Consider the following 139,808-nt stretch of genomic DNA (forward strand, 5'->3'; position numbering starts at 1 on the left):
AATAAAATGGGATTTTCAGAACTGTTTAAAAATAAATCAAAATACTATATAAAATAGAAAGGGATTTAAGAATTGTTTAAAAATAAACCAAAATACATTAAATGGAGTGGGAATTTAAGAATTGTTTAAAAATAAATCAAAATATATAAAATAGAATGGGATTTCAAGGATTGTTTAAAAATAAATCAAAATATATAGAATAGAATGGGATTTAATAATTGTTTAAAAATAAATCAAAATACATTAAATAGAATGGGAATTTAAGAATTGTTTAAAAATAAATCAAATTATATTAAATAGAATGGGATTTTCAGAATTGTTTAAAAATAAATCAAAATATATAAAATTGAAAGGGATTTTTAGAATTGTTTAAAAATAAATCAAAATATATAAAATAGAATGGGAATTTACTAATTGTTTAAAAATAAATCAAAAAAATATAATGAAAATTGCTTGGAAATGGATTTAAAAATTCTTTAAAAATAAATAAAAAAGAATGGGAATTTAAGAATTGTTTAAGAATAATTCAAACTATATAGAATAGAATGGGATTTAATAAAATTGTTTAAAAATAAATCAAAATACATTAAATAGAATGGGAATTTAAGAATTGTTTAAAAATAAATCAAATTATATTAAATAGAATGGGATTTTCAGATTTGTTTAAAAATAAATCAAAATATATGAAATAGAATGGGAATTTAATAATTGTTTAAAAATAAATCAAAAAATATAATGAAAATTGCTTGTTAAAAGTATAAATATAGAAACGCAGTGGGTGAAAATTTCATTTTTAACTCTTGCTCAGTCTCTCTCATAGTTTTTCTTGAAAGATCATAAAATTCCTAAAATAAGGCGCTAACTATGCTCCTACGGTAAACATTAGCCGGTTTAAAGTGCGTTAAACATAAGACACGTTCTTCGGGAAAGCTTTAGTTGACAAGGAGGGAAGATCTAACAAGTCATTAAGTTAAAGTATCGTGTCTGGACTCTTACACGGTCTCGGCCAATCAATCACTCCCCTTAACGACTGACTTCTCTATCTCTTCTTTTATCCCTTAATTCTTGGTTTAAAATATTATTTACCGAAATAAGTTTGATTAAGATATGCTGTGGATTAATGAATAAAATTGTGTTTCCGTAAATAAATATATGATTAGATATAAGTAAACCTTTGATGCTTAAAAGAAACATTATAAGAGATATTCTTGTTTTATTAATTAAGACGAAAGTAAAGTGTTATGTGGTAAAACAGCTTTTCTTAATAACTTGGATGTAAAAATTAATTACACCGACCATATATATATATATATATATATATATATATATATATATATATATATATATATATATATATATATATATATATATATATATATATATATATATATATATATATATATATGACGTTCGGTGGCTGAGCAGTAGCACTATCGTGCCACAGGTCCCTGGTTCGATCCTCGGGCCGGGTAAGGTTGACTCAGCCTTTCATCCCTTCAGTGGGTCGATAAATGAGTACCAAGCATGCTTGGGAACTAAACACTGGGGGTTCCGCGTTCGGCGGACCACCTGACCGGAACCTGCACCCCAGAGCCTAAAGTTAAGAAAACTGAGATGAGCACAGTAGGCCTTGACCCTCTACGGGCTGTATATATATATATATATATATATATATATATATATATATATATATATATATATATATATATATATATATATATATATATATATATACACTTTGTTCGAATTATGTCGGTTGAACCTTTCAATAAGTCAATTTAATTATTTAATCAAATTTTAGGTTTTAATGCTCTAAATCTTTTAATGTGGCATAGAAGGCTTGACCAAAACAAGAATCTAAGGAAAAATAAAGTTTCTGAAAATATACGTTTTTTTGTCAGATTTCGAGACCATCATAGTTTGCACAAATCATCAGAATATTTCAGGTATACTCTTAGATGCATTGAAATAGCATCCTGCTTTGTTAAAGTAGAAAGTTTGTTAAACACTAGTACAAATTTTTTTTTTAAGAAAGTGGTAAGTGTTTCTTTCACAGTAATTGTAGTACCACTAGTTTACACAAAAATATAATAATAAAAATGAATATTTAATTCTGAAGTTTTCTTTTATGATCTTAACGTTATTCATTATGAATATTTGTTAATTCTTCCCATTTTTTGTAAATATTTTTCCTTCTTGTAGTTTTTGTTTCCCTACTTGTAAATATGTCTTGTATTTTTCTATACCTTCAACTATTTGTTACTTACTACCATGGCAAAGTGCCATTTTTTTATCTCTATCCTAACATGTGCCATTATTTGTTGCATTTTATGTAATCTGTCTATTGTTTTTGCTTATGCTCTCATTACAGGATGAATGGGAAAAGGGCCATTATTGGCCTAAGAGCCCCAGCTAGACAAAACAGACCAATTATAAACGCTACGATTCTATTTTTGTATCAAATGAATCTTGTGGAAGGTTTCGCTTTTGTTTTCGTCCGTATAACAATTTGATATAAGTATGGTAATTAACCTAATCTAAATTTTTGTAATGATTTTTAATATTATTTAATTAAAATCGTATTTTTAGATTAAAATTAGTTTCATTTTGGTTTTTTTAAGTTACAATAAATTAAGACGTATCTTCTAGTCCCATGACTTGGGGTCAGTGTGAACAAAAATAACTTATCTTTCTTTCAAAATGAAGATAATCATTCAAATTAAAGAATACAAAATACGTCCAAAGTAATGATTAGTAAGCGTTTTTGGAAAATATATAAAAACTGTCCACTCAAGCTCCCCTATTTTTGTCATTGATTGCATTTAATTTTATTAAAAAAATGTATGTACTTCAATGATTGGGTACACAAGAAATTAAATGTTCAATTAATAAATGTTTATGGCCAGTCATCCAGATTAAAAAAATTAATTGTAAACATAAACAATTAAATGACATTACAACCTAATTATATTTTATACCAAAATACATGATTATTATAAAATTTAAACTTTAAGTATTGAAATATCGACCCTACAAATGTCTAAAGAATAACCATCTAATAAGGAAACCCGGAAGTGATATTCAAGTTGACGTTCAACCCTCAAATCAGTTACGCAACTAACATCCTTTCAGGTAAAGGTCAAGATATTTCTGTACATATCTCGAATAACTAATTAAACTCAAGTATACCACTCTTGAGGATACTTGGATAAAACTGATCGAGCTTAAATTTAAGTTCAATATATTCTTCACAATTCAGAAATATATGAATAGACCGTTATCTTCAGTTAGACAATTCTGATATTTATAAACAAGTTTATGCAGTTCGAACGAAATCATTAAAATCGTTGCTCTTAAAATCTCCAAAGCATTGAAATTGGAACTGTTTGCAATGTTTATATTTTGTTTTTAAATAAGTTATACTGAATATTTTTAAAGAGATATTTCATCTTTAAATGTGTGTTTTAAGTCATAATTTTGTTCCTATATCATCATAAGCATTTTTTTAAATTTCGGAAGGAAGTTGAAAATAACAGCTGAAGCAGAATCATAAAAAAAGACCTAAAGACTTTACTTGATTAAAAAATCCATTTGCGTAAAAAATATACGAAATGGAAATAGCAGTTTGCAAATTTCAACGGCTCAAAAATTAGCTTCCATTTTTAAGACTTGCCAGATGTGAATGAGAGGAAATAAAACGTAACGAAAAATAAAAAAAAAGATGAGAAAACAACCACAGCAAAGAGAAAGAAAAAGAGGAAAAACGGAGCAAGAAAAACATCAGTGGCTGAGAGGGGCAAATCAGGGTAAAATGCATTTCCACGTGCTATGGAGAGATGGTTAGGAACTAATGCCGTAAGCAAGGCAATCAGCGTTCATATAAATAAAACAAGAGTCCAGGGCATCCAGATGAGCTGGCGTGACTGGGGTTTAAATAATTTTGGTCTCGTCGGGTATTGTTTGGGGGTGGGGGGTGAAGTAACCACAACAGATTGACCATAGCCTAGAAAATTTTAATTTCACGTCAAATATATGAACTCAGTTCGTCAAGTATGGCACAAATATTTTATTTTCAAATAATTTTAGTTAACAGTGATTAGTCAAAACATACTGTTGCCTCAATCTTTTTATACCAGTCTTTTAAATTTTCTGGACTGTGGCTAAAATTCCTTATAATGGAATACTTGTTTGTGCTATTATTATTATTTTTTGAAAATAATTAAACATAATTTTAATAGTTAGTTTAATTTTGGTTAAGCGTTGGTAAAATGAAAAAGAAAATAGTATTTCTGCCTGAAATTTTAATTCAATTATCAGCACGCTACCACTAACTTTTGAAAGAGTAAAATTTAGTGGGTATTAAATACAAGGATGCCGCGCGTGATAAAAAATGCAATAAGTGGTAGAAACCCAATTTATCTTTATTTATTTTACTATTCAATTGTAACTAATACCATGAATTATATGGCAAATTATTCTTATTTTCTATAAAAAATTTCTTAATGTTGTATTTGATTAGTAAACTGAAAAAAAAAATGCTATAAAAAGTTGCTAATTTTAATCTCATTTGAAAGATTTTTTGCGTTAATGAGTCACCACTTTTTACATTTTTAGCGCCTGTTGTATTCCTGCAATTAGTCATATCACTTCCTCCTTTTTGAGTTTCAGTATAAACGGGCGCAACATGGAAAAAAAACATAACTTTCTTCACATCATCAGCAAGTAAAAATGAAAATCGTTTAACAACTCTATTCATCATCGCATCCAAGTCATTTTAACATTTTTTTTTAAAGAAACATTGTTTTCTAAGTCTATCATCAGCGACTAATTTATTTGTTCACTTCTGGCGTTTATAGCTATAAGTTACATGCCAATAATAATAACTTCAAAGGCGCGCTGATTTACTCGCATCTTTCACTTCAATTTATGACTCCAGTAAAAATAGCGAGGGAGATAAGCGTTTTTTTGTTCAGTTACAGGAAAAGTTAAGTTCAGTGTTAAGATATATAAATGCTATAAATTATAATTTAGTACGATTACAATACCCAACAATTCAGTAAAATATTGCATTAGTTGCGCATGCATTGTTAAAAATATTGTATTGTACAAACAAAAATTGAATAAAACACTGAAGTATTATTTTATTTTTTTTTTAATTGGTTCATTTATGTGTCTCACAAATCAAAAATTATAATGATAAAAATAAATGTTAAGTGAATAATTTTACAAATTTAAGTCAAATAGTGAATATATATAAAAGGGATCAGTTATGACTACTGGATAAAAGTAACATCAATTTATGACTCCAGTAAAAATAGTGAGGGAGGGAGATGAGCGTTTTTTTGTTCAGTTAAATGCCACGACGGAGATTACAGGATTTTAAGTTCAGTGTTAAGATATATAAATATTATAATTTAGTACGATTACAATAACCAACTATGTAGTGAAATATTACATTAGTTGCAGCTACATTTACACGCATTGTTGTAAATATTGTATTGCACAAACAAAAATTGAATAAAACACTGACGTATTTTTATACTTTTTCTTTAAAAAAAGTTGGTTCATTTATGTGTCTCATAAATCAAAAATTATAATGATAAAAATAAGTGTTAAATTAATAATTTTTCAAATACAAGTAAAATAGTGAATGTAGTATATAAAAAGAAATATTTATAAATTCAGATATAGCAGGGGTTCGCGTAGTGGTCGATATCAACTCCTGGTGTCGACATAGGGGTCGATCGGATGTAGGGGATCAATGAGTGGATGCTATAGAAACGCAAATTTATTGACATTAACGCGGTATGTACAAATTTTGTTTGGAAGGCCATTTGCAATTACAGCATAGAAAGTAATTTTTTTAAAAAAAAGTTAGTTATACCTTATTTAATTTCGTATTTCAGCGAATTTTTTAAATGATTATATATCAAAGTTTGTATTTTGCCATGTAAAATTCCATTCTTTAAAATGATACAAAAATTTTAAACCTTATAATTCAAAATTTTTTCTACACGTATTAAGTAAAATATTAAATATTTACTAAAAGCTATTTTTTGCATGGAACTACCTTTGGCTAAACAAATTTTATAATTGAGTGAAAAAAAATTTCAATTCGCTTAAACAATTCTTGAGATATAACGAAATACCCCAAACGTAAAATTAGCATTAATGGGTCTAAACTTTGGAGCAATCTCCTGACCAATCTATAAGGACCATATTTCCCAATTTGCGGCTACCTCCATATTTTAGGGGTCAGAAATTCGAATCCGTCGAAAAAAATTGAATGTTTATTCAGAGAAAGTACGTTTTTCTGTCTGATTTCGTAATTTAACACGTTCACGCCGGGAAAAGTGAAAATACTGGTAGAAGAACTATTTCAATATTAGATAATATTCGGGAAGAGTTAATCTATTCTCAACAATAACAAATTACTGTAAGGAAATTTATCACGGTGAAGAAGCAATTCAATATAAAAATTGCATCCGTTAAAAACAATTGGTAGTTATGGATTTTTATTATTCCCGGAAAAAAACTAAAAAGTGAAATTTATTGTTACCAATTTTTACTCCTGTGCGATGCCAAGATGAGACAATCTAGCGTGACCCACCGGTGGGTCACCCCGGCGTGAACTTGTTAAAATATCGTCCCCCTTTGTTAATTAGTATATATGATGTCATGCCCTTGAGACATTAAGTTTGAGTCCTAGAATGCGAAAATCCGATCATTAAATCAAAATTAAAGTAGGGTGGTCCGTTTATTATTTTGCGCACTGTACACGTTTGAACATAGGTGCTTTTTTTTAAAATCTTGCACAATTTGACGAAGTTTTATTTTAAAAAATGAAACTTTGAAGCTTAAGAACTTGGTTAACAGAAAATTGCTTTTAAAAGCAAATTTAAAAAAAGAACTATAAATATTTTTTTAGAAATAAATTAATATGTAGCATAACAAGGAGAGAAAAACGAGAAAGAAAAGCTTTTGAAAATCAATAAATTAGTCTCTATATATGGGATGGAATATCCAGCTATCCTTAATCAACCCACTTATTTGTAAGCGCATATGGGGAAAATGCATTAGTTGGTAATGGGTGATTATTATGGGGGTTAGTTGCAGCTCAGATAACACGTGTAACACACACAAAGTAAACCTTCCTATTAATAACTTGTGACAGTCATGGTGAATCATTTATTCCCTGAAGAAAGATAAAGAAGGAAATGTTCTAAATAACGATTTTTTTTCCCTGAATAACTCGCAATCCTTTTAACACATTGCATGCGGAAGATTTTTCCAAAAAATGTATTACAGCTGTTATTGATTAAAATTTTAAAAAAGTGGTAACAAATTTACGACGTACGAATTTCAGTACTGATTGCATATATACTAAATCATATATACTTGTAGTAATCACAAATGGTTATGTAAAAAAGAAGAAAAAAAACGGAGTTGTTTTGCTTCCTTTTTTTTAACTTTTGCATGACACTTTTAAATTTTAAAAACACAATTTTATGTGACTCGCTTGCAAAGTGGTACTAGTATTTTTCTGATTACTAATTTTCTAATTAGTTTTAAACTATTGAAGAGCTAAGACGATGAGAGAGGGAAAAAAACGAAGTAGTTTTGCTACCCCTTTTTTTTACTTTTGCATGACACACTTAAATTTTAAAAACATTTTTATGTGACTGGCTTCCAAAGTGGTACTAGTATTTTTCTAATTACTAATTTTCTAATTAGTTTTAAACTAATTGAAGAGCTTAGACGATGTGACGGTATTCGGAATGGCGACAATCGGGATAAGAAGAAAGAAAGTGGTATTCAAATTATTTTGTTAGATTTATTAGAAAGTGGTTTAATAATTCCTTACCTTCGTTTTTATTTACTACTACCAAATTTAAAGTAAAAGACATTTAAGTACACTTAAAACTAATGTTAAAATTCGAGTGAAAACAAGAACAATCCTGTTACATTAAATATACTCATATTGATACGATCACTTTAAATAATTTCTAAGCATTGTATTCTTTGTAATTGGAATTACGGCATCGAGGTTAAGAACTTTAAAGAAGAACCTTTTTGAGTTTCCAATGGTTTTGTAAAAAAATAATTAAAAATCCTAAAATTTTCCAAAAAATAGTTTAATTGGTAAAATTATTACAAACTGTTTACAATTGAAGCCAGAATTCAATTGCTACCACTTTTTTTCATTTTTCTAGAAAGCACTTGAATATGAGATTAATTGTTTTGTAAAAATGTTCTTTAAAAATGCAAACTTTCTACTTTCGACATTAAAATTTTTTGTAGTGTGGTTAATTTTATATTTTAATGTATAATTCTTTGTTTTGTAAATTTGGTTTAAAATTAGTTTCCACACAAGTATATGTAAATCATTCAAAAGTTTATAGTAATAGCTATTTTGATCCAGATAAATCATAAAGCCGTTTAAATCTCTGCAATCAAATTTAAAGTAAAAAAAAAGAGATGGAAAAGAACAAAAACTGGAACGAAAGAAATTTTATTCTAGCACTTTTTTTTTCGAGAAAAATTAGATTTCGGTAACTACCAATATTTTTTTTTGCAATTGTAGCATTTATATAAAACTGCTTTATGCCTTTAAAATAAGTAGGTATTGTTAAATAGTTTAAAAAAGAGAATAGATTTACTCCTCCCGAAATCTAGTCAAAACTTTAATGGTTTTACTACCTTTTATTTCTCTTCTCCGCATCGCTTTCACCCATGCTCTGATAAATTACCTAAAATTCTTAAAATGTTAGTTTTTAATTACCACTCCAAAAATTTTTTTGCAAAAAACGTAGTAGTTGGCAGGCTTGTATTTAATATGTGAATAATGAGATTTTATTTATAAAATTTATATTACCAGTTTTATTTGAAACAATAACACAAATACGTACTTTCTCTAAATAAAGAAACACATGTTTCAAAATTCAACGTAATTGGGTTCATGTTCCTCTAAATAGTCACAATTTAAAAAATATAGACGGATATATGAAAATGTAGAGTTCTTATAAAATTTCTTTATTTTAGCTTATTTTGAAGGGGAGTAATCATTTCTGTCTTTAAAAGAAGGAGATATACGATTTCTAACATAGCATTTACATGAAGCTTTAGTAATTTTTTTCTGGAAAATCCCATTTATTTCTCTTTTTTTACATACATTTGTCTGTAAGTTGCTATAGTTAGCTTGACTTGACTTGATAGGTGGTGGACCATAGTACCCGGGCATCTCACTCCTTCGTATGAGATTCACATATGTGATTGGGACTCTATAGCAAGCCTGCCAACTAATACGCTTTTTGTAAAATATTTCATAGAGACATATTATTTCTCATTTATTCATAGTAAAATATTTCGTAGACATTTAAACAACCAGGCTTTCAAACTTTTGGTAATTTTTTCAACATTTTAAAGTCTCACCTCGAGATAGCTGGAGCGAAGTGGTATTGCAAATAAACTTATAAATCATTTATGGTGTAGTTATGTGTTATGTTGTTTTTGAATGCTGTTTTGAAACATTTAAATCACTAGTAATGTAGAATATAAGCTTAAATTTATTTAAAAAAATAACACATTAAACATTAACTTAGCTACCACTAGAATAATTTTTTTGCAAAACGCGTATGGAATATATTTTAATTTGGATATCCTTAATTTATTCTGACACCATGCAAATCTTATGCGTGGTATCACATTCTTAGATCATGCATATACGCATTTCACATTGCATATACAGTTTCAAATTTGTTCCCTTTAATGATAACATAATTGCACTCGAGTATTACTATTGAAAGTACAATATCGTGCGATATGTATCGTCACTTTTTTTTATAAAAAAGTGGAAGTACAATAATTGTTATATTAAATAATATATATTAGTCAAAAAATAGTTTTGTCGACCATAATGCATTTACAATAAAAATGTTCATATTTCAATCTTCTTTTTTCAGTTTTTTTGTCCCAAGAATCCACGATTTAGTACTGTAACAGCACGCAATAACAATGGAACGGTCGATAACTTGAACCATCATGGCGATGTTTTCGACGAAAGAAATGTCTACCTTCCCAAAGATTTGAACCTCTTAATGCATTAAGAAGAGAGATAACCGAGAATTCACAAGAGTCTTGGCGACTTTCTTTCCGACAAAAGCGACACGTGATGGACCATTTTAGATTTTTGTTGCTGTCGTAGGCCATTAAGACAATTTGGTGCTATTGTTCTTGTTTTCCAGTGGCGCCATCTGTCGCCAAGAATTCGACTTCTGCTACGCTCATACGTCACACCTGCTTATATGGCGGACCCATTCACACAGCCATTCATTCATCTACAGATCGTAATTTTGACCTGAACCAGAGAACGATCAATCTCTAATTCAGTACCGTCAGAGGTATTGATTTGTTTTGGGAACACGGAAGACTTTGTAACCCGACAGATTTAACGCGCGCCAGTAACCATTTACTACAAAGGGAGTCTTCTGCCGGCTGGATTCGAACGAACGGGAGTCCACAACCCTAAAAACCAGGCCATCCATCCACCATTTTGATTTAAAATATAAATCAAGCATTTTTTTTTTTTTACGGAATCACAAATATTCACTGAAATTGCAAAATAACGCTCAACTTTCTTTGAACAGTGTTTTCCATAAATTGTGAGTGCAAATTTATTTAATTATTTTTTATATTAAAAATGAAATTAACTTTAAATCAAATTGTATGAAAATTATATTCCGTATATTTAGACCATACAGATTTGTGGAATAACCTAGCTGAAAAATTTATTATTTTTAACACTCAACACTATCTTCACAGACTCCAGAATATGATTCCGTTAAACTACTTTTCCAGATAAGATGCGGAAATAGCCATAAAAGTCTGTTTCCCTAAATTTCTGAAACTAAAATCTCCAAGAGAATTGTAGTCCTCTTATCAGGTTTTAAAAGAAAGAAAATATATTTCTACGAAATGGTCTAGCGAACAGCAATTTGGTCTTTTCCTGGAAAGAGAGATAACTTTTAAGGTCGCTGGGAGGCACCTGCCCCTTGAGATAAAAAAGTTTTTTACTGTGGGATCATGGGTATTATTTTATTTTCAGGGTGGTTTAACATCAAATGAGAATGGCAACGTTAAACTTTAGATACTTGAACTTTACGATAATTAAATCTTTCTGGCAACAGCATTAAACGCTTTCCCCTCACTTGTTCTTAAAATTTTAATAGTTTTAGGATCTAAATTATATACTGGTTCTATGGGTATTACCACATGCTCGCTGCTCTCTCCAACCCCCAGAACTGCTTTTTCAATCCAAGCTGACTTAACTCGTTCATTGAATACTAAATTGCAACTCGCTTCCGCGATTATTTTCGTCAAGCGTCATTAAAACTAAAATAATTATTTAAAATATTATTTAACTTGCGGAACATAATTTAAACAAAAATTTCTTTGCTCGTTTAAGAGTTTTATAATATTTAAGCATCATTAAAACCTAATTATAGTTATACATTATTTGAGCTACGTAAATACGTTTGTTTGCATGAACGTTTTAAAATAATAATTGATATTTTCAAAATAATAGCATATTAAAAAGCAAGAATATGCGTCTTAAAATTGACTAAAGCATTACAGATATTTCTTTTTTATGTTTGTGACTGTTCACTCATTTCATATTTAAGGCAGGTACTTTTTTTTAACAAAAAGTAACGTTTTAAAAGTTCTGTGTGTTTCTGAAAATTATTCACTTTTAATTTATGCACAACGTTTTTTTCTTTTTTGTTCGAGTTGAAATGAAATTTTCATTCTGAAATTTTTAAATCTGCACATTAAATTTTTTTTATCTTACAACTGCTCACACACTTGATTTTTCAGTTCTTTGTTGTGTACTTGAAAAAGATATTTCGTCGGTTTTTTAGTAATCTACATGCATCGCATTGGATCTTTATATAATACTAAGAGGTTCACGCCTTGCTTTCAGAGTCTTATTTTAAAAAATTCAGTTTAATTTATTTTATTTTATTTATTTTACAGATAAAAGAAATCTGTGAATGAAGAGCATGTTAGCCATTTGCCATGCTTTTTTAATGTGCAGCGCTGCTCTTTATCGTACTCATATCGAAACTAAAATCATCACTGCAAACCCTCTCAAACAGCCCTTTGCCAGTTACTCAAACCTGGTGATGTGCACATTCTAACTGTTGCTTTTTACAAACTTAATTTATTTTAAATAAATGCCATTGAATCTTCGTGAGAAGTGTAATTCCCACCAATTTCATTAATTTCTAAATGTCAATAAGAAGCTATTTCGTCCATCAGTTGATAACTTCTGAAAATACAAAAAAAGGAAGAGCTTTGATTTCATAAAAGTGTGTAACAGTAAAGGTTAACGTGGGGTCGAGAAGAGAAGCCAATGCTGAAGAGATATTTATCCTCGTGCGCTACGTGTTCTTTCATTTCATCATATCTCACCGAAATTATTTATTGTTATAAACACGAAACTCATAAATTCGATTATTTATGAGAACAGAAGTTCAAGTTTATAACAAATTTAAAATTTATTAGGTAAAATTTTGAAAATCCCTGCCCCATCACAATATATATATATGTGGGGACGGCATGAGTGGTCGTCTTTGAAAATAAGAGGCACTGTACTTTAACAAAACATATATTAAACGCTAAATTTACATAAAGATGGACGATAAACAAACACAGGAACAACACAAAATAAATGAGTTCGTCATCGTGAAGTTAAAGGAAAATCGTCATTGCTCATCCTCTTTTGGAATTCATCAGCGTCTCCTTTTTTGTTAGTTCCATTACGCGCTCCCGTGTCTCTCGTGTCTTTGGGAAATTCGCACGGGGTCTAACTTGCAGCTTACATAATCTGTCATAATCTGGTTAGATCTCTAGCTAGATCAGCTTACAGCACAGGAACTGGTACTATAGATTGGAACTGGCACTACAGATAGGAACTGGCACTACAGAATCGGCCGTCCTGCATTTCGGCTGGTCCTCCAGCGACTCTAAAAAGAATAAAAAAGAAAAAGCAGAACAGACTGACAAATAAAATTAATAACTGAAAAATAAATGTTTTAGGTTAGTGTCTTTCATGAAAAAAAAAATCTTTCAGGTAAGAGTGTATCAGTTCAGGCACGTTCACTCTTCCATCTTTGCACGTCTTTTCTCTTCTTCAAAGGCTTCGTCTTCTTTTCTTTTCAACGTCTTTGGTCTTTTTTCCTTAGCGTCTTTCGTCTTTTTTTTAACGTCTTTCGTCTTGAACTTCTTCGTCTTTAAATTCTTTTGTCTTCTTTCACGTCTTTCGTCTTCTTTTACGTCTTTCGTCTTTAAATTCTTTCATCTTCTTTTACGTCTTTAAATTCTTTCGTCTTCTTTTACGTCTTTAAATTCTTTCGTCTTCTTTTACGTCTTTCGTCTTTAAATTCTTTCGTCTTCTTTCAAGTCTTTCGTCTTTAAATTCTTTCGTCTTCTTTTACGTCTTTAAATTCTTTCGTCATCTATTACGTCTTTCGTCTTTAAATTCTTTCGTCTTTCTTTACGTCTTCTTCAAAAATCAAATTCTTTAGCAACTAATTTTTCATCTTCAAAAATTACAGTCTTTATTTTTTTTTTTTTGTCTTGGCAAGTACTAAAATTCTTCTTGGCAACCGCTAAAATTCTTCTTGGCAACCGCTCCATGATTTAAGATACTCCGCACACGTTGTCGAGCAGTTGGGTCCTTCGTGATTCCCTTCTTTTACTACATCATAGGTATTTCCTCCTTTTACTCTTGTTATTTTGTAAGGGCCAAGGTACTTAGGTTTTAGCTTCAAATGAGGTCCAAATTGGGTTCTTTTGATGGCGACCAAATTTCCAATTTCGTAGGATTTTGGCTCCTTTCTTCTTAAATTATAGGTCTTTTTATTTTCTTGTTGAATTTTAAAAATTTGTTGCTTTGCGTTTTTTCTTAGTTCCTCTCTTTGGGTGTCAAACTGTGACTGAAATTCAATTTCGATCATTTCCTTTAGTTTTCCCAGTCCATTAGTGTTCATTTTTGTCCCAAAAAGCAATTCAAATGGAGTAGTGTCTATGCTTCTTTGATAGGTTGAATTTATCGCTTGTTGAACTTTATTTGCATGCTTGTGCCATTCAGCTGGATTTTCTATGGATAATTTTGAAAGAATCGATATGATGGTTTGATTAATACGCTCTACTTGTCCGTTAGCTCTTGGTAAACCTGTTGTTATTAAATGATGTTTAATATTTTCTTTCGAGCAATAATCAGCAAATTCACTGGAGGTAAATGTTGTACCCCTATCTGAAATTATCTGGGAAGGATTTCCAAATACAGCTTTTTGGATTTCTAATTTGGCTAAAGTTTCAGCTGACGTAGTAGTCTTCGTGGGATAAATCCATACAAACTTGGTAAAAGCATCTATTATCGCTAACACATATTTATAATTTTTATGGGTGCTCTCCAAAGGTCCGAGATGATCAATATGAAAAGTTTTCAAAGGCATATCTTCTTTATGCAATGGATGTAATAGTCCCTCTTTCTTTCCTCTTTTATGATTCATCAGTATGCAATGAACACAATTTGTTATGATGTTTTCTATTTTCTGTCTAAGTTTGGGTATGAAATAATATTCCTCGATTTCTTTTTCCGTATATTTAATTCCTGAATGTCCTTTCTCATGAGCTGTTCTTATAATTTCGATTTGCATATTTTCTGGCACAACCACCAATTCTTTGCCATCAACAAATTTATACAAAATTCCGTTTCTATTGCAATAATCTTCATAATTCGAAATTTTAAGTAGTTCTTTTATAGTCTTAATTCCAGTATCTTTATCTTGGGCTGATCTGAGTCTTGGTAAAATATTATCGACGGTAACACAAAATACATTAATTGGAGATCGGCTAAGGGCGTCTACGTGAGCCATCTTATTTCCAGAACGATGCTCAATTATGTAGTTGAATTCTTGCAGCAAAAGTGCCCAACGAGCTACACGAGTCGACAAATCTCGTTTTGACATAGTCTTTTCAAAAGCAGCACAGTCAGTAATTATTTTGAATGGAATACCTAACAGATAGATGCGAAATTTTTTGAGGGCTTCTACGATAGCAAGAGCTTCAAGTTCGTAGCTGGAATACTTTTTTTCAGCATCAGTCGTTTTTCTGCTCATATAGTAAGTGGGGTGAAAATGTTTTTCATCAGGGGGTTTTTGCATTAAAATGGCAGCATATCCTTCTAAGCTGGCGTCTGTGTGTAACTCGGTTTCGTATTTAGGGTTATATATTGAAAGAACAGGATTTTGGGCTAACAAAGATTTTAATTGATTAAACGCTTTCTTTTCTTCAATGCTAAACTTAAACTTATGATCTTTTTTTAGCAGGTCACTCAGCGGTCTAGCTATTATAGAATAGTTCGGAATAAATTTTCTGAAGTATCCGGTCAATCCCAAAAAACTATGAATTTTTTTCAAATTTGTTGGCTCCGGAAAGTTAAGAACTGCTTTGGTTTTCAAGGTAGATGGGAATATTTTTCCATCTTCTATCACATGACCTAAAAATTCAATGCGCTTCTTTAAGAAATGGGACTTCTTGAAATTAATATTAAGTCCATATTCACTAGCAATATTTAAAACCCGATTAAGTCGTTCAATACCTTCTTCAAGGGAGGAGGACAGAATTATAATGTCGTCTAAATATGGTAAAACTATACCCTCATTAATCAAAGTTCGGAAAATGGTGTTTATGTATCTTTGAAATACAGCGGGAGAGTTGCATAGTCCAAAAGGAACTTTAAGAAATTGATATTGTCCTTCATGTGTCACAAATGAAGTGTATTTTCTACTATCTTTATTTACATCGACATGTAGGAATCCGTTCTTAAGATCAATTGTACTGAAAATTTTCGAGTCTTGTAGTCTATCTAAAATGTCTTCAATTAATGGGAGAGGAAATCTATCTTTGACAATTATCTTATTTAATTTTCTATAATCTATGCAAATACGAGGAGATCCGTCTTTTTTCTTAACTATTACAACGGGACTACAATATTCGGAAGAACTAGGCTCCACTATTCCTTGTTTTAACCATTCAACGACTTGAGCTTCAACAGTCTTCTTTTCAGAAAACGGCAATCTACGTGGCTGGTGAAATATCGGTTCCTGATTTTTAACCAAAATGTTCATTTCCACATTAGTTGTCTTAAGTTTATCTGGCGCATAATCTAAAACTAATTGTTGTAACTTATTTTTTAAAACATTAGGAACACAAGGATCTATGTTAATTTCAACTTCATCAGATATAGTAAGATCGATTGGTAAAATAGACAAATAGTTTACTTCATCAAAACACGGAATTTTATTTTTAATTGTGATACCCTTTTCATTGATTATTGTTTCACCGTGCATTAAGACATTAAGGCCTATAATAGCGTCATACGGCATCATATCATTTTCTACGACACATATTTCAGCCAAACATTTGAAATCGTCAATTTTAATACTTTCTTTAAAATAACCTAACGGAGTCACTTTTGATTTACCAAATCCGTTTAGAGTTGAATTAAATGGAAATAGTTCTTTGGAGTTTAAATTATTAAAAATTGATCTTTTGATTAAAGTGGCTTGACTTCCTGTATCAATCAAAGACTTCACAGTTAAGTTATCAATTATTACCATTTTAAACAACTTCGGCTCTACGCTAACATTTAAAATAGCAACTTCCGTTTTTGCATTTGATTTTGGACATTGCGAAGCTTTGTGTCCAAACGCTTCACATTTAAAACACTTTAAACCCTTATCTTTATGTATGCAATATTTTGAAATATGATTTCTTGAACCACAATTGTAACACAATTTATTATTAAAAGTTTCAACATCAGTATTATACCTTATCTTTTCATTATTATTTTCATATTTATTTTTATTCCTATTTGAAACATCTTTTCTTACATTATACCTATCATCATATTTTGCTTTTGTTCTATCATAAGAATTATATTTACTATCAAAGTCATGTTTTGTTCTGATTTTATCGAAAGCATTTTTACTCTTTGCGGAATCACTTTTTATTATTTCATAAACTTTAAGTTTCTCTTTAAATTCGGACAAATTTTTGCAGCCGTACAAAACAATTTTGTTTTCATGCTTATCGTTAATCCCCTTAATTACATAATGCATAAAAGCAGCATCGTCTATTTTTCCGAAATTACAGATCTCTTTCATCTTTAAATAATATTCTTGAGCCGATTCACAATCCTTCATTTTTCGTCTACTTAAAAGATCATGCAAATTGGCAGAATTAATTTCAAAAGAAAATTCGTCAATCAAAGCTTCTTTTAATTTTCGCCATGAATTTATTTCCGGTACAGTCCTGACAAATAAAGAGGCGTTACCACCAAGAGATCTTTTGGCAAAAATAAATTTTTGTAAATCTGACAAATTAAACAATTTTGAAATATTTTCAAAATGTTCGATCCAATAAACAATATTTTCATGCGATCCTGCATTATACTTAGAAATAGTACTTTCGATATCAGAATAATTAATAGCAACATTTTGAAATTCGAAATTTCTACAGGAATTATTTTTATCTTTTAAACACGAATTACTGTTTTTATTTTCATCATTTCTCTGCACTGGAAAATTGTGTTCCTTCTCTTTAATCAAAGGTTCAGTTTCACTTTGAGGATTGCTTATGTCGTCGTCCGACTCTGAACTAGACGCGTTGGCGCTGTTGGCGAACTCTGCCAGTTTATTCAAATCCATTAATAACGTCAACATGTTTATTGCAATTTCGGTTTCATTGCCTTCGTACGAAATATTTAGAATATTGGAAAGAGTTATAAGTTGGTTAAGAGTGAATTCTTTTTCAATATTTTTTAATTTATTTTGAAATTCTTCGCTGTCTAAAGTAAAATTGAAACCAGTAAAATTTCTTAATCGTTTTCTGTTTGAACGATCGCCTTCTACATCGAAAATAAATTTATGTAAAAGTCCTATTTTGTCTTTTTTAAAATTTTTCAATGCTTTGCTTACTTGCTTAATATCGTTAAGAATCATTTTTGATTAATGAATAAAAGTCTAATAATAAATGTAGATGTCACAAATGTACGATACGTACCCCAATTGTAGTTGCAGAGATGAAATAAAAAAACGAAAGTTTCATCACAACGCCATTCCGTTACTTACTTTCACAAGAATGAAACCATTCGGCATCCAATTTTCTTCGCCAATAATTTTCTTTTTACTAGCAATTTTTTCTCAATCTAATTTCTTCACCATCAATTTGTTCTTGAAACCACTTCTGATTATGTGGGGACGGCATGAGTGGTCGTCTTTGAAAATAAGAGGCACTGTACTTTAACAAAACATATATTAAACGCTAAATTTACATAAAGATGGACGATAAACAAACACAGGAACAACACAAAATAAATGAGTTCGTCATCGTGAAGTTAAAAGAAAATCATCATTGCTCATCCTCTTTTGGAATTCATCAGCGTCTCCTTTTTTGTTAGTTCCATTACGCGCTCCCGTGTCTCTCGTGTCTTTGGGAAATTCGCACGGGGTCTAACTTGCAGCTTACATAATCTGTCATAATCTGGTTAGATCTCTAGCTAGATCAGCTTACAGCACAGGAACTGGTACTATAGATTGGAACTGGCACTACAGATAGGAACTGGCACTACATATATATATATATATATATATATATATATATATATATATATATATATATATATATATATATATATATATATATATATATATATATATATATATATATATATATAACTGCTGGCACTGAACTTTCGTTTTTCGCCTTAGAAGATGCCGGAAGTGTTGCTCATTTGTCGTTACCTAGTGGGCACCTGTGAACCAAAGACACGGAGGGGAGCAACATTACCCACGCCACACTGCAACAAATACCCGTTCATAGGGTGGGCCACATTCATACATTCGCACATCAGAAAACAACACAGAGAGAGAGAAACATCCATGCCCAGAGTGGGATTCGAACCAGGCTTCGTAGTCAGGCACGCTAACCACTCGGCCACCTGATTTGTAATATAACCCTCCCTCCTACAGTCAAATTTCCAATCATCCTACTATCCCTCCCTATTACAGTCAAATTTATTCAATTTTTTATTAGTTATTATCAATATATTAGGAAATTTTGAATATTTCTGCTCAAACAACTGCTTTATGTATCAAAAATTGAAAAAAAATAATAAATTTGTATTTTATAAGTTATAAGACACGAAATTTTACCAAAATATGTCCAACAAAATAGACTCAGGAAGATACGAAAATGAAATTTAGAAGTTATTGCAGAAGAAAATTCCAATATAAAAAAAAGTTGGTCTTACACTCTCATGCTTTATTTTTATAGTAAGAAAAGTTCAACTCTTCTCTTTTACTGAATAGAACTTCAAATAACAGTTATTCTTATGTTTGTAGTTGTGAATTTATTCTTCCTAAGGGCATACGTCCAATCGTCTTTTATGAGTAGCCAGCACTTTGACTCAATCATAACAATTGTAAACCAAACCAGAGAGAGCACCAATTTTAGAAATCTCAGTAGACTTCTTATTTTTACAAAATAACAAACTATATCCTGCTTTCTAAGAAACTTCTCTCTAAAATTATTTTCAAGAATTTTACTTTGAATTGAAAAATAAAAATGGAAGTTTTTGCTATTGTTTATGATACCGAGAAAAGCTCTTAAGCCATTAATATTCGCATTACCTATCTGATCTGTAGATTAACTAGAGTAATCCGTTTAAGTGCGGAATGAAAGTTTTTCATCATCATCAAAATATATCTGGGTGCCTGGGGCCGTTAGCGGCCTTTTTCCCATTCGTCTTGAATTGTGATCTTAAAGGTGGTTCTTTCTGGTAATTAGAATGCAATTGGAGTATAAGGAAATTAAACATTTTGTATTTTAGCTAAAATTACGTCACTGCAAAAATGAGCTGCCATCGGCCTAAGGTTTAGTCTTCTCTTAAGTTTTCAAAAGTAAAAATTTCATTGAATCCTGCGGTGTCACAATTTATGGTCTTTTTTAAAAAAAACTGAAATTTAGCTTTGCAATATGATGATCTAAAAAATCTATGTTGAGGAAATCTATGTGTATGTTTTTATTTCGGCTAAATCATCTTGCTTTTGTTATTTTCCTGAGGATTTTATTCTGGCATATTTTGAGTTTTTTAAGGAGTGATGTGGAGATGTTGCACCAAGCTGGAGATGCATAAGTTAGGATGGGACGGATCATCGAGATGAAGAGTAAACGTTTAAGTCTGAGTTCCATTTTAGGGTTCTGAAGAAGGATTTGTAATCTGTGACAGACTGCTTGTGCTTTGTTGATACTGTTTTGACGTGATCTTTCCAATTAAATTTACTGTTTATGACCAGACCAAGATATTTTGCGCTTTTGACTATGGGAATAATTTCATTAAAGAGAACAACTTGATTTTTGGGGAGGATGGTTTTTCTTTTATGCTGGATGATTAGTAGTTTTGATTTTTGTCCATTTACTTTGAACTTCAAGTCTAGACACCATGTTTCGATTTCCTTCAATTTTTCTTGGAGTTTTTGTAGGGCAATGATAGGGTTTTTGAATTTGGGCCCAAGAATGCTTCCTTGGGGCACTCCTGCTGTTACTTTTCTGTTTGTTGACTTCATGTGTTTAAAGTTAACTTGAAAAGTTCTATTATGTAAGTAGGCCTGTATAGTTTTTATGATACCAGATGGGAATTTCAGTTTTGTAAGCTTGAATGAAGATTTTTCCGCAGTTTATCTAAGTTATGTACGCATTAACGATTTTATTGAAGTGGTACGTTACTCCTTTGAGCATATTGAATTAATTAGAGTTTCGGCAGTGTGTTGGCAACAGGGATATTTTGTTTCACAGTGAGTGACGTCATTTTGTGTGCATGTAATTACTGAACTTATTTAAAAGGCATGTATTTTTTAAAGTAGTTATCACTTTAATATGTCCCTTTACTATGTCGTTGTATCTGGTTGATGGACGACCCTTAACATATTAATACCAACTTAAACATATTACCCTTATATGTTTAAGTTGAATTATGAGTAATTATTGTTTAGTTATTTACTGTATCGAGATGGTACAGTGTTTAATAAAAAAATGCTTCAAGCTTCATCATTTGACTATCCACATTCACTCCCCACCTACTGTGTGTGCTCTGCCCGTCAGGTTTCAGTATCGTTTAAGATCAAAAATTTGTTTCTCTTATTCTATCAACTAATGTTAGATTCTATGTGTTGACTTGATCCTTTAGATATTGAAAAATTAAAAAATGGTATTATATAAACTTACCTTAATTGTTATAATATTTTAAACAAATAAATTTTTTGTATTACGGTTTTTAAATTCCGTCCAGATTGCAAAGTCAAAAATTGAAGATATTTTTGAGGTTTATATGAGGTTGTTTTAGAGATGTCAAGGTTTATTTGAGGTTTATTCGAAGTTGATTTCAAAGACAACCTTAAAAGATCAAAACCTCCCAAGGTGTATGAAGTTGTTTTATTCACACTTGAGGTTGATGGAAATCCACTTTACGACAACCAGAGCAGGGAAGTTGTTTTTGAGGTGTACAGATTATTTTTTTTTTTACACTTCAAGCAAATACGTATATTTGAGGGGTGAATAATGTAAACTTAAATCATTTCTGGGTTATATATGAGGCTGAAATTGAAGTTTATTAATAAGGTCATTTTATTAATTGATTGCATTTATAAATGAAGTTAATTTGCGGTGCAAAACATGACCTCATTTTCTATCTCTGATGTATTTTTTTACGTCCATCAACCTCACAACGACCTCAAAAAAACCTTATTTTTTTGTAAGTGGATATTCACGGATTCAGGACATGAATGTCTCTCTGTTTGCTCTCTCTTTAGTGATACGTGAATCAAAAAGTAATCAAAAGTAGTATCAAAAAGTAATTAAGGTAATTGTAGAGTTTAAATATTTTACTTATTGAAGTAAGTTAGTATAGTTTTAAGTATAGTTTAATTATTTTACATATAGTCAAAATAATTCTAAAGAAATTATTAAATCTAATATAAAATGCTGAAGCGTAAAATTACTATCTAATAAATGTATTGAAAATCACAAAGTTTGTCATCACTTTAAATTTTCATTAAAAAAAAAAAAAAAAAAAAAAAAAACTTTCGATAAAAGTAGGAACATTTTGCGTGCATGAAAAATGTATTTATTTATTGCTTCCTGATATAACAAAATTATAGAAACACATTAATGAGAACCAATTTTTCTGGAAATTGCATATGATTCAATAATCAATGTTTAAGGTTAGGTTCGTTGCGAGTATAATTAAACAATTTCTTTCAGAAGAAATATTCCTGAATATTCAGGTGTTAAGCTACTATAAACAGAATTAATTTGATAACTTGTTGTTGTTTTTAATGCCACTTGTCAATACCAGCTAGCCTGCATGGTGAAACCAAGCGAATTTAAGGCAAAGGGTGCTTTTCCTGTTTTGCAGTGGCGCTATCTATGACTAAGAATTAGCTACACACACATGTCACAGCCCGTTTATAGGGCGAACCCATTTATCCATACAGAGATCTTAATTTTGATCGTAATTTGGTAAATCCTAAATTTTTATTATTTTTTAAACAAAAATTAAGATGGGAGAAAGAACGCAAAACGTGCTTTGTTTTGAATGAATTCAGAGAATAGAGCACGTGGCCCCAAACTAATATTCCCCTTATGGTTGTAATAATTTTGGTGGAATTCTACATTATTTGGCCACTTTTCGCTTACACCCAGCCAACGGAAAAGTACAGATTTTTTTTTTTTTTTTTTTTTTTTTGAATTTGTGCTAACCATGTGAAATATAAGATAAAGAAAAGATAAAGATATAAATAAAGAATAGAAAAGAAGATAAAGAAAAGAAAAAGGTAAAGAAACATGTTGTCACTATTACTTTCATTTACAAAATTACATTGGTTTATTACAAGGAAATGTATGCTAAGTTATAAATGATAAAATTGGCTAACTTAGATCCCCAAATTAAAACCATTAAGTTTTCCCGTAACTTCATGAAATATTTGTCACTACTTTTATGGCTACCCTGCTTTTGAAGTCGAATAGCTCTGGTGTGGTAGTTGCAAGGTTGCCAACTGCAACGCTTTTTACAAAGTATTTTACAGAGTGGTAGACAATTAAAAATTATAGCTTTCAGAATTTTATGTAATTTCGCAAAAAGTTTAAAAACTTCACCACACAACAAAACCAAACAGCTTCGAAAATAGCAAAATTATACAAACGATGCAAAAGAAGTCTTTATAAAAAAAAAAGTGGTGCAGCACATACCTTAAATGTTTGTACTGCCTAGTTCTGTCGGATATTTACGACACAAGTTTGACCATGTAATCACATGTTCTTTTGTACCATATGTATGCTTGGTCTCCTTCAGTGGCGGATACAGCGGGAGGGGGGGGGTCATACGGGTCAAGATCCCCCCCCCAAAAAAATATAATTATTTTTTTAATAGTTTACAAAAGAAATAAATTTATTTGGATGTTGAAAAAATCTTTGACAGATTTGCCAAAGTTTCTAAAAAACGCATTACATTTATTGTTTAAAGATTTTAAATACTTGAATTATTTATGTATTGTTTGTTCATTATGAAAAAAAAATAGTGCGTGGAGTCCCTCCACGTGGAAGAAGTTAAACTTTGCAACCTGCGACGTTAATTGTAGAAGAGTCAGCAGTCGTAGAAGGATCACTAGTTCTATTCAACGACTCTTTTTCCTGCTCCGCTCGCTTCCGTGCTCTGTAATCACGGTAATATTGGACATTTTTCCCTCGTGGACCTCTTGGACCAGTGGAAGTGCTTGTGGTTGCCTCATCATCTCGCCCTGGAAAATGTATTTGTATTAATAATGTATGTGAATGCGTCATAATGTAATTTCAGAAGAGAAAACCTAACAATCAATTGATATTCACAAGAGACGTACCTTGACATAACCTTAAATCCGTCGCATTGTCCGTGGGATTGTTTTCACTCATTTTTCACAATTGTTATCCACTAAATTTGAAAATAAAGAATACTACCCTATCAAAACAAACTAAAAAAATATTTATAGAAAAACAATACTTTTATGACTTTTATTATTTCTATGCTAGTGAGAACCAAAACAATATGGAAATGAATGAGGGAAAACTGGATCCTACCACGTGATTTCCCGGCCAATAAAAATGTAGCGTTAAACGTTTAACGCAACCTTGTTGGAAGTCGCATAAGAAGTATAACTTCAATAATAAATGAGATGACTAGAATTAAAAACTCCAGTTTTTTTTTTTTTTTTTTCAAAAAAAAATATTTAAAAAAATTTTTTTTATAAAAAAAAATTTAATTAATTTTTACGCTTAATGAATCTGAGCCTATGACCCCCCCCCCCCAAGGAAAAATTTCTGGATCCGCCCCTGGTCTCTTTTAGCTTAGCATTACCACGACTTAGATTAAAGGATAAATACCCTACCATTTTCCGTTATAAAAGAACCTTTTGCATTGCTGTAAAAGGTTAGCAGACCAGTATGCCTAATATATCATAAGAAATTATTTTTTTATATTTTATGCTTAATTTTTTTACACTTAATGATTTATATCGGAATGAAAATGTAGCCCCATTTAAAAAAAATAGAAATGGTGCAATTAAATGTTAAAGTGGTATCTAATGTTAAAAGATATTTCAATCAGCGTAATAACGTTATTGAGCATTGAATTACATATCAATCAACAAACTACATATTATGCACCAAAATTACGTTAAATGTAAATTTACAACCAATTTAAAAAGAATTTTAAAGCGCATTGGTATCATGAATCAAACTGACACAAATAATATAAACTTTCTTATTTTGTTCAATTTTTATTTATTTATACTCTTATGAACAGAAAAAAAAAAGTCGAAGGATGATCGTTTTCAAAGCGCAGCAGTTAGTTAAAAGCACACGACTCTACCAGGGCTGCCAACTTTCAACTCTTTTTGTAAAAATGTATTCTAGTGGTAGCTATGTTTATGTTTTAATGTAATATTTTTAATTCATTTAAGCTAATTTTCCACACCACTACATACAAATGATTTAAAAGTTCATATACAACACATCTTTAAGCAGCGATGCCAACTTGCTCTGGACAGCAAATAAATTTTTTCGAATGGTAGTTTATTAATATGTGAATCTTGGTTTAATAAATTTAATTTATTAGGTTTTCATCCACACTATTTCTAAATAATTCAAAAATTTAAATAATTCGCCACTTTTTATTTCCAGTAAAGTCCTGCGACCCCGATAAAAAAAGTAAATTACTTTAGTCAAATGTTTGCAAATTTTAGTATGTAGTTGTTTACCGTTTCTTAAATTATTATGGCGCGTCCGGAGCAGTTGGCATCGCTGCACTTTGTTCCAGATCTGTCGTGGTGAGAATTTAAAAATGTTAGTAAAATTACCAAAAGTTTTGGTTTTGAAACATCTATCATTCTATAGAACATTTTGCAAAAAGCGTAGTAGTTGGCAGTCATGCCCTACTGGAATAGTCACTAAATTGATGCCATCCCCACGTTTCACTTTTCGTGGAATATGAAGTTCCTAAAGTATAGAGAAGCTACAACTTCTATATTCCTAATACAGAATTCTACTTTTGATTTCGATGAGAAAAAAAATATTTTAGAATGTAAGGCAAAGGAGTCCCTTTTTTTAAAGTGGAGTAGTTTGTTGGAGGCCTTCTATCTGAATCGACAGCGACTTTATGTCCTCGGCACTTTTCACTTTTCGTGGGGTTCTGGGTTCTGACATCACGGAACCGCTCCTACTTCTATAAGGACTACCCACGAAAACAGAATTCTGTCTAGAGCGCATCCTGTTTGTGTGATAAGGCGTAGATGTAGCACCGAATTCTAAGTTGAATCGTTCTAGCGGTGCCAAGACATCGTTGAGCGGCTGACGACTTGGTTTTGCGATAACACTCTGAGCATGGTATTGCGGCTGATAAGATTCCAACATACGAATCTTTCCCCATTTCTTGAAGAAAAGCACCATGACGAAAACCCAAACAGACAGGACAAGCACCACTATGACGACCTCTTCCTCTCGCACTCTAAATGGAGTGGTAACCTCATCATCCAAGATTGTCTTCTGACTCCAGTTATCTTTTTCTATAAATAAACAAAAAAATTTTTTTAGACTGGATGTAAATCTTGTTACGGAATTTTGATAGCAATATTATACTCTCCAACAACTACGGGATTTCACAGTTTCAGAAATTCTTTTATCTAATGGTATATGGAAAAACTGATCACCACTTGGTGATTAAGTATAACAAGTAGCTTTCAACAAATTGTCTGTCAGTCCATCACCTCCTACATTTGAAAGCTTTCACACGGTTTTTTATAAGTAGTCTGTGCAGACTATTTAAAAAGTGAACCAGTTATGAGCATGAACCCAAATTATATATTAAAAGTAATTGAGAGAAATTTATCATAGATATTTGAGAATTGAATCTGTACTGGTTGACAAGTAGATAAGACAAACCAATCAAATTCGTAAATTAAATAAATTTTTAGACATATATTTGCTATCACTTTTTAATATATTTTATATTGAATAGCTCTTTGGTACACTTGTGTACTTACACAGTGATCTGATCGGACTACAAAAAAAAAAAAAAAAAAAAAAAAAAAAAAAAAAAAAAAAAAGTGGGGAGGCTAGTCGCCAATGAATCGTGGCTTTTCCGTCGAAAATGCACCCCATATGTTGTTTGTCATTATTTTTCATGGCAAACGGGGCTGCCAACTTTAAACGCTTTTTGTAAAAGTTTATTTTAACACGTTCACGCCGGGGTGGCCCACCGATGGGTCACCCTAGATTGTCTCATCTTGGCAGCGCATCGGAGTAAAAACTGGTAGCAATAAATTTCATTTTTTAGTTTTTTTCCGGGAATAATAAAAATCCAAAACTACCAATTGTTTTTAACGGATGCAATTTTTATATTGAATTGCTTCTTCGCCGTGATAAATTTTCTTACAGTGAATTGTTATTGTTGAGAATAGATTAACTTTTCCCAAATATTATCTAATATTGAAATAGTTCTTCTACCAGTATTTTCTCTTTTCCCGTACCAGTATTTTCACTTTTCCCGGCGTGAACGTGTTAATGATATCTAAGTTTATGTTTTTACGTATTAATTTTTATAAATTTCAACATATTTTCCACACCACTACACATAAGTGATTAAAAAGTTCATTCGCAACGCCACTTTTCTCCAGCTTTCTCGCAGTGAAGCTTTTAAAATATTAGCAAAGTTACCAGCAATTCCGAAAGCTTTGTCTCTTGCTCTATAAAACAATTTGCAAAAAGAGTTTGGTGTAAGAAATCAAGAGAATTTGCAGACTTGTCCGATCTTTATAAAATATTTATCTTTGTAAAATACGCGAAGGTAATAAAACTGTTAAAAGCGAGATAAGTATGTTAAGAAGTCAATAAAATCTGATAAAAGCCTAATTACATAAAATAAACGATATAGCTTAAATGGTACATTGGTAACAATAAAAGCGAAATAAATCAGATGAAAGAGTTAAATACAATATTATAAATGCCAATAGCTCGCAGAAATGAGAAATTGTTAGGATGATGAATTTTACCCAACAAATCCTTCATTCATTAAAAAGGGTAACACGTTGTCGGTTAAATGTGATTAAGCTTAAGTAAATGATCACAAGGTTGCATGTGGGAGGAGGCTCAATCGGCTCCGACAATTATTATCGGATGCAATTTCGGAATCCTTAACCCTTTCGGGACGGGCGAGTCATAAATGTATTCGTAAGGAATCAGTACCAGGATGGTAAAAAATCAAAAGCGGTAGCTTAAGTTTGGGCATAGCTTATTTGACAGCTCATCCAATCCATGTGTGTTAAAAGTGTATCTATACAATTTTTAACTCGAACTAAGTAGTGGTGAATTAAATAAACCAAACTATTATTACCCCGCCCACAAATAAACTGCTATAAAAATAGCTTGGCTCCCAGTTATATATTTTTTACTCTGATTATCGACGCCATGAAAATGCATATATGACTCGCTCGTCTCGAAGAGGTTAAAAAAGAAAGCGGCATACGCTATGGGCAATATCACAGACGAAGTCTTCCAGCACTGTTTCGATCAATGAAAAATTCACTTAGAACGTCGTAGGAGTAGAGAAAAGGTTTATATTGAAGGTGATAATTACTTTAAATATAATGCTTTGCAGAAACAGTCTCGTGCTTTAATCCATTTAAGACTACTTTTGGGAAAATGCAACATTTTGTTTAGACGTAAATAGCTATTTGGGGAAAAAGTAGTGGAACATTTATTTTTAAACTTATCTAATATTTTATAGTGTTGGCTACCTCTTTTTCTTCTTATCTATATATTTACAACAATCATTCATGGTGGCTTGTATTTTTGTGTATAATTTAGTAGATAATTTCTACTTGTTTTCCTATTTTTATGTATTCATAAATGTACTTTCATGTTATATTTCAGTTATTGTCATAGCAATGTGCTATTTTCTAATTTTTACTCTGCATTTTGGCATTTGTGTTCCAAGCATGTAATCAGTTTTTTAAAGATGCCTACCATTACAAGATGAAAGCTAAAAGGGCTAATTTTGGCCTCAGGTGCCCAGTTACATTTTTCGGACCAGACCAGTAGTAGCTTGTTCTTCCAAGATAAATTCAAGGTACGAAATTAATAGAGTCACCAGTCTTAATCCTTTCAACAAAAGTTCATGGAAACTTTGGCTCTTAATGGAATAATAGTAACACCTCGTAAATATTCTTAAAGGTTGCAAGATAGCCTAGTTGAGGTTGGTTGGTTCTAATGCCACTTGCCCCACGGGCAAGCCTGCTTGGTGAAACCGAGCAAATTTAAGGCAGATTGCGCGATTCTTGTTTTTCAGTGGCGCCACCTATGGCCAAGAATTCGACTTCTGCCACATCATACGTCACACCTGTTTACAAGGCGGACCCATTCATACATTTACAGATCGTAATTTTGACCTGAATCAGAGAACAATCGGTCTCCAATCCAGTATCCCCAGAGGTATTGATTTTTATGGGAACATGGAGGACTTTGTGACTCGACAGAATTTCAACGTGCATCAGTCACCAATTACACGGGGAGTCTTCGGCCGTCGGGGTTCGAACTCTCGGACATGGGCCCAGCGCCCTACCGACCAGGCTATCCCGGCCCTTAGCCTAGTTGTTTCAACCACTTTTAAGTATCTGGTAAACTTACATGCTCAGGGCTTGGAGGAAAGAAGAAAAAAAGAAAGTATCTGGTAAAATTATCTGTTTAAAGTCTAAAGAAACACATCTGTTGTACTATCAAGTTTGAAACCTTTTGCAGCTTAAAAAAGATATTCCTTACCAGCTATTTCTAAATAATTTGACGGCATATATAATTCGCAACTTTTGTTTTAATTAAATCTCGCTACACCGTTTAAAAAGTAAGCAAAATTAGTCAAATTATTGCCAATTTTAGTTTGAAGTTTTTACCATGTTTTAAATTATCATGGCTCGTCCGGAGCAGTTGACATCTCTGATGCTGATAAATAAGTTAAAATATAATTCTGATACTTGAGCGAAATACGATACTTACGCAGAACATCGGGAGAAATGAAGAGCAATTTGTTACTAATGTTTGTAGGGTTTCCAGAAAGATCAAAGGCCACGACATGTAGTTGGTATTCAGCACCAGGTTGTAATTGCTCCAATATCACTGACTTCTCATCTCCAGGAATATCATGCACCACTCGATACCTAATAAACAATTATGTTAAAGTAAAAAATGCGCAGTACCTAAATTCAATATTATTTATATCATATAAATGAAATAATATGCGTTATCCACAATCAGTGTGTAAAAAAAGTGGTACCATACCTGCCAACTTTTAATTCGTTCGAGGATGTTTTTCCCCACTGGTAGTAAAATTTTATTTCAATTACAATTTTAGGCAGAAACATTTGCTGTATTTTGAGAAAGCTAATGTGGATTGCAAAATTTGTGTTTTATATTTATATATACAATTAATTTATTTAAAAAATAGTGGTGAATCAAAAAAATTATAAATTAAGTTTATAAATGCAAGAAATGTATAGAAAGCATATGTTTTACTACCACTTAAAATGTAGAAATATAATTTTACGCCAAATGCGTAAAAGTTGGCAGGTATGTGGTACACAAATTGCTTCATATTAAATTAATTTAAAGCATTATTTTAAAGCTTCGACTTTGTTTATTCTCCCAAATTAGAAATAATAGAATAACCTCAAATTAAAAATGGCTGATATAAACTTAAAATCTATGATATATTACGGAAGACAAAATTGAAATGAGAGTAAAATTAAAATCTTCTGAATTAGGTATATCCACATTTATGCTAACTCTAAATACATTTTCAATGATCAGGACCACTTGATTTATATTTATATTTGATATTTTGCTTCTTGATGGCTGGTAATAGACGAAAAAAATCATGGACTAGTTAATTTCAATTAACATCAGACGAGCCACGATGGGGGATAGAGCATCCGCCTTCCAATGAGGTGAACTGGGTTCGAATCCCAGATATGGCCGGTCAATACGAACTTCGCATCCGACTCGCATCGACCACAGTGCTGACGGGAAATATCCTGAGTGGTAGACGGATCATGGTTTTGAGTCCCCTTGCAGTCAGGTTATCCTTGGGAGATTTTCGTGGTTTTCCTCTCCATGTAACTCAAATGCTGGTTAGTTCCATTAAAAAGTCCTCATTGGCAAATTTCTCCCAATAATCCAGGAGTTTCCTTGTCTTCTGTATTGGGTTCAAGATTACAAGGCTACGAAGTTGAACATCAGTAGTCGTAAACCCAAAAATTGGGTCGACTATTCAACGACTGTTATAAAAAAAAATATTTGCTGAATACAAATCAAGTTGTACCTAAAAATTAACACTTTTCTACTAGACATTTCGAAAAACTGCATTCAACATAGATATATAAACCTAACAAGAAGATTGGTCTGAAAAACGAACTCTTTATAAGCATAAACTAAAAAAGATACTTAAAATAACTTATGACGATATAATGAAGAACCGCATTTTTAAATTATGCAGAGGAGTGTTTTTGGTGATTAGCACCACAATGTCCTTTTATACTTCTCTAATACTAGTGTAGTGTATACTAGCTGTACCAGCAATACTAGTAATACCAGCTGATCTACATTGGATTTGTGGTTGTCAATGCCCAACTGCATATTGTTTAAATATTCAACTGAGTCAAACATTAAGACACACTTGCTTTCTTGGAGGACTTTTTGATGGATCTAACCTAGATTTGCATTATATGGCGAGAAAAATCTTGAAACTTCTAACAGTTAGCATAACAGCTGAAGGTTTCTAGCTCTTAACCCTTTCGTGCCGACTGTAACAAATACGTGCCGGCATAAAAACCGTATCAACCAGGGTAAGAAGATAAAGCTGGTAATCAAAGTATTTCTTTAGCAGTTTTTTTGTGGGCTGAGTTACAATTGTTTGATTTATTTAATTCACCATTACTTTGTTCGAAATAAAACTATTTAGTTACACTTTGAATCAACATTGATTATATATATGATCAAACTAACAATAATTAAAATAAAAGCAAAGTAAGTCTGTCAAATCAGCAACGACTACATTTAAGTTACCGTTTTTTATTTAATTGCAACTTGATTCTGATTTTGTACGAATGCTTTTCAGAATCATCCGTCCCCAAGGGGTTAATCCACCCACAACTCGGTTTATTTTACCTAAGCATTGTGGTCGGCGATAGATAGGGCAATATTGAAATCGACAAGTTATCCTTGGAATTCAAACCAGTGTTGCTTCATATGGATAGTTCTTTATTCTTTCAGGCTGACATATTTCTTTGTCATGAGCCATACATACATTATATCCTTGTTTTCTATGCGTCTTTGCTGTTGTTTACATGAAATTGCTTAAAAGTATAAAATATTATGTATCATCATTGATTCTAATTATTAGTGGGGTCGTGATGGCTCAAGGGATAGAGCGTTCGCTTTCCAATGAGGTGAACCGAGTTCGAATCTCAGCTTCGGCTTGCAGCAACCACAGTGCTGACTGGAAATATCTTCAGTGGTAGACCTTATCTTGATCGCTTCGCCTCATCTTGATCGCTCCGAAATTTGCATGTGTAAAAATTGTATCACTTGTAAAAACTCCAAGCATGATCTTTTAAATTTTATCAAAAGTTTTGACGTGTAAAATTTTCCAAAATATTTGCTGCTAAAAGATTGTTTACCTATGTATGTAAACTGTTACTTTTGGAAAAAATGTAGCTATATTGCCACATTTAGTCTTTTATTCTCTTTCCTTGAAAATAATTATTGTGCTTTTACCAAAATTTATGCTTTTTTTATTTCCTATAAGCGAACTTGCATGAATGGGTAAATTAAAATTATTCTATTCTAAGAACAAGAGAGACAGAAACACAACGTACCAAGCATTAAGTGGACGGTAAGTTACTTCGAATCTGGCAATGGTTATATTTTTCGGGTTAAAATGCCAACGAACACAAACAGCTGGAGGTTGCCATGAGATGAGAACAACAGATAGATTCCAGGATTTTTGACATCCTTCAGCAAATCCTTCTAAAATATAACATAAAGATCAAATGCATTCATATTTACAAATATACCCTACCCCCACCCTCATTCCATTCTGATAGCATCCCAACACGTGATTAAAATCCACAACGTGTTGTATTTAAATGTATTTGCATATAAATATATGTACCAATGTATTTAAATGCAGAATTCGAAATTGCCATTGAAAAATATTTGAAGATTTGGTCAAAAATTGATACAGACAAGCACTTTTTTATTTATCTTGCATTTGAATTCGTCGAGTAAACATTATATTCTTTACACTTAAAACTATTTATGTATCATGATGTTTAGGACCGTTTAAATTTTTGCTATGATAAGAAAAGCAACAACAAAAAATTAAACTCTATCAAGCATACTACTTATGAATTGCAGCATACTCAGATTAAAAGAGCCGCGATGGCTTAGGGGATAGAGCAATCACCTTCCAATGAGGTTCGGATACCAGCGATGGCTGGTCGATACGAATCCGTATCCGGCTAGCACCGACCACAGTGCTGACGTGAAATATCCTCAGTGGTAGACATATCATGGGTTAGGGTCCTTTTACCATCTGTCTAACCGTGAGAGGTTCTCGTGCTCTTCCTCTCCATGTAACGCAAATGCGGGGTAGTTCCATCAAAAACTCCTCCACGAAGGCAAATTTCTCCCAATAATTGATCCAGGAGTTCCCTTGTTTTCTGGATTGGATTCAAAATTACAAGGCTACGGAGTTAAACATTAGTAGTCGTAAATCCAAACATTGGCTCAGCTGATCAACAACGGTTACAAAATTAAATAAAATACTCAGATTAGAAGATACTAATTCGACAGTTACAATATACTCAAAGATACCAACTGCTTTGCGGGAAATGTTTTAGCAAACTTTATATCTCAATATAAAAAAATTTTTATTATTATACTTGTGAAAATTTGATTAAAAACTATTTCGTCTACCACTAAATAAAAATTCATATCCATTAAAAAGGGTGTTGCCAGAGCCTCAAAAAGTTTGGACTTCTCTAGGATCCTCTTGGTCTGATGCCTCACCTTCGAACAATCCAGCTCTGGAGTCCCTGCCAGTTGCAGCGCTACCACCAGCACAGCTATCAGGTTCATAGGCAAGACGCGACCTTACGATTAAGTGGAACCACCATCGCACCTGGAAAAAATGCTTGGTTTGGCGTAATTTTCACCCTTTCGCAGGGTGAAAAAACAGAACAATTCAAAGTTGATGCCGGAAAAATATCAACTGAGCTATTAAAAAAGCTTTGAACGAGTGTATTAACCCTTTGCACTCGGAAGTCCACACTGAGGCCCCATCAACAGTCACCTATTTAAAATTAAGAAATTTTATATCTTAATAATCAGTAACCACATTATTTTAAAATTTGATAACAATAGTATATTGTGTATTTTTAATGCTATAGTGACCCCCTCTCGACTTTTTGGTTATGAGCACCCCCTCTTCTTCCTATCTCCATTCCTCCTCACTACTCCTCATCATTGATTTATTACTTCCGATGAATCGATTGATGCCGCTTCGCGGCAGCGCACCGAGATTTACGTGATTTCTACCATTATACCAATGCTATAGTGTTGATATTAAATCAAACAGTATTTAAAAGTACTCGGAGTGCAAAAGGTTAATTTCCAAGAGACATACAAAGCAAGAAGGATCCCAAGCAAAAGGATTCATCGACTCCAAAGCAACCTATTAAGCAATTCAAAAAGGTGACTCGGGACTGCACAGAATCCTCAGCTTAAATAAAAAATGCATCAATGTGCCAGTACAAGCAGGAATCGATGAGAATGAGCCTTGGTGAAAGAGGCAAGAAAGCTCAAGTATTATAAATTGCCCTGCGTGGTAACAGTTAGTGACATTAATGTACTGGCAAATTCAAGATTAAAAGCTAGGTAGTGAAACTTAAACATCAAACCTGTGAACTAGACACAAGCAGGACCATGGCGATGACGAACACCCTTACCAGATTCAGAACACGCCGCCCGGCAGCGGATACCCTCCACACGGTTTTTTGTCAGTAGTCCGATCAGACCACTATGAAGGTAAGCAAGTTTACAAAAAAAAAAGTAGTGCGTGGAGTCCCTCCGCGCGGAAGAAATTTAACTTCGTAGCCTGCAACGTTAATTGTAGAAGAATCAGCAGTCGTAGAAGGATCACTAGTTCTATTCAACGACTCTTTTTCCTGCTCCGCTCGCTTCCGTGCTCTGTAATAACGGTAATGTGCATTTTTCCCTCGTGGACCTCTTGAACCAGTGGAAGTGCTTGTGGTTGCCTCATCGTCTCGCCCTGGAGAATGTATTTGTATTAATAATGTATGTGAATGCGTCATAATGTAATTTCAGAAGAGAAAACCTAACAATCAATTGATATTCACAAGAGACGTACCTTGACATAACCTTAAATCCGTCGCATCGTCCGTGGGATTGTTTTCACTCATTTTTTACAATTGTTATCCACTAAATTTGAAAATAAAAAATACTATCCTATTAAATATATGTGTATCAAATCAAACTAAAAAAATATTTATAGAAAAACAATACTTTTATGACTTTTATTATTTTTATGCTAGTGAGAACCAAAACAATAGGGAAATCTGGATCCTACCACGTGATTTCCCGGCCAATAAAAATGCAGCGTTAAACGTTTAACGCAACCTTGTTGGAAGTCGCATGAGAAGTATGACTTAAAAAACATTTAATACAAAATCTAGTTAAAATAAGAAAATGGTAGAAAATATATGTCTAGGAATTTATTTAATTTTTGAATTTAATTGGTTTGTCTTATTTACTTGTCAACCACTACAGATTCAATTCTGAAATATATATGCTAAATTTCTGTTTTACTTTCAAAAAAAGAATTTGGATTTAAAATTTATTTTATTTAAAGTATCTATGGGTAAAAAATAGTGTAAAATGATCTTGCATTTCGTGAAAATAACTTTTGAAAACTGTGATGTCTAAACTTAGCACTATTGTCAAGTTATTTTTACAATAACATGCCAAATAAACAAGCATTAATTTTAAAAAAAAATTTACTTTCCCTGCCAAGAAGAAATTTAGCAATTAGTTTTAGCAATTTTAGTTTGAAGAGGCGTAAAAAACTTAATTTTGTCCAAATCTTTATTCAGATTCGATCACAGAATAATTTTTATATTTAAAGTGGCTCATCACGTAACACTGATTAAGAAACATTTAGAAAATTAAGTTAGTTCAAATCAGATTCGATCACAGACTAGTTTTTATCTAGTGAACAAATTTAAGTAATACATTCATATTTTTATATTCAATCACTTTATAAATAATCCTAGCGATTGCTAGTCTATTCAAATCCCGCTTCCAGCTCACACCGACCGCAATGCTGACGTAAAAATATCCTCAATGATAGACATAGCATGGGGGAGAGTCCCTTTGCCACGAAGCTAACCCTGGGAGGTCTTCCTCTCCATGCAACGCAAAAGCGGGTTAGTTCCATTAAAAAGACCTATGCGAAGGTAAATTTCTCCCAATACTTGATCTAAGAGTTCCTTTTTCTTCTGGATTAGGTTCAAGGCTACGAAGTTGAACATTGGTGTCTGAAGTCGCACTTACTAGTATCTGGCCTGATTAAAATTTTAAATAGAATTGTGCTGTTTCGGAAAGGGTTAAGAAAATGAATTTAGTCCAAATAATTGTACAGTTCAGAGTCCTTGTCTTTATCCTTTCTAATTATCACTACCGATCAAAAATTCAAGTGTGCAAGTAGTGGACTAATTTTTCCAAATTATCTTGACAAACATAGATTATCAATGATTTTATTTTTGTACTAGAAAAGAAATAATAGTGATTTTTAAGAACATCTATGGAAATTTTTGCAGTTAAGGTTTTGAATTATCCCGTATCTAAAGCTATATTTATTTACATAAATGCCAGATAAACATACTATGCTGAGTTTAGATTTTAAATTTTAAAAAAAAAACATTTCTGTCAAGAATTACCATTGAATTTCTCAATACCGACTGGAAAAATCAACTTTGAAAAGGAATAAAAGTTTTCAGACGTGTTAGTAAAGTTACTGATCTCATGTATCCTTGACTTATCAATCCAAAAATCAAATATGCAGGTATTATGTAAATTTATCATAATTGATATAATCGATATTAATTTTTTTCTAATTACCGCTTTATAAAAAGAAGTAGACATTATATAATTTCTAAATTTTTTGGAGAAAGTGAAGGTTAAGCAGTCATTCATGTTCATGAGTGCATTTACTATTTATACCAGTAAATGCAGAGAATTAATAAGTATTAGATCTTAATCCGTTATAGAATAAAACTGTAAAAGTGCTACATTCTGTAGTGTTGTGAATGGTACAGTGAGACGAAACGATATATGTTTGAGAGTATAACTTTAACCTTTTCGAGACGGGCGAGTCATAGAGGCATTTTTAGGGTGGCGAAAATCAGGGTAAAAAAACTATTTTTATAGCAGTTTATTTGTGGGCGGGGTAATGATAGTTTGCTTTATTTAAATTCACCACTACTTAGTTCGAATTAAAAATTTTACAGTTGCACTTGTGACACATATGGATTGGATGTGTTAGATTTAAAGAGAAGTCAAAAATAAATCTGTCAAATTAACTATGCCGAAAATTAAGCCACCGCGTTTTAATGTTTACCATCCTGATACTGACTCCTAACGAGATTCCTTTCTTTGCCTATTTTTTACCATCCTGATTCCTTTCCATCGCTTGAAATTCAGAATTTGAATAACTTTAATTTAAAGATGAATTATTTTGAAATTCAGAGTATGTCTGCTATTCAAATCCTTGTTGATGGGACAGAATTTTTTTTAAATATAGAAGTAGTTTATAGATAATGCAAATTTGAAATCTTATAAAAAAAAATTTCCTCCAGTTTGGAAAATTCAAAGGTCAAAGAAATATTAAAGACATGCACTTTTTTCCATTGGGGCGTTGTTTCTGTTCAACGTCCCTAGTGCTCAAAAATAATGAAAAATGCTGAATTTAGCGTTTTTCTATCCTGAAAATTTAACTAAAACAACAGTACACCCATATAATTTTTTTATTAGGACAAGCCCTGTGTACTAATACTTTGATGCTCTTTGAAAGTTTAAACCATTGAAAGTTTCAAAAAATGCAGAATCCATAGCTTTTTATTTATACCTATCTCAAAAAAGTATCGTTATTCAAAAAATTAATAACACCAATTCGTAGGTACATGCATCTACTAATACATGGAAAAAAGAAATCAGTGAGATCCTATTCCATTTTCGAGAAGAAAGATGAACCCTGTAGCATCATGTGATTTAAAAAGACTAGGCTTGGCATATCTCAGTTGGACGTTGAGCTCGTGTTCCTGAGTTCAAATCGCGTTGGTCGGAGAATCAGTTCTCTGCATTAAATGGTGACAGGTGCACGTTAAATCTTACGGGGTCACAAAGTCCTCCAAGTGCCCATAACAAATTAATACCTCTGGGGGAACAGCATTGGTGATTGATTGTTCTCTGTATCAGGTCAAAATTACGATGGGTGGATTAATGAATGCGTCCTCCCTGCAAAACGAGCTGTGACGTGTGTGTATTTTAATCGTATTCTCGGCCATAGATGGTGCCACTGAAAAATAAGAAAGACACCCCTTGATTTCCCATAGCAGGTTTACTGCTATTGACAAGTAGCATCAGAAACAACACAACAACAAAAAAATAAGATACGAAGCATGTCTTTTCTTAGTAATGCTTACATATTAAGCAGCGCAAAAAATTAAATACAAATCATGAAACGGTGCACTGTTTAAGATATTGGTTATCATTAATTAAATTCTTCATCAAATTTGGTCACAATTTCAAACTCAAGTTCAGAGAAAGAAAAACTTTTAAAGGAGCATTTAATGGAGCAAGAGCATATTCTGCGTAAAATTTTTTCATCATTGTTCCTGTAAAAAAAATTTTTTATTTCGTATTCTCCCATATTTAAGCTCCAAGTCGTTGTTTTCAAAGTCGATTATTTCACCAAGATATCACAAATTTTCGAAAGAAATGGAAATCTAATCAACGCCACTGAAATTACTTATAATGCTGTAACTCATAATTCATGAATTTAATATGAGTTATGAGTTTAGCATGAGTGAGGAGTTTACCATAAGTAATGAGTAATAAAGAGTCTAATAAATTTAGGTACTTGTTCCGGAGCCTGCTTGAAAAAGTTGTATTTTTGACGAAAATTAATTTTTAAAAAATTCTTGATTTTTTTGAAACTTTGCTAAAAAACTTACACTTCAAATAATATTAACATAAGAGCCGTGATGGTTCAGTGTATAGAGCGTTCGCCTTCCAATGAGGTGAACTGATTTCGTATCCCAGAGATGGCTGTTCGATACGAATTCCGCATCCGGCTCGCACCGACCACATAACTAATGTAAAATTTACTCAGTGCAAACAGATCTTGGGTTAGAATCTTCTTGCCGTGAGGCTAACCGTAGGAGGTTTTCTTTGCCGTGTAACGCAAATGCGGGTTAGTTCCTTCTAAAGTCCTCCAGAAATGCAAACTTTCTTCCAATACTTGATCTAAGAGTTCCCTTGTCGTCTGGAGTAGGTTCAAAATTACAAGACTACGGAGTTGAACATTGGTGTCTCAAGTCGCACTTTCTAGTAGTGTCAGGCCTGATTAGAATTCTCAATCGAATTTTGCTATTTCGGAAAGGGTTAAGAAAATGAATTTAGTCCAAATCATTGTACAGTTCAGATTCCTTGTCTTTATCCTTTCTAATTATCATCTCCGATCTCAAAAATTCAAGTGTGTAAGTAGTGAACTGATTACTTCAAATTATCTTGATAAACATATGTTATCAATGGTTTTATTTTTGTACTAGAAAAGCAATAATAGTGATTTTGAAGAACATATCTTACTATGAGAACAATTGCATAAGATTTTAAATTATCCCTTATCTAAGGCTGTATTTATTTATATAAATGCATGAAAGACATACAATGATATTTAGGTTTTAAATAAAAAAAATATTTCTACCAAGAATTGCCATTTAAATATCTTAATACCGACTGGAAAAATTATCTTTATAAGGAATAGAAGTTTTCAGATGAGTCAGTAAAGTTACTGATCTCGATTATCCTTGAGTAATCAATCCAGAAATGAAATATGTAGATATTTGGTTAATTTAAGATAACTGAAATAAATAATAAAAAATAAATTTTTAACTACCATTTTATAAAATAAAGTAGACATTATATATATTTAAAATTTGTGAAACACGTAATGAGTTATTAGCATGTAATTTTCATATTTATGAAAGCGTTTACTGTATAAATATACAAGTGAATGCAGTGAATTAATTTGTAATAGAAAGTAAATATTTATAGAATAATATAGTAAAAAGGCTAAATTTATATAGTGTTGTGAATAGTTCAATAAGATCAATGACTGATGGTATAACTTTAATGTAAAGAGTCTTTATGTCTGCTATTCAAATCCTTGTTGATGAGACAGAATTTTTCTTTTTAATTTTGAAGTAGCTTATAGATAATGCCAGTTTAGAAAATATGACAGTCCAAGGTCAAGTAAACAACACCATTGCTTCATTATTTTTATAATTCTACCTTGTTAAAGACAAGCACTTTTTTCCACTAGGGCGTTGTTTCCTTTTAGCGTCTCTAGTGGCCAAAAATAATGAAAAATGCCGATTTTTGCGTTTTTCTATCCTTGAAATTTCACCAGAACAACAACACCCCAATAAAAATTTTTTACAAAGTATGCAAATTTTTTTCATTAGGACTTCAATGGTGTTCTAATACTTTAAATGAATATAGATGCACTTAACAGAAATAACCATTGAAAGTTTAAAAATATGCGGAATCCATAGCTTCTTATTTATACCTATCTCAAAAAAGAATCGTCATTCAAATAATTAATAATACCAATTCGTAGGTACAGTCCGCAAAAAAAAAAAAAAAGATATCACCCTGAATAACTTTCGTTCTAATGATCCGATTTTCACGAACTAAGAGTCAATCTTAATGGTTCCTGGGGGTGACCTCAAATATGCTAATTAATTAGTGCTAACTATTAATTAAGTTACGAAATCAGACACAAAAACGTACTTTCTCTGAATAAACATATAATTTTTTTTAGATATTTGGAATCTAGAGACTTGAATTAGGGGGGGTAGACAAAATTTTAAAACAATTGGGTCGTAAATTGGGTTACAATAAAGGTTTATATATTTGGCGATAGTCCAGAAAACCGCCAAAAAAAGTCGCTTGCGCAAATGAATAATTTAAGATAACCCATTGACTGATTCAAAAGAGAAACGCTTAATTTTACTAGGTTGCTAGGCAACCAATTTCTGACTGTAAAAAAATTGAAATAATGTTTTGTGATTGCTCTGAGAGGTTTAATTAATAGTTAATAGAAAACATCTCGAAGTTTCTAGGCAATAGACAATTTTTAAGTTCATTTATGTCCAAAAAGAAAAAAAAAAAAAAATTTATACTCCTTTGAAAAGAAAATTTGAATCGATTTATAAGTTTTTAGAATTTAAATACATGAACTTTTTATCTGATATTATTTAGATTATGCTATTTTTGCTATGTTTATTCGAGGATTTCATACTAAAATCAAATTAACATAACTTATACAAAATTTTAGCTATATACAAAATTAGCTATATACAAAATTTTAGGGATAATGATTTTTACAGCTTTAATCGAGTCTTCTAGGCATGAAAGTTTGAGGGAAAAAAAAGTGCTTGAAAAATAAAATGTAGATTGTATAGTAATTCTAATGCACATTCACAAGGTTTTCTATAATTTACGATATTTCTTTTTTCTATAACTCAATGAATTGCTGAATGTTTAGTGACATTTTAAAAACATTGAAATATTTTATGTTTAAGAATAAGATATTGAAATAATATGTTGCATATTGTATGATTCATTGTTTAAAAAATTGCTTCATTTTGCTAGATATTTACGTTACATGGTTTTCTTTGGATAAAGATGATTAGCAAATAGCATCCACATGTTTCGATGCATTCTGAAACCTACGTTTGCAAATTCACCATAAAATGTCGCACAGCATATTCTTCAATTACGATAAGCTACATTTACCACCAAATACTGCTACAATGATAATTTTTGTTTTCTTATATATATATATATATATATATATATATATATATATATATATATATATATATATATATATATATATATATATATATATATATATATATATATATATATATATATCTGATATGATATTCTCTTTTCAAACAGAGCTCGTAAGACCCTTAAGATTCTGAAATGGGGGCACGAAAACTTAAAAGATTTTTTTTTCCTAATGCCCGCCTGTGTTAACATCCGTCAATTCAGGCATCTACAGGGCGACAGATATCTGTGTGGCCTAAGGATTCCTAACGAGCATCAAACATTCTCAAAATTAAGTGTTCATTCACTGGAAAATTTAGTGTTTATTCAATTTAAGAACTGTTCCTTCACTTGGTTATCTTACTACTTATTATTTAAACCACCAAAAGCTTAAAACAATATTATGTAAGTTATCTAAATTTTTTTTACATAATTTGCATTTAATAACAAATATGTCGACATGCATTTAATAACAAATACGTCATTTAGCTAAAATAACAAATTTTGAAATTTTTATGATTTTTTTTTAAAGACAAGCTAAGCTTAAGTATTCCATCACTGGTTAGTTTACCCTATAAGATTTTGAGAAATTTGCGATGTTGTGAGAGATGCTTAAAAATGTTGACTACGTATTTTTATTAATATTTTTAAAATATATATTCAAGAAATTGATGAATATTTTATTCCAAATTTATTCATTCGTATGTATATTATTGAAATCTTATCAGTTATTGAGAAAAAAAAACTAAAAAATAAAAAATAATCACATTAAAGAAGCACAATCTGTTGTATAATCATATTCTATCAGAAGCATGCTTTTATAAAACTTCACATTCTCTGAATAAAATGTATTTTATTCAATAAAATGTTTTATTCAAATTTCTTTACTAAATTGCAAATAGAATTTTCGTCGACTAAAAAAGAAACATCGTATTTTATAGCTTAAAAAAATAAAAATGAAAAGATAAGCAAACGATTATTAGCGAAAAAAATATGAATGAAATTTTATGCTAAGCGCGAAGTCAAGTTCCTCGCAAGTTTATCACATTTTAATATTAATCGCCCCATTTAATCATTTCTTCATTGTCGCCAAATTATTTTTTTAAAAATATTTAATTTTAATTTTTCTCAGCTTCTAATAAATAAAAACGGTTGAAACTTTAGATTTTTCAATTGAAAAATATGTAGATTAATATGGTATAAAAAAATTCATACCTTATAATTCAAAAATTTTTCATCCTTAATTTAAGTAAATAATAAAAAATAATTAACAATTATTAAAAATTATTTTTTTCGTGAAATTATCTTTGGGTAAATGAGTTTTATGACTGGGTGAAATTTTCTTCGAATTGCTTTATTAGTTTTTAAAATATGAATAAAAACGTAAAAAGTGAAATTAACATTAAGGGGTACGAACTTTGGATCGCTCTCCTGACCAAACTATGGGGACCATATTTCCCAGATTGCGGCTACCCCCTATATTTTGAAGGTTAAGAATCCAAATATGCAAGAAAAAATATATGTTTATTCAGAGAAAGTACGTTTTTGTGTCTGATTTCGCAACTTAATTAATAGTTAGCACTAATTAATTAGCTTATTTGAGGTCACCCCCAAGAGCCATTAAGATTAACACTTAGTTCGTGAAAATCCGATCATTAGAACGAAAGTTATTCAGGGTGATATCTTTTTTTTTTGCGGACTGTACATGTATCTACTAATACATGGAAAAAAGAAATCAATGGGACCCTATTCCATTTTCGTGAAAAAAATGATGAAACCCTGTAGCATCATGTGATTTTAAAAGATTAGGGCTCACATAGCTCAGTTGAACGTTGGACTCGCGTTCGTGAGTTCTAATCGTGAAGGTCGGAGAATCCGTTCTCTGCGTTAAATGGTGACGGGTGCACGTTAAATCTTTCGGGGTCACAAAGTCCTCAAAGTTCCCATAACAGTACAAAACCTCTGGGGGGACTGAATTGGTGATTGATCGCTCTCTGTATCAGGTCAAAATTACGATGGATGGATGAATGAATGGGTCTTCCCTGAAAAACGAGCTGTGACGTGTGTTTGACTTAATCGCCACTGAAAAACAAGAAACGCACCCCTTGGTTTCCCATAACAGGCTTACTGGTATTGGCAAGTAGCATCAGAAACACCACGACAACAAAAAATAGCAGATGCATGTTTTTTCTTAGTAATGCATTTATATTAACACGTTGAGCACCGCATCATCAGCCATTGGTGGCTGACACTGGACTTTCCACTTAGGCCGCGCCAACCACCGGTGGCTGACCCTGAAATTACATTTAGGATGCGTCTGCCACCGCTTGCTGACACTGACCGTTCACATAGGCAGCGAAAAACAGCTGGCTGACAGCGTATAACATGATATAGAACTATAAAACTGATAATAGAACTTTTTATCCACCACTATTTTTAAACAATTCGTAGTTTTATACAATTCACCACTTATTTCATATATGTCATGCTAAACCTTTTAAAACTAGCAAAATCTGTCTAATATTTGCAATTTTAGTTTGTAGTTAATTACAGTTTCATACCTCCCAACTTTAAATCCTTTCGAGGATGATTTTCCCCAGTGGTAGCAAAGTGAAATTTAAATTACAATTTTAGGCAGAAACATATGCTGTACTTTGAAAAAGCATATGCTAGCTAATGATCGAGTATTACATATTAATCTATATGCTTAATTTTTTTAAAAATAGTGGTGGTCAAAAAGATTATAAATTATGTTTGTAAATGCAAGGAATATATCGAAAATATACATTTTACTACCACTTTAAATATAGAAATAAAATTTTACGCCAAATGCGTAAAAGTTGGCCAAACGGGCAAGCCATGTAAAATTAGCGAGGCGTTCAACCTATTAGGCAGCGTAAAACATTAAATATAAATCATAAAACGCCGCACTCTTTAAATTCTGGTTATTATTAATTAATTTCGTCATCAAATTTAGTAACAATAAAAATTCAGAGAAAAAAAAACTTTGCCATTTAATGGGGCAATAGCACTTATTCTGCTTAAGATTTTTTCATCATTCTTCCTGTAAAAAAATGTTTTATTTCGTATTCTACCATATATAAGCTCCAAGTCGTTGTTTTCAGAGTCAATTATTTCACCAAGATGTCACATATTATCGAAAGAATTGGCAATCTAATCAGCGCCACTGAAATTACTTATACTGTCGTAATTCATAAATCTAGCATGAGTTATGAGTAATAACGAGTCTCATAACTTTAGGAACTTGTTCCGGTGCCTGCTTGAGAATGTTGTATTTTTGGCGACAGTTTATTTTTAAAAATTCTTGATTTTTTTTTAAAATTTAACAATTTTTCGAATTAGGCGAATTTCTCCTAATATTTGATCCAGGAGTTGCCTTGTCTTCTGGATTGGGTTCAAAATTACAAGGCTACGGAGTTGAATATTGGATCGACTGTTCAACGACGGTTATAATATAAAATATTAACATAAAATAATTTGCGCGTTGAGTTTTTCATTAGCTCCATTAATAAAAATTCCCTGTATGAGATTCACTTGAGAGAAATTGACATCCCTTCATACTGTATATAAAACTCCTTTATATTTTTGTAGTAAGAAGTGAAAAATACTTGTATTTAGATTACCCACTTTAAAACTGTTCTGAGGTTAATATTAAATACTAAAAGTTTGTTAAAATTAAGCTAGGGTGCTTAAGAACTTCGTTTACTTAACTGTATCATTATATGTTTCAGAAAAACTACAACTAAAAATATTACGAAGAGCTGGAACTCCCAGGTTGGCTGTCCTGTTTTTCATCGCTTGTTACTGTGAAATAGCGTGACTCAACACGTTAGTTATCAAATAGAAGGGACAAAGAGGAGTAGAAAGCAATATAATTAAGTAGACCACCCAAATAGGTACGTTAAATACTTTTATCGCAGATGTTTTTTCTTGAGCAAACCTGAGAATTTCGTTCAGTAAAAAGAAAATATATTATCAAATGAAACCAAACTAAAAACATTTAGTTAGTATTTTTCAAATGACATCCCATAGATACCAATTCTGCCTACGAGATTTCCCCCGAAAAAATATTTTCGGGAAAATTTTACTTTAGAAAAGATGGTGATGAGTATATATGTCTACTATTTAATTCATGGATTCATAAAATTAATTTAGAATGATTTCAATCTCTCTGCTACATATTTCATAACCGTCTTGAACAGCCGGTAAAATTTTTAGTTTATGCACCCAATGTTTAACTCCGTAGCCTTGTAATTTTGAACCTAATCCAGAAGAAAAAGGAACTCTTGTATCAAGTATTGTGGAGAAATTTTACCTTCGTGGAAGACTTTTTCTTTGAACTAACCCGCATTTGCGTTACATGAAGAAGAAAGACCACGAAAGCCTCTTTATGGTTAGCCTGACGGCAAAGGTACTTTAACCCATGACCAGGCTACCACTGAGGATATTTTACGTCAGCACTTTGGTCGGTATAAACCGGACGTGAAATCGTATCGACCAGCCATTGCTATGATTCGAACCCAGGTGACCTAATAGAAAGGCGAGCACTCTTATCTCCTGAGTCATCACGGATCCTATTGCTAAATATAAATAAATTTAACATCCGTGCAAACGCATAACAGTCACGTGATTGCATGTTTAAACTCAAACAAAATATAAAAATATTTCTGTCAGCAATAGTAACTGATGTATAACCCAGAAGTTTTAGCTCCCCCACCAAATCTAAAGCGGACGCAAAATAATAATTATCGTAAGCTTAATTTGCCAGCAATAGAAAGTATACTCTACGATTATCAGGAGTTAATATTTGTAACGTAATCTTAATTTGAAAGCACTAGAAACTATATTCTACGATTATGAGGAGTTAATTTTTGTAACGAAAGTTAAATTTGTAAGGACCATTTAGGCCTCAAATGCCCAGTTCTAAAACAGCGAACGAACGAATAAGCTTAATTTGTCAGCACTAGAAATTATATTCTACGATTATCAGGAGTTAATTTTTGTGGCATAAGCTTAATTTTGCCAGCACTAGAAATTATATTCTACTATTATCAGGAGTTAATATTTGTGACGTAATCTTAATTTCGAAGCACTAGAAACTATATTCTACGATTATGAGGAGTTAATTTTTGTAACATAAGCTTAATTTGTAAGGGCCATTTAGGCCTCAGATACCCAGTTTTAAGACAGCGAACGAATGAATAAGCTTAATTTGACAGCACTAGAAATTATATTCTACGATTATCAGGAGTTAATTTTTGTGGCATAAGCTTAATTTTGCCAGCACTTGAAATTATATTCTACTATTATCAGGAGTTAATATTTGTGACGTAATCTTAATTTGGAAGCACTAGAAACTATATTCTACGATTATGAGGAGTTAATTTTTGTAACATAAGCTTAATTTGTAAGGGCCATTTAGGCTTCAGATACCCAGTTTTAAGACAGCGAACGAACGAATAAGCTTAATTTGTCAGCACTAGAAATTATATTCTACGATTATCAGGAGTTAATTTTTGTGGCATAAGCTTAATTTTGCCAGCACTAGAAATTATATTCTACTATTATCAGGAGTTAATATTTGTGACGTAATCTTAATTTGGAAGCACTAGAAACTATATTCTACGATTATGAGGAGTTAATTTTTGTAACATAAGCTTAATTTGTAAGGGCCATTTAGGCCTCAGATACCCAGTTCTAAAACAGCGAACGAATGAATAAGCTTAATTTGTCAGCACTAGAAATTATATTCTACGATTATCAGGAGTTAATTTTTGTGGCATAAGCTTAATTTTGCCAGCACTAGAAATTATATTCTACTATTATCAGGAGTTAATATTTGTGACGTAATCTTAATTTGGAAGCACTAGAAACTATATTCTACGATTATGAGGAGTTAATTTTTGTAACATAAGCTTAATTTGTAAGGGCCATTCAGGCCTCAGATACCCAGTTCTAAAACAGCGAACGAATGAATAAGCTTAATTTGTCAGCGCTAGAAATTATATTCTACGATTATCAGGAGTTAATTTTTGTGGCATAAGCTTAATTTTGCCAGCACTAGAAATTATATTCTACTATTATCAGGAGTTAATATTTGTGACGTAATCTTAATTTGGAAGCACTAGAAACTATATTCTACGATTATGAGGAGTTAATTTTTGTAACATAAACTTAATTTGTAAGGGCCATTTAGGCCTCAGATACCCAGTTTTAAGACAGCGAACGAATGAATAAGCTTAATTTGTCAGCACTAGAAATTATATTCTACGATTATCAGGAGTTAATTTTTGTGGCATAAGCTTAATTTTGCCAGCACTAGAAATTATATTCTACTATTATCAGGAGTTAATATTTGTGACGTAATCTTTATTTGGAAGCACTATTCTACGATTATGAGGAGTTAATTTTTGTAACATAAGCTTAATTTGTAAGGGCCATTTAGGCCTCAGATACCCAGTTTTAAGACAGCGAACGAACGAATAAGCTTAATTTGTCAGCACTAGAAATTATATTCTACGATTATCAGGAGTTAATTTTAGTAGCATAAGCTTAATTTGTCAGCAATAGAAAGTATATTTTACGATTATCAGGAGTTAATATTTGCAACATAAGCTTAATTTGCCAACACTAGAAACTATATTCTATGATTATCAGGAGTTAATTTTTGTTTAAATTGTTTACGCGCAGGTATTTCCTTAAAACTAGTGTTATTCTTGGAATCCTTATCAAAAATGAAAACAAAAAAAGTATATGCTTTGTGGGTTGCTTATTAATATTTAACTGACAAAAAGCAGGAAAACAAGTTGTATTTAAAGAGCCCTAAAGAAAAACAACAACGAAACTTGTAAGTGTTTAAAAAAATCTTCCTTCATCCCCTCTCGGTTTCCTATAGCAATCAAATAATATTGTTTAATATTTCTATATTTCTGATTAAGAAAGCGTTTTGTTTTCTTTCTTGTTAAATATAAATTTTCGACTGGAGACATGTGCATTATTTTTTTTCTTTTCACTTATCATAAGAATTCATAAAATGCACATTAAGTGCTGTCTTTATAGGACACTCCGTATATAGCGTTGATGAACACCATTGAAAATCAAATTTATAAAACCGAAATAAAATGACTGGATATAAAAATACTACTATTTTAAGTATTCAAGAAAAATCTCCCCCAAAAATGGGAGGAGTTATTTATGGTAATTCAATTCTTTCTATTACTTAGGAAAAACTTTCTTAGAGAGAGCAGTAGTGGGCATGTATACTATTTCTATTACTTAGAAAAAAACATTCTTAGAAAGAGTAGTAATGGGTATGTATGCTTCACACATAAACTATAATATTTTAATAAATTTTGTGCTATTGTAAGCTTTCAATTTGTGATCTCTAAACATTAGTTTTAAATAACTAGAGCTTGAGCACACTCCGTTTTGCTCGTGCGAAAAGGAAATGTCTTGCAGTGAGTTAACATTTCAGGTACATTTATAGATAATATGATTGTACGTTAATTTTTCTAGGGGCCATTTTAGTTTAATATTATCATTTTAGTTTGAAAGTAATGCGGTATTATATAGTCAAATCATAATGTAACTGAGCGATATGCAGCAAGTTCTAAATAAATTGCAGCCTCTATGTTTTTTTTATAACCGTCGTTGAACGAATTTTGAGTTTATGACTAACAATGTTCACCTCCATAGTCTTGTAATTTTGAACCCAATCCAGAAGACAAAGGAACTCCTAGATCAAGTATTGAGAGAAATTTGCCTTCATGGAGAACTTTTTTAGGACTACCCAGCATTTGCGTTACACGGAGATAAACCTCCCACGTTTAGCCTGACGACAAGGAATCTCAAACTAACACCTCCTAGAAGAACGAAGGCCTCAGCACGGATCAATTTAGTAGTCCGATGTGACGAAGTTAACTGCGCAGTAGATGAAAACTAAGAAAGATGTCATTGCGTTCGGGGTACTAAGTTGCGCAGTGGTTGAAAATACGAAATATTTCATTACGTTTGGACTACAAAAGGATATTTATGGTAACCGTGCTGAGGCCTGTTCTTTTCTAGGAGGTGTTGCTCAAACCCTTGATCCGTCTATCACTGAGGATATTTTTCAGCACTGTGATCGGAGCGAGGCGGCTGTGGAGTTTGTATAGACCAGTCATCGCTGAAATTCGAACCCAGGCCCCTTATCAAGCCCCCACCACGAATCCTGCCCACATATATATCAAATTTTTAACTTTTCAACCCATTCAAAGCCAACACCCCAATTAACGTTATTCTATTCTTGAAATTCATCTAGAAGAATCAAAACATTGGGATTCGAACCCGGGGCACCTCATTGAGAGGCCAGCTCTCTATCCCCTGAACCAACACGAACCCTGACCATATATATGTCAAATTTTTAAACTTTTTAACCCATTCAAAGCCAACGCGCCCATCAACATTATTCAAAAAGGTATAGTCTGGCAGCTCAATTATTTCATTCGTGAAACTCATTTAGGAGAATCAAAACATTAGTATTCGCTGGGATTCGAACCAATATCCAATTAGTCTAAACACATTAGAGCTACCTTTTTTTCATAAAAATAATATTTCCGTAACAATGATCTTAAGTGGCATTACTACAAACGTTCTCCCCACATTTTTTTTTATAAAAACAGTTTTCCCGACACTACAATATTTTGCACTTTGGCGTGAAATGGGTAATTTTTTTTTCTGACCTGAATATATTCCGGGGCTTGAAAATACTTTTGCAACAGTGACTCATAAAATTAGTGAAACGTTTTCGCCACAAGATTTTATGTTTGCTTTTATTAGGGTAGAAACTTAGCCGGCTAAGGGATATAAAATCTTAACCTATAACTATTTTATTTCTGTCTTTTAACATGCAAGATAAATTATCCGAATATCCGATTTTTTACTTGATTACAACATATAAATTACTAGTGAAAGTTCTTATAAATTAAATGAACATATAATTTTAATATTTTGTGGCAGTTGCAGATATTTATTCTTATTGAACACATAAACAAATCTATAAATGAAACTATAAACTATATATAAAAAACTATAAATGAAATATAAACTATGAATGAAACTATAAATATATAAACTATAAATGAATGAAACTATAAATATATATACTATAAATGAAACTATAATTCTATAAATATATATACTATAAATGAAACTATAATTCTATAAATATATATACTATAAATGAAATATAAACTATGAATGAATGAAACTATAAAAATATGAACTATAAATGAATGAAACTGTAAATATATAAACTATAAATGAATGAAACTATAAATATATAAACTATAAATGAATGAAACTATAAATATATGTAATATAAATGAAATGATTTTTTCTACTTATACTTCTATTGGTAAATGAAGAGAGGACAGACAAGAGGCGTGGTTTAGGCTCTTTTTGCAAACTTCTTTATTATTTTTTTAATCTTTCTTTGATAATAACACATTTCATATACACTTGATAATAACACATTTCATAACACAATCACGAATTATTTCTTTTGGAAGCTTGAAACATATAGTTTGTGCACGTGTTCTCAAAAATAAGGATTTACTGAATGAATTTTGATAAAAAACCGATTTCTAAAAGATAACTCGATTACCGATGTTTCAACTCAATTAATAATTTAAAATTTATAGTTAAAAAAAGTGAGTACACAAAAACTTAGAGTAAACTATGAAGTTTCAAATGCTGAAAGAAGTTTTTTCAAAACATCAAAATGCAAAAAAATTATTTGCAAATGAAGCTCCCATAGAAAAAGCATTAGTTGCTGGCATTGAGATGGAAGGTATTGCGTCCTTTTAAGACTCAGGCCATATACACCGAAGAGCCATTACATTATGACCACCCTGCTAATAACATGTAGGACCACCTTTAGCCCTCAAAACTGCTAGCATCCGCTGTGACATTGATTCCACAAGGTGCTGATAGGTAGTCTGAGGTATCTAGTACCAAGCGCTCACCAACTGGTCCTGCAATTCCCTCACATTGTAAGGGAATGGGTGAACCTGGTCTGCAACTATGTTCAAGTAGCTTACAGCCGTCAGGGATTGAGGATTATGGGTCCTAATGTGCCCCATGAAAACATTGTTCCTGGGCGAGAAAACCATGAAAACCTGGGCGAGCCCATTATTATAGATGGAGGGTGGTCATAATGTAATGGCTCTTCGGTGTACATTCCAGAAAAACTTAAAAACTTGCAGAAAAATATAGAGGTACAAAATGTTTTAACTATTTCCTGTAAATTAAATATTTGTAAATTAAATATGTGTTACAACTGACCAACTAAATTCTTGAAAAAGGCGTGCAATTATAAAATATGATATTTATGATGACCTTATGAAACATTTGCTACCACTTTTTAAAATTTTTCTGACTGAGGCAACCCTAGTCTAGTCCTAGTGTTTTGATTCTATTGGGCACCTAGGCCACGCAGCGTCCACTATCCCATTCCTCCGGCGTTTAACACTATTTTGGTTGAGCATTGAAGTAAGCAGGCAGTGGGATTGCTTTTATGCATTTTCAAGCATTTTACTTGAATAACAAAAGAGCTGAGGCAACCTGGAAATTGAAAGCTTACATATATCAAATCGGAAATGAAGAAAAACGGGTAAAAAAAAATCTATTCTAGCTTGTTTTCGGGAAATGTAAAGTATCCATGACAACCAAAATTATTTAACAGTTATTACAATACAAGAGTTGGACAAAAATATGGAGGCACTTCTGTACTAACTCTATGGAAATGTTTTGAAATATTTTACATGGCAAAACAGTTGACACAATTTGAAGAATCATGTTTTATGCTTTTAGAATTGGCGCCCTTTTTTACTCGTACAAAATTCGCTCCAACCAAAATGAGCGAAGAATGTTAAGGTTTTTTTTTATGTTGTCATTAGCTCTGAGCCGTGATGGCTCAGTGGATAGAGCGTTCGCCTTTGAATGAGGTGAACCGGGTTCGATTCCCAGCAATGACTGGTCGATACGCATTCCGCATCCGGCTTGCCCCGACCACAGTGCTAACGTAAAATATCCTTAGTGGTAGACTGATCATGGGTTAGAGTCCCTTTGCCATCTGGCTAACCGTGAGAAGTTTTCTTGGTTTTCCTCTTCATGTTAAATAATGCGGCTTAGTTCCATTAAAAGTCAAGACACGAAAGAAGTCAATAAGTGCTAACGAAAAATATCTTCAGTGATAGACGAATCAAGGGTTAGAGACCGCTTGTCGTCAGGCTCAACGTGGAAGGTTTATCTCCATGTAACACAAATACGGATTGCTCTTAAAAAAGTTCTCCCTATCTAGTTAACCCTACTAGGTCTAGTTAAGTGCAGCTGCCCGATATGCCCTACATCAAGTTTTTTTTAGATTTAGTGCCATTTGCCCGGTATTCCCTACACTGATTTTTTTTAAATTAAGTGCCGCTGCCCGGTATTCATTTAACCGGTACTACGACCACTGATGTTTCACCTAATCTATCCTCTGCAGATATTAAAATATCGAATAAATATAATAATATCAACGAATAAATTAGTATTAAATCAGCTATAACAAATATTTCGCACTTTCACCAAAGCAACTATGTGATTGTAAAGTTAAAATATTGTGAAAACGTCGAAAATAATAAAGATTATTGTCAGGAGAAGTTTTATTTCGTATTTATTTTTTACTCAATGTGTTCTAATTTCGTTAAAAAATTTTTGAGTGCCTCCTCACACTCTTGTATTGATATATTTTGCTTTCGCTATGTTGATACAATATTAGAAAGCACTCTATTTTGCTGATATAATCGTGTGAGCTGATGAAGAGATTATATCTTTTCGTTATTTTGTTTTCCGGATTTTTGATAATTTTTTTTTCTTTTTTTAGATAAATAAAAAATATTTTTAAAAATAATTTTATTTTGACTACTTTTAGAGTAAAGTGACAGTTTTTAAGTTTTCAATTATTCAGTTTTAAATTAAAAAAAATCTATTATATTTACAGAGCAACCTTAATCTATAAGAAAAAGAATAAAATGCATAGATGTTTATCTTTTCATTCTGATAGCGTTGATTCACCTCAAATAAATAAATACATTTACCAAGACACCAAAAATATGTTTTTCGTAGACGATGATCCTAAAATCAATACGCGTCAAATATGCCATCTTAAGCAATTTATTCATGTCAATAACTTTATTCTTTTATTCTATGTCATTATTTCCAACAAATGTAACAAAAATTATTAAGTTTGGATAGTAAATTATTTACATTAAACGAGAAAATCACAGTTATTCCTTTTTCTAATATACGGATAATTGAGTTATGCATTTTTAATAACTTTTTACACCAAAATCATTTTAAGATAACATTTGATTACATCCATATCTTATTTTTTCTTTTCACGAGAATTAAAAGAATTTTCAGTAATATATAATTATCTAAATAAAAAAAACAGACCTACTTTTCCAAAATTTAATTAAAAACAACTAATATCCAGCAAATGTAATTAAATTGTATATTATTGAGGGGCCGTCCATATATGATGCCACGTTTGGGGAGGAAGATGTGTTGTTGTAAAGTGTGACGGTTAGTGACAAGAAGAAAAGGCTACCAGTATGACACCTCACATTTTGGTTAAAAATATTTAAAATCAACAAATTAAATATTTAAATTATTTTTAAAAAAATTTCCATCAAAATACGTACTTAAAATCATTATTAGTGTGCTCATAACTGACAAGTGAGACTCATCATTTTTATAATTCAAATAAGTAAAAAATGGTGGCCAAAATATCGTGCTGTCAGTCTATATCAAAAGAGATGATGCGTTGATAATTACTGCATATAATAAATGACAGTGAATCATACCTGCCAATTCTTCCTAACTTACCCGAAGATTTTATTTCTACAATTGATCTGAATGAAAAGTCTGCTTGCAATCTCAATGCAAGTGTTATGTTACAACCACTAGATAGAAGCTTCTTTGAAAAGCGCAAAAATTGGCAGGTATAGTTCGTTCACCAGGAGTTGGCACTTAACTAAGCCTTCATCACGTGGTATCCGACGATACTATTTCGCTATTTTTGGGGAGAAGGATGTGAACAAGGCTGCTATTTGGCGATCGTATGACAAAAATATTTATTTCGCAATCTTTATGTGTGTATTTTTAACATTAAATATTTCATAAATTTGATGATATTTCTCTCTTTTGAGTGAACAGTTTGTCCTTTCTGAGACATTTTGTTGCAATATATTTTATTTTATTTTATAACCGTCGTTGAACAGCCGACCCAATTTCATGGGTTTACAACTACTAACGTTCAACTCCGTAGCCTTGTAATTTTGAACCAATCCAGAAGACAAGGAAACTCCTGGATCAGTACCCCCAGAGGTATCGATTTGTTATGGGAACATGGAGGACTTTGAGACTCGACAGATTTAACGTGCATCAGTCACCATTTACTACACGGGGAGTCTTCGGCCGGCGAGGATCGAACCCACGACCTCTTGGATATGGGCCCAGCGCCCTACCGACCTTGCAATATATTTAAATAAGCTGGAGTAACGAGAGGTATAATAGCAGATGATAAAGCGAAGTGAGTGACCGAAAAAGAATTCTCTGTTTGCGTTTGACGCGCAATAGGGTTGTCTCAATTTCAAGCGCGGAAATGTTTTTCCTTTTACTCTCGCTCTGAAATGAACTCTTCGTCCGAGGAGCTGGAAACAAGTGCCAACTGTTGATGAACGAACTATATGCGATGCATTACGTTTTGTATCGACTTCTCTTTAATAACGAGATGCCACCGGATTTTACAGAATATTTTTGAAAAAAAAAACGATAAAGAACTATAAATACCGGAACTATAAAACCGAAATAACTGAAACAAAGAGTCGATTCATATGTCCTTGAATCATTTTGAAGCAGCGGAGGGTAAAACTTCTATTAATCGAATCGAATTTACTAACATACATTAGGACATACATTAGTAGAAACATGCATTAAAATATAAATTTTGCTACCACTGGAAAATATTTATCCGCAATCCAGACCGGTTAGATATTTTAGTTAGCAGGGCTGCCATGTGTGACTAAAACTCCAAAAGTGCTGACTAATTTAATTAAGTTCAAAATTTTAATAAAATTAGTAACTTTCTACAGCATTTTTTTTTTTCAATTTACTTTTAAAAGTAAATGTAAATAAACAGTGGAAACTAAGAAGTAGTATCTACGAGTATTCGGCCAATGAGGCCAGCTCAGTAATTATGTGGTAATTACTGACTCAATAGGTTTAATTAAACAGAAATAGTTACTTAAATTAGCTGTTAACTAGAGATGAAACTAAACTAAACTCAGTGGCGCGACAGCCCCTAGAAGACCAAGGCCTACTGTGCCCATCTCAGTTTTCTTCACCTCTGGAGAGCAAGAGCAGATGTTCTGGCTTGCTGGTCAGCCGAACGCGAAACCCAGAGTGTTTAGTTCCCAAACTTGCTTGGTACTCATTTTATCGACCCGCTGAAGGGATAAAAGACTGAGTCAACCTTGCCTAGCCCAAAGATCGAACCAAAGACTTGTGGCACGGAGCGCTGCCACCATTAATTAGAGATAAATAAAGATTTAACAAAACCAGACATAACGGTTTGATTAAAAACTACAACATTGTTCGATTTAAATATGAAATGCAGGTCCCGGTGCTAGTTACGATTGATCAAGTTCTTGTTCTTGTAGTTCATTTACGTCACACTAGAGCTGCACAATGGGCTATTGGCGACGGTCTGGAAAACATCCCTGAGGATGATCCGAAGACATGCCATCACAATTTTGATCCTCTTCAGAGGGGATGGCACCCCCGCTTCGGTAGCCCGACGACCTGCACGCGAAGTCGAGCACTTTACGGTAGAACAGTTTAACGAGGACCCATACCGTACACCCTCGGTCCCTACGCAGACTGATCCAAGTGATCACCCACCCGCACACTGACAGCAGCCAGTAATGCTTGATTTCGGTGATCTGCTGGGAACCGTGTCTTAACGATCAGTCCACTGCGGGACACGATTGATCAATGCGAGAGATAGTAAATAAATAAAAATTAATAGAGTTTATATCACTTTTTACATTTTTTTAGTCACCTGTGGCATCCCTGTGTTAATCTATATATATATTTCTCTTACATGGCGACAAAAAAAGCCTCATTACAACTCCCCGAATGGCAACGCTAGAAAATCGACCAATGATTGCCGTTAAAAATGTCACATGCCAAATCTAGCTGAGGTGGCTCTACATATAGCGCTTTTAAAAACGGAAACTGAAATAACCAGAGAGAGCATTCTCTCCAAATGTGATCTCTTCCGAAATTCACCCTATCAGCTGCTGCAATCTCATACTATTAAGCTAGGCAGAAGTGAGTAGTCTTTGTCGATAGATCTCTATTTTAGTATATTGTCGAAAACGCTTTTTTTTTCACGAATATTATGAATTTATTTGACGATTTTTGATTTATATCACGAATTATACTATAGCACATTTCTAATAGGTTTAACGAATTACATGTCATTTATTTGAATTCAAATTTATTTTAATGACTTAGTATTAACTAAAAATATGTAATTTAAAAAAAAAAAAGTTGTTATATGGATTTGAATGATTGTTTTGAATTCTTAGAATTTTGTGCATTTACAATGTACCTAAGTTAGTAGCGAGCGAAGAGAGCTTGGTTTGCGAAGCAAACCATATAAGATTGCGTAACAATTTTTGGGGGCTGGCGAGCGTTAGCGAGCAGGGGGCGCTGCCCACTAGTTATAAAATATAAATACACTAAGATTTTTTTCTCCAAAAAGCACTAGTAAAACAAATAGATAAATTTTGAATGCCAAAGATTTAAGATTCTTTTTTAATGATTTAAAAAATAAGATTTTTTTTATCAAGATCAAAAAATAGAATTTTTTCTATGGCACTTCTCACTAAGCTTCTGTGAAAGAACGAATTGCGTCTGCCTCAAAAATGAAGTGCCGTTAAAGCCTGGAAGCCATTTTTAAGGCACTGATTTAAAACACTCTGTTTTCTCGTCAAATCATCATTTCAAAAATAAATAGAGCGTTGAGCTGCTCGCAGTCTTTATGGAGTGAAGAAAGACATGGATGAAGAAATGGAGTTTTGGTCCACTCACTTTCTATTTCTTCAATTGTATTGGATTTACTCTTTTTTTTTCCTCCAAGAAATGGCTCCATTTAGTTCGGACTTCTCCGGAAATTGCGGAAAAACTTACAAAAGATTGTTTGTCTGAAAAAACTTAGACCGTTCTGATCTGGCATTACGACTAGCTTGAAGGAAATATAAAGTCGACCAAGTGGAAAAGATTTGATTTATTCTTCTTTCAAACTAAAAGTTTCATTATGTTTTTAGAGGTCAAATTTTAATGCGCCGCATTGAAATATCTTAAACTTAATTTTATATTCCTTTCTGTCGACGAATAAAGTTTAAAAATTTTTTTTTATTCAGATCTTTTGGTTGAAGGTTCATTAAGGATTCTTATAACGAATATGTTTATTTTCTTTTTAATGAGAACCAACTTTCTGCCTAAGTAGTTCGGCTGAATGGGCTTGGCCTTCTTAATGCATTCTTTTTTCTTACAACTATTTTGAAAATTTTTACTTTCAAGATGTCAAAATCCGTTTTGATGCAATCTTCATAAAGTTGCCCGAGTGGTTAGCGTGCCAATGATACACGAAGCCAATGGCTGTGGGTTCGAATACCGCTGAGGGCATGGATGTCTTTCTGTGTGTGATGTGTGTATGTGGCCCACTCTATGAACGGGTATCTGTGGCAGTGTGGCATGGGTAATGTTGCTCCCCTTAGTGACTTTGGTTCACAGGTGCTCACTGGGTAACGATAAATGAGCAATGACATCTTCTAAGGCGAAGAACGAAAACTCAGTGCCTGCTTTAATTATCAAAAAAAATTTTAAAGAATTATTAATTTTTAATTAATTTTTATTAGTTTTTGCTATATGTCTCTTTCATGCGGATTTCGAAAATAATTCTTTTGTGTCCACGTGATTAGCCCATATCAGCGATGCCAACTGTTCCGGATGCAACAAAAAATTTAACAAAGAAAAACGGTAGAGAACTACAAGCTAAGATTTGCTGATTTTTAATTTTGCCAACTTTTTAAAATACTCAACACGGCTTAACTTTAACAAAGTGGCCTATCGCATAAGCCTTTCAATTATTTAGAAGTAGTAGCGAGTAAAAAACTTATAATTCGAATTCACTAAATCAAAATCAAATGTTCACTAAATCACTAAATAAAACTTTGAGGTTGGCGCATGCGCGCCTCCATTGGATAACCTCCCCCAAATACTTCTATATTAGTTGGCTCTGAGTACGAACGAGATCTGGATGTAAAATGGTTTGTTTGTCTGCTTGTTAATTGTATACCTTTGTTAATGTTGTTTTGACAATTAAATATGTTATAAATTAGTGCTGGTATTATGCTGGACCGCTTAAACAGTGACACATTAAAACACTTATCTTGTACATTAAAACACTACCTACTAAACTCTATGAAACAGAGTAAGGTGATGCCCTTTCAATCGAAAAACATAGAAAAGCAGGACTAATAAATACTGTAACTGAAAGAAGCTAATGAAACAATGCGGTTTAATATCGATGCAAAAAACGTGCTTAGTTTTGCCTTTTCAATCGAAAACCATTGAAAAGCAGTACTCACTAATACAGGAACTTAAAATTAGCTAATGACACAGCGTAATTCAATATTGATCCAAAAACTATTCCAAGCCTTGCCCTTTCAAGCAAATACCGTTGGGAAGCAGTACTACATGGCAAAACTGTTGCCATAGTTTAAGAGATCAGGCTTGAAGCTTTTGAAAATGGCGTTCTTTTTATTCATGAAAAACTTTCATCGTCTTAATTGAGCATTGGAAGTTTAAAGAAGCTTTTTTCCTTTTTTAATTATCAATATAATTTAAAAAGCATTCTAATATAATCATTGCAATACTATAGAAAGGTTTTAAACTGTGGTTTGTTACTATAGTAAACCTTATTTTTCATGGGCAAAAAGGACAACGTTTTTAAAAACTTAGTATTATCTTTCAAACTGTGACAACAGTTGTGCCATGTAAAGTCTTCCAAAAAATTTGTTACTAAAAAAATGATTGTTACATCGAGTTCGTATAAAAGTGTTTCCATAATTTAATCCAAACTTTGAATGCCACAAAACTATCCTTTATAGTTTAATTTTATTTATTTTCAGTTTGATTTTTTAATTTAAATTATTTATTACTTGAATAAAAAAATTAAATAGAAAAATATTAGCTAAATCCATTTATCTAATTGTTCTCCCATAAATAAATAAGCAAAAGCATCCCAAGTAATTACTAAATGAATCAGCAGTAAAATGGTAAATAGGACTTAGAGTGATTATTCAGCTTCATCTAATGCACTAATTTCCGATCATCTTAAGTGAATGTTAAATATAGTAAATTATAATTCTAGTTCATTAAATGCGTACTACACTATTCCCCATGAGAAATATACAGCAATGGTTTTACTGAATTGGCGTCATCATCAGATGCATTAAAGCGAGTGCAACACTTAGATCAAAGGTCATTAGGAATCAAGAGATGAAAAGTCTGAGAATATCATTATAATACTTCATCGCGTGCTGTAGCGCACGTAATATTACAAAGACGCAACAACTCTTTCTGAGCTAATTTAAATTTTAATAATAGGAAGAGTTTGTATGACTCTCTTTTTAATCCCAGAACGGTTAGACTTGCGATCTTGAAATTTGAACAGAGGATGAAAGAAACAATTTTTTTTCCATAAACGTAAATGTTTTTAAAAGTTTCATTTTGTTTGCTCGCGTAGAACTTGCGAAAAACAATTTTTTCATCATATGATTAACATTACGCGTTATTGCTATTTAAATTGCAGGTGTTTTTATTTTTAAATAATTATATTGTATTAAATAACGTGCGTTTCTATCACAGGTTAGATTACAGTTCTACAGCATTTGCATTCTTTTCGATAGCGCCATCTTTTGGCATATTTTGTAACAAAATTCCGAAATTTCTGTATAAAAAGTTTAAAGCTTTCTCAATAGATAAATTGTTTGTGTCGTTCCTTTGTTTCCTAGAATTTATATTTTAAAACCAGTCACTTTGAATGAACGAGTCTTATGATCATGACCAAATTTTTTCTTAAATTCACTTAAATAGCTCCCGAGCTATGGCGAAATAGGCAAAAAGTTAAATCAAAATCAATAAGCCACAACTTTCTACCGCTTTTCTAATAAGAGCCCTATTTTCCAGATTAAATCTAACCCCCACCACATTTTGAAGATTAAAATACTTAATGCTTCAAGCAAAAAATGCAAATATGTTCAAAGAAAGTTACGTTTTTGTGTCTAATATCTTAACGTTATATGTCATATGCACACTTAAATTAGCATATTTAAAGACAGCCTCTCGACCTCCTCAAGGGATTGGTTCGTTACTAAGCTTTTTATCCTGTGCGCTGTACATGTCATACAGTTTTTTTTATCTCGTGTACGGTACATATCATAAGGGTTTTATCTCGGCACTGTACATGTCATAAGGTTTTTATCTTGTGCACTATACATGTCATAAGGTTTTTTTCAAAATAGCACTCACCGTCATTAACTCCGGTGATAGAATGAACCATGAACCACAGAAGGATGAAGAACACAATCACAAGTTCGCGAAATTGGAAGAAGCAAATTTCGAAAAATGCTCTGCTCCCTCCTCTGAAGAGGATCATATTGTTTTGTCATCGTCCATCATACTCGTATATTGTTTAGAAATTAATATCAACCTGCAAGAAAAAAAAATAGACTAAATGGTTTTCTAAAAAAAATCCTTTCAAATCAAATTATTTATAAAACCAAAAATCTTCTCAGCTTTGCTGCGTCGCTTAAACAGCGGACGTACATTCATAAATGCAAGGCAGACCACACACTAGGACGGTAACCGGTAAGAATGAGGCATACAAGAGGTGAATTCCTATACTTTTGCTTTAGGATGCGCAGACGTGATGTGCTAAGGTATGGGAATCCCCTTTTCATAAGTCTCTTACTTACCGCTTGCCTCCTCAGCGTGTGGCCCTCCTAAGAGTGTTGGAAATATACTGCCTCCTATATATGATATCTGCCTCCTATAATAATAATATATGAATCTCCGTTTCATAAGTCCCTTACTTACCGCTTGCCTCCTCAGTGTGTGGCCCTCCTAATAAGAGTGTTGGAAATATACTGCCTCCTATATATGATAGCCTATATGATATCTGCCTCCTATAATAATAAATGAATCTCCTTTTCATAAGTCCTTTACTTACCGCTTACTTCCTCAGTGTGTGGCCCTCCTAAGAGTGTTGGAAATATACTGCCTCCTATATATGATAGCCTATATGATATCTGCCTCCTATAATATTAAATGAATCTCCTTTTCATAAGTCCCTTACTTACCGCTTGCCTCCTCAGTGTGTGGCCCTCCTAAGAGTGTTGGAAATATGCTGCAGTTCTAAGGAAGGAAGCAGCATATTTTTATTTTATATCCGTCGTTGAACAGCCGAACCCGGTTTTTGGGTTTACGACAACTAATGTTCAACTCCGTAGCCTAGCAATTTTGAACCCAATCCAGAAGATAAGGAAACTCCTGGATCAGTACCCTCAGAGGGATGATTTGTTATAGAAACATGGAGGACTTAGTGATTAGACAGATTTAACGTGCATCAGTCACCATTTACTGCACGGGGAGTCTTCGATCAGCGGTAAATGGTCGATTCGATTGTTGGTTTTTTTTTTCGATTGTCGTCATCCTGACTTAGTGTTAATAAAGTTACCATAGCTCTTTTTTAGCAATCGAAAGACTTATCTCTTTCTGATTGAATAGAATTATACTGAATGCAGTTTAAATTAATATTTACTTTTCCGATGCAGAGTTAATTAAATAATAGTTATTAAAACGATAATATTAGATTATCTGCAGCTTGTTCTTAAATAATAAGAATTTTGGCAGGAAAAAAATATAGAGTTTAAGGCGAGTCTTCGTTCTCAGCAGTTATGCCTCATATCCAATGCAACGTGATAAAAAAAAAATGTATACGTTTTATCAACTTGTATACTCAATCTATTACATTTTTACCGGTATATGTAAAACAGATTTTAAATATTTGATTTATTTTCTGATACATTTTTGTTTATTTCAGAACGCTTCTCTTTTTTACTATGATAGCGAACATTTTCAGAATTCTTCAGTAAATAAATTTTTTTAAAATTTATAATAGACATTTAAAAAGATTTTTTTTTTCTATTTTGATTCTAGAAACGAAATTTTTAATGAACACAAATGGGAGATAAACCACTTTTGAAAAGAAAATAATATTGAAAAAAATTAAGAAAATGTTAATTAAAATGTATATTAAATTATTATAAAATAACTTATACGACAACAATTTTTAAAAGAATGTAAAGTAAATTTGTGAAATATTTGATCTTGAATAAGGTATGGAACTAGTGTTGTTTGAAATGTTTCAAAAATATCTATTTACATACATTAAAAAATAACTGAAATTTTGAGTTTTTTTTTATATATAGATAAAAAAGTGACCTAAAATGCAAGAGAAAGTGGATAATTCATTTTTTATGAGAAATTGTTATAACTTAGAAGAATATGAAATATTTGCAAAAAACTAAAATAACTACTTACATTGCACAAACTAATCACAGAGCATTTAAAATTAATCGTTTTCTTGATGCATAATTTAGCATTTTATGGGTAACTAGTTAAGTGCCATTTTTAATCTTTTTTTTTTCAATGACCACCCGAATACTGACTTTTGTCTTTTGGGTATCAGAAGGGCAGTTTTGTTGGTTACTCTCTCGGGGGGGGACCACATTAGGTGGGCCAATGTTGCTCCAACAGTAAGAGGAACAGATAGTACAAAGAAGAGAAGTAAAAAGAGCATCCCTGCCTTATCTGGGATTCGAACCCGGGAGAATTCTGACTTGAGATCAGCTCCCTGACCACCATACAAAACCGATCGGCTTTCCTTTTTAATTAGATATGGGTACCCAAATCTAGTTAAAAATAGCCTTTTTTTAAAAATATTTAATATATGCCGTGTAAGACAAAGTGGCGATTTAAAATTTTCCCTAATTGACATAAATTTGCACAACCACTTAATATTTTTTTTTTATTCTTCTTATTTGGTTCAGCAACATATGGCTTATTTACCCTTGTTGAATAAAACCGAATGAATACATGAATATTTTTTAAAAAATTTAAATAATTTTAACTTTTTTTAAATTATTTTATTTACTTTTTATGACTTTTTTAAATTATTTCGTTAAAAAAATTTTTTAATAACAAATTTTTTAAAATAATTTTTGGGTACAATAGGATTAAATACGCTTAAAACATTATGAGTTATAAGTTAGTTTGAATGCAAAATGTTTTCATTTATTTCCAAATATAACTATTATAATTAGTGACTCATTTATAATCATAATTAATTCCAACTAATTACGTTTATTTATTACATATAAAAGTTGTATAGTTGTTTTAGGGCAAAAGAAATCAAGTGAAATTTTGCATATAATTTGAATATGTACATTTTAAGTGATTGTACAAATTGCAAAAACAACAAATTAAAATTAATTTCTGAAGCTTTTCGAAACTTTTCAAATACTCTAGTTTATTTTGATAATAATACTGAATTTTTCTATACAAATACAGCAGTGAAAACAAATTAATAATTTCCTATCAACTTGATTGCACAATTAAAAATATTAGCATTAAATTTAAAACTACGCCATTTAAAGGCGACTCAAAATGAAACAAAATAATTCAAACTCGCATTAAAAGTAAATATAGAAACTCCAGAGGATGAAGAGAGGATTTAAGTCTTCCTCAGTCTCTCTTATTGCGTTACGAAAGCGTTCGTAAAATCCATAAAATCCTTGATAGAATGTGCTAAGTATACTCTCAGAGCAAACATTAGATGGTTTAAGTGCGTTAAATACGTTTTTCGGAACGGCTTTAGTTGACAGGGAGAGAAGATCTAACAAGCCATTAAGTTAAGTATCGTGTTTGGACTCTGACGTGAATCTGATAATCAATCACACACTAAATTCAGCTTTCTACACCGTTGTCTGTAATGTGATTAAGTTGCCCAGAGGCTTATGGCACGATCGTTAACTCTTGGTTTAAAGTTTTATTCACAGAATTGCCCCTCAAGGACGAAGAAATAAGCTAAATAAAGAGGTAATAATAGCAATGGACATGTTGTCAAATAATCAGGGATCCTAATCCTGTCCTTCGACTTTATAAAGATTAATAAGCCTGTTAATGTTTATTGTACCAATACTTAAATACATGATTTGTACAAGTTGTGATAAACCGCGGGCTAAGCAGCTTTCAAGGACGTAGGGCACTTGCCCCCTTCAATCCCATCTGCTAAGGCTATTTTTCCTCTCTCAGATGAATGTGCCAAAGCCCATATTTTGGAGGGTACTTAGTTACAGATTAGGTAAAGATATAGGAATATAAGATGTAGATTAAAAACATTTTTAAGTATTGGTAGCTGTAAATAATATTTTTTATTAGAAAAAGCTAAATAAGAAATGTGTCTAAGACATGTTTTTTTCTTTTTTTCAGATGAGTAGTAGCTCTAAATAAGGGATTTATTCTTTATCAATTATAGTCAGGGCAATTAGAATCCATCAAACCGCTTGCCTCGAATAATCTACATATATAACAACAATGATTCAGAGAAAATAAGAACCTTCTACAAGTCAGAGGGGAATGGGAAGATAGTCAAGCAGCATAATAGATGGTGCGGGTATAAATAGATGAAAAGTACTGGCGTCGGACAGATCGAGAAGGAATAAGCTAGTAGAGACGGCAACTGGCTGTAGCGGTTGGAGATGAAGAATAATCTCTTACCTTAAAGCTCAATTTTTCTACCTCAAAATTTCAAAAATACTTCATACACCAGTATTTTCATTACTTTAGAGTTTAAAAGCTATTAGAGATTTCCGTAAACTGACTAAGTGCAACACCTTTTTCTTATGTTCTTTCATAGCAAATTGTTGGTGATTTTTTTTTTAATTTTAAATATTTGAATTACCTGTTTAAGAAAAGAGTAACAGCCTGAAATACATGTTTGAAAACAAGGGCATCGCTCGAAATACATGTTCAGAAAATGGACACGACTAAAAGTACGCATTTAAAAATTAAATCGGGCGTAATTCAAAATGCGGGTTTAAGAAAATGGAGATAGAGTGAATTTTCATCCTGATTTGGTAATCGCCTTCCTCAAGAGAAACGTAGAAGTTAAGAACCTGGATGCATTGTTTAAAATTAAAAAGGATTTTTTTTTCTTTTTTTGCTTTGTCTAGTTTTGAGCGGTTTCAACGGGCATTTTGAGCAGCGCCCATTTTTTCAAGACAGCACATGATGATGGATTTTTTGTTGTTGTTTTGTTGTTCGAATGTTTGTTGAGTTTATGTTGTCCAGTTTGTTGTCTATGTCTAGTTTATCCCACTGCTTGATTCATTAGTTTTTCTCCTGGATTGGGTTCAAAATTACAAGACTACAGACTTGAGCATTGATAGTCGCAATCACAGAATTCCGTTGGCTGTCCTACGCTGGTTATGAAATAAAATCTAAAATATAAACCAGGCCGACAATACAATAATGAATGGTATATGATGAACCATTTTGGTTTTTATTTTTTGATAAAGCTCTTATTTATACAAAATAAGCTATATTTTTTAAAAAAAATATTTTAAACTAATTGGACCAAAAATAAATAGTGGAACTGCGAAATTATTTTAGGTATAAAAAAAAAGAAAATCTGTCGTTGAAACAGGAAACGTGGTAAGTATTTAATAATTCAACGAGTTCAAAACAAGACAAATAAAAAATTTTGTAATTTATTGCCTGAAGGTTTTTGATTCTAAAAAAAAATAATAGAAACACGATGTAGTGAATTTTAAAATAAAAAGAAAACTTTTTCAAAACTAACTGAAGATTCTTTTTCTAATTTAAAGAATCGATGTAGAATACACAATGACTTCCTCGAGTCAACTACAATAAATTCTTATTTAACTTTGAAAGAAAATTTATTTTCATCCCAAATCCAAAAAAGTTTTATTTTACACCATTTTCTAAGCTACCCTAAAGCCTTTTTTTCCCTTCGAGTTTCTGCTTAAATTCGTTGTAGTAAAGCAAACATTAGAGAAAAAGTAACCCTTAGGAAATAGAATAAAAAAAATTATTGCAATAATTTAGGTATATCTGTATAAGGTAAAATATTTAAAGAATGTTCAAGTCGCGTTATACCTCTCTTGCATTTATAATTATATTACAACTACATTTCATTTCCTGTACTTCATTTTTTCTCAGACATTTGTGATGTGAGGTTGTTAAATTTTACTACTCATGTTTTAAATAAAAACTTTTTTAGTTATTTGTTTAAATCTCATGCAGAGATGTTTGTGTAGATCCCAATGTATCATAAAAAAGTGTAGCGTGCGTAGCGTTTTTAAAAAGTACTTAAAGGTGCTTATTTTTGATTCATGTTTTATAACGCCCTTAAAGATGCTTCTTTTATTTGGGGTTTGTAAAAAGTGCTTAATTTTCTATGTTTTAAAAAGAGATTTTTTCTTTGCCGTGTCGATTGCCGTTCTATAATTACAAAAAAAAATTTATGATTCTCACAATTTTCTCTGCAATATTTATCGGAAACTAGTTATTTTATTATGATTATGTAACGTTTGAAAAAAATTTTTGATGATGATTTTTTTATGTTTATAAATTAAGAACTTTAAATGATAAAAAAAAAATTTTTTAGTTCTGCCCAAATCCCAATTATGATTTTTCTTTTGTAATGTGATTAAAAATATTTTTTGAGTGCTTAAAAAGGGCTTATTTTTTGTTGAAAAATCTGGTTACGCACCCTGAAAAAGTAGTTGTCACTTTAACAAATAAAAATATTTTTTGAGTGCTTAAAAAGGGCTTATTTTTTGTTGAAAAATCTGGCTACGCACCCTGAAAAAGTAGTTGTGACTTTAACAAATTATGCATTTTCATTCGACAGAAAAATCACCTGATATGATCATTAATAATTATCAATGCATATTTAATTTACAGGAAATGTGCAAAAAATAACTCGGAAATAATTTCGTTATTAACAAATGAAAGATAAATTTAGACATTTTTCAGTAGCCTTGAAAAATCTTAGCTACCTCAGACACTTATTTTGTGTGTTAGAGAGGTTATCGGTGAAAAATAATTCTTGAATTTGGCTATTTTATTTTGAATTTGAATGTTTGGAGAAAAATACTTATGCATGAATAGGATGAGAAATAATTATGGATTTTTTTTTAATTTGTTATTTTTTTTTCATCATGTAATTTCCTAAACATAACCTAAATATTAATTAAAGCACAGATTATTGGTGCTCTTTCGATTACGTTTATTTGAACAAAAACGGTTTTCGATAACTTATTGGGTTTCGATCTGTTGAATCGAAAGTAGCAAACCTTGAAGAAGTTGATAATTCATCACGGTTATAACCGTAATGAATTATCAACTCTGCTATGATTATGAAAGCATCATTTTAAATTTCTAAGCACTATAAATTTATATTTAAATTTTATCCTAAGGGAATTGGAAACTAAACTTGTATAACCAATTCCGTATTAACACAGTAAAAGTTTTTGGGATCTTTTAATTAATATATTTTTTACTCATGATGTGATGCGTTCTAATACAGTAAAAGTTTTTGAGATTTTTTAATTAATATATTTTATTCTTGATGAGATGTCTTCTAATACAGTGTTCTTAAAGTTTTTGAAATTTTTTAATTAATATATTTTTTTACTCATGATGTGATGCGTTCTAATACAGTAAAAGTTTTTGAGATTTTTTAATTAATATATTTTATTCTTGATGAGATGTCTTCTAATACAGTGTTCTTAAAGTTTTTGAAATTTTTTAATTAATATACTTTTTTACTCATGATGTGATGCGTTCTAATACAGTAAAAGTTTTTGAGATTTTTTAATTAATATATTTTATTCTTGATGAGATGTCTTCTAATACAGTGTTCTTAAAGTTTTTGAAATTTTTTAATTAATATATTTTTTTACTCATGATGTGATGCGTTCTAATACAGTAAAAGTTTTTGAGATTTTTTAATTAATATATTTTATTCTTGATGAGATGTCTTCTAATACAGTGTTCGTAAAGTTTTTGAAATTTTTTAATTAATATATTTTTTTACTCATGATGTGATGCGTTCTAATACAGTAAAAGTTTTTGAGATTTTTTAATTAATATATTTTATTCTTGATGAGATGTCTTCTAATACAGTGTTCTTAAAGTTTTTGAAATTTTTTAATTAATATACTTTTTTACTCATGATGTGATGCGTTCTAATACAGTAAAAGTTTTTGAGATTTTTTAATTAATATATTTTATTCTTGATGAGATGTCTTCTAATACAGTGTTCTTAAAGTTTTTGAAATTTTTTAATTAATATATTTTTTTACTCATGATGTGATGCGTTCTAATACAGTAAAAGTTTTTGAGATTTTTTAATTAATATATTTTATTCTTGATGAGATGTCTTCTAATACAGTGTTCTTAAAGTTTTTGAAATTTTTTAATTAATATATTTTTTTACTCATGATGTGATGCGTTCTAATACAGTAAAAGTTTTTGAGATTTTTTAATTAATATATTTTATTCTTGATGAGATGTCTTCTAATACAGTGTTCGTAAAGTTTTTGAAATTTTTTAGTTAATATATTTTTTTACTCATGTGTGATGCGTTCTAATACAGTAAAAGTTTTTGAGATTTTTTAATTAATATATTTTATTCTTGATGAGATGTCTTCTAATACAGTGTTCTTAAAGTTTTTGAAATTTTTTAATTAATATACTTTTTTACTCATGATGTGATGCGTTCTAATACAGTAAAAGTTTTTGAGATTTTTTAATTAATATATTTTATTCTTGATGAGATGTCTTCTAATACAGTGTTCTTAAAGTTTTTGAAATTTTTTAATTAATATATTTTTTTACTCTTGGTGTGATGTGTTCTAATACAATAAAAGCTTTCGAGATCTATTAATTAATGTATTTTTTACTCTTGATGTGACAATTGATAATTTTTTTTTCTGTGCGAAAGGAGCTGAAAGCAGTGCCTCCAATTATATCCAAATAACAATAACACTGTACCGTCGAAGATCAACTGGCAAGTCACTTTTTTTTCAAAAAAAAAAAAGTTTTAGCCTAATTTTAGTTATCTCCTGATGTCAATGACCACTTTCTAAGGATAACTATTATCCTAAGGATAACTATTTCAAACAAATTTTTTCTGCTTTTATGCTTAACTATTAGTACATACAGCAAATGAAAAACGATCAAAATAGTCTTAATATTGAAAGAACATTAACTAAATTTTTTTAAAAATATTTTCGAAGCAAGTTAACGTTTTTTTTTTAAGAAATGAATACCAAGTAAAAAATATTTTAGTTGAACTCTATCCAAAAATGTGTGACTTTCTAAAAAAATAAATAAAGTCATAAATAATTTAAAAGGAAATTTTCTTTAACTTTCTTAATCGTTATTTCGAACTAAAAAGTAACGTTCATTAAAATTAGAAAAAAAAAATACCTCTTACGCCCTTTCCATGTTAAAAGATCAAAGGGCGGGTGAAATATTTTCTTTTTGCTGTTTTTATTTTTTATGATTATGTTTATTTTTACTCAATTTAACCGAAAATGCATTTGATTTAAAAGTCTAGGGCTGGAATTCTTTTCCATTCAATTAAAATAATAGAGGAAAAAATAATGAAAATGTTTTTCATGAAAATCGTTTTATTACAAAAAGGCTCAGCATTCGTAATACACTGATGAAAGAAATTAAGAGAATTTGCAGACTTGGTCGATTATCTCCAGAACTACTGGACCGATTTTAATGAAATTTGATCTGTACATACATTGATACAATGCAATACAAATAACCATTCAACAATTGTAATACAATCGCATGATCATGCTTAACACTCGTTGGAGTCGGAAAGTATGAAACAGAGTTTGCAGAATAAACAAAACGAAAATGGGTTGATTGGGGTTATGGTCCCCTCTTGCAGATATACAGGCCTTGCAGCGTGATTTCATACTTGAATTAAGGCTGTTTATCATTTCCTGTGGCAATTGGCCTGAATTGTCCTGTGACAATTTCATACCTTTCGACTCCAACCAGTGTTGCGCACGACCATGCGTGTGTATTACAATTGTTGAATGGTTATTTGATTTGATTTGTATCAATGTACAAGGGGTGATCAAATGAAAAGGTACGAAACGACATGGTGGGGACAAACGTAGACTTTATTCAAAATATACACCATAGGCCTGAGCACAACGATCCCACTGATGAACAAGCCGCAGTTCCCAGAATTCTCGTGGCCGTGACGAGAGCCAGTCCTTCACAGCGCCCTTGAGTATGTCGTCCGAGTGGAAGCGCTTCCCTTTCAGGTGTTTCTTCAGTGGACCAAACACATGGAAATCGTACGGCCACATGTCCGGACTGTAGGGTGGAAGGTCCAACGTCTCCCACTTGAACTTGGGCAGTTCCATGTGTGTGACTCTGGAGACGTGTGGACGTGCGTTATCATGGAGCAGAACCACAACCTCCGTGAGCAGCCTCGGTCTTTTGCTCTTCATGGACTTGCGTAGTCGTCGGAGTGTTCCGCCGTCAGAAATCAAATAACACCTCGCTGTTCCTCAATCGTCGAATTTTGCAACGCGAACGCCATCCTGTCCTCATACGGACTTCTGCATCATTTGGACGCCGCTTTTGATAAGAGCCTCTCCTCTCTCCTGCGCATGCTCCGATCTCAGTCAGAGACTCCAATCGCATCCCGAGATGTCTCGCTGCGTTCTCCCATGGCGGAATATGCAAATATTTAACTGTTACGATTTTACGTCATTTTATACCTTTTCATTTGATCACTCCTTGTATGTACATATTAAATTCGATGAACCATGCATTGGTTAATGGAGTATCCGGTCCAGTAGTTCTAGAGATAATCGACCAAGTCTGCAAATTCTCTATATTTCTTACACCAGTATAGTTTAAAACACAATGCAAAAAATATATCTAAATCTAAAATTGTAAAACAAAAAAAAAAATATTCGAATAAAAAGGTTTATTAAAATGGTTACTAAATCCATTTCTGTTCGATCCCAAAACTATATTTAAGAAATTATATTAATTAAATTATATCAATATATTTTTAAAAAAAACTATGCTACAAAAATGGCCGTACACGACACAACTGCAAAAGAAAAAATTTAATAGTTTGTTTTCACCGCAGGTTTATAACCGATGCTGAACAGCCGACCCAATTTTGGGTTTACGACTACTGATGTTCAACTCAGTAGCCCTGTAATTTTGAACCAATACAGAAGACAAGGGAACTCCTGGATCAAGTATTGGCAAAAAATTTGCCTTTGTGGAGGATTTTTTGATGGAACTAACCCGCATTTGCGTTACATGGAGAGGAAGCCCACGGTTAGCCTAACGGCAGGGGAACTCTAACTTATGATCTGTCTACCGCTGAGAATATTTCACGTCAGCACTGTGGTCGGTGCAAATCGGATGCGGAATTCGTATCGACCAGCCATTGACGGGATTCGAACCCGGTTCACCTCATTGGAAAGCGAACGCTCTATCCCCAGAGACATGGCGCCTCCGAATGGTTTGTTATAAAAATCTACTAAAAACACTTTTGTTGAAATAGTTTATGAATTAAATTAAAGTTTTTTTTTCTCAATAAGCAATTGAAATTTTCGGCACTTATTAATTTAAAACAATTATATCTCGTGAATTACAAAAGGAAATTGAACAAAATTTTCAGGCTTTATGCGCTATAATGCGTTATGGTGATATAATAAGTGTTATGAAAAAAATTAATTATACTGCTCAGAGAAATTTTTAATTTTAAAGTAAAATGTGGTCTGCACCATACAGAGACAAAGTAAAAATGGTGTTAAAGGGAGAATTTCTTAATGAATTAAATAGCGAAAGAAAAAATTCCATAAACACTTCAAAGAGAAAGAATAAAATTAAAATATTTCGGTAATAAAAGCTTAAAAAATCGAAATTTTTCTTGAAAACCAAGAATTGAAAAAAATGTTTTATAACTTTTGTTCACTCAACTGCCGGAGGAAGTTTTTTTTAATTCACTTTATTGAATTCTCAACTTAAAAGTGATTTTATTTTGTCTCAGAGAACATATCTTAATTTAAAAGTAAAATATTTTGTGTAGTACTATAAAGTTGGAATTTGATTGCCTCTGAAGTTGGCAGACATGCGTAATAATTAAGTAAAAAAATGTTCTTCGAATTTCGCCAGCACTTAAAAGACACTATTTGCTTCAGGGCTTCCAACTTTCTACCCTTTCTGAGAAAGTTTTTTTTTTTTATGGTAGCAATGTTTATGTTTTTATATATGATTCCATGTTTAGTAAAATAATTGATTTTAAGTTATTTTCCTCACCACTATGTGTGAAAGATTTAAGGCTTTGTTCAATCGAATTAATTCTTGTTTTTTTAATATAGGATGAAGGTAATGGTAAGTTTCCACTTACCTTTTATTATGGACCGCCTTTTTTAAATCTGAATAAACATTTATTGTTTCTAAACTACAAGGTGATAAAGATGATGAATATATATATAAAATTAAAAGGTTCATGATTTATGTTAATTAAAAAAGTGATGAAAGATAATGAGAGTTAATTGCGGAAAGTCGCATCGTGAGTTCCATTCCTCCGCGTTCGCAGCGCCATCTGGAGACTGTTTTTACCGTGAGGGCTAGGGACAGGCTTCACGTAAAAAGCCACTTTTCTAACATACAATTTATATAAATATATTATGTTTTACTATTTAATAAATTTAATATACAATGCATATGATCACCAATATTTAGGAACAAATGAATCAACACGCTGTTTCACAGAAGTTTATTTGCTTCTGTTTGCAAGGTTGCCTCTGGCAACTAAAATTGTAAAAAGGGCTGATTTACAAAATTCGAAATTTTATAAAAAGAAATAAAATTAAGCAACTTTTTGTAGCATATTTTCATCAATATACTATTGAAACTGAATAATAAAAGTCATAGTATTCTTCTGGAACTGGGTCGCAAAGCGTCCCCTATCCCATCAGTAGATGAATTTGTTTTAACACTGTGAGGTCAAGTGTCCGAGTGGTTGCTGGATAAGCAGTTCAAGCAGTTTCTCTTACAAACTGGCCATTTTTCAAGTAAAACACAAAAGTGTGCTTTAATAATTAATTTTTCGTATAATAAACTTGATTTTAATAGCCAATAGTTCAGTTCCTTGTTCATCTCTATTGCGACGTAAATAAGTGACTATCACTTACAAATATTTACATGAATTCTTTTATTTTAAAACTACCACTTAATTTAATTGTAAATGTATTATAAAGAATTAAAAAAAATAATCACGCCAACATATGGCCTTTTTTCCGGTATGGGTTAACTTATATAATACATTTGCTAGTTATTAAAAAACTTGGTGAATGTTATGATAGTTTTACAGAGATATTTTCTTCATCAATTATGTCTTTCATTTTTCAAAAATCAATTATTGTACATATCAAATCATGTTTTATCTTTATTTTCAATTTAAGTCTGCAATCAATATTTCTAGTGTTATGTAAAAACGTCAATTTGTCATATTGAATTTTTTTCACTGTTTTATTATTTCACAAGCAAACGGCTTGATTTTTTTTATGGCAACCATAATGTTCACCAAATCAATGTGTGTTACCTTACTGTATGTAATTTAATGATGAATGGGATAGGGGCCTCTCCGCGGCCCTGGTGCTCAGTTTATTTAAATAAAGAAGAAGAGAAATATTTTCATTTGGTAGTCTTTTAATCTGTGATTCTTATTTTAGTAAATTCGATTTATAGGACTTTTGATTCACCACTACTTCTAAATAATTCAAAGGCTTATATCTAACACCACTTTTTAATAGTTGAGACGACGGCCCCAGGCGCCCAGTTATATTTCGATGATGATAATAGTTGAGACGTGTTAAGCCTTTTAATATAGCAAATTTAACCGAAAATAGGAAAATTTTAGTTTCTTGTTTTCTACCGTTTTTTAAAACATTTTGTCCAATCCGGAGTAGCTGGCATCTCTGGTAATAAATGATACAGCTAGTACTGTTTCAACTGCCTACTATCTCTTAATCCTTTTAGTTTTTTTTAATGAATTTTACAAAGACTGTGATAAGCTTAACACGTTCACGCCGGGTTGACCCACCGGTGGGTTGGATGCTGGATATTGGGGTTATCTCGGCGTTTGGCGCGAAGCGCCACTAACCGATTCATCGATTCTGTTTCGTTGTATTCTGGGAGGTCCTATATATCTTTGAAGTAGTAGTATGTTGTACCACCGGTGGGTCACGCTAGATTGTCTCATCTTGGCAGCGCACCGTAGTAAAAACTGGTCACAGTAGTTTTCGTTTTTTAGTTTTTTTCCGGGAATAATAAAAATCCATAACTACCAATTGATTTTAACGGATGCAATTTTTATACTGAATTGCTTCTTCGCCGTGATAAATTTAACCCAAATCATGCTCTTCAAAAACTACAAGACCATATAGACGAAATAGAAGACTGGTGCATAAAATGGAAAACTGCAGTAAATGCTGGAAAATCACAAATATTAATTATACAAAAAAGAAAAATTAAAATACTTCCACAACTTCAACCAAAAATGTTCAACATACCAATACCAATAGTTAAAAAGGCAAGTTATCTTGGCCTTATAATTAATAGCAAACTCACCTGGAATGATCACATCAAAAGCACAATAGATAAAGCAAATGCAGCAATAATAGCCATACAACCATTAATATATAATCAGAATATGTCACTTAAACTAAAGAAGCTACTATATACAGCAATGATCCGCCCAATACTTACCTATGCCTCACCTGCCTGGACAACGATACCTCAACATCTACTGAAGAAATTAAACCAATGCCAAAACAAGATCCTTAGAAAAATAACCTGTGCAAAATGGTTCATCCGGAATACCAATATACATGCAGATCTCAAAATACCAACTCTATCACAGCATATACACAAGCTAAACGCAGATTTTTTCGATAAAGCCATAGAATGTAAAACAGCAAATTTTAATGAAATCTTTAAATTTGAAAATTATATCAAAGATAAAAACTACAGACCAATAGCTGCACATTTCACCTCCGACGCCTCATATCATAACTATCAAAACAAATAATTTCATCAACCTTTCTGAAAATAACGTTTACTCATGCTGATACAATTCTGAACAACTTCAAAATCAAACAAACACAGTTTAGAGCAAGCTGCTCAATTTATTTTTGATTCCTTTTTAGTTATTCAAGCAAAGAGCTTGAAACATTCATAAAAGCAACTCCATTGCCTGCTTACCTCATTGCTCAACCAAAACTGTTCAAAAATTCCAGATGAATGGAAAAGGGGCCGCTTCGCGGCCCAGGTGCCCAATAAAATCTAAACACTAGGACTAGGACCGTGATAAATTTCCTTACAGTGTATTGTTATTCTTGAGAATAGATTAACTCCTCCCGAATATTAGCTAATATTGAAATAGTTCTTCTACCAGCATTTTCTCTTTTCCCGTACCAGTATTTTCACTTTTCCCGGGGTGAACGTGTTAATGCATTTTTTAATCTTTTTGTACATGTTTTAATCTTCCTTTTATCATGTCACAAATGCAAAATTTATGTAATTCAATGTTCGTAACTTATTTTTTAAACTATCCATAATTTGATGTACTCATTTATTAAAAACGAAAACCCAAATTTGATTCCGTTTGAATTTTTTTAGACTACATGAATGTAGTTTACGTTGCACGTATAATGCTTAAAATTTTTTTTTACTTCCAAAAATGGCGGTATTTTTAAAAAAAATTCAAAAAATACCATAAAATAAATTACATTTTCGTGGAACACTAAAAAACAGCCAACGAAAACTATTTTTATTATGAGCATTGTGTCAAACTTTAAAGTCAATCGGTCGAAAATGGGGCACCTGCAAGTATCGTAGTGTGGGTATCTCGATCCTCATTGGTTGTTAAAACGTAGCATTTGTTTACGTTAGCATTTACTGTTCTTTCCATTCTATTTCGAGTTAGCCAAGCCACTCAAGTATCAATTTTCTTAGGTCGCATATTCTAAATTCTTTCACAAAGATTCTTTTTCGAAGATTTAAATTCTTTCATTACATATATTTATTCAGAGACTAACACAAAAACTGGTACGAAACCATTTGGAACATAAACAAACTAAATAGGCATCGAAGTGGCCAGGTACACGAAACAAAAATATACCACGGTTTCAATAAAATACATAAACAAATAATAAATCTAAGTTAAGTAAAAGAAGTAAACGAGAAAGAATTGTATTTCCACTTATTCAATGTGTGATACGGCTTTGTATTTAATTAACTTATCGTTAATTAACATTCTAACTTACATAGAGAAACTTAACTCAACTTTAATCCGCTATTTTGCTGGTAAAGATTAGCTGACTCTGATGTCATAGGTCACATGTGTGGGTATGTGAGGTTTTCTTCTTCATGAAGTGCAAGTACCCAATTGTAGATACAGCAAGTAAGAGAAACATAGTTCTAAATTTATTGTGTTTTAAAGTTTTGTGATCAGCAATCCATATGAAAATATACAATTTTGTATTTGACAATAAGGCCATCATAGTTCCAACAAGATTTTTTTTCACCATCATTTATAGCAGTCAAAATTGATGGTCTAGAACTTTTTCTAATCGATCTACCCTTATGTGACGTCCCGCACGTTTTTAGAGTAGCAGACGAAATTCTGCGGCCATCTTCATTTTGAGAATTTTTTACCTGCTAGGCATACATTTATTTCTAAAGGATCCAAAACTGTCAAAAATCATCAGTAGATTTCATAAAAAATTATTTCAGCCAAATAAGTTGCAAATTCATTAATTTATATTGAAAGTACCATTAATTCTTTTTCTAATATAACTTAAACATATTATTTTAATAAAATAGTTTAAACGATAGTATTTTGCTAAAATTTTTTGATAGGAGTGAGCAAATTGTAGGAGTTTGTTTAGATAGGAGCTTTTTACACTCACTAGAACAAGAAAGCGGGGAAGGCCGTGGGTGAGATGGGCCATCACCTCCTACATCGGAAAGCCTCCTCACGGTCTTTTATAAGTAATCCGCGCAGACTATTTAAAAACTGAGCCAGTTGTGCGCATGAACCCAAAACCTTTTTAAAAGTAATTGATAGAAATTTATCATATATGTTTGAGAATTGAATCTGTAGTGGTTGACAAGTGAATAAGGCAAACCAATAATATTCATAAGTAAAAAAATTTTTAGTCATTTATTTGCTACCACTTAACTAGATTTTGTATTAAATGACTCGTTCGGAAAGTGGATATTCTTCACAGTGGTCTGATCGGACTACCTATAAAAAACCGTGTGGAGGCTTTCAGCTATAGGAGGCGTTGGATGGGCTGACTTGGTGGAGTCTGATTTTCTTGCAAATAACGAAAAGAATTGGAGATCAAAGATAAATCGGAAGTCGTTATGGAGAAATCTCCAGAGGAAGGCATTGGCCCACATTGGGCTGTCTGGCCAACTATGATGATGAGCAAATCCTCATCATCATAGTTGATGCACGCAAGTTCTCTTGTATATGCATGTCACAGCACGTCCTGCCTCGCCCGTGACATATTATGCTGTAACTTTTTCATTTTTACGAAACTCAATTCAATATTTTTGTATGCGTGTGCTTTGAAAATTTAACTATGTTGCTTCCCCTTAATAGCACTGCTCCAGTATTTGACAAGCCAAGTCACTACTCTTCAAAATTAAAATGCTACGATATGCATATACATTTATACAATATGGATTGCATATGTATAGGTAGCTGCCTGCACTGAATTGCATAAGAATGTATGGGTGTCTGAGGCAGCTTGAGGTCCTTTACAAATTCAACTTGATCTTGATCGATGTGGAGGTCGTGTGAATACAAATAAAACATCCTAGCTTCCAATTCTTCCGGATTTTTTGGAGAGAAAAAATTTTATTTCAAGTGGAAGAAAATTTGTGTTCTTATATTTAATTATTCACTTTACAAATTTAATTTAAATTTATTTTAATCACCTATTCGATGGTGTGTTTGAACTTTAAGCTAATATGAAAACATTCTTGTCTGCAATTGTGATTTTATAGTCAAATTACTACCACCACTTGGAAAAATCATCCTCGGAATATATATATACTCCCTTAATACTAATAGCTTGCCAGCGGGTGAATGAGGTTAAGCCTACACAATTTCGAAGCTAAAGCCATGATGGTAGCAATGTAGTCCACGTACATACCTGGTAACTTTTAATCCCTTCCATTATCATTTTTCCCAGTGGTATTAAAATGGAATTAAAACTTCAATTTTAATCAAACAAATACGTTGTATTTGAGAAAACTTAAGTTGACAACCATGATAGTAACGCATATTAATATATGTGCTTAATTTTTGTAAGAATAGTGGTGATCAATATCATTTAAAAATTAAGATTATAAAAAAAAAATGGTATATAATTACTACCACTTTAAATATGAAAATAAAATACTCCGGAAAATCCGGAGGAGTTAGCAGGTATGCACGTATACAAACCAGCCGCTTTTACTTCTCAGAAGAGCTGGGACCCAGCGCTCAAAAGCATGGTAGGCTTAAAGCCGCCACTGTTAGTAACTCATCAGCATTTCACGATAACTGCCCCAATTTCAACTTAAAATTTTAAGCACAAAGATAAATAAATACCTATCAGCTGATTGTTCAGCCCTTTATTTTCCATGACGTTAGAAAGGTGTTCGAAAAAGAAAAAAAACGTTAATCGTATTTACTTTTAACCATGGTGTATTTATATTTAAACTTCCCTACTTGTTTTAAAATACTTGATTTATTGTTTTAAATTTACACTTCATAGATATTGTGATATTTTCTAATGTGTATCAATTTCAATTTTACTGTAATTTTGTTGTGTTTAGTTCTCATGTGGCAAGGGTTCTAACCCTTATCCGAAAACTCCTCCTGGGGTATGTCGGTCAATATTAATCTTACTTTTAACCAGTTAACAGTCTAATCATTGTTGTAAATTATATTGAAAAAAAAACAATAAAATTGATTTTATTAAGATTCAACAGTATTCCATTCTTATCAAAAAAACACACAGCTAATAAAAAAAAACCTACTAGAATACTCAAAATACAAATCCATTTAAACTACTGCCTATTTCACGAAGAATCATTTCTACTCCTAAATACTTCTGCGTCAATAGAGGGATCAGAACTGACTATTGTATTATAGATATCCCTCCCAAGTCATCTTCGGAACTGCATTGTCCTTCGAAGCAAATGACATAACCATCCAAGTGAACAGGGATAAGGAGTAAACACGTCCATTGTCCAGAATATTTGGAATTCAATGCTTTCTGTTTAATTGATGCCTCCAAAGATCTGGTTTCAGAGAGCAAGGCAGAGCTCATTATAATTAAACTAATTGGAACTGCATATATTGAAGCTACTACATTTAATAACAAATTTATCATTCAAAATTAACTTACATGACTTTAGACAGAAGTTGGAAGTATTGTACTACAAGTAGTGAAACTACTGTAGTCGCTACGTTTTTCGTAGTTTATAGTTTAGTTTTTAAAACAGCTAATTTGTTACAGTAAATTAAACTTTGAAAATCACACTCATCTTTCTTCGATAAAAACAGTATAAAATTAAATTAATTTTAAGTAATGAGCTAAATAAATTTGTGTTTAAAATCAAGCTCAATTCCAGAAATATTTTAATACAATACTAGAAAAAATTTGTTTTCTATAAATCCTTTTTCATAAATGACAATACTAGAAAGAAAAATTGTTTTCTAGAAATACTTTTTCATACATGATAATACTAGAAAAAAAATTGTTTTCTAGAAATAGTTATTCATAAATGACAATACTAGAAAAAAAAATTTCCAGAAATAGTTTTTCATAAATGACAATACTAGAAAGAAAAATTGTTTTCTAGAAATAGTTTTTCATAAATGACAATACTAGAAAGAAAAATTGTTTTCTAGAAATAGTTTTTCATAAATGACAATACTAGAAAAAAAAATTTCCAGAAATAGTTTTTCATAAATGACAATACTAGAAAAAAAAATTTTCTGGAAATAGTTTTTCATAAATGACAATACTAGAAAGAAAAATTGTTTTCTAGAAATAGTTTTTCATAAATGACAATACTAGAAAGAAAAATTGTTTTCTAGAAATAGTTATTCATAAATGACAATACTAGAAAGAAAAATTGTTTTCTAGAAATAGTTTTTCATAAATGGCAATACTAGAAATAAAAATTGTTTTCTAGAAATAGTTTTTCATAAATGACAATACTAGAAAGAAAAATTGTTTTCTAAAAATAGTTATTCATAAATGACAATACTATAAAAAAATTATTTTCTAAAATAGTTTATCGTAAATGACAATACTAGAAAGAAAAATTGTTTTCTAGAAATAGTTTTTCATAAATGACAATACTAGAAAAAAAATTGTTTTCTATAAATAGTTTCTCATAAATGACAATACTAGAAATAAAAATTGTTTTCTAGAAATAGTTTTTCATAAATGACAATACTAGAAAGAAAAATTTTTTTCTAAAAATAGTTGTTCATAAATGACAATACTAGAAAAAAAATTGTTTTCTATAAATAGTTTTTCATACATGATAATACTAGAAAGAAAAATTGTTTTCTGGAAATAGTTTTTCATAAATGACAATACTAGAAAAAAAATTGTTTTCTAGAAATAGCTTTTCATAAATGACAATACTAGAAAGAAAAATTGTTTTCTGGAAATAGTTTTTCATAAATGACAATACTAGAAAGAAAAATTGTTTTCTGGAAATAGTTTTTCATACATGATAATACTAGAAAAAAATTGTTCCATATTGGGTTAAAGCAATGTCCCAATTCATTAATATAGAACTACAAACATTATTGTGCATTTAAATAATATAAGAATTGAAATTCTGTAGCTATGCTAAAAATATTTTTGGCTTATCATTCCATAGCCTGGAGGTGTATAAACTAACTACATCCCAACTATTGGTTTTCTTACGTCGTTAAGTAACTTCTATCGATCTCGCCTTAGAAATTCAAATAGAAAATCCTTCCTTTGAGCATAAATCCCAATCTATATCTCTCTTTTTCTTCTCATTCAACTAAGCTTCCATCTTAATACAATAAATTCCTGCTAAATCCATAGTTGTTATATATTAGACAAGTTAAAATTGACTTTGGGAGATACGAGACGACAGCGCGGTCTGTCTAAATTAATCTTAATTTACCGGAAATAGAATTATTCGGAATTATCTAGTTCTGCGAAGTCAGACAGACCACAAGATAATAAATCTTAATAAAAGAAAAAACTCGTTGCATTTTAATAGGAAGTCTACAGAATTCCATACTAAGATAATCAGTTCAGGAAAATTTTGAAATGAGTTTCTTTAGAATTCTTCTTTAAGCCATGGATCTTATTTTTAGAATAAACCCACTTTTTCATCTGAAAATACGTATATACCAGCTTCCACTTAACCCTTTTAATGGGCCATTTATTTCTAGTAAAGGTAAATTAAAGTATTTTTGGAATTGAAATTGTTATAAGAATAGTAATTAATATAATAAAAAAAACTTATTTAGTTTATAAAAATGCCATTTTTTTGGTGGTACGTATTTTAACACGACCTGTTAGGAACTTATTGACTTTTATTTTTCCTTACTTATAAAATAAATTTTGTATATGCCAGAGATGCCAACTTGCTCCGGACAGCAAATATATATTTTAAAGTGGTAGTTTATCAATTGTGATTCTTGGTTTAATAAATTCAAATTAGTAGATTTTTATCCACCACTATTTCTAAATAATTCGTAGGCTTATATAATTCACCACTTTATAGAACTTACATCGTGCTATGCCTTTTAAAAAGCAAGAAAAAATATTCAAATATTTGCAAAATTTCTTTGTAGTTATTTACCGTTTTTTTAATTATTTTGGCGTGTCCGGAGCAGTTGGCATCTCTGAATGCTCTGAATTTTCAAAAGTAATAATGCATTTTATAACTTTTATACGTTTTCTTAAACTAACAAATGGATGTCAGTTTTATTCAAACGCACTTCATGAAAGGTGAAGTTATTAACAGATGAAAACCTAAAGTAAAAGTGGTAAAAAAAAGTTCTCCATAGACTTTAAAAATTGGTGGTAAGTATACTTACAGCGACTTTAGAAAGGATTAGATGAAAAAATTACTTATTAATTTTAAATGAAAAATTAGTTTAAGATAGTTATTGTGGTTATGGAATTCCCATACGGAAAGATTACTTTCATGCATATATAAAAATTTCTTAATCGAAATGTAAAATTTTTATTACAATTCTATTAAACAGGGTCCCAAGGTCTGGAATTTTTTTTAAAGTGGTAGCAAAAGTGAGATATAGCTAGATGTTTTAAGCTGTCACACAATAAATATTTAATTTAAAGTAAATATACATGGGTGCAAAAAATAATTCTCGAAAAATTTCGTAATTCACAAATGAGATAAATTTAAGCATTATTCAGTTGTCTTGAAAAATCTTATCTACCTCTTATTTAGTTTCTCCAGGTCGTAGGAACGCTTATTAAAGAGCTTTTATATTCCCAGATCTGTCAGCATTTTTAATTTTGTATTTAATGTGGTAGCCAAATTTTTGCATTCGTGCTTGATCCCTGTTTTAAGAAATTTGATTTCCATAATTTTAACTACCACTACATCTTTGTAGTTTATTACTCTTATAAAAAAAAATAGAGCAGTTTATTATTAATTTTTTTTAGTAATGGCGAAAAGTAAATTAGTTATTTTTGCACCATTGGGAAAAAGCTTAATTCGGCTCGTATTCACCTCGAAAAATTTAATGTGGTAGCCAAATTTTTGCATTTATGCTTGATCCCTGTATTAAGAAATTTGATTTAACATAATTTTAGCTACCACTACATCTTTGTAGTTTATTACTCTGTTATAAAAAAAGAGCAGCTAGTTAATAATTTATTTTAGTAATAGCGAAAAGTAAATTAGGTATTTTAGTACCATTGAGGAAAAGCTTAATTCGGTTCGTACGCATCTCAAAAAAAATTTAAATCTGGTTTCATTTTTGTAATAAAAAAGCTGAAAATTTCTTAGTATTAGCTTCCTCCACTTTCGGATCAACTAAAACTTATTTAGAAAAAAAAATTCTGATTGCTACAAGTATAATAATATTAAAAAAAATTACATGAATATTACTACCACTTTTTAATTTTCCCCATATGCCTATGGACCCTGTGATTTGAAGAGAGCTAAAGTTGGCAGGTATGCAATCTCATGTTTTATTTTTTAAATTTACTTTTAAAATGATATTGATATACCAGTATATTTTTTCAATAAAAAACTAAGTATTATGTAAAATTATAGTAATATTATTTATGCGACTGCTAAAGTTTCCTTCCCCTATTCAAGTAAAAAAGTACGAAAGAGTTGTATTTAAATACGTTATTTGAATAATGTAAACCCGGTAGCAGAAAAACTACAGGCATATTCGCAGATTATCTGTTAACTCAGATTTTTAAAAGAAAGTTGAGAAAAAATTGCCAACATAAAACAAGTAAAAATTAAAGACAAAGGAAAAGATTTTTCAACCCTCTTTTTTGAAGAAAAAAAAGCTTTCTTTTTTTAAAAAATTAATGCCGGAAAAAAAAACACTTACTTAATGTTTATTTTTCTGGTTACTGTTTTATTTGTCTGTTAAGTACTGAGATGTTATGGTAATAAACTTCACTTAGAAAAATTTTAAGCTCAGATTAGAACACCATAAATTAGAATTCAGTTATTTTCTACCTTTAAAAGGAAAACATCTTAAATATTTAATTTTATGTAACGTAACGTTACATATCTTTCTGATTTTATGAGGCTTAGTATGTGTCGCTGTTTTTTTCTCCCTTTCAGTTAATCTAAAGTATCAGTGTATAAAATTTATATTGAATTTAAACAAATAAATTTTCTAATATCTTCAAAATATACTTAAGATTAAGCTTAGTTTTTTTCAATAATTTTTTTTCTTCTTTTTTGTTTGACAGCGTTGAAATTTCAGACATATTTGCTCTTTCTAAGTTAGTGTTTCTGATTGATTTTGCGAATTCTGCTACCGGTAATATGAGCAATAAAAAAAATTTGTTCTAAAAATGATATCGGTGTTATTTTTAAATCAAAGTGAACATTAAGTATTTTGTTAGCTTTAATTTAAATTAAAAGTTGCAGCTAAATCAAATTGAATTATCTACCATTTGATGAATTTTAACAGAAGTTTTCGAGCGCTGTATATAAATATTAATACTAAAAAATTGGATAATTTAAATGGTTTATGTTATTGTCAAAAATAAATGGGCATCTACATATATATATTTCTCTTACACGGCGACATAAAAAAGCCTCATTACAACACCCCGAATGGCAACGCTAGGAAATCGACCAATGATTGCCCCTAAAAATGTCACATGCCAAATCTAGCTGAGGTGGCTCAACATATAGCGCTTTTAAAAGCGGAAACTGAAATAACCAGAGAGAGCATTATCAGCTGCGGCAATCTCATACTATTAAGCAAGGCAGAAGTGAGTAGTCTTTGTCGATAGATCTCTATTTTAGTATTTTGTCGAGAACGCTTTTGTTCTCGAATTTATATATTACGAATTTATTTGACTATTTTTCATTTATATCACGAATTTATTTGTTTTATTATTGTTATTAGTTATTCATTGAAAAATGAGTCTCAATCGTGCTGTTACGCTTTAAGATTTTATACTATAGCACATTTCTAATAGGTTTAACGAATTACATGTCATTTATTTGAATTCAAATTTATTTTAATGACTTGGTATTTACTAAAAAGATGTAATTTTTTTTTTAAAAAAAAGTTGTTATACGGATTTGAATGATTGTTTTGAATTCTTAGAATTTTGCGCATTTGTAATGTACCTAATTTAGTAGCGAGCGAAGCAAGCTTGGTTTGAGAAGCAAACCATATAAGATTGCGTAGCAATTTTCGGGGGTTCGCGAGCGTTAGCGAGCAGGGGGCTCAGCCCACTAGTAGTTTTTATTCCTTCGTTCATGAAAGTGTAAAGAAAACTGGTTCTTAAGATAAATGAAATTCTCTCTTCATTATTTCCATTCACTGCAATAAATATGAAGAAAAAATGTCTTCATAGTACATTTATTCACAAAATATTTTCTCTCAAAAGACAAAAATCAATTACTGTCAAGGAACAAAAGGGAAGAAAAAAGTTTTTGCTAACATAATAATCGACCGATATGTAAGTAACATCATCGGTCGAGCGAAATGCAAGGTCCCCCAGAAAATCCATTATCTATTTATACCGTCGTGCTCGAATAATTTTCATCAAAGAGGTGTCATTTATCGAGAAAAAACAAGAAAGAAAAAAAAATGGAAGAAATTCATCTTGACACTTTGGGAACAAATCTAGATATTTGATCTCTTGAGTTTTGAAAAACAAAATTTTTATTAAAAATCCGAGAGGGAAATATTTTCTGCGAAAGTGATTTTGCATGTTCTCATCTATTTCTTCTCGCGCAGTTAGCGATATTTTTCCTTAAAGATGTCTTTAAGAAATAAAATGGAATTTTCATGTTGGTCTTACCTTTCTTCGTGATGCCTTATTGCTTAAAACATGTTTTTTTTTTTTTTTTTTTTTTTTTTTTTTTTTTTTTGAATTTTCGTTCAAAATGTGTTCTTTTCTCTTCTTAGAAGTAAAATGATTTGAAAGCAACAAAAGAATATTAGTTTAAATAAAAAAAATATTTGTTTTGTGTTATTTAAATGCAATAAAGTTTTCAATATTTTTATTTTAAAAGTGGTTTTGGTTGTTTATTATGATAGATCTAACGGGAAATTCTGTTCGCCATGAAAATCGTTTCATACAATAAAACTATTTATGCCGAAAAAAAAAGTATTGATATGAAAAAAAATGGTAGGTTATTTACCCTAAAATGTATATATTAGATATACTAATTAATTTAGTGGGATACTTTTATTACAAGTTTGAATTCGTATGGACATGATTTTTGCGTCATGATCAGATACATATTAAGTTTTTCACATATTTTATTTTATTATATCTATTTTACTTATTTACTACATGAACAGTGTACCACAGTATGCTATTACAGCCGCCAACTGCCTCATATATACTTATATATATATATATATATATATATATAGCTGCCAACTCTTCCGGTTTTCCCGGAAGATTTTATTTTCATATTTAAAGTGCTAGCGAAATTCATGTTATTTCACTAAACTTTTTGAATTATAATAATAATTTTAAATCAGTTTGACCACCACTACATATAAATAATTACGACAAATATATAAAAGCATATTATTCCTTACGATAGCGAATTTCAACCTGATTAAAATATAAATATGTTTTTGAGGAAGATAGTTTTTCGGTAATTGTTTTACTACCACTTGGAAAATCCATTCTCAAAAAGAGTGAATGTTGGCAGGTATATATATATATATATATACTGCCGGAAATGAGGGAGGCGAGCAACATTACCTACGCCACACTGCCTCAGATATCCGTTCATAGGGTGGGCCACATTCACACACAACAGAGGACAACACACAGAGCGAAACATCCATGCCCTGGGCGGGATTCAAACCTGCAGCCAGCAGTCAGGCACGCTAACCGCTGGGCCACCTGGCCGGTAAGTAAATATATAAGAATTTAAAATATGAATAAAGAACATTTCATGTATCACTATTCCTAGTATTTTTATTTTGATTTGAAAAAAAAAAACTGTGGCCAGATATCGTAGACTTTCCCTTGTACAAACAAACTATACAAAACAGCACATAAAAACCAACATATGAAAGTATTTAGAAAAATAATAATAAAACAGCTATCTTCGTAAAATTTTTATTTCTAAAAATTTAATACTTTTACAAAAAACGCTTACGCCTCACTGTCCTAAAAGGGTTTTCTCATAATTTAAATATAAATTAGTCCAAACGTGAACAAAAAAAAAGCAGATACGAAGATTAATAGAGTTTTTTTTTTCTTCTGATTTTAACTATGCACTGCAATTGCGTAATGACGAAATAATATATATCTAGACGAAATTTCCAGAAGATATATTTTTAATTTGGTAAAAAAAAAAATTAAACATGTGTTTTTTTCCGCTGTCGAGTGAAACGTGTTGATTAAAAGTTGAAGCTAGAAAAAATAAAATTCTTCTTAAATTGATAAGTCTACCATGAAAACGAAGTAATTTCCTTAAAAGGTAATTTGTTTTTCTGGTATTTTTTTTTATGATCCCCATAGGTTTACTTGTTTTACTTAAATTAAATTAGTTAATGCAACAATGTTTTAATTTATACATAATTGTTTTAAAATTAGACTAATTACTGTCGTTTTTTTAATCTTCTAGTCGATGTTGCGGTTTAATTAGTATGAGATTCATAAAACATCAACTTAGAATTATTTCAATTTGAAAATAAAAAAGAACAAGATAAATATATTCGTTCCTAAAAAAATAATTACAATTTTTTATACTTTAATTTTCGTTTAAAACAATAAAGTTCATTTGCATTAGTTTGGAGATCAAGTTTTTAAGTTTTAAATTTTTAGTCTCTTTAAGCTATTTATTTTTTACTTTTATACGCTCGGAGTTAAAAATTTACATTTTTCAGTGCTTAGATTTTTCTTTCATTTGCATTTGTCAAATGCGCAAAATTTTAAATATTTTTTTCCCCTGTTAAATACTTTCGACTTGATGTTAAAAATTTCTAAGCATTTCCATTCTTTTTCTTTTTGAATAAACTCCGAGAACAATCGAGCAATATATATATATATATATATATATATATATATATATATATATATATATATATATATATATATATATATATATATATATATATATATATATATATATATATATATATATATATATATATATATATATATATATATATATATATATACAGTGGCGTACGCAAGGGAGGGGTTTAGGGGTTTAAACACCCCCCTTGAGCTCAGATAAAACGGCAAAAAGAAAATTTTTTGCAGAAATTATGCGTGTTATTATTTTTTAGGACTATATATTTTTATTTGCCTTTTTTTCTCACGGTATTTCTCCGAATACTGAAAAAACATTTACTATAATAGGGTTGTACTTTTGAAACCAAATTCACGTGATAGTGTTACGGACTGGCTCCTTTCTGTCCTGCCAGTACAGTTTTCGAGACTAGCTGTCATTCGCGAGGTCTTTACACGATGATTCTGGAATCCTAGACGTTCTGTCAATTTGAGAATTTTGAAGATGTGGTGAAAAATTATATAAAAGGGGGAACGGAGTACAATGGAGTTAGTTAGTCAGACTAAGGGTTATCTCTGCCGCTTGTCTTTCGGAGCTCGTCGCTATATCTGTTTTGTTTTGTCTTAACAAAAAGTTCATTCAATCGCCGAACCGGTCGTCGCCACTATTTCGACTAGTGAAAAAATCAGTAACAATACCATTGGAGATACTGTGCTCATTGAAGTTATTCATTCCAGCTCGAAACTTTGAGATCGTAGCATAGCGGATATTTCTGTGCCAATATATGTATATATATATAGATATTTGCTGTTCTTGGATCTTTAGGATGTCAAAACGCAAGACCTGAAATTCACGACCTGAAATTAGTGAGGTGACAGCATCTAGTACCAATGTAAGTTTTTCTGTTGTACAGAAATGTGATACTTCCGTTGAAGAAAACATTTCTAGCATAACAAAATCTGATGAATGTGAAAGTGGTCCTCAAAGTGTTACTTCCCACCCATATGACATTGGACTTTTTTCAGAAGATATTACATTATGTTCCTAAACTTCAAAAAATCAAATCAAAATTTAACTAAACAATGTTGTCTAAATAAAAAGTCAAAATTGTCTAGCTGTCTAAATTAGGGAAATAATAGTGCTTTATTACAGATACGAATTACTTTTAGTAGTTTCAGAAAATTATGAACACCCCCCTTGAAAAAATTCTGCGTACGCCACTGTATATATATATATATATATGTAGAGAGAGAGAGAGAGAGAGAGAAAATCTTGAAAAGTAAATCCATAGAATGTTTCGTTTTAGGGAATAAGGGAAAACTTAGTAATTATAACTGGTCTGTTAAATAGTTCCAGGGAAAAACTCTTTCCCACGAATTAATTAAAGGTATAATCGCCAAAATGGTAATAAAGGCATACTTGAACTAAAAATAGATTAAAAGACAGGATGTGAATTTTAAAGTGTGAGAAAGAGCGTTTCGTTTTGAATAATAAATTAATAAATTATATATATATATATATATATATATATATATATATATATATATATATATATATATATATATATATATATATATATATATATATATATATATATATATATATATATATATATATATATATATATATATATATATATATATATATATATATATACCTATTTTTGGAGCTTCATTCGCTTTAAAAATAGGGCCCATTTTCAAGATTTGTCAGACGTGAAAGTCGTAGTTTTTGAAGGGTTTGAATTCAGTAAGATTTCAGATTTTACAATTGAAGCAGAGTTATAGTTATTATATAGTTATTTGTTTTAAATTCTGGTTTCAAAATTTTTATGATTAATTTGAAAATATCCTTTGAAAAATGTGATTATTCCAGAAGTCTATGGACAGCAGAAAAATTGCGGAGAGACGTTTGGATTAAGGTTAAGAGACTAGTTTGAGAGACGTCTGATTTAAGTTTCTGAAAAAATGCATTGAAAAAGATTCATGATCTAATATAATCATACATGCAACATTCATTTACAATAATCTATTTATTTTAAGAGATTATTCAGATTTTTAAATAATATTCATTAAAGCAAAGAAGATAATAGAGAAATAATGTTAAGTTAATGGACAATTTATATTACTTCCCTTACTTATACTAATTATATATTTAATCCTTAGCACGTAATGTTTTGAAAGCGAACATTTTTTAGTATTTAAATGACAATCGTTTGCTAAATAGTTAGATTTATATTTGTGGCACAAGTATCATTTTCTGTTTTTAAATAAGTAACACTCTTAATCCCGTGATCTTTCTCAGCTATGTGTATAATTATTAAAATTCCATTCTATATTCTGTAATGTATACTGTGACAAATGCAAGACTAGCCTCTTTGCTATTACTAAATCGATGTTAAAATAGTAAAAAAAAATCATAAGAATTCCATATTTTCTTACGGAAGTGGTTACGATTGCATAGCGAGTATTAAATTTTTAGTACTTATATTTAATTGACAAAATAAAAAATATTTATAATTTATTCTTTTAAACATAAAATGACGCGTAAGGATTACCAACAGCAAACCAAATGAGCAAAAATCTCCGTTTCTGTGGGTTAGCATAAGGCCGTGCATACGTAGATTAAGTAGCGACACTCCGCCATCTTGGTGACTCTCTTGTGACCGAAGCTACAATCTAGAAATAAGGAGTTTCCATTCTTAAACGCCACTTTTTATTGATCATTATTTTCATATTGTACAAGATAATTTAATTATTTACTATTTATTCTTTTTTCATTCTCTGAAAGTATTTTTTTTTTATTCTATTTAGTAAAAATAATGCCCTATATATGTTAGAATTTTATCATTTCATCCTTCATAATTTGCCATAGCTTTTCGTTTCTGAACTCTTTCAGTTTTTTTATGAGGTTTAAAGAGTGGAATGAATTGGGATTTAAATCATTATAAACATAATTTTCAGTGTACAAAGAAAAAGTTTTTTTTCTATATTTCAAATATTTCTCTTCTTAATCAATACCAATTGTTATTTGGTCTTTTATAATAAAAAATTGCTAGAACTTTAAGTACAATTAATGAAATCTTAATTAAAATTTCAAATGCAAATAACAAAATCGAAAAATAATGTGAAATATATAGATTCACTATGGTTGAAATATATTATTTGAGTATTAATAATATTGTATGGTAAATATTTTACTTTAATAAATAATACTTGATATTTAAAAAAAAAAACATTTTAATTTTATTGTTTCGATAAAGTAAAACAATCAAACAGCGAGGTATATAAAATTAAAAAATAAATATATATTTTACTAGATTAATGCAAAGGTATTTAACTTGTATTCAATTTGATTCTTCTATAATTTATTAATGAGTAATAATGTTATTAACTGTAGTAATAATGTTATCTTTAACGATGAAAATACTTGGCGTAATTGTTAGTTTATTGAAATAGACACATTATTCATTTATAAAATGAAACAAGGCAATTCATGTTTTCAATAAAGACATTTCTTTAAAACTTAAAAGTCAAAATTCCACAAGAGCAAACAAAATAATCAGCAATTTAAGATATAACGGGACAATTATTTTTTTAGCATTTTCTAAATATAAAATTTTATCGCACTTAGCATCGTATGGAGTCGATTTATCTCTGCCAATTCTATGTAGCTATACTTTGACTTATTAGAACACCTAAATGAGCAGCAACCTGGTATTAGTTACTTAAAAGTACGAAACAAAAAAGTAAAAAGAAAAGAAGAATAAAGTGCATTAATGCATCACCATTCAAATTAGTCAACAAAATGGCGTCTGTTCACCCATGTGATGGGCGACAACCAATCAAAATCGAAAGCGGCACAGAGGCAGCGAGGAAAAAAGTGAGGAGACTTAATCTAGGTAATCAAGAGCTTTAGGTCAGCAGAGGGAGGAAAATAATGGAGAAAATGTCAAAAAATATAGGAGCGAGAGGTGAACGGGTGACATAGAATATGGGTAAAGGAAACTGAAGAGAAGTCGTTTATTTATTTATTTTTGTGATGTGTCATGGTGTGTTTGTGAAGCTGATTACTCTGTTATTCCGGTCTAATTTATCAAATTTCTTCAACGACGTTCTAAATATTTTCTTATTTTTAAATAAATGTTTTTTTTAACTTTGAACAATTACTTATGAAATTAAGATTGACGCCAAGTTGAAGTATAGAAGTTCTATGTCAAGTTTCCAAAAGAATCTCACATAATGTAGAAAGAACTTCACATAACGTACATATTTCCTTAAAAAAAAAGGGAATTCGTATAGTTGCTAAAAAATTATAATGCCATGGAGCTTTATGCTAATTTTAATTAGGTCATTTTAGTGAAGAGAAATTTAATACCCCTGTAAATATATTAGACACGTAAAGACAAATCTAAAAACTTTTGGAGAGATATGTTTCAACAAAAATCTTAAGAGCTGGCTATGGAAAAAATTTTTTGACAATGGTATATTTAAAAATGGTGCTTTATGTTAATTTTAATTAGGTCATTTTAATGAAGAGAAATTTAATACCCCTGTAAATATAATAGGCATTAAAAGACAAATCTAAAAAGTTTTGGAGAGATACGTTTCAACAAAAATCTTAAGAGCTGACTATGGAAAAAATTGTTTGATAATGGTACATTTAAAAAGCTTATAATACTTTTTCACAAAATACGACTATAAAATAAAAATGCTTAATAATATAAATTAGAACTCGTGAATATAGCAAATATATCTACAGCGAATTTGGAAAGAGCGTGCATATAGAATTTAAGTTTTCCCAATACAAACAGAAAGAAATATCAATCATGAAAAGCGTGATTAAAAATTGCAATGTAACATTCGGTGTAAATTATCATAGTTAGTCTCATATTATTCACGTGCGCTGTCAAAAAAATATCACAGATGCCTTTACCAAAACAGTCAACTGCAATTCACTCCAAAGCGATAAGAATAAGATATGTCTTATAGAATTAAGTACACTGTATTGCACGTCGTTAGCAATTTTGTGGCAAAAACTTCTTGAAAAACATGACACGTCTTCCCAGCGCAAGTGGTTCTTTTTACACTCATTAGGGAGCAATTTTTTTTCCTCTTGCATAAGATGTTTTAACATATCTTAAATCCTTTCGCATCGTTAATTTTAAGTCTGCAATTGGTTTCTCTCTAAAAGCTACAGCTTTTATACAATTTAATAATATAATCCAAACCAGAATTTTTAAAGTTCACTCGAATGACTGCTAAGTGTCCCCACTTCTTTGGTACGCTGGGTGTAGTGTTGGGAAGAAGGCATTTATCAAGCGGTAAGTAAAGTCTTACGTTTTTTGTCTTGAGTGTTATTTTTTTTGGAGCTGACAAGTGTATATGTACCAATGTATATAAACACATACGTTCTTTATAAACTTGTCCATTCAAACAAAAATAAACTAAACAAAAAAGATAATTTTGAAAAACATCTGAACAAAAATTATTTCAGCTTTAAAATCCCCACAGCCGAATTAGGTAAGATCAAGTACTTGTATAAACATAAAAAGAGTTTGTTCCCCGTGTTATCTATACATTGCTACGAATAGATCAAAATGTCACTTTAATCCTCTAATTTGTACTAATTATGTCATAATAAGGTTACCGTGATACTTCGTACAAATACATATGAATAAATGGTTTTAAAGTCGTTAATTGTATTGACATAACTCTACTGCAACGCATTACTCACATGACTTACTTTATGAGAACTCATTTTAGTTTATATTATGATGGAAGTTATTTGAGTAATAAATTCTTAACTATTTAAATTAGTTAAGCGAAGTGCAAAATAATTCTTCCACACGTCAAAAGAGTCTTCAAATTCCTCATTAACAAAAGAGTGGAGTTAAGGGTTTTGTCTCATCTACCTAACAAAGAGGGGAGTGTTCATCCAAGTCTTCAGCTTCAATGAAGATAAAAGAACCGGAATCTGAGCTTCTAGCTGTTAAGAGCTCTGAAACTCAAAGATTAATAGTCTTTCTTGAACAAGCAAGTTTAAGTTATTATAACTTTCTAAATTTCAAGTAATATTATTATCAGATGTTCAATTGATTACTTCTGAGGTGGTGAGCTATCAGTTTTAACGGATTTTTCTTTCGATTTTACTTGTTATATATATAAAATGGTAGTAAAATTCATGCCTTTTTTATATATTTAATTTATGTATTGTTATATAAATATTGTAAGCTTTTATACTCATTTCGTAGACGGCTTAAAAGCCCCAATATTGAAGAACAGCCAGGTACTTTATTTACGTCGCACTAGAGCTGCACAGTGGTCTATTGGCGACGGTTTGAGAAACATCCCTGAGGATGATCAAAGACATGCCATCATAATTTGCGAGACCACTTCCTAAATTTAGACATAGATCTGGAGGGGAAGGAAATTTTCTCCAGATCCATGCACCCCTCCTACTGCTCAGTGACCGGCCACAGGACTTACTAGCACGTATATCGCGTGTACTTAATGGGTCTTAGCAAAGTCGTGGATCGAACCACTGGGCTACCTCTGTTCTATTAAAGAACAGAAAGCATAAAATAGAGAAGGACTTAACAAAGATACATCCATGTATGGCGAGATTCAAACACTATACACCAATGCTACAGAGGGCTTCGCGGAGCAGCGAGGCCACTCAACCAGAAAGAGATTTTTTTATTATTTATAATACTTAAACAGGGTTGGTACACCTGGAAAAATTAAAAATGTGGTTGAAATGTCACGACAAAATTTTTTATTTTATTATGTTTGTGACTACCAGAATATTCGAATCTCCATAGTGAAAATAAACTTTGAGTACTTTTAGCTTTTCAGCTAAAAGACTAAGCAGATATTTTCAAATTTAAAACTAATAGTAGTCCTATTTTATTTTATCTTTTAATAAAATAGCAATTAATAAGTAATTTTCAACTAATTAAATAATTCAGCTAATATTAGTTTCACGATTTTAACCAAATATTTTTATATTATTGTAGGCAATCAGATTATATCGTTTTTATCCTCCTTAAAATAATATTATAATTATTATACTTATAATTATTAATCAATGGTATCGGTATAAAAGTATTATGTGTTGACCATAAGTAGGTGGGCCAACGTTGTTCCCACGAAAAGAAGGACAGATAGTAAAGAAACGAGAAAGAAAGAACATCCGTGCCTTGCCCGGGTTTCGAACCCAGGACCTTTCTGGCACAATCTCATCTCCCTGAACATCATGCTGACCGGTTGGCTGTAATAATAGTTATAATACAAATATAATTTTCACCAGGCGGCCGAGCGGTTAGCGCGCCTGACTGCGAAGCCAACTGCCGCGGGTTCGAATCCCGCTCTGGGCATGGATGTTTCTATCTCTTTCGTTGTACTCTGCTGTGTGTGATGAATGAATGTGGCCCACCCTATGAACGGGTTTGTGGCGTGAGCAATGTTACTCGCCTCCGTGGCTTTGGTTCACAGGTGCCCACTGGGTAAAGCGAAATGAGTAACAACTCTGGCATCTTCTAAGGCGAAACGAATAAAGTTCAGTGCCTGCCATTCGAAAAAAAAAATAATAATACTTTTCACCTATTTCTTTTTTTACAAATACGGTGAATATGGAACATCTTGTATGCACAGCTGATAGTTTTTCTAACTTCGCGTAGGTAAAATTTATGCTTTGATAATTAAATTTTGATTTAAAATAATTTTCACTACCATCATACATGAAAGTCTAAAAACATATACAGTGAGGTCTTGCTAACCAAAGGACATCGTTTTTCAATGTTGTTATGATTTAAAATTTTACTCAGATTTATCAAAGTAATTTTAATTTTACTATCACAAAAAAAAAAGAAAAAAAACACCGTGCAGGTTTTGGCTGCTTTAGGAGTATAAAATTTGAAAGGTCTAACATTAGTTAACTTCCTTTACTAATTCTTTGTTAGTTTCAGAATCTAGTGCACTTGATGGTAGTTTAAATTCTTGTCTTGCCAAAAGAGAGAGATTTTGAGATTTTAATTTTCATTCTCAAATCATAACGTTCCTTGGAGCTGCTGTTTCCAAATGGTGGGCCGCGGAACCCTAGGGTGCTTTGGAAGGGTGACAAGAGCTTCGAGAGTTAGAACTTTGTTTTTAACCAGTTAACCGATAATTAAATTTATATGAAGTTAATAATTATGTGTTTATTTAATATTTCCGATATTTGTATGAAATGCTTCACGAAAGAAATTTCAAAGCACTGTTTTTTTTTATAAATTATAAAATGAATGAATTAGGAAAGGATATATGTATTTATAAAAAAATATTTGTACTATTTCGCATCGAATAAAATTCGAGATTTTTTTTTATTATTTCTCATTGAATAAAATCAGTTTAAAAATAAATGCAACAGTGAAAACGTCTCTGATAATCCCTTCTCAGCGTTTCTTTTCTTTTTTTTTTAGTTTTTATAGTAATGGAAACGACATTTTATCTCATTTCTTTTACTTATTTTGCATGAACTAAATTAAGAACTAGTTCCAGACTTGTGAATTATACTGTCTGAGATAAAACCCAAATTTAAGGAGATTATTTTAAAACGACTTATAAAACGATGTGATGAAAAAATTTTATTCATCATTTATCCACATTAAATTTTCAAAATAAATAATAAAATTTTGATTATTACATATTTTCAAAATAATTAATAATCTTCTGTTAGTTAACATGCTCACAATCGCTAATGGAATTTGTTCATTAAATCTCGGGGTTCCACCGAAAGAAGGTTCCTCATTAAAGGTTCCACAGCCATAACAATTTGGGAACCACTGCTTGTAAGAGTGGAAAAATCTACAAAAAAAATTAAATTGTGTACTTGATATACTTCGTCACTAATATAAACACTATGTTTCTTCTATTGAACTTATTTTGTAAAATAAATTAAAATAATTATGCATTTATTTTAATTAATTCTACATAGAAAAAAACATTATAGGTATGAAAAAACTATATTTTTTTAATTTTTTAACCACCAAGTATCACTAACTTTAACATCAAAATTATTTAAATTTTGAATACTTTACAAACTATTAAAACATTCTTACCATTAAATGTAATCAATATAATTTTAATTCACGTTAAGTCACTAAATATAATTGTTGCTAATTATTTTTCAATCGAAAAACTATATTCAGACCTCTTTGTAGGAAAAAATATAAATATATTTTTCGTAAGTCACATTAGCATAGGCTAAAACTTTTTTAAAGAAAACTAAGGAAATCTCTAGTTTTGAATAATTTATATTCATACAATTTCAAATAAGAATTTTGTTCGCAAAATAGTATAGAGTATCTGATATCCCAATTCATGAATTATTAATAAAGTGAAATATCTAGTTAGAATAATTTATCAACCAAAATCTAGTTTTTTGGCATTTCAGATTTACATTATCCCCCCCATTCATGTTAACACGTATTTCTCTCTTTAAATAATCATATTTATTCGTCTCACATTTATTTTTAGAAAGAAGAGGCTTTTACAGATATTCTTGATTTGAATATTAATTGCTGAAATTAGTATTAAACATTATTTTAATGTTTCTTAAATGTTAAAAGTAACATCGTACCGGCAGGATGTAATGAGTGAAGGCAGGATGCAATAAAATTTCTGCCAACTTTTAACTCCCTTCAAGAAATCTTTCCCCCAGTACTGAAATAACTATTAATCCCTTGGGATCGTGTGATTCGTAAAAGCATTCGTACAAAATCTGAATGTAAATAAATAAACAACGGTAACTTAAATGTAGGCGTTGCTTATTTGACAGACTTACTTTGCTTTTACTTTAACTATTGTTAGTTTAATGTTATATCAAATCAATGTTAGTTCAAAGTATTACTAAATAATTTTATTTTGAACTAAAGTAGTGGTGAATTAAATAACTCAAACAATTATAACCCCGCCCACAAATAAACTGCTAAAGAACTACTTTGGTTACCAGCTTTAACTTTTTGCCCTGATTGATACGGTTTTATGCTGGCACGCATTTGTGACAGTCGGCGCGAAAGGGTTAAAGCATTCCTGCCAACTTTTAATCCCTTCCATTATGATTTTTTCCAGTGGTATTAAAATGGAATGAAAATTTAAATTTTAAGCCAGAAAATACGTTGTATTTGAAAAAGCTTAAGCTGACAACCATGATAGCAACACATATCAATATATATGCTTAATTTTTTTAAGTATAGTGGTGATCAAAATCATTTAAAAATTAAGTTTATAAAAGAAAAAAAATTATATATTTACTACCACTTTAAATATAAAAATAAAATTTTACGCCAAATGTGTAAAAGTTGGCAGGTGTGGTTAAAGTGATATTGCAGATATGCCAACTGCTCCGCTTTGTGCTAAATTTTAAGAAATTAATAGCGAATTAAATAGTAAAACCTGTATAATAAGGATAATTACACCCACTTTTAATAAGTACTGCCACATAAATGCATTGGTATATCGGAATTACATACATTAGCAGGCTTGTGTGCTCAATTTAGGATTAGAAACCTTTGTCAAATAACAGGACAGGTCCAAGATACATCTAAGGTAAACAGCGGGATTCGAACCCGCTACCTCCACACTTTGCACAGTGTTTGGCGGGCGATACCGTTCACATTGATTCTTGGCTTGACATTTGAACAGGGCACCTGGGTACTAAATCATTTAAATCGCTAAATCTTTTAAATCACTAATCATTAAAGTACTAAATCATTTAACCCTTTAATGAGCCATTTATTTCTAGTAAAGGTAATTTAAAGTATTTTTGGAATTGAAATTGTTTTAAGAATAGTAACTGATATAAGAAGAAAAAACTCATTTAATTTTAAGAAAATGCCATTTTTTTGGTGGTAAATATATTTAACACGACCTATTAGGAACTTATTGACTTTTATTTTTCTTTATTTATAAAAACAAATTTTATAAATGCTACAATCTACAAAAGGAATTATGTATTTTATAATTTTTATACGTTTTTTTTAAACTAACAAAGGGTTACCAATTTTATTCAAACGCACTTCAAGAAAGTTGAAGTTATCAACAAATGAATATCTAAATTAAAAGTGGTGGTAAGTACACTTCCCGCGACCTTCTAAAGGGTTAAAGCATAGCATATTTATTCTATGATGGCGTCAGGCCGTAATCAGCTTTTTACTAATTCATCAAGAAATTTTACATTGAGATAGTACAGCGAAAAAACATAAATTTGTAATGGATCAATCTTCTTAAAATACATCATCAACATTTATCTGGGCGCCTGGGGCCGTTAGCGGCCTTTTTCCCATTCGTCTTGAATTTTGATCTTTGGGGTGGTTCTTTCTGGTAATTGGAATGCAATTGAATTAAAAGGAAATGAAATATTTTGAATTTTAGATAAAATTACGTCACTACAAAAATGAGCTGCCATCGGTCTGAGGTTTATGTCTTCTCTTAAGTTTTCAAAAGTAAAAATTTCGTTGAATCCTGCGGTGTCACAATTAATGGTTTTTTCAAAAAATCTGAAATTTAGCTTTGCAATGTGATGATCTAAAGAATCTATGTTGTGGTCGCGATGTACGTTTTTATTTCTGATAAACCATCTTGCTTTTGTTATTTTCCTGAGGATTTCTTAAAATACACGATGCAGTATTTTTAATATACTTTTTAAAATTCTTAAAATAATGTGGTAACTAATTATTAATATATAATATTTTTAATTTTAAAGTGGGGACTGTTGATGGTGGCAAAGGGTCAAATTCATACTCTAGTTATAATTGATCTCTTATCATTTTAAAAAGCTTTCTTATTCCATAAAAAAAATAAAGAACTTCAACGAATTAAAACAAACAAAATAATATTTACCCTCAAAGAACTTCTATTCCATCTTTTAAAATCTATCCCATTTGAGGTGTTGAGCTTAGCTTTGCATTGACACTACAGCACGGGATCTTCAATTAAAGGAGCATTTGCCGTAAATTAGAAACCTTTAAGTAAAGAAGAGAAGAAATAAAATTAGAAAACACTTTTATGAAGACATCTGCTTTGTTTGAAAGAAGAGTTATTTTCTTCCCTCCAAGTAATGATGTAGTTAGTCTCTTTCTATTTAATTAAGACTTTTGTTTTTTCTACATGCGTTACGGTGGAAAACAACTTTTATCGAATTTGGAACGAAATTTATCCTACCAGGGATCTAAACGTTAAAGCTGTATCTTGAAGAAGAAAAAAAGAACTATTTTACTATTAAAAGTTTTTAAAACCCATGGGAAGGCTATTAACCCATTTTGGATTACGGTTGCGAAGTATTGACGTAAAAGTACTTGCATGAAAAAGGTGGTATAACATTTAGGCTTAGTTTTATTTTATATTTACTAGCAATGGTTACTACTTGAGTTTTAAATAATATTGGTATAATTTCGGATTAAAAGTATAGTTCAAAGGTAAACGCGTATATTAATCGTCGGGGTAGAAATGTTCCTGATTTGATAGCACGTCCTTTTGTTTCTTAATATAAGAACTGGTAAAGCAGTTTCTCAATTTTCAGAATTTATCTTGTAGAAAGAAAAAAAATTTGTTATTTACATTACATTAACACATTGCAGGAGGGTCACGTAAAAATACGTTTTTAAAATTTCTGTGATGCATGCAAAAAGTGGTAGCTAATTCTAATTAGTTTTTGTAAGAAACTATTTATTACCACAATTATAAATTATTCAATATATATTATTATTATTATTCAGTAATCAGTACTAAAATCGTTTGTTGTAAGTTTGTTTTTAACTGCAAGTTGTAGCTATAGTTTGCTTCCACTTTTATTAAAATTTTATTCTATTACAGCTTTATTAAATTTTTAGAGAAGTTGCTCGCATACAATACGCTAAGGAGTGATGGATTATTAGATCCTTTTTTAATCATGTGTATTAAGTATTAAAAATTTTATTTAAAAAAGTGATAGTCAACACTAAAATTAAAAATCTCTATTTTTAGACAAATTACTATTTTTCAAAAAAGTACTTTTTACATCAAATGTAAAAACATTATTTTCCGCCTATTTCATCAATATAAAAACATTATTCTCCGCTTATTTCGGCAAACAAATAGATTACAACACTCAAAACAAATTAAAAGACGAACAAAAATAATGCTACATAAAGCAATCATTAGTTCTGTCTTAACTTATGGATCCGAAACATATGGTCTTTAACTAAATCACAAGCAGATGTGCTTGCTGTTTTTGAGAGAAAAGCCTTGAGAAAGATTTTCTCTTCTATAAATATGGATGGCTTATAGAGACAACGACATCATTTAGAACTATATAGGCTATTCAAGGAAGCAGATACCAACAATCCCATCAAAATAAGCCGCCTAAAGCTAGTGGGTGACATCTGTCGAATAAACACTTCTTCCTTGACATTTAAGATCATCAATGACAAACCAATGGGAACTAGGGTTAGAGGTAAGCCTAAGATCAGACGGCTTAACTGTCTGGCAGAGGATTTCAAAATCCTAAGAATTACTAATGGAGAACAATCGCAAAGAAAGGAGCAGAATGTCGGAATGTTCTAGAGAAAGCTCTGGCCCACAAAGGGCTGTCATTCTAATAGAAGATATTACGATATTTCTCTCACCGACCTGCCTGTGTAGGGATCAGAGAACTGGCCTTGAAAGATTCTGATTTCGAATCTCGGGCAAGTCATGGATGTTCAATCTGTGTACTATCTGTCCTTACGGTGGGAGCAACGTTGGCCCACCTAATATAGTGCCCCTGAAAGAGTGGCCATTAAATTATATAGACAATATGGACAGTCACAGATAGTGCAGGTCATCCGAAGCAATAGACTAAGATGGCTTGGCCATATCTGGAGAGATCCAGAAAACAACGCAGTACGAATCGCCACTTTTAAAAATCCTTCTGGATCTCGGGCCAGAGGAAGACCTCCAACTAGATGGCTGGATGACACTACTAAAGATCTCAAAGTAATAAAGATTAACAACTGGAAAAAGTCGCCATGGATAGGAGGCGTTGGAGGCTACGCGTGGTTGAGGCAGCCAAGGCCTGTAAGGGGTTGTCGTGCTAAAGAAGAAGAAGAAAGAGTGGCCAACAAAATCTGCTCTTCAGATAACTATTGACGAAAGGTTATTCCCCAGATGGGCATTTGAAAAAAAAAACAATATTTCTCTGAGATAAATTCTAAGAATAAATTAATTGCTTTGCCAGTAATTATATAATTGATAAAACAAAAATGTTTCAGAAGTGGTGACATTGGCGCTTAGTGGATTAATATTTTATTTGAGGGTTTTTCTTTTCGTTTTTTTTTTTTTTTAAATTTTATTAAGATTACTGGTGATAAGTAGTTAAAATGCGGTAGGAATCACGCAAGTCCGTTAAAAAGCGAACCCAATAAGGACCAACGTTTCCATGAACTCTTTTCAAAAATGTAAAGACTAGCACTTCAATTATTTATTTCTTGAAAGTTTTCTTAAAGGAAAAAAAAAGACATTATTCGATCACCATATTTTTAAAAATATATAAATATTTACATTTTGTAATAATTTTAAAACTAAAACGGTAACTTACAGTATGATAAATTAGATTAGTCTATGCATAAGTGTCAAACTACTTTCTTCATACGGTGCTTGTTATACGGATACCACACGGGAAAAAAAAAGATCAACCGTAAACGTAACCTGCACTTTACCACTACCATACCTGCCAACTTTTAATCCCATTATCATTTTTCCCAGTGGTATTAAAATGGAATTAAAACTTCAATTTTAAGCAAACAAATACATTGCATTTGAAAAATCTTAAGTTGACAACCATGATAGTAATGCATATTAATATATGTGCTTCATTTTTGTAAGAATAATGGTGATCAAAATCATTTAAAAATTAAGTTTATAAAAGAAAAAATAGTATATATTTACTACCACTTTAAATATCAAAATAAAATCTTCCGGAAAATCCGGAAGAGTTGGCAGGTATGCACTACTCTAAAGGCAATTTCATAGTTCGGAGTTGCCTGTAGGGTTGCTTAATTACCCAAACTGTTGCTCGTAATAGTGTTACCATTTTTTGTTACTTATCTTAGCATTTGACTAGTATTATTATTTTTTTATGGGATGCTATTATCTCATATTTTCTCAACGTAAAAAAAGGTGGGAAGTAAATCGTAAATGCTCTAGAATTGATACCCATTTAATTTTATGTATTAACTTAATTGATTTATTGTATTTACTCAAAATTTCATCCGATCATTCTCTTCATCTACGTCAGCGCCATTTTTATTTACATTTGTAAACGTCATAAAAAGCAAGCAAACTGATAGCTCCAAATGTGAGTTGCTCTTATTTATAGGTAATTTTTCTCACAGCGGAGAGATGGCTGATTGACACGAATTCCGCATCCGACTTGCACCGACCACAGTGCTGACGTAAAATATCCTCAGTGGTAGACGGATCATGGGTGAGAGTCCTCTAACCGTGGGAGGTTTTCTTCTCCATATAACGCAAATGCGGGTCAGTTCCATCAAAAAATCCTACACGAAGGCAATATTTCTACTAATACTTTTGTATTAGGAGTTCCCTTGTCTTCTGGATTGGGTTCAAAATTACAAGGCTACGGAGTTGAACATTAGTAGTCGTAAATCCAGAAAATTGGGTCGTCTGTTCAGCGAAGGTTTTAAAATAAAGTAAAATAAAATAACAATTATCAAGCCAATGTCTTGCTTCAACAATATTTTACCCCTTCAAAACACAATGCTTAATCAAAGCACGAAACTCTTTTTTATTCATTGTTTTAAAAATTACTAATCTAGGGTCACTTAAACCGCTTGTAACCTCTAAACTGATAATCAGGATGTCATGAAATTTTGACAATTATCATTTGACAGTTGCTACTATTTATTATCCATATGATTCCGATTACAGTGATGCCATTTATGTGTCAGATCGGAGATTTATTTAGTGATGTTTTATACTGGGAAAACTTTATGAAAAAAAGTGGTAAACCATTTATGCTTAGACAAACGATATATTATTGAGTGGTGACTATTATCACAAAGAGGTACCCAAAATTTTAACTCTAAGCCTATATCATATCAAAAATTCAACGTTTTTTTTAATTTTTTTAGAGCACCACAAATTGGTATCACTCAGGGCTCGAAAAAACGCAGAAATTTTACCCGTCCCCGAGGACGGCTTGTCCAACTATGTACCCGTCCTCCTTTGAAACTAACCCGTCGCTTCCAAATAAATAAAAATATAATTTTCTCTTATTTATTACAAACATTTATATAAATTGCACAATGAATTAGTAGTTACTAGGATTACAAATACTAGGATTACATTATACAGTAATACTCATTACATTATATAGCATATACCAGGTTACTAATAGTAACCTAGTATTTCCTTCATGAAATAATTTAAATGACAAAGGTCAAGTTATCTGGAATGTCAATTTATCCGAGGGTACTGCGTTTCTTAAATGAATCAAATATGACGTTTGGCAGTTCCACAATCAAGCCAATGATTTACAGAGGTTTCTGCATAGAAATCTGAAAGGGGTTTTCCATTTAGGTAGATGCTCATAACTGCGTTAAACGCTTCTTGTTTAAGATCAGCACGTAATGTGTTTTTTTTTGTAAGTTCATTGCTAAAAAGCCTCTTTCAACCGCTGCAGTGCTCCCAGACAGAGAAAACATCAATTCCACCATGAGCAATATGTTGCTGTATATCTAGATTAGAGGGTCATTTTAGAAGTGAGGCGCTAGACTCTTGTAAGATAACAAAAATTGAAAATGTATCACGAACATTAACGGGAAAATGGCCGTCCGCGCGGACGTCGGATTCTAGAAATTTGTTGTCCTCGGGGAATTTTTGACCGCCGAGGACGGGCGGACGGGCTGTTTTTCGAGCCCTGGTATCACTTTTACCGAAATCGTATCAGCGTCATTCTACGGCAAAAAGCCTAATCGCTAGTTAGATATTGCCATTTTCTTTTATAATTTTAATAAAATCGTTTAGTTATTTGTTTTTAATTTTAGTTCCATAAAATGCTTAGATGTTCTTTAGAATGTCGTGTCTCAGTTAAGACAAAATCCACATTTTGTACTCGAAACTGTTATTAATAGATCAAAACTACTGGAAAACTTTTAAAATAACTGATCTCTTTTACCCAGAATTTTTAAAGTCAGAATCTAAAAGTAGAAATAATTCTTTGAAATATGACTTAAAGCAGGCGAAGTTCAGTTTTCATCGAACAAATTATAAATTACTTTTGTTTTTGTATTAAGCTATGATGAAGTAGATGTGCCTTCATTTCCCTGTAGTTTCGTCGAGAAAAGAACAAATCAATTATTTCCTGAGAGAGAAAAAAAAAATTCTCTTAAATAAATAACCGAGCTATAAGGAATCGGTTTGAAATATAAGTTCTGAAAGTATTGATTTTCATATCCATTATCGTCATGCTCCAACAATTTTCATCGAAGAGATGTCACTTAAGTAAAGAGAGATAAAAAAAAAAGAAATTCATTTTAATACGTTGTAGGAATCGAGATGTTTGATTTCTAGGATCTTCTAAAGTAATATTTTAACAAGAATCGGAGGAAAAAGGGGGGGTGTCTTGGAAAGTGATTTCGCCTGTTCCCAGATTCTTCCTTTCGTAGTTCGAATCTTCTCCAAGATAAATTATTTTCTCTGGAAAGATTCGAATAAAAATAAAATGGAATTTGCATGTAGGTTTCGAATTTCTAGTGACGCATCGCTTTTATAAGAATTTTTTTTTCTTCAAAATCCTTGTAGAATGTGTTTATCTGATCCTTGAGACTGTCTCATACTTTAGAAACTAAAAATATTGAACTATTTAAATTCATAGCTGCTACGATTGCTGAATGTACCGTGCGTAAAGTAAAAAACAGACCATCCTGAATAACTTTTGACCTGATGATCGGATCTTCACGTTCTAGGGACTCAATCTTAAGAATTCGAGAGGGTAATCTCAAATATGCTAATTAAGTAGTGCAGACGATATTTTAAGTTACGAAATTAGACACAAAAATAAACTCTCTCTGAGTAAACATACTTTTTTTCGATGAATTCAGATTTACGATCATAAAAATATAGGGGGTAGCCGCAATCTGAGGAATATAGTTCCAATAATTTGGTCCGGAGAGTTGTCCAAAGCTTGAACTTTTTTATTGTTAATTTTACTTTTGCTTATTTCACCATATCTCGAGACCTTTTCAAGCGAATTGAAAAATTTCTGCAACCCAAATATAAAATTAATTTATCCGAAGATAATTCTGTGAAAGAAAAAGTAACTTTTTATTAAATATTATTTTTTGTAATTTTTTTAAATAATGGTTGAAAAAATTTGAATTGTAAGGTATACAACTTTTTGCATCATTTTAAAGAATGCAATTTTAAATGGCAAGATACAAAATTTTAGCGAAATCGGTCAAACATTTCATGAGAAATCGAATTTTAAAAATACTACTTCCAAATTTCGAATCATTATGTTCGAGAACGTGAAGATCCGATCATTAGATCAAAAGTTAATCAAGGTGGTCTGTATTTCTTAGCGCTGTATGCCAAATAATAAATGAAATTTCAAACAATGATAAAGCTTTAAAACAGGTTCTAGGAACTCTGAAATTTATGTTTAAATCGGTACCTTAGATAAAGTAGATATTGTTGAATAGTTAAAACAAGCGAATAGATTTACTCCTTCCAAAAACTAGTTAAAGAAATAGTTTTGCTACCAGTTTTTCCTCTATTCCGTCTCGCTTTCACCCATGATCACAAGGGTTGGACGAAATTATATACTTCTTCTTCTTCTTTCAAATCCCCCATTTCTAGCCTCGCTAAACAAGGTCCATGAGTTTGTTCACCATCAAAAAGTCTAAAACAAGTAAGGGTCTTTCTATAAGGTCTTGTTTTAAAAGACCGAGGCAGTCCAGTAGATGTTCAGGGGATGCCTGGGCCGAAGAACACTTGGTACAGAGGGCAAAACACTTTTCTCCTCCAGAGTACTTCAGTGATTTAAATTATATACTAACATCACGGAAATAATCTTTTGTTTAACAGCAAATGTTTAAGATTTTACGTGGCAAAATTGTTGACACAACTTAAAAGATCAGAAGAAATTTTGTCCTTTTTACCCTTGCAAAATTTGCATCGACTAAAAAGTTAATATAAAAGCTACTTTCTTTCTTCTATATCACCATAACTGAAAAGCATTCTTATATGAATATTGCAATTCTAACAAATAATTTCAAAATGGCTGCTATTGAAAATAAAAAGAAGTTAGTAAGCTTTCTCAAATTATGCCAACAGTTTTGTATGTAAAATGTTCCACAACATTTACTGATAAAAGAAAGAATGTTTGTTGTTGTTGTTGCTAATTCCCATCTGGTCTGACGGGGTCAGACCAGATCAATGAATCCGTTGACATTCAGAAAATCCGAAACCAGAATAGGAGACGAATGAATGTCATTCCAGTCCAGCCCTAAACAGTTCAAGATGTGCTCAGGTGATGCCTGGTTTTGTTGGCATTTAGGGCAAAGAGGAAAGATTTTTTGATTTGCAGAAAATGTGAGACTTTTTAGGTGTCCACTGGCCAGTCGGGATAAGCAGGTGTTGGTTTGCCTATCACCAGGGAGAGATAGAGAGAGTCCTGGTCTTTCTGCTTTATACCAGTAGTGAATAGGTGGAAGCAGCCACTTTTGTTTGTTCTGGGCCTTTTGCCTTGCAAAAAGTTCAAGGTATGTAAGCTCTGAGGTGGAGGGAACTGGATGGTCTAGTCCCTTCTTTGCAAGAGTGTCAGCCAACTCGTTGCCGTGGATATCGACGTGGGACGGGATCCATTGAAAGTGGACCTCATGCTGTTGGGAAATGAGCTTTACTTTTTGTAGGATCGAAAAACTGGTTTTATCTCCAATGAGGGCCCAATTTTTGAGGTGTTGAATTGAACTACGGCTGTCAGATAGTATCCAAGTATTTCCAAGGTGCCCTTCACTCAAGATTTTCTCTAGTCCCCTGTTGATTGCAATTAGTTCGCTTCGAAAGACGGAGCAAAAATCGGGGTTTCGTTGATGAAGAGTGTAGTTCTCTCGAGGTGTTTCAATAAATACTCCACTGCCAGTCTGTCTATCCATTTTACTGCCATCAGAGAATATTTTGATGTCGTTTGGAGGGATTTTATTGATGATTTCCAGGGACAATTGTCTGAGGAAGTCAGGCACACAGTCTTTCTTGTCAAGCATGGTAGGGAGGCTTTCATGGAAACTAACATTGGAAAGATCCAAGCAAGTACTAAGATTGCTATGAAGATAAAGAGGTTCAATATTTTCAGCGATTAACAGTTGTGATTTAACATGACTAAAAGGACTGTTTTTCTTTAGCCTTTGATTGCAGGTCCAATTATTTAGGTAAATAGCAGTTAAATTGCCTTGGTCTAAACTGGAAAGTTTATTGTAATATTTCACTAAATTAGCTTGCCTTCTGAAATTTAGAGGTTGCAGATCTGCTTCGTAAAGAACGATCTCTGAAGGGCAGCTACGTTTCAGTCCAGTGATGATGCGAGCGGCGCTCAGTTGAACCTTTTCCAATTTGTTTAAGTTAGATTGAGAAGCACAGCAGTAGACAGGATAGCCATATTCAAGAATTGGTCTAACAAGAGCCTGGTAGGAAGTCCTAAGAGTAGTTGCATCTGCTCCCCAATCCCTACCAGCGATACACTTAATAATATTTAGGCGCTTCCTAGCCTTCGAGACAATATAATCAATATGTTTGTTACTTGTAAATTCGGGATCGAGAATGTATCCTAGGTATTTTGGGTGTTTCTCGTAGGAGAGCTTCTGGTGTTTGAGAAACAAGGATGGTTCATATTTATAAAGTCGTTTATTAGTAGTGAAGAAGGTGGTTATCGATTTGGTTGGGTTGAAGCTCAATTTGAATTCATCTGCGTACTTGGACAGGGCTTCTAATGAGTTGTTGAGTCTCGACTCAATCTCGGTAACGTCGTCACCGCTACCCCAAAGAGCAATATCATCAGCAAACATTCCGATGCGAGTCCCGAGAGAAACAGTTTTCTCTATTCCGGCCATTAGTGTAGAAGCTATTCCATGATTTTGTACAAACCCCGTAATTTCTGCTTATTCTTTAAAAGCTTTACTCAAGAAGTAGAGTTTTAGAGGAAAGAGTAATATTTTTATATGTAACTAATGGCATTTGTTGTCACAAAATAATACATGTATGGAAAGAATAGGCAACAATTATTTTTTTTCTCTAAACAGCGGATCTTAAAGCTTCTTAAAAGTTGTTTTAAGAAATGGAAGACATTAAGAAACTTCCAAAATCTCGTAAAACTACTTAAGAAAATCAATGATTTTGTTGAGCATGCTAGAGATACTTTATTTAACATTTGCGAGTGTAAATTTAAGGATTTTTTTATTATAGAAATAAATTGCTATCCTTGGAGCAAAAGTTTTTAAGAGATCCGCACACGGAAGAAAGGTTATAAGTTATGTGGATTTGCCTCAAGTTGAAAAAACTTTTAAGAGTACTAAAGATATGACAAATTAAAGATCAACCACAATAGAAATTTCCAACAGCCACTGGTTATCAGAATTACAAACAACTAGTGGACTGCGCCCCCTGCTCGCTAACGCTCGCAAACCCCCGAAAATTGCTACGCAATCTTATATGGTTTGCTTCGCAAACTAAGCTCGCTTCGCTCGCTACTAACTTACGTACATTGCAAATGCACAAAATTCTGAGAATTCAAAACAATCACTCAAATCCATTTAACAACTTTTTTTTAAAAAAAAATTACATCTTTTTAGTAAATACTAAGTCATTAAAATAAATTTGAATTCAAATAAATGACATGTAATTCGTTAAACCTATTAGAAATGTGCTATAGTATAATTCGTGATATAAATCAAAAATCGTCAAATAAATTCGTAATATATAAATTCGTGAAAAAAAGCGCTTTCGACAAAATACTAAAATAGAGATCTATCGACAAAGACTACTCACTTCTGCCTAGCTTAATAGTATGAGATTGCCGCAGCTGATGCTCTCTGGTTATTTCAGTTTCCGTTTTTAAAAGCGCTATATGTTGAGCCACCTCAGCTAGATTTGGCATGTGACATTTTTAGCGACAATCATTGGTCGATTCGCCGTGTAAGAGAAATAGTTACGTAAACAAAACAAAGTAAACATTGCCACCGGCGGAAAAGAAATACAGCCAAAATTTGGGAACCACGTCAGAGAATTATATATATTAGATTTTGTTAATGCGAGTAAAGGAAATTAAAAGAACGAAATTTGTTAAAACAAGATCCCCATGGGTCTTACAAACTTTAAAAAGTGATAAGGATAATGGAACAAACATTGTTATTTTGATTTATTTATAATGACCACAACATATTATTTTATAAAGGAGATATATCTGTGTGAGAATCCAATTTTGCTGGTCCCAGTTATTAGAAAATACCACCTTAAAGTTAAAACTTCAAGATGAACGGGAAAAGACCCGTAAAAGACCACAGGCTCCCAGATAAATTTTGATAATGATATTGCTAATAAGCACACAATTACTTAAGTCAATTGATCCTCTTAGTTTTTGTATTTCAACAACATTACAAAACAACAGCATCACAATATTAAAGCTTTAGTGTTATTCGATTTCATCTGTTTGCGAAAGTTAAATTGTATAGAAAAGGAGTAAACTGATGACTGAATACTTTGAATTGATGTTACAATTAATAAAATCGCTTTGAAACTATTTTTCAAAGTATTTTAAGATTCTAATGCTACTTTACTTTAATATTTAACAAGATTCATTATTTACTTATGCATTAGGAAATTTCTACTAAAACTAAAGCAAATTTATTTACACTATAATGATTTTATTAATCCTTCTAAACGATTTCATAGAGCCAGGATAGGCCTGGTTGGCAGAGCACTGGGCCCATTTTCAGGAACTCGTGGACTCGATCCCCGCTGTTCGAAGACTCCCCCGTGTAGTAAATGGTGACTGATGCACGTGAAATCTGTCGAGTCTCAAAGTCCTCCATGTTCCTATAACAAATCATACCTCTGGGGTACTGATACATTAGTTTTCCTGTCCTTTGGATTGGTTCAAAATTACATGGCTACGGAGTTGAACATTAGTAGTCGTGAATCTAAAATTGGGTCATCTGTTCAATGACGGTTATCATATAAAATAAAAGCCAGTAAAATACGAGTAAAAAAATTGATAAACAAAAATAAATAAATCATAATTTTAAAAGAAATAAATTGTAAAAGATAACGGTAATAAAATTATAATAGTTAAAGTATGTGTAGAAGTCAATAGTAAAAAATTAAATAACAAAATTACACGCGAAACAAGATAAAATAACAGATAATACTGTGTGTACGTAGGTTTATAATGAATCTTGTTAAATATTAAAGTAGTATATTATTGATCAGAATCTCAAAGTACTTTGAAAAATAGTTCCAAAGCGAATCTATTGATACATCATTATAACAATCAATTCAAAGTACCCTTTCTCTATGCAATTTAACTTTCGCAAACAGATAAAATAAAATAACACTAAAGCTTCAATATTGCGATTTTGTTGTATTCTAATTTCGTTGAGACAAACAAAAACCAAAAGGATGAAATAACTTAAGTAATTGTGTGCTTATTGCTGCAAGTAAACAGTTCGCTATTTTTTATGACCTCTTTCATCGTATTAAAGAAGATAAAATAAAAAAACTTTATGCATGGATAAAAGTATAAATTATTCTTGAAATGGTGAAAAAAAGAAACTGTTGTTGATAAAATCAATGAATAAAGCATTCATTAAGGAGGCAAGGAAATAATTCAGTAGGGCTGTTATTGACGTTTCTAAAAATACCAAACTATGCAAGGTATATAAACTAAATGTGACACAACCCCAATGCAGTTTACTTTTTCCTCTGGTTTACCAAATGATAACTTAGTCGTTATTTTGTTAAACGAAAAATCGCGTGACCGTCTCTATCATTGCGATTTTGTCATGTAATCCAATATCGTTTATATTTAATTCTGTGGAATGGTGGTTTTATCTCTATCTCTTAATTTCTTTAATTCAATGAGATACTTTAACGTTTTGTGAAATTATAAATGAGAGTTATTAAATTGTTAATGTGATATTAAATCGGCAAATTAGTTTATCCACAAGATTCTATAATAACATGCGAGTTCAATATCGGAATACTTGGGAATACTTGCGAGTTCAATATCGGGACAAACTCACCGCATCGCTGGTTCATTGTGAAGCTGTGCTTTCGGCAGCATTGTTCTGTATGCGTGGTAGTGATATTTTAAAAGCAAATTGGAACACTAGAAATCGTTTAAGGATTTTCCATCTGGCGGCATCCTAAACTATTTTGCAAAATGCAACTGTGTGGTAAAGAAGTCGTGCACGAACTCTCCGCTTTCCGGCTCCCTAAAAAACTATACGTGCCTGGTGAGTCACGATGGCTCAGGGGATAGAGCGTTCACCTTCCAATGAGACGAACCGGGTTCGAATCCCATTCGATACGAATTCAGCATCCGGCTTGCAGCGACCACAGTGCAGACGTGAAATATCCTTAATGGTAGACGGATCATGGGTTAGAGTCCCCTTGACGTCCGGCTAACAGTGGGAGGCTTTCGTGGTCTTCCTCTCCATGTAACGCAAACGCGGGTTATCTTCATCAAAAAGTCCTCCACGAAGGTCCATTCCTCCCAATACTCGATCCAGGAGTTCCCTTGTCTTCTGGATTGGGTTCAAAATTATAAGCTACGGAGTTAAACATTAGTAGTCGTAAAACCATAAAATTAGATCGACTGTTCAACGAGGGTTATAATATAATAATTATAGTATATATGCCTGGTGCTCTCGCCTCCCAATGAGGTGATCCGAGTTCGATCTCAGCGATAGCTGGTCCATTCGAATTCCGCACCCGGCTTGCACCGATCACAGTGCTGATGTAAAATATCCTCAGTAGTTGACGGATCATGGATTAGAGTCCCCTTTCCGTCAGGCTAACCGTTGGAAGTTTCCGTGGTTTTCTAATCTATATAACGCAAATGTGGATTAATTTGATCAAAAAGTCCTCCACGGAGGTAAATTTCTCCCAATACTTGATACAGAAGTTCCCTTGTCTTCTGGATAGGGTTTAACATTACAAGGCTACGGAGTTGATCATAAGTAGTAGTAATCCCAACAAATTGGGACTGCTGTTCAATGACGGTTTTAAAATAAAATGAAATATATATATATATATCTGTTGTCCGCCACGAAAGCAAATTACTCCCAATACTTGATACAGGAGTTTCCTTGTCTTCTGGATTGGGTTCAAAATTTTAATCATTTAGAAAAGATTTTGCTGCTTCTTCTTCCAGCAATGTTATACCTTTTTTTTTAATCTGAAATGAAAAGTAATCTATCTTTAGATGCTGCGATAATCTCCAATGCCTGCTGCTGTGCTTGGGGTTTTCTGATACCAGGTATATTGCTACCAATATACCTGGTATCAGAATTACCAGGTATATTGCTATCCAGGATGTTACCGCGAGAGATTAACCTAGCTAATCTGGATTAACTGAGTTGCTCCGTTTAACCCATTAAACGCCGCTATATAAACCATTCAGGAAAAATTGGAATTTTCGTTTGTTTTAAGGTGTAATAAACATTTCTAATCATATGAGCTTTACATTTTTTTTAAAAAAAACTTTATTTGGTCAAAGGATATAATGGGGTCCCAAAATGGGAGACTTGGTGTTTAATAGGACTTCACTTACACACTACGCTACAAGTTAAATGTTTAGTTTCATTACTTGCATATATTTTGATAAAAATCGCAAAATCTGTTTTAATGGGATCAATAAAGTTACATATGAAATAAACATGCTTGAACGAAGCAAAATAGTTCATAAATATTTTTACCTGTTTTATTATTCTTGTTTAACTTTGCCTGTTTTACATTTTTGTATGAAACAAAATTGTACAATTTTTGCGAAGCATTACTTTACATTTTTCACAACACAAACGAGTGTTCGTTTTGCACAACTTACATTTTGACTGCTTACCAGCCTGTGTAATGAAGTGATTAACTCCATCAGAACGTATAATGGTATTTACTTGCCCAAATAGTCCAAGTCCATTCGGCACAGTTTCTTGTCCTTCGGATTTTATAAAACCCATGACTACATCTCGAAGAAATGTTGATTGTAACATCTGTCCATTAACCTCACGATGAACCCTCCTTGCTGCTACCACAGCCATGATAAGAGTGTAGGTGAAAAAGGGCCACCACCACTTTTTACCCTTTATTTTGGGTCTGTAAGTACTCAAAAATATGTCAAGAAGATCAATACCGCCCATGTTCTGATTATACGAGGCAACTATTCCTTGCAGAGAAGTAAATCAATCTCCTTCCTGGACTTTTGGCACCAGCGTTTTACTTGTCCTATTGGTTTCATTCCTCCAAAATTTGATGCCAGGCATACAATTTTATTGCCTTTCCATTTTAAAACACTAACACTCTTTGTTGTAATGCAGACGGTGTTCCTCTTTCTTTTTTCACTAAATTCTTACTGTCTTGCAAAAGGACAATCTTTAAATCTGTTCTCTCACCGTTCCAGTTATACGGAATTCCCTTTTCTTCAAGCAATGGCAGAGAGTTAAAAAAATTGTCAACATACACTTTATGTCTTCGGCAGTTTTCTACACGTTCTATCAAATCTAAGACGACTCTTGTTCCGAGGGGTCTATTGCATTCAGCTGTTGTTTCTTTTTCCACATAAACCTGCAAACTATATGGATAGCTTTGTGAAGAAGTAAGAGCCCTCAATTTATAACCAAATTTTATGGGTTCTCCTCGCATGTACATCTTTGCAGAATGTCTCCCTGTGTAAGGAATCATGTCCTCATCAACGCTTAAGTATTCAGAAAATGTCCTAAATTGTTGCAATTTCTTACAAAACATCTCAATAAAGCATTTCACTTTGGCCAAATTGTCGGCGGTATCAATTTGATCATTATTGCATAAATGATTGTACTTTTTTATGGCTCTAAATCTTTGCCTGCTCACGACATTTTGTATAAAGGGCAGATTGCAATCTTCTGCATTACTCCAGTATAAATCCTCTTGCTGCAATGAATGGTATCCGCTAAGCAATAAGATTCCTAAAAAAACATCTAACATCTTTTCAGATAAGGAAAATGCATAGTATTTATTGTTCTGCTTAGCGTACCTTAGTATCTCTTTCATCAGATTCAAAATATCGTAATCAAAATACATTTTAAACTGTTCATACGAAGTTTTGCCTGCTAATTCAGGGTTAATTTCTTCTGATAGTGGTGTTCTTTTCTGATTGAATAGAATCCAATTTATCAGCTTTGTCCCAATTGTAGAATTTTCTCTTAGATTTCTTTTGTTTTTGCGTTCCAAGGCCGTTTGCTATAACTGAGACTGATTTCATCATTTTTTTCGAATTTTTTATATTTTACTTGCTTATTTTCAATTCAGGTCTGGAAACGTGACGGAAAAGAGAAAATACTGGTAGTAGAACTATTTCAATAATAGATAATTTCCGGGAGGAGTAAATCTATTCTTAACAATAAACAATTCAATATTATTTAGTTTTTCTCGAAGCAGAAGCAATTCAATATATAAATTGTATCCGTTAAAAATTTTTGGTAGTCATGGATATTTTATTATTCCCGAAAGAAAGCTAAAAATGACATTTATTTGTTACCAGTTTTTACTCTTTTCCGTATTGATATATATAGACTTTCAGCCCTGTCTCAATTGTAGGTAAATCATCTTCATCACTCGAAAAATACTTTTCAGGGAGAGACCTCCTCTTTTTCAAAGATGTTTTTTTTTCCCGGAAACATTCCGTGTTTTATTGTGTTTCACATTCAGCTCTATTTCTCTGCAGACATCTACTGGCAAAACGTCATCTAAATCATTTTCTTGAAAATCTGCTTCGTCAGTTACCTTACTTGGATCTGGTGGTAAAACGTAATAATACATTAATCTCACCTGAGAATTCATCAGAATCTAATGTTTCCATGTAATCCAATGCCTGCTGTACAGTTAAAAACTTGCGAGCCATTTTTAGCATTAACTCCTTCCGAAAAAAGTATATAATGAAGTCTTAGATTACCTTTTCCTTATTAGTCTGCTTGCTAGAATTAGCTTTTACGACAGGTTACCACCATAATTAATTATACAAAAAAGAATCAGGGCATTAGAATATTCAGCATTTTTTCACAATTTTTTTCATCTAGGTTAATGTTTGATTAAGAAGCGATAGCTTAACTTAAAAAGAAACAGGATTTTCGTCTAAGATTTTTTATTTAATTTAAAGTGGTAGCAATAATTATTCCTTTTCTCTTTTAATTAATCTATTGTATGATCCATGATAACTCGATAATTTTTAATAAGAGAGAGAGTTCTGTTCAATATATAAACTTTACAAATATTTATTTAAGAAACAAACATAATTGGTGCTCTAATAGAAGAGAGCCACCACATGATTAAATCAAAATAATAAGAATTAGAGAGTTACATTAAAAGAAAAAGTACTAGGAGCTAAACAATTTCGTCGAACAATGTGTTGACATCAGACGCAACCTAGATTTATTGATTTAATTTAAATTAATTTTAAACACCGCTATGCATTAATATATTAATCATGTATATATAGGCATGACAGCCATATAATAGTGTGTTGAAATTCTGACAAAATTAATTTTAAAAAATTATATGTAATTGTAATTCAACCATTGTCACTTGAAAAAAATCATTGTTGGATAAAGAATAAGTTGGAAGATATGAAATGGTGGTTTGAAACTAGAACACATCGAAAATGAGAAAATTCGCTTTATCTCCATACTTCTAAGTCGTTTATTTATTTACACCCATGCTTGTGAAAATTGTACCATGAAGGAATTATGCAAATTAAACCCAACTTACATCAAATATAAAGTGACGTAAGAGACGCAACTAATTAGAATTGCAAAGCGATTGCGCATCTTTATTTTACCACTATCAGTATGAATTTGTATATGTGGAATAAATTTCATTAATTTTTAGCAAATTGGCAAACCTCCAGAAGACCTCCCATCCCCAAACAAGGGTTCTATGACGTCAGCTCTAGCTAATCTTTGTCAGCAAATTGGCGTATTAAAGTTGAACAAAGTTTCTCTACATAAATTAGTTATATACATAAGTTAGTTATATGTTAATTAACTATAAGTTAATTAAATACAAAGCCGCATCACATATCGAATTAATTGAAATATAATTCCTTCTAGTCTACTTAGTTTAGACTTATTATTCGTTTATGCATTTTATTGTAACCGTGATATATTTTTGTTTAAGTATACCTGGGAACTTCGATGCATAATTAGTTTGTTTATGTTCCACATGCCTCCTGTCTTTGTGGTAAGTCTCAGTGTAAATATATAGTCAAAAAATTTAAATTTTTGAGAATGGATCTTTGCGAAAAAATTTAGAATGTGTCACTTAAGATAATTGACACTTGACAAGCTTAGCCTACTCGAAATAGAATGGAAAGAACATTTGATAAAGTAAACAAATGCCACGTTTCAGCAACCAATCAGGATCGAGATACCCACCCTTCGTTACTTGCCGGTACCCCATTCCTTCATGGTGTTGAAAATTTCACAAACATTAGTGCATTTATTTATTTATTGTTTCATATACATATGCAGGCTCGAGTGATGATTACAAAGTATGAACTGTAAGCGCGCGTCAAATTGAAGAACAGACAACACAAGTCTGAGGGATGACATCACAAAGATGCATTCGAGGTTACCATGGGATTCGAACCCTCTACCTCCACGCTACAGAGGGTCTGGGAAAAATGGCGGGACGGCTTAGTATTATAGCTAAAAAATAAGTGGTATCATTACGATATATCCGCCCCAGCAATGGACTAAAAAACTTAGAAGCTAAAATGAGCAAATAATAATAATTACTATCAAATTCTAGTGTGAGAATTTAACTAAAACCCAAACAAATATTAACGATACTCATGTTAGCACAGACAGTACTTTATCAGGGGACACTCTGCCATGCTAACATGGTGAAGCCTTTCTGTTGTCAGTGTGTCCTAGATGAAGTACTGTTAGTGCTAACATGCGTATCTTTAACATTTGTTTATATTTTTATTTAAATTGTTTACTTGAGACAGTTTTGGCATTAGTTGCTTATAGCGCTTTTCCATTTTGACTTATTTTACTTTAATTCTGGTCTTCATTTTAGTTTCATTCAATTTTACATACTTATATTTGATATCAATTACTAGTTATAAGAGTTACCTTTCAGCATTACCCCATTTCAATAGCGTGCCGAGAACAACACCCCTCGGCACCTAGCGATCGAGGACTTCATTCGACGTCTATGACTAAGGACACTAAAACTCTAAAAACTATTATTTTTTTCTTAAATTGTAAAAGCAATACTCTCAAGTAAAATCATTTTAAGGCGAATTAAATACGACTTTCATAAAATTTAACAATGAAGTTTTTGATCATTTAGTATTTTTTACTTGTAAAAAGTGAAGAATATTTTGTTTTATAAACTATACTTTTTATGATAGAAGCTTTAATTTATACTGAAAACACATTTAGATTTTTATAAATATACTAGTGGGCAGCCCCCCCTGCTCGCTAACGCTCGCCAACCCCTAAAAATTGCTCCGCAATCTTATATGGTTTGCGCTCGCTACTAACTTAAACCTTACGAACAAATACACAAAATTCTGAGAATTTAAAACAATCATTCAAATCCATATAACAACTTTTTTTTTAAAAAAAATTACATCTTTTTTGTAAATACTAAGTCATTAAAATAAAATTGAATTCAAATAAATGACATGTAATTCGTTAAACCTATTAGAAATGTGCTATAGTATAAAATCTTAAGATAAAATTTCTTAAACTGATATCTCTTTAAAAAGGTTAAAATTCTGGCTGGTGAGAATGCTCTCTCTGGTTATTTCAGTTTCCGTTTTTAAAAGCGCTATATGTTGAGCCACCTCAGCTAGATTTGGCATGTGACATTTTTAGCGGCAATCATTGGTCGATTTTCTAGCGTTGCCATTCGGGGAGTTGTAATGAGTCTTTTTTTGTCCCCGTGTAAGAGAAATATATATATATATATATATATATATATATATATATATATATATGTATATATATATATATATATATATATGTATATATATATATATATATATATATATATATATATATATATATATATATATATATATATATATATATATATATATATATATATATAGATTAAAATTGATTTCCTCTTTTCAATTCTTACCCCTTACACGCGACTGACCAACTCCTCCTATAACTGAAAGGCTCCACACGGTTTCTTATGAGCAGGCCGATCTGACCACTATGAAAAGGAATCAATTAACGAAAGAGCCATTTATTACAAAATCTATTAAAAATAAGAAAATGGTAGCAGATATTTCTCTAAAAATTTGTTTAATTTATAAATATGATTGGTTTGTCTTATTTACTTGTCAACCAGTACAGATTCAATTCTCAAATATGCATGATAAATTTCTCTCAATTACTTTTAAGATAAAATTTGGGTAAATGCGCACAACTGGTTCAATTTTTAAATCGTCTGCGCAGACTACTTATTAAAATCCGTGTGGGGGGCTCTCTGATGTTGGAGGTGATGGACAGACCCGATTTTAACCCATTAATGCTCAGCCACTAAGAGTGAACCATACATATGAAATAAGTGGTAGTTCTTATTTGTTTATAGAAGTGGATATTTTTTTATTTTACTTACCACTTTTAGCTTTAGAAAAGGCAATTAATCTTCATTTCTGATGCAAATATAAGTATTTAGATTGTCAATATATTGTGATAAACGAAATAATCTCGACTCTGAAAATGATAGTCTAGTTAGGAAAAACATGTGCTACCACTTTCTTTTTTTATATGAAAAAACGAGCGTCCTTTAAAAATAACGCTAAAACAAGGAATGAAAGCACTGCCCTTATTTATCAGAACAGAACTACGACCCCTATAAGAACACTTATTCTTTAAAAACAATAACTACACTTACCTTTCTTTATGTAGATAAAATCAAAAATTGGCGTTTACAAGGGATTTAAATTCATGGTACAATTTACTCTTTGCTTGCTTATCTTTCAAACATAATACAATTGGGACTAAATACATACGTTATTCTAAGTCTGCGGTTGAAAGAGGGTGCATATTCAGTTTTGGAAAACATATTCGAGTCTCGCGGGAAAAACATGCTCTCAAAGGTATCCATAGAAACGGTCACGTGACGTCACGAATAGAATATAAATGTATTCTTCTCCTTGTTCTGTTTTTTCTTCTTCTTTGAAATACTACGAGGGAAAAAAAGAAGAAGCAAAAATAAGATTCTCTGAGGACTAGATACATCCTCTTAGATTTTTGCTTTTTTAGAAAAGTTACAAAACTTTTCAAACAAAAGATTAACAATTTCAAGATCCCTTTCACTTTTAAGCAAAGCGTTTTACTTAAAGTTGATAGAAGAAAATACTTTTCTCCGACCGCGGTGAAATTTAATCTTTCTTATTTTAAAGCTCAAATCATTCCACATTAATCTGAATTATTTTGCATCAAATTAAATGGTGAAAACCTTTTTAATTAAAGATGTTTTTTAAGCTCAAACCATTTTACATTTATGGAAGTTATTTTTCACTAAAATAAACAGTGGAAGCTTTTAATTAAAATTGTTGTCCAATCTCAAATTACATTAATCAAACTTTGTAGCGTAACTACCACTACAAATATTAAATACCAAATTACTAGTATATAAGACATAGCTAAATATTTTCTTATTTGAGGTGCCTTTTGATGGATGAAGGTTGACATAGTCGTTAATTAATTCCTCTTAAACTTAATTTGTATTAAAGTAAATTTCAAACTAAAATCATTTTTATTTATAGAAGTTATTTTGCATTAAAATAAATATTAAAAGCTTTTATTTAAAAATGTTTTTCAAGCTCAGATCATTTTACATTTATAAGAGTTATTTTTCATTAAAATAAATTGAGGAAGCTTAATTAAAAATGTTCTTCAAGCACACATCGTGCATACGTCAGAGTTGGTCTAAAACGAACATAAAGTATAGTCGTTTTAGTTAGATATCTAATTTTGATTTAGAGGAGATAAGAGCTTGAAGTTTAATTTATTGCAGCTGTTGATTTGTCTAGGGTGTTTTTTACGAGGTTTTTCCAAATGACATTTGAGTTTAGTAACCACACCAATATAAGTCACTTTTGAGACTATACTCGATCATTGAGGAGAGTTAGAGAGTTGTTGATTTTTGACTTCTCCTTATTTTTTTGAAGTGAAACTTCTAATGCGACTTCCAACAAGGTTGCGTTAAACGTTCAACGCTACCATGTCAACGAGTGGCCTGTGATCCTTGCAGGAGATTTTAATGTGAATTTCTCGTTACCTGAAGCTGAAACATTATTAACCTTCCTTAAAGACAAATTTGGATTGGAAATGATAAATGGTGGGAATGATCCACAACCAAAGGGGGAACTACCATTGATGCAGTTTTCGCAAGAAATATTGAAAAAATAGAACTTAAACATTTCGTATCTTACTTTAGTTATCATAATCCCATTGTAAATGTTATAGATCTGGATATTTCTCCACTCGAAAATTATAGTTAAAAGATGCGATCAATTGTGAATTGTAAGCAATGTTAATAAAGTTTGTCTTAAAGAAACAATATGATTTCACTAAAAATCAATTTCTACCCCTTCCTATTTTCATTTCCACATTACGAAGTTTCACTTCTTCAGCGCGGAGGGACTCCAGCAGTGTTTTTTTCTCTTATGATGAGTATGTTGTATTTTTGGACATTTAGTTTCTATTTTCCATTGGTGCCAGTTCTTAAATTCAAAAATCTTTGTCTTGGAGATATATACTCGGGAGCAGAAACCGTCTTGCACGGCAGCGAGAGCTTCAGATTATTTTTAATCTTAGTTTTGTTTTTATTTTTAACACGTTGAATGCTACTCTAATTTTACATGACTTGCCCGTCTGGCCAAACGGTAAATAACTACAAACTAAATTTGCAAATATTAGACAGATTTTGCTAGTTTTTTTAAAAGGTTTAGCATGCCATATCTGATAAAAGTGGTAAATTATATAAACCTAGGAATTGTTTAGAAATAGTGCAGATAAAAATTTACTAAATTAAATTTATTAAACCAAGAATCACAATTAATAAACTATCACTTGAAAATATTTATTCGCTGTCCGGAGCAAGTTGGCATCTCTGTGTATATAAATAAAACGATTTTTGTGTGTTTTATATTGCATTAATTTCTTCAAACCATTTTAGTATCGATAAGAAAATAAAAAAAATTAAAAGCATTAAAATTTTAATCGAATTGTGTATTTCTAATAATCTGGGTTTCGCCGGTCACCGGTGAAACCCCGAACAAAATCAGTGCCGATCACCGATGACCCCCATTGCAATCAACGTGCTAAAAAGCAAATAAACAAATGTGAGGAAATTGCTGAGACTCGTTTTCAAACAACTTCTAAGCTTGTTACTAGATAAAAATTTAAAAGTTGAATAGAGAGAACATAACAAACAACTAAGATAGAAAAAAATTTGTTAAAAAAAATCTATTACTTGATCACAAGTTTAACTAAATAGGAATGTATTATATTTTTTTAGTATCAATGCATGAAACTCAACTTAGATTTAAACAATATAAATAAAGTTTCTATGTTTAAGAATCTTATATTTCTCAAATTTTGCTGCACGTGTGTGTTAGACCAGGGGTTTCCAACTTTCATGAGGCCGAGGGCCACAATTAAAAACACAAATCAAATGGCGGGCCGCAACTTTATCAAAATTTTATGTAAGACTCTTTTATGTTTGAAGGAACATTAAATATTACTGTCAGTCTTTTACCAAGTTGAACAAAACAAAAGTATTGAATTACAAATTAAAATAAGAAGAGGATTTTTAAAAATATTTAATTGTTATTAATAATATTTAAAAAAAATAGTGCGTGGAGTCCCTCCGCGCGGAAGAAGTTAAACTTCGCAACCTGCGACGTTAATAGTAGAAGAATCAGCAGTCGTAGAAGGATCACTAGTTCTATTCAACGACTCTTTTTCCTGTTCCGCTCGCATCCGTGCTCTGTAATCACGGTAATATTGTGCATTTTTCTCTCGTGGACCTCTTGAACCAGTGGAAGTGCTTGTGGTTGCCCATCGTCTCGCCCTGGAAAATGTATTTGTATTAATAATGTATGTGAATGCGTCATAATGTAATTTCAGAAGAGAAAACCTAACAATCAATTGATATTCACAAGAGACGTACCTTGATATAACCTTAAATCCGTCGCATTGTCCGTGGGATTGTTTTCACTCATTTCTTACAATTGTTATCCACTAAATTTGAAAATAAAAAATACTACCGTATTAAATTATATGTGTATCAAAGCAAACTAAAAAAATGTTTATAGAAAAACAATACTTTTATTATATTTATGCTAGTGAGAACCAAAACAATATGGGAATGAATGAGGGAAAACTGAATCCCACCACGTGATTTCCCGGCCAATAAAATTGCAGCGTTATACGTTTGACGCAACCTTGTTGGAAGTCGCATAAGAAGTATAACTTCAAAAATATTTAATTGTTATTAATAATATTTAAAAAAATATTAAATAAATAATAAAAATTTGGGCTACAATAACTGTAATGTGCACCAATGCATTAAACAATTAATGTGCAACAGATATCTAATTGTTTAGATATAAAATTTTAAAATGTTTGGTATTAAAACTTACATTGTAGCCCACAAAATATTCAATAAGAAAATTGAGGCTTGTCTGCTGCAACCATCAGTAAATAGATATTTACATTTCAAATTTACAAATGTGTGTGCAAATATTTTCGTCCAAAATTAGTGGTTTCAAAAAGTTAAATCGGAGAATATCTTCGAGAAAATTTCTGATACGCACATGCTAAATTATATTCACAAAATACAAAAAATTGAAAAAAAAGAGCAACATACACGATTATTTTTGTATTTGAATAAATATTTTCTTGGATTCAAAACCTGAGAAATAAATTTCTTTTCACCGTTGGTATGTTAAATTTCACAGAAACGAAGAGATTAGGTTTTTATTAACGAGAAAAGTACTTTAAACTCATATAGATTTTTTACGAAAATTGTCCCCAAAAAAATAACAACTAATATATTTTAGTTCGCGGGCCACAAAAAAAGGCTTCGCGGGCCGGATGCGGCCCCCGGGCTGCCTGTTGGAAACCCCTGTGTTAGACTAAACTGAATTTTTACAATAATAAACTCTGTCAGGCAGCTTGGAGGTCGCAGACAAATTTGAGTTTATGAAAATAATTCTGCAGATTCACTTCGTAAATTCTGTTACCGGAAGTGTATACAATTTTTAATTTATTAATATATTACCATTAATATCGCAAGGAATATTATTTTCTGAAACTACAAAAATTCGTTGTTAAAAGGTATGCAACCACCACCTCAGCGATTTTCAGAGAACGAAAATCGATAGCTTTCAAATTCATTAACAAAAATATCCATCACTTGCTCTCTAAAAGTTCACTTGTGGGCCCTCAAATTAACGTACTCATAAAATACCTTATGGGAGAGAAGAAAAAAAAAGTGAATCCTATTGTACCAGTTGCAATTAGGAAGTGACCAAAATTCTTTCTTCAAAGTTCAAGCTTACCCATCTTCAAAAACTTAAGATTCTAAAAATGTAGTTATTATTCCGGGGCAACAACATTCATTTTATGCAAGCACCGACTGCTTACAAAACTGTAAAAAAAAACTGTTAACACCCGTAAAATTAACTATCAACATTTTATGAGCTCACATAAATCTTAATTAGCTCGCCGGATCTTAAACCCTCTTTAAAATTCAAGTAATGTGAGATTAATTAATAAATGGTAGTAAATAAATCTAAATACCTAATAATTTCTAACACGACATGTTAACTTTTTCAAACCTTTATTTCTAATTAATTGAAGTTTTCCCGTGGGTGCCTAGGTTAATGGATCCAGTAAATGTTTTAATCACATTTTTGAAGGCAAACAAAAGGCAGCACTCGCAGTTTACCTAATAGCTTTTACCTAAATTAAACCTGACGACAGCTTTTACCTAAATTGAATTTCGAGGAGCCATTTTCACTTTTGATGTGGAACACTTTCTTTCAAAATGCATTTTTAATCCATTTAAAATGTTTATGCTTACTTTTTTATGCAAATCTCATTTAAAGTATTCTTTTGAGAAAGGATTTTGAGTAGAAAGATCACTTTTGACATTTCAAAAATCGATTGTTTGTTTTTTATTTAAAAGCAATTGTTTGGAAGTATTAAATGCGTTAAAAAAGTATAAAAAATTATAGTTATTTTTTTTAATAGTTCTAACATTAGAGTTGCCATTAGTACTATGGGGCGATTTTAAGATGGTAGGATAGTTAGAAATTATAGCCTTATCCACTATTTTTAGGGATATGAATACGATATTTTGTAATAATATATTAAGGCATCGATGCAAATTTTTATTTATTTATTTTTGTTGACAAAAACAGTAGAAGTCTGTTATAAGGACAATGCACAATAGAGGGTGGAAATGTCGTTAAAGCTATTTTGTCGCTATAAACAACTACCCATAGTTAAGGTTTCTTCTCCCAATCAATAGGCACTGAACTTCTTGATTTTCGCCTCAAAAAATGCCGGAACTACTGCTTATTTAACGTTACCCGGCTGGCTTTTGTGAACCTAAGCGGAAGCGAGTAAATTATCCATGCCACACTGCCACAGACCGTTCATAGGGTGGGCCAAAATCGCGAAGACACCACACAGACAGAAACATCCATGAACGGAGCGGGATACGAATCCGCAACCATTGGCTTCGCAGTCAGGAGCGTTGACCGCTCGGCCGCATGGCCGGCACACAGTTAATGTTAAAATAGCAATGAGAAAAACTGAAGACTAATAGTGTCCAATAGTTTTAGACATCATTGATGACATTGAAAGATACAGGGACAAAAATATGGAAACACTTCGATACTAACTGTATATAAACAATCTTTTTTTTTTTTATCAGTAATTGTTTTCGAAAATTTTATGTGGCAAGACTGTTGATACAATTTGAAAGATCATGTTTGAAAATTTTAGAATCTGTCATATTTACTCATACCGAATTCGAATGGACCAAAATGGAGAGAGGTAGTTAATAACTGCTTTTTAGCTTTAGTGCGAGCAATTTTGAAATCATTCTTAGGATTAGAATTGTTCTGGTTACTCAGTACAAGCTTTATTGGGCTCTCAATGATTCATCGGATTTGACATGACTCAAAAAATAAGACTAAGACACGGCTAGGCATATAACCTAGAATATGGACGGCAGAAACATTAATATAGCAAAGAAAAAAAACGCACGGCTGATGGAAATAACCATATCATAATGGTATTGGAAAAGAAAAGAAGATTTTTAATTCCTTACGCTCATTTTTGAGGGTGCAAATTTTTTACAGGTAAAAAGGATACCATTTCTAAAAAGCTTCAGGCAAATTGGGGAAATTTTTCAAATTGTGCCAACAGTTCCGCCATATAAAATCTTCTTAAACATATACGGCTTAGAGAAAAATTGTTTACACATAGAGTTAGTATAAAAGTGTTTCCATATTTTTGTTCGACCCATGTAGATTACGATAGTTAGCTGCCATTAAGGAAAATAACGGGCTATAGTAGAAAAGTAGCCAAGAAAAATGTACAGCAGGATTCTTGAAAATAGCAACAAAAATTTTTTTCATTTGTAAAGAAGATAATTTGGTTTGAGGTTTCTCCTCATATATTTGCTTTATTTTAACATATAGTACTAAAACTGAAAGAAGAAAATATTGTGAAATGATGTTTGCTTCTGTATTGCCAACCCTTTCTGTATTGATACTTGTCATTAATAAAACTTCTTCCGATTTGCTCTTTTTCGTATAATTTTGCTCATTCAAACAGCTGTCAAATATAGGGTAAACTAACCAGTGAAGGAACATTTCAGCTTTGCTTGCCTTTTAAAAAATCATATTAATTTCAAAATTCGTAATTTTAGTTAAATGACAGTGTCAACATACTTGTTACTAATTACAAATTATGTAAAAAAAAATTGTAGAGAACTTTTATAGTATTGTTTTGGAGGTTCAAATAACAAGTAGTAAGAAGATCAAGTGAAGGAACAGCTCTTACCAGTGAATGAACACCCAGTAAAGGAACACTTAATTTTGGTTATTTTTTAATGCTCTTTATAAATTTATAAGCCACACAAATATTTAAAAGCAAGCCTATTCTTTAAATTATTACATATAAATACTTCAAAAATGTTAACTTTTTTTTGTAATCATGAATCGAAAATTAAAGTGTCAACATATTAACACATACTGTTCATTCACTGGGAAATCGATGCCCAGTAAATGAACATGCCTGTTCCCTCACTGGTTAGAAGTTGTTTTTCGTATTTTTAACATACTCTTGATGCGGAACATCACTGAATGTACAAGAAAATTAAAGTTTACCTTTTATTTTCATTAACTTAGAAAAAAACCCAGTAAAGGAACACTTGTTCCTTCACTGGTTTTTCATCATTTGGTGATCCAGTGAATAAACACCCCCTTATCTCAGTACTTTATTATGCTATGATGCTTAAAAAAAATAAAACTTCAATAACTATATTTTAAATTCTCTTTTTCACAGTGAGAAAAATAAAACTATTACATGCAATAAATTCCACTTCAAACATATAGTCGCAATAGCAGAAGGCTAACAATTTTTAAATTGTTATCATCATACAATTTTTGCATCTTGTAATTTAAGCATTTTGACGGTGGACTTAATATGACAGACTCGTTATTTCTATTTTTAGCTTATATTGCATATTAATTTATTTAATTTTATTTATTTTCTGGACATGTGTTTAATCAATCTTCAATAGTTAAATTCTTTCTTGTCCTAAAATGTGAAGATATTTTTGCCTATAACTGTAAATTGTATATCAATTCTCTCTTACTTGGAAAAATATTTCTTGAAAAGAATTATTGAGCTATATGAAATAAAACGTAAACTATTTAAAAGCTACTGAGTGCACAAACTTTACTTCACATGTAAATGTTACTGCAGGTATTCGTATTTAGGTTATGACACGCTCGATATGCTAGTCATCATTAGCTATGATATGGCACAGACGAATAACAAAACTCTGCATAACCCGCTGAAGTGCCGGAACATCGAGGCTGTCGATGACGTCCTGAATGGCAGTTTTCAGCTCAGCAATGATTTTGGGGTTATTCCTGAACACGTTGTCTTTAATATAGCCATGCAAAAATGAGTCACTTATGTTCAGATCTGGAGAATATGGCGGCCAAGTGAGTCCCATCCAAGCGGCGGCAAAACACAAAGCGATCCCCGAAATGTTCCTCCATGACATCAAGCATTCTCTTGGTCCAATGAGGTTGAGTTCCGTCTCGCGTGAAGCCATATCTTGTCGAATTTTGGATAATGGGGATGAAATCATTTGCCAAAACCTTCTCGTATCGTTCAGCAGTCACGGTGACTTCAACAACCATGATATTTTCACCTGCAAATGGCTGACGACAACAAGTTATGTGCGCATGCGCATACTAATTCTCACACTTCTCTGCGGTTAACCACGAAATTTGAACTTCATCACGCAAACCGTTCAGAAATTACGAAGGTTTTATTTCATATTGTTCAATAATTGTCATCCAGTATGAAGATGCATACAATTGACTAAGCAAGGTCCCGCAGTGGACTGATCTTAAAGACACGGTTTCCCAGTAGGAAGTCAAGCATCGCTGGCTGCGGTCAGTATGCGGGTGGGTGACCACTTTGATCAGCCTGCTTAGAGACAGAGGGTGCACGGTATCTGTCCTCGTTAAACTGTTCTACCGTAAAGTGCTCAACTTCGCGCGCAGGTCGTCGGGATACCAAGGCCAAAGGAGCCATCACCTCTGCAGAGGATCAAAATTGCGATGGTATGTCTTCGGATCATCCTCAGGGATGCTTCCCAGACCGTCACCAATAGCCCATCGTGCAGCTCTAGTGCAATGCAAATAAAGTACTTACCTACCTGAATAAGCAAATTCAACTAATACATAAATCTTCGTCGCGCAGTGGACTGATCGTTAAGACACGGTTCCCAGCAGATCACCGAAGTCAAGCATCACTGGTTGCTGTCAGTGTGCGGGTGGGTGACCACTTGGATCAGTCTGCGTAGGGACCGAGGGTGTGCGGTATTGGTCCTCGTTAATCTGTTCTACCGTAAAGTGCTCAACTTCGCGCGCAGGTCGTCGGGATACCAAGGCCAAAGAAGCCATCACCTCTGCAGAGGATCAAAATTGCGATGGTATGTCTTCGGATCATCCTCAGGGATGCTTCCCAGACCGTCACCAATAGCCCATCGTGCAGCTCTAGTGCAATGCAAATAAAGTACTTACCTACCTGAATAAGCAAATTCAACTAATACATAAATCTTCGTCGCGCAGTGGACTGATCGTTAAGACACGGTTCCCAGCAGATCACCGAAGTCAAGCATCACTGGCTGCTGTCAGTGTGCGGGTGGGTGACCACTTGGATCAGTCTGCGTAGGGACCGAGGGTGTGCGGTATTGGTCCTCGTTAATCTGTTCTACCGTAAAGTGCTCGACTTCGCGTGCAGGTCGTCAGGCTACCGAAACGGAGGTGTCATCCCCTCTGCAGAGGATCGAAATTGTGATAGCATGTCTTCGGATCATCCTCAGGGATGTTTCCCAGACCGTCGCCAATAGCCCATTGTGCAGCTCTAGTGCGACGTAAATGAACTACAACATAAATCTTCCTTTTAAACCTTCGATATAATTATTCAATTTGAATCTTTTGATTTATTAGATATTACTCATAAAATGCTGACAACTATCGATTTTTCAATCTAAGTCTAATTTTTTTGCCGGCAACTTTTTTTCTTAACTAAACTCACAAAAAATTTTACTTACCAAAAAGTGTTGTTTTTGTTATTTATTGAAAATATCTCGGCCTGCACTTTAAATAAATGCTTCTTTTCATACGTGTGTTGTTTTATATCTAATCAAATACTAGAATAAAGAACTTTACTGAACGAAACAAGATTTGTCCCAGATTTAAAAAAAAAAAAAAAAAGGAAAACAAGATTTACGTTGAATAGTTAAGCTCGCCAGTTGTTTGATTATCTGATTGTTCTCGCATAGGCGTAACACTAATGCAAAACCTTCAGAATGTATTGATTATTGGAAATGGATTGTTGTAAGCCGATATTCTTGATCGAAAATCCAATAAAACTTTCACGATTCAAATGCAAGACAATTAGAGGCATTGGTCTGGATTTAACTCTTTTCTATATTCAAAGCAGATAATAATAATCTTGCTAAGAATGATCGAAAGCGCCTGAATAGAGTGAATAGATTTAAAATGAAATAATTGAAAGTGGATTTATTTATTAATCATATTGCTAGAACAAAGCTTTCGAGTTCCTACGTAATTTAAAGGTACAAAAATTAACAACATAATTAAATGCTTGCGAGAACAAATTATGAGTGGTTAAGCGATTAAAAATATATGTTTATAATTCGTAATTTATAATTTCCCCGTGTACCGAATTTACGGGATAATACATTTTATATAATTGCTAAGAAAGTGTATGCGTGAATGGATTTAAGATGAAATAATTTTTATTAAGTTTATTAGTTATAATCAGAACAAAGCTTTCGTGCTTCTAATGTACTAATGTGACAGGAACTATTCTTAATAATGCATAATTTTTATAACCTCATTCATATTTAAGATAAACGAATTATTTTTACACATTTTTTATTGATATACAACAGGGGTTTCAAACTTAGATGAGGCCGCGGGCCGCAATTGAAAACACTAGTCAAATGGCGCGCCGTAACTTCATCAAAATTTTATATAGGACTCTTTTTTGTTCGAAGGAACGTTAAATATTACTGTCAAATTTTTATCAAGTTGTACAAAACAAAAGTATTGAATTACAAATTAAAATAAGTAGATTTTTGAAAATATTTAATTGTATATAAAAAAATTCTGGCAACAATAACTTTAATGTGCACCTATGCATCAAACAATTAATGTGAAACAGATATCAAATTGTTAAGATATAAAACTCAAAAGTATTTTAAACCCATATAGATTTTGTACGAAAATTGTCCGCAAAAAAATGACAACTAATATATTTTGGTTCGCGGGCCGCCAGTTGGAAACCCCTGATATGCAAGCTACATTTGCAGGCTTGTGTGCTCAATTAAGGCTTATAAACGTTTGTCAAGTAGAAGAATTGATTGCACTATACAGAGAAGGACATCACAAAGAATACATCCAAGGTTGAGTATAAAAGTGGTATTAATAAAGTATTAATTTTTTTTTTTTTTAACTTCAGAATAGACGTTGAAATCTAAATTTCTCAAACTCTTAAATATTTTAAAAACTTAATTATCACAATCTTATTTTGGAAATTATATGCAAAATTTCCAAAGAAATTTAGTTTTGGTAACTTAATTTTTGAAAAATTTACCAATATCTAGCAGGATTCGCTCATGAACCCCCATCGTTGCTTTTAATTCATATTATTATTTTTTTCACTGACTCCTCAATATTAAACAAACACAAAATACAAACTAAGGCAAACAACGTTAAAGAGCACAAAAATATTTATAAAATACAGACAGCTGTTTCGAATGCTCAAAGGGCAACCTTCATCAGTGCAACAGCAACGTTGTTTGCCTTAGCATCCAGTTGCACTGATGAAGATTGCCCTTTGAGCATCCGAAACAGCTGTCTGTATTTTATAAATATTTTTGTGCTCTTTAACTTTGTTTGCCTTAGTTTGTATTTTAGCACAAAGGTTACCCACTTGTGTATTTATAAACACAGAATATTTTGTTTTCAAAACATACACTTACTGTAGCTTTATGTAAGAACATTTTTCTAACATGTAAATCGTAACGAAGAAGACAATTACCTAGATTTAAAAATAATCTGATGCTCAAAGGGCAACCTTCATCAGTGCAACAGCAACGTTGTTTGCCTTAGCATCCAGTTGCACTGATGAAGATTGCTAAGGCAAACAACGACTGGATGCTAAGGCAAACAACGTTGCTGTTGCACTGATGAAGGTTGCCCTTTGAGCATCCGAAACAGCTGTCTGTATTTTAAAAATATTATTGTGCTCTTTAACGTTGTTTGCCTTAGTTTGTATTTTAGCACCAAGGTCGCCCACTTGTGTATTTATAAACAAAGAATAATTTGTTTTCAAAACATACACTTACTGTAGCTTTATGTAAGAACATTTTTCTAACATGTAAATCGTAAAGAAAAAGACAATTACCTAGATTTAAAAATAAACTTCTGTACTTAGCATTAACCCAAGGAATACAGATTGCGGGACTCAATAAGAAGAAATGAATGAAAAGACAGTTAACTCGACGGCGAAACTTATAACAATTCAAATAAGAAACGGTTTTTAACACTCTTTATTAATGTGTTTTTTTTTATTTTAAAAATTTTTATAAATGTTAAGATAGATAATAAACAGACAATAGTTCAAGCAAAAAAAACTGAAAAGGAATCATAAAAAATGACTTAAATTTGAAGAAACTTTCGAACAAATTAGAATTTTGAAACAAGATTTGTATGAAGTTCACAAATAAAAATGGTTCTTTTAACACGCAAATTTTTAACTCCGTAGTTGCATTTCAACAGGCTACAGATCGACTAAACATGGTATTTTTCCTCTCCCATTTTAACAGTTAATACGAACTCATAGTCGAATCTTAGTTTTCTTTTCTTTTTATTCCATCGCACTCCCTGTACGTTTTTCTACATACCTGCGTAATTTCAAGTTTCTACATCTGATAGATTTTGCGTAGCAAAACAAAATGTAATATAAAGCAAAAAGAAGTGAGAAAAAAAGCACTAAAAATTGCAATTCGGAAAAACCTCCATAAGTTCATAAACAAAAATGGCTATCAGCATAAAAAATTTCAAATCTGCAGTTACATTCATATGGCTTGTTAAGCAGCAGAATATGGTATTTTTCCTACTAATTTAACAATTAATAATCCTATAACTAATTATCAAATGTTACATTTTTTATTCCATCGTAATTTCTGCACACTTTTCTGTGCACCTTAGTATTTTCAAGTTTTTAAGTCAAAACAGCGGCGTCAGTGGCCCTTAAGATTTTTTAACATAGGGGAAATATTAAACAATCTAAATATTTAGCCTGCGTCAAGGTTTTTTTTATTTTATTATCTTAACCCCTTACCCTGTGTGCTCGAGTTAATTCGAGAGAGCTGAACAGGCCAAACTTTGCACACTCGAGATAATTCGAGCGGCGTTGTATTTTATGCTGATATAATTTTTCACACTCGAATATAATCGATAATTGAAAATAACAATGTGAAAACTAAGAAAAAAAATCGCTTTATTGATATTTATCATTTACATAGCATTGTAAGCTATAACACTTATTTATCAAAGAATAAAATATACAGAGATGGCAACTTGCTCCGGACAGCAAATATATATTTCAAAGTGGTAGTTTATCAATCGATTCTTGGTTTAATAAATTTAATTTAGTAGATTTTTATCCACCACTATGTCTAAATACCCAAATTTAAATCTAACTTATATTACTAAATATTCATTATTTTTTTTAAAAAAATGAAAGATTAAATTTAATAAAAATCTGACAATTGAGTGAGAAATGGCTGGTTTTATATTTTTAGAAAACTATCACTGAGTAAAAAATTAGGATTTTTATTTTTAACTACGATTGTATTAAGTAAAAAATAAAAGAAAAGAACAGAAAAGTTTACCACTGCACGAAGGAGTGCCTCATGCTGTGAGTTTTAAGTTTTTCCAAAAGGAGGACATTTTTGCTTTAAATAAAAAAATTAATGAAAAATAAAAAAAATCTATAAAAGCCAATAGAAATGATCTTATTATTAGAGACAATGCTCTTTAAATTTTCGAGAAAATGTTTCAGCCTTTCTTAAAAGAAAATTTATGAATCGTTACTCTTACAGGGTGCTTAGCCAGATTTTTCAACAAAAAATAAGCACCTTTTAAGCACTTAAAAAAAATATTTCAAATCACTTTCCAAAAAAAAAAAAAAAAATCATTATTAGGATCGGTCCAGTAATAAAAATTATTTTTTCTATCGTTTAGAGTTCTTAATTTATAAACATAAAATCAGTAAAATTCCAAAACATTTTCAAAAACTTTACATAATCATGATAAAATAATTAGTTTCTGATAAATATTGCAGAGAAAATTGTGAAAATCATGCATTTTTTGTAATTTAGAAAAATTGACACGACAAAGAAATTTTAACCCTTTATATCACCTTGTTGCATATCTGCAACATACACAAAAAGCCTATGTCTTTGCCTCAACAAATTTTGAAGGACGATTTCGGCGATTGTCGGCCAAAACCAGTGCGCCAAGATGAAATAGGGCACTGGCCTAATTGGGCTAACAAAAGAATCAGATGCAAATACCCAAAATGCAAAGGATTTACACAAAACTATTTGTGAGAAATGTGGTGTAGGACTTTGTTACAACAAAAGTAACAACAGTTTTAAAAATTTTGATATGAATTAAAATTTTTGAATCTTTCAATCTTAGTGCCATTTTTCACAATGTTGCAGGAATGCAACAAGCACTTTTTTGTCATTTTGAATAATGTTGCAAAAATGCAACAATAAATTTTTTTCCGATAATTTTTTTTATTTTATGTTGTAAAATTTTTTTATTATTTTTTACTTGCTTAGAATTATGTATTCTAATGTATGAGTAATTTTTATTAAAATCAGAGATGTTGAGATATAAAGGGTTGAGATAGAAAATTAAGCACTTTTTAAAAACCCCAAGTTAAAAAAAAAGCACCTTTAAAGGCTTTTAAAAAACATAAATCAAAAATAAGCACCTTTTAAAAACGCTGTGCAACCTGTCTTATTTACAAACTTAAAAAAGTAAAGTTATAATTTTTTTTTAAAACTTAAATTATGGACAAAATAAAATGCAAATAAATACTTGATTATAATAAATTATAATTTATTAATATTTCGTAGCAATTTTCAAGAACATCAGAATTGCATTGTATTAACATATGTTTTTTTGATATGCTTAAAATCGAAAGTTATTTGAACATAAAGAGTTATTGATGCATCTAGAATATTTTATGTTACTTTAATCATTACGATATTTTAGTCGTAAAAAAGAAAATTCGAAATTTATAAAAAAAAATTCAGTGGCACAAAAAGCTCTTAAAATAAAAATATATCATTTAAAATTCCTAAAAAAAAATAGAAAAATAAATATTATGGGAAAATGACCTTATTATTTTATGATGAAAACAGCTGACGCAAAGAATCATAACGATGTAAATGATGACGATAAATAATAAATGATGACGCAACATTTTATGATGAAGACACTGTTAGTTTTAGTTACTGTTTCACAATTGTAGTACATACATTAAATTACATTTACTTTCATAAAAAAATATGTAAAACTAATCAGTCGAGGCACGAAATGAAACAAATGAAATTTAAAATTCTAAAGAAATATTAAGAACAAACTTTTCAAGCTATTACTAAATCATCTCTTCGGCTTAAAATATTTAACGAATTTAAGGAGTGACCAAAAATGAAATGATACTTTTAAAAACAAATTAGTGTGCGAAATTGCTTTGCTAACAGAGCGAAATGACGAGGTTTTTTACTAATAGAACCGAGAACGAAAATCTTTGACATCATTCATACTGAGTAATGCTTGTATTAATAAAATATATTTTGAGATATTTTAATTGAACAATTTTTGATTTTTATGTACAATGAACATTTGCAAACCAAGTAATAATGATTTTAAAAATTATGTACAAAAAAAAACTTTATTTCGTACTAAAGAATACAATGGTTTTCAACAAAGTAAAACATTTGAATGAAATTGGGAAAATTATGATCACAAAAATCAACAGGCCAACAATTTAAGTAGAACATAATGAAAACAGTGTTATGAACTATTACTTTCTGACAACAGCTTTTACATAACAGTTTCAAATGGAATGATGTGAAAATAATTGCACTGGTCGAAAGTAAAAATTAATTTTCAGAATTTATTATTTACTTTAACTGAAGGGCTTGGAGTAATATACAGACAAGTAACATTTTTTTTCTAAAAATTATGTTTTCAAATCACACTGTTTAGTATTTTATCCAAATATTATTTTCTGCAACTGCCACTACAAAAAAAAAAGCGCAATACGCAGAAATACATTATAGCTTACATGAAAATTGTACTTATTCACCCTTAAAAAAATGTTATCCTGAGCAACTGAAAAATGTGGCTTATGATTATATTGCTCAAAAACCCTTCAATTGTAAAATGGAAAATAATAATAATTATATATAACTCAAAAAAAGTTTGAATACTATTACAATTTTAAAAACAACAACAAAATGCCGAAATAACATAATTTTTGACCAAGGTGAAGCTAATTTTTTCAAAAAACATTTTTTTACTAAGCAATATACTAAACACAATATACCCTGACAAACAAAAATTAGCATAGCAAAAAAAATGAATTAATAAAGAATTAAGGTTGTAAAGTAAGCCGAAATTCAATAAATCTTTATAAAAAGGAGCTATCGTATTTAAAAAAAAAGAAGAAAAAAGATTGGAAACTACGCATAAATATTAAAATTTGACCAGAAGGAAATGTTTACACATTTTAACTTTGTTTTCCTTTTTAAATGTTCAAAAAGGAAAACTTTAATATTTCAGCAAATACTTTTTACCATATAGTATTAAATAAATTTATTTAATCTATATACAGTGCACAAAATAAAAACGGAATCTGTGAAACACTTCTGATCTAAGAATCGGATTTTTACGTCTTAAAATGCAATTCAAATATTTCAAAGGGTAGACTTTATATATATTAATTACTCAGAGTGAAGATATTTTAAGTTACGAAATCAGACACAAAAATGTACACTATCGCTGAAGGATTCAAATTTTTGTCCCTCAAAACATGGGGAGGGGGCAGTCAAAATCTGGAAAATACTATAGTTATAAAACTAAAAGAAATCAAAATATTTTTAAACTCATTAAATCCAAGTAAAATTTCGTGCAAAATTTTTTTTTTTAAAATTATTTATTATATAGTATTAATCATTTTAATAATGAGTGAATAAACTTTCAGTTGTAAAATACACTAATTTTTATAACACTTAAAAACTAAAATAGAAAACTGAAGCCATAATCGCTCATATAGTATTTGAGTTAACGACTTTTGATAAAGTTCAGTTTTTAAATCTTCATTTCTCAAGAAAATTTGAACTCGAACTATTCAATATTTTGAAACTGTGACCAATAACTATTGATGTCAAAAGGAACAAAAAAATTATTGAAATAATCTAATTCGCTCAATAATAATTTGATTCATTTGAGAATAAATCTAAGTTAATATTGAAAAGTTAATATAATAAAAGTAGAACAAAAAGGAATATGTATAATCTAAAAGAGAAAAATAGCTTTTACTTTCCAGTACAATCAATTTTTTTAATACATAAAACAAAAACTAATTCCTAAATGATCAAACACAAAAACTGAGCATTCACAAATAAGAACAAACATATGTGATTAGAAAAAGGGGAAAAAAACAGGAAATATTATATTTATTCCTATCATTTCTTAAATATAAAAGAATATTATCCTCTTTATTTCTTAACAAATGTAAAAGAATAATATTCTTTTATCCTTTCTGATTTATTAAGGAATATTATCATTTTATTCCTGAATAATTGTTAAGGAATATTATTTTTTCTTTTATCTCCTTAGAATTATTACTCAGAACAAAAATCCAAAATTGGAGCAGAATCAGTCATGCAGTATTTGAATTACCGAATTCCGAAAAAGCCCCATTTTTAAACTTACTTTTCCTGAGAAAATTTGAAAAGGAACAAAGAAATTATTAAAATAATCTAATTATTTTGATAATAATTTGAGAATAAATCTAAGTTAATAATGAAAAGTTAATACTATAATAAAAATACAACAAAAAAGAATAAGTATAATTTAAAAGAGAAAAATAATTTTTATTAAAGTTTCAGCACAATCAATTTTTTTAATACATAACTAATTCCTAAATGATCAAACAGAATAACCGAGCATTAACAAATAAGAACAAACATCTGTAATTAGAAAAAAGGGGAAAAAAAAAACAGGAAATATTATACCTATTCCTTTTTAAATGTAAAAGAATATTAACCTCTTTATGTCTTAACAAATGTAAAAGAATAATATTCCTTTATCCTTTCATATTCATTAAGGAATGTTATCAATTCATTCCTGAATAACTGTTAAGGAATAGTATTTTTTTATCCCTTAGAATTGTTATTGTTTTCCATTTTATTAGTCCTCGAAAATTTTTAGGAGCAATATCTTTTTTTATCCACTTATTCATTCATATTAACTGATGAAATAAAACAATTTATTTGTGCACTGGAATTATTACT

At 31.4% G+C, this 139,808-nt stretch overlaps 2 protein-coding genes across 2 annotated transcripts; both read right to left on the reverse strand.

Moving 5' to 3' along the window:
- Positions 1 to 24,918: 24,918 nt before the first annotated feature.
- On the reverse strand, positions 24,919 to 121,389 carry LOC107442942 (uncharacterized). The gene is made up of 6 exons (XM_021144629.4): positions 121,230 to 121,389; positions 100,929 to 101,050; positions 61,615 to 61,795; positions 32,580 to 32,730; positions 29,704 to 29,864; positions 24,919 to 26,222 (listed from the first exon to the last, which is right to left on the reverse strand). Exons 3-6 carry the CDS (start codon positions 61,739 to 61,741, stop codon positions 25,765 to 25,767), a joined length of 897 nt encoding a protein of 298 aa, XP_021000288.3. The 5' UTR covers positions 61,742 to 61,795; positions 100,929 to 101,050; positions 121,230 to 121,389; the 3' UTR covers positions 24,919 to 25,764.
- LOC147803340 (uncharacterized) lies at positions 108,476 to 110,163 on the reverse strand. The gene has a single exon (XM_087150955.1). The coding sequence runs from the start codon at positions 110,126 to 110,128 to the stop codon at positions 108,491 to 108,493; it is 1,638 nt and encodes a 545-aa protein (XP_087007081.1). The 5' UTR covers positions 110,129 to 110,163; the 3' UTR covers positions 108,476 to 108,490.
- Positions 121,390 to 139,808: the final 18,419 nt, after the last annotated feature.

Source organism: Parasteatoda tepidariorum, chromosome 9, assembly GCF_982258835.1.
Source record: "Parasteatoda tepidariorum strain Cologne lab strain chromosome 9, Ptep-v5.0, whole genome shotgun sequence".
Classification (NCBI taxonomy): Eukaryota; Metazoa; Arthropoda; class Arachnida; order Araneae; family Theridiidae; genus Parasteatoda; species Parasteatoda tepidariorum.

Bases quoted from the DNA above. Each gene is read 5' to 3' on its own strand.
- LOC107442942 (XM_021144629.4), bottom strand. From the start codon at position 61,741: ATGATCCTCTTCAGAGGAGGGAGCAGAGCATTTTTCGAAATTTGCTTC. The intron at 29,865-32,579 runs GTACGTTGTGTT...ATTGTTTATTAG, and splicing joins TACCGTCCACTTAATGCTTG to GTATCGAGTGGTGCATGATA. The intron at 26,223-29,703 runs GTAAGTATCGTA...GTTTATTTATAG, and splicing joins CATTTCTCCCGATGTTCTGC to AAAAAGATAACTGGAGTCAG.
- LOC147803340 (XM_087150955.1), bottom strand. From the start codon at position 110,128: ATGTTTGCTGATGATATTGCTCTTTGGGGTAGCGGTGACGACGTTACC.